This window comes from Corylus avellana, chromosome 1, assembly GCF_965113065.1.
Source record: "Corylus avellana chromosome 1, dhCorAvel1.hap1.2, whole genome shotgun sequence".
NCBI classification, from domain to species: Eukaryota; Viridiplantae; Streptophyta; class Magnoliopsida; order Fagales; family Betulaceae; genus Corylus; species Corylus avellana.
In genome coordinates, this window is record NC_142490.1 from 6,182,406 (window position 1) to 6,299,588 (window position 117,183).

The window sequence follows — 117,183 nt, forward strand, 5'->3', positions numbered from 1 at the left end:
CAATACCCGAACCCGCGTGAGTATTGTAGTCTGTGCTCGGGTGGTGGGTTGAAATTTTCAAACTTGCAGGGTGCGGGGCGGGTTGGGGAAAAGGCTGATACCCGCCCCGCCCCGACCCGTGCCCACCCCTAAGAGAGAGAGAGCAATCATTGAAAAGACCTTAATTTAATTAGAGCAGACCCAAACGAAAGAAAGAAGAATCAAACATAAACTATTGAGCGAGATTGCGAAAGACATAAATTATTGAAGAATCAAACAGACCCAAACACTATAATTACCTATCTGGTGAGCGAGAGTGAGAGAGTGGGAAATGAGAATTCAAGTAGAAGATGTCCTATGACTGGTGAGGGAGATTGAGAGAGAGACGTTGAAAAAATATTTTTTTGTAAGGAACGTTGTCCCAATGCAGTCTGAATACAACCTGTTAACTTGTCCCACATTGCAAAGAAAACATCAATCCCCAAACTTGCTTATCTATAAAAGGATGCATATCCTCTCTCTTTGAAACCAAGTGCCTTTATGTATTGACTCAAGCTCTATACTTGACTAGCGAGGCTAAGTAAATGCTCATATGCAAGTTGGCTTCTTAAGTCGTTTAAGAGTACTTGAAGTTAAATTTTTTTTTTTTTTTTTTAAAAAAAAATTAAATATAAGAGCCAGCTCGAGCTCGATTTTTTTGGCTTGCCCTTGAGCTCGGCTCGAGATCGAATTCAAGTAAAATTTAAACGAGCAAAGCCTGAACAAGGGAAGCTCGCTCAAGCTCGGCTCATTTACACCCCTATTGGTATCAAAGCCTTTTAAATGCACCACTATTGTTTTTCGTCGATCCTCTATTCTGTTTTCTTCTTTAAGGGCTATCCAACCATCTTCTAAAACTCCCTCCTCTTCGTCAACCATTGTGGGATCCACAAAGTCAAATTATTCTCTATGATTTGATTGGAAAATTGAAAGAATACCCTACACATAAAAAAAAAAAAAAAAAAAAAAAATTAAAAAAAATTAAAAAAAAAAAAAAAAAACAGAGTGAAGCACCCATATCTTTTGTCACCTCCACTACAATATATTCATTTTTTTTTCTCGTACAAGCAAGGAAGAGTAACTCATCTCTCTCTCTCTCTCTCTCTCTCTCACACACACACATATATATAAAAGATTCTCAATTTTCATATTTCTTTTAATTTCCTCTAGTGTGATTTCTCCATAATGAGTAGTATAGCATCTTGTTACAATAAACATGCCATTAAGGTACCCAATTCGAATTGTTAAGGCCCTTCAAATTAGCTTAACAACTCTTCAAAGCCCCTTCTAGTTTTTCACATTTACATCAAATCTTCCCGAACCAATACTACAACCTACTAATCTCTCTCATAATTTGTTGATGATTATACTTTGAATCATTTTCATTTGAGTAAGCGTTTCTCTTCTCTGTTTCCATTTTTCTTCTTTCTGAGCCATTTTTATTTCAAATCCATTTGACCGAGTCTCCCTTTAAACCTTTATTGCCTTTGAAGCATATGGAACTTACACTCCCAAGTGTGTGTTTGTTTCTTTTTGCTCTTTATTTATGAAATTTGATTGCTTTAGATCTGGGGCAATTTACAAAAAAAGCGGGTTTAGATTAGAGCATTATCACGCTTGGATATTAATATCTTCTCTCTTTGAGTTGCTTGGACTCATCCCCTCTGAGTAGCATCAAGCTAATTTTTTTTGTACCAATCTGGTCCTCTATGGCCGCCATTATGTGTCGGGATTCTTTGGGGTGCTCACTCTATGTGGAGTCTCAACCCGAGCACTTGCCTTCCCAATATGGGTGAAGCTTTTGTTGTTCACCTCGCTGTTGAATCAGGCTCCGTTCTCAAGCTGGAAAATATAATTTTTAGGGCGACTCCTTCACAACCATTCTAGCTCCACCATTGCCAACATTTCCTGAACTTAAATTTCTACATTCCATCTGTTGGAATGATGTTCTACCTTCTTGTAATAATGAATGATAAGTTTTGCACCCTTCATCCTTTTGCTAAATGTGGCTTTGTCGATTCCTCAAGTCTCCAACATTGTATTTTTCTATCCTCCTTTATGTTCAGACCCTACAAGCACAACAAATTGATGTCGCACTTTCTCCATTACAAAGTTTGTTTCTTTCAAACCTTGTAAGTACTTTTCCCTTGAAAATTATTGAAATTCATAGACCTTTGCTCTCTTTCTTTAGGTCTATCGAAACATAAGACTTTGTAAGCAAGTCCCTCTCATAATTGATTAATTTATCCATCTTATTCACTATCTATTATTAAATGATATTGACAATCCCCCACAAGTATTCCAATTATGAACAGATGTGAAAAACATTTGGTCTCTCTTGCCCTCCAAAGGCTAACCTAATGCGAGTGCATTTCACTAGACTCCAAACATCTGTTGGATTCTAGCACCGCCATATCGCCACCAATGGATTGTTGTCCCGTTTTGCAGCCTACATCAGGAATCAAGATGATTGTTTTCCTATTATTTGGAGGTGTATTAAATATTAGCTTCTAATTTATTTTTCTTTTCTTTTTTTTTCTTTTTTTGAGAAAAGTGTTGATTTTTTATTAAAACTTTCAAGCAATTAAAGCAGAGTGCTCTAGTGCTAACAAATCACAAATACAAGTGGGTGGTAAATCCCGCCAAATAGCAGAGATACAGTTCTTCGCAGCATGTTTGGCAAGATTGTGGGCTACTCTATTTCCTTCTCGCCTTACAAAGGACAACTTCCAATAAACCAGGGAGTTAAGCTCCAATTTGATATCCGCAATGACATGCCCCATCCGACTATAATCCACTGCTCACGGCAAAATCTGATCACCAATAAGACTGCTTGTGCTTCTGCCGTAGTAGGAGCAAGACAACCCGTCCACACTTCACATTTTGCCCCTAGGAAATTGCCATACGAATCATGGAACACCACGACCAGACCCATCCGACCAGTATCCCGCTCAACAGTCGCATCACAATTTCCTTTACACCATGCTATCTCCGGAGGCGTCCAGCTAGGCTCAACATGAACTTCACCTAGAGAGACCAACTACTCTCCCCGCTGCTGAGCCAAAGTGTACTCATGGATAGTACTGAGGGTCCGCTGTAGAATAATTCATGGATGAGTAAGTGGCCCCCCTAAAAACAACTTCGTTTCGCCGCAACCATAACCTACGGACCAGACCCGAGAATTGCACCAGCTCCTCCGTGTCACATTTGGGGAACAAACCATCAACGACCTGCATAAAGTTCGGGACAAGGAAGAAGCTTTTTTGGAATTTTTTTGAACCTATACTCCACACATCCATGGCTGATGGGCACTGCCATAGGACATGAAAGCCAGACTCCACTTCTAACCCGCACAGTGGGCACATCGGATCCCTGAGAATTTTTCTCTTACATAAATTCTCCCGGGTCGGAAGAATATCATTGCATGCCCACCATAGAAAATTCCTTTCAACACTAGGAACCGGCAAGGACCAAAGTTGCTTCCAGATTGTGCTACCCACCCCACGCAAAGAGCAACTAGCAGCATCAAGAGACAAAACTTTCTTTTGCATATGGTAGGCACTTTTAACAGAGAAAACTCCATTTTTGGTGCCCCTCCATATGAGTGTATCCTCCTGATTTGTGCAACTTATAGGTACTGCATGGATCATGCTTATTTCCTGTTTGGAAAAAATTCTCTCCAAGAGAGGAGTCTTCCACCATCTCGAATTTTCATCTCTAAGTTGACAAACTGTTGCTTTCGGGTCCAGCACTGCAGGAGAGGATATAACTTGGAAGGTAGATGGATTTGGAAGCCACCTATCCTTCCAAATTCGAATTTTGCGACCATTACCCACCTGCCAAACTAATCCCTCTTTTAGTAGGTCACAAGAGCTGAAAATGCTCCTCCAAGCAAAAGATGGACGCCAACCCATATTCGCCTCCAAAATTGTACTCCCCTAGTAATACTTGGCTCCCATGATTTGTGCCACCAAACTGTCCGGCTGAGACCATAACCTCCAAGCTTGTTTAACCAACAAGGCCTTGTTGAAACTAGTAAAATCACGAAAACCCATCCCACCCGATTCTTTTAGGAGACCCAGCCGCCCCCAACTCATCCAATGTACACGGGATTTATTCTCTTGATTACCCCACCAAAATTTTTGCATATGTGAATTTATCTCCAAACATAAAGCATGCGGGAGACGAAAAACACTCATACAATAAGCTGGTATATCTTGTATCACAGCCTTGAGGAGAATCTCTTTACCGGCCTGAGATAAGAATTTTATCTTCAAGTCCTGAAGTTTTTTCCACACCCGATTAATAATACCCTTAAAAGCTGCTATTCGGGACTTTCCTACCAAGGCGGGTAATCCCAAATACGTATCATACCGTTGAGATGAAGGTATCCCAACTATTTCCGAAATTTCTCTTCTCGCCTCCAATGGTGTATTACCACTGAAGAATATTGATGTTTTATTATTATTGAGGCGTTGTCCAGAAGCTGCTTCATAAAGTCTCAACACATTGGTAAGATTATTTCATTGAGCAATGCTGGATTTACAAAACAACAAGCTGTCGTCCGCAAAAAATAAGTGACTAATCTGAGGGCCCCCCCGCGATGTAGGAACACCCGTCAAAGCCCAGTCTCCATTTGCCTTCTGCACCATGGCACTCAACGCCTCAGCACATAGAATAAATAAATATGGTGAAATGGGATCACCTTGCCTCAACCCCCTCTCCAGCTTGATCTGTCTGCATGGTTTTCATTCATCAATATCGCATATTGCACCGATGTGACGCACATCATGATAAGTTGGACCCATCTCGAAGCAAAACCCAATCGATGTAAAACCACCTCTAAAAACCTCCATTCCACCCGATCGTAAGCCTTGCTCATATCCAGTTTGACAACCATAAACCCCATTTTCCCCTTCATCCGTGTGTGCTTCTAATTTCTTATTGATTTATCATCTTCATTCCAAACTCAAAGTTTGTCATTTACAATTGAGTTTGAGTGGGCATGTTAAAGATACAACTTACACCATAATGACAAGAATTTCAATGAAGACATTGAAGATCCATTTATAGTTCAAGATAATAATAATTATAGTGGCGGAGCTAGATAATTATTATCATAAGAGCCGAACTAAAAATATGATAAACACAATTTAAAATAAAAATTGAGTGATTTGTCACACAATATATGTATCACAAAAGGACATCTATAAAAGTTTATAAATATGTCTTAAAATTGATATATTAGAAATGTAACATGTCGACACTAAAACAAAAAAACACAAATACCAAAAGTGTCTAAAATTGAAGTTTACGGTCTCTTCGATAAGCAAAATCATCTAGTATCAAATATAAATTGAAGCTCTTTGCAATTTTTCTTTCAATATAGAGAGCAAAACTATTTGCAATAAAATTATTATCCATTTTGTTGTGAAGTCTTATTTTAACAATTTTCATAGCTGAAAATGTCCATTCAGTAGTCAATATAGACACTAGAAGAGTCAAAATAAAATGAATCAATATATAAATAAGACAATATGTATGTCTTTGCCAATCATTGACATAATTCTGTAATGGAAGACAAATTTTATAATGTCAAATAATTACGCACATCAAATTCAAAATACCTCAACTAATATCTCAAATTAATTTTCTCATGTTCATAAAAATCAATAGGATAATATCTCCGTAAGACTACATATATCATTAATTTTAAAAGATTTATAAGCATAATTTGAATTCAAAGCTAAGATAAGTGTCAAAAGTTTCATCGCGTTTTCACCAAACCTACTATTGGGCTATTGCGGTTGAAAGAATATATAGTAACATTGAATATGCCAAAGTGATAATGATGCTCAAGCAGCTCAATTGTAATGTAATTCCATTCATTACGACCTCTATCTTCAATATAAAGAACACTAAAATCTAAATGTCAATTTCAAATTTTTTGGAGAAAGGCACAGCATTCTAAAGCAAATTATCACAATCATCACCTCTCAACTTTTAGATAAGTTCTTTTGCAATAAAAACTGAATGAATAACATTTAAAATGTGAAATTTTTGTTGCAAAGCTTGTCAAAGTTTGATCAGTCACCATTTGGTCAAATCGGGTTTCCTTGTTTTTAATATATATTTTATATTTGATTTTGATTTTGATTTTTTTCATTTTTTATCATATGTCACACTCTGATTTGTGTTGAGATATTACATTAACGTATTATGTCAACTTTTCTAATGGTGGGGCCAATTTATTTTTTTTTATTTTTTTTTATTTTTTGCTTACTCTAGGGAGTGATTAATCACTTTTTAAGACCTAGTGAACTATTTATCAAAAAAATAAAGACCTAGTGAAGTCACTCACGCCGGCGTCTCCATTATCACTACTCGTGAACTATTTGTTAAAACATCAAACTACATAGGCCAAAAATATATTTATCTCTTAATTTTACATCAGAGTCGTCCTAGGTCCTTTTAGAAGAATATATATATATATATATATATATATATATATATATATATAGTCACATATTTTATATCATATAGTATATATAATATAAAACATATAAGAATATATTTTATAATGCATAAGTTTAAGATATCCATATACAGAGAGAGAAGGGGGGGAGGAGAGAGAAAGGAATTTTTAACAAACTAAACAAATTGAGTTGAATTTATGCGAGTTGATTCATGAGCTTGAATTTTTTATAATTACTTTGAAAAAAAAATTGTAAAAAAGTTTTATTATTTTAAAAAACTTTATAGGAGTATTTTTGTCTTATTAACAAAAAAAAATTATAAATGGGGGATGAGGATGCTTATTGCTTTTAAAAAAATTGACAAAAAAAATTATAAATTTAAAAATTTGAAAAGAGAAAAAAGGAAAAAAGGGAGTGGAAATTTAAAATAATTTCGTTTTCATTCAAGAAAAGAAATATATTATTTTTAAAAAAAATTTATAGGAATACTTTTGTCTTATTAACAAAAAAATTAGGGGAAACTTCACTAAAGCCCCCTGAACTTTCGGCCGTTTTTGCAGACCCCCCCTGAACTTCAAAAACTCTCATTTTGGACCCTTAAACTTCTATTTTCTCTCACTTTGGACCCTTTTAACATTAAACTACGTCGTTTTGAATGTTTTATACCCATTTTACCCTTCCCCAAAACTACGTCGTTTTGTGTCCTAAAATTACAACACTTACCCAGCCCAAAACGATGTCGTTTTATGCATTAATTTTTTTTATTTTTTATTTTTTAAAAAAGAAAAGCAAAATAAATAAATTTAAAAAAAAAAAAAGAAAAAAAGAAAAAGAAATCGGGGGTGGCTGAAGCCACCCCTTGGCCAAAATGGGGTGGCCGGACCACCCCATTTTTGGCCAAGGGGGTGGCTGGAGCCACCCCCTGGCCGATCTGGGGGTGGTTCGACCACCCCCATGGCCAAGGGGGTGGTTCGGCCACCCCCGTGGCCCAAAAAAAAAAAAAAAAAAAAGGGGATCGGGGTGCTTTGGGGGTGGCCGGACCACCCCCAAGGGGCTGGGGTGGTTTCGGCCACCCCATACCGGTCGTATGGGGTGGCCGAAACCACCCCCAGCCCCTTGGGGGTGGTCCGCACGATCCCCCCCCACCCGCGTTCCATGGGGGTGGTCCGGCCACCCCCAGACCAGCCAGGGGTGGCTGAGCGACCCCCTTGGCCAAAAATGGGGTAGTCCGGCCACCCCATTTTGGCCAAGGGGGTGGCTGAAGCCACCCCCGATTTCTTTTTCTTTTTTTTTTTTTTTTTAAATTTATTTTATTTATTATTATTTTTTTAATATTAATGACCAAAACGACGTCGTTTTGCGTTGGGTGGTGATGTAGTTCTGAAGCTCAAAACGGTGTAGTTTTGGAGTAAAAACGGCGTAGTTTTAGTCGAGGGTAAAATGGGTATAAAAAGTTAAAAGGGTCCAAAATGAGAGAAAATCAAAGTTCAGGGGGCCTAAGTGAGAGTTTTTGAAGTTCAGGGGGGGTCTGCAAAATCGGCCGGAAGTTCAGGGGGCCTTAGTGAAGTTTTCCCAAAAAATTATGATCATTTTTGTCTTTTTGCTGGCCTCTTAAGAGGATATTGTCAATTTTTTAGTAGTTTGAGGAGACATTTATGAGTAATGCTAAAAGTTACTTTATAAATTATGTGGCTTCTAAAATCACCATTAGGCTTGTGATTGATCATTATTGAATTTTGATTGGTAATTTTAAAAACTACGTTATTTTTAGAGTGACTTCTAGAATTACTCGAACAATCTTAGCCACAGTCTTAAGGAGATTCAATGGTAGAAGTTAAAAAAGCCGTTGAAACAGAATAATTAGCCACAATCTTAATTTCCTATTTTTGGCAAAGGGGCAAATATAAGCCACACGTAATAATTAATTGCTTATAAATGATGATTAAGAATCCATAGCATCCATCCTCACATTCGCATATACAGATCGCACAGGGAGAGGGAGAGAGAGAGAGAGAGATGGCAAAGGGGATCCTTATAGCGTTGATTTTGTGCTTTATAATCTTAGAGGCGGTCCTCGTAGCGGAGGCTGGAACCTTTTCAGAAGTTTACGAACAATGCGTAAGTAACTGCAAGAAAGGTTGCGCGAAGAAGTTCTTTAAGTTTCTATGCAGAGTCGCTTGCCAGAATTCGACCTGCAGGACATCAGGAGCCGGAGGTAATTATATAACTTTATTGCTTTTGTAAGTTCAAAAACTCTTAATTTATTGTATCGAGCTTAAAAAAATTTGTAATCTCATTCATTGGTTAAGATTTTATATTAAGTCGAGTCCTAATGGAGGGATGAGTGATTCTCAAAATACTATTGTATTTTTTTTTTTTTTTTTTAAATTACTTATTTTGTAATTTCATGAAGTTTGAGGGGGTATAATGGTCATTTCACCATTTGACATCTAATTTTGACCACAAACTCTAAGGGGAATGGTGAGATTGCAAATTTTTTTAAAATTCGATACACTAATTATTTTGAACTTGGAGAAATATATTGCGAAAGCTATGAAAGTTCAACAATATTATATTAACAATTTAGGCTTCTTACATCTTTTTTGCAATCTCTTTTTAAAGTTTAAAAATTCTTAATTTAATGTATCGAGCTTTAAAAAATTTGCAATCTCACTCATTTGTTAAGATTTGATATGAAATCCTAACTGAGAGAGGGATGATCAATTCTCAAAATACTCTTGTATTTTTTTTTTAAAAAAAAATAATTATTATTTTGTAATTTCATGAAGTTTGAGGGGTATAATGGTCATTTCACCATTTGACGGTCTAATTTTGACCACAAACTCTAACGGGAATTGTGAGATTGCAAAATTTTTATAATTGGATACACTAATTGAGAGTATTTTGAACTTTTTTTGAGAAAGATTTATCAAAAGCTATGAAAGCTCCACAATATTATTATATTAACACCTTACATCTTTTTAATGCGAAACTCTATCATTTTAGACTCGCACATGTATAAGCAAGATGGATAGTTTTCTTCAATGTGGTTGGTTTTAAGCTAAACTTTATCTAAAGAATGAGAAAATTTGAAGTGACAGTTAAATTATTGATTAAATGATTAACTTTACTTATTTCTATTAATTTAAACTTTTGAAATAAGTAGGGATTTAAAATGATATCGGAGTAGACACCATGAGTTCTAACTCCAACTTAATCAATTCACCCCAATTTCAATTAAATATTTTCATGTGTTTGCTTCTAGGTGGTGGACGTAAGCATGGTTGACTGTAAATCCCCAGCAGAAAGGCGCAGCCCCTCTCCTTCCCTGGATGAGTAATGCAACTACTTGAAGCTGCTCATCATGTCATGGTGTGATCTGTATTATTATTAATATTATTCTGAATTTTATAAATGTATCTTAATAAGCCAATAATAATGGAATGGCGGGGTTCGTTTTCTACCAATTCTCCTGTTTGTAAGAGGTGAACACACACACACACACACACACACACATATATATATATATATATATATATATATATATATATATATATATAATGCAATAAAATGATCATTTTGGGCCCATAAAGTGTTAGATGGCAAGAGATCATAGGCCCCATCTATAATTATTGTGGCCCCACCCACTGATAAGTCTATGACCTCTTATCACCTAAGACTTTTATGGGCAAAAAATGGTTATTTTATTGCACTATAGCATATCTCATGTATATATGGGGGAAATGCAGTTTATCCCACTGAAGTTTCAGGAGTTTTTCAATTTTAACCCCAAAGTTCAAAAATTGGCAATCTATCCTCCTGAAGTTTCAAAAATTGGCAATTTAAACCCTCTGTTTAATTTTTCCCTCAAAATGGACGGAAATCTATGAAATTATATCATTACCCTCAGGCTTTTTAAAAAAAAAAATCCGTCAAATTTAACGGAATGTTTAGATTGCCAATTTTTGAACTTTTGGGTTAAAATTGAAAAACCTCTGAAACTTCAGAGGGGTAAACTGCATCTCAAGCTTTTTTAAAAAAATTTCCGTCCAATTTAACGGAAAAATTAAACAGAAGGTTTAAATTGCCAATTTTTGAAACTTCAGGGGGGTAGATTGCCAATTTTTGAACTTTGGGGTTAAAATTGAAAAACTCCTGAAACTTTAGGGGGTAAACTGCATTTTCCCATATATATATACTCAAAATTGTAACAAGATGATAATATTTAGGGGAAAATTCACTTTAACCCCCTGAAGTTTCAGAAGTTTTTCAATTTGAACCCCAAAGTTTAAAAATTGGCAATGTACCCCATAATGTTTCAAAAAATTTCAATTTAAACCTTAAGTTACTAATTTCCGTTAAATTGGACAAAAAAAAAAAAGAAAGTTTGAAGATAATTATGTAATTTCATAGATTTCCGTCCAATTTGACGGAAATTAATAACAAAATGTTTAAATTGAAAATTTTTGAAACATTAGGGGGGTACATTGCCAATTTTTAAACTTTGGGGTTCAAATTGAAAACTCCTGAAACTCCAAGGGGTAAAGTGGATTTTTCCCTAATATTTATATTTACAATAATTCTGTAAGTATCTATAGAAAAAATACGATCCTTATTTATTTTTCAAATCATCAATGTCACATCTAACAATTGAAAAATTACATGGTTAAGAGTTTGTTTGGAATTGTGTTTGAGAGGCTTAAAAGTACTTTTAACACTCAAAAAGTCCGTTTGAAGAAAGTATTCGTTTGGTAAAAAAAATTTAAAACACTTTTAATGGTTCAAAAAACACTTTTGGCAAAAGCTAAAATGAAACTTTTGCTCAAAAAGTTTTTTGACTTAAAAACTCTATTTCTCAAATCCAGTCCCAAACATGTTCTAAAAGACAAATTAATATATTTTAGGTTTTTAATTTTAACACCGTACTCCAAATTAAAATAAAAAACTTCACTTATCATTCATGATCTTCCATCACTTTTATAATCATGCCCTTAAACTTTAAAAAGTATGTAATCAAAAGTTTGCAATGTCAACCTTCTCATCAAAATTCAGCATTAAATCAAACAAAACGATTGATGAATGAAATTTTCAAAATCTCCGAACACCCTAAGATGTTTATAAAATTACAAAAATATCTTGAATTTAGATGGGATATTTTGAAAAATTCACTTTCTCCATTAGGATTTAACTTATAGACTCAAAATGCTCATATATATATATATATTAAAAAAAATACTTATATATACATTTTTTAAAATCAATTTTTTACCCTCTTAATTTTTATTTTTTAATTCCGTCCCCACGTCTAAATTTTGTAAGTTCGCTCCTGCACACACACACATCCAAACATATAATATGAACTTACTCTATCAATAATAAGAATGTATTATTATTTAAAAAAGCTCTTGTATCCTTCAAATGTAAATTCTTGGTAAAAAAACTAAGTCCTTTCATGTCGTAGGAGATTGAGGGTTCGTTTAGATTTGCGATTTCAAAATATGCAATTTGAAAACGTGATTTTTAAATATGCAACTAACTATCGTAATGCAAAACACACCATGAGCTTATTTGGGATTGTATTAAGGAGCTTAAAAAGTAATTTTAGTACTTAAAAAGATGTATCAAATAAAAAGCTAATTTGTTTGGTAAACAATTTCAAAAGCATTTATTTACTTTTTCACTCTAAAAGTAAATGCAACCGGTGCTAGGGTTTCGATAAGAAGAATTGCATGTGAGACATTTAAGGATGGACATTAACCGCTTACTATATGCCTACCAACTGCCATCGAACTGTCATTGACCGACAATTGACTTCTGGCGGTCGGTATAGGTGGAATAAAAATACTACTTCGAGCTCGGTTCAGTTAGGTAGGAGGTAGAATTTTTTTGTTTTTTGTCGGTTAATCCATTTTTTAAGTGAATTTTGAATTTATGTGCTAGGTTTTCTTATTGCCTTGTTTTGCTGATTTGTGATTATCTTTTTGGTCAATGTTCTATGGATTTACTTTTTTCTTTTTATTTATAAAAGTATATACTTTGCTAATTATGGAGTTACAAGAAAGTTGATAAATCTTAACATAAAAACTTATAAACTGGCATAACCGACCGTTATTAATCGAAGAAAGTCAAAACTGTTCATTGTTGGTATAAAGTCGATTAAATAATAGATTGAATTGACTTTCACAATTCTGTAGGCAAAAATGTTCCTACCGATATCGACTAAACCAATATCCACTTGTAGATACATTTAAAATGACATTTAAGGATCCAGCTTTAATTCCACTTTCTCTCTCTTTCTTACAACGCACTTGAAACTAAATCTAAACCTTTTTTTTTTAAATAAAAAAAAAAGAAAAAAAAACCCAGCATTGCTGAAAAACAACCAGCACTAGGCTGTCCTTTTGTGATTTACGCCTTATTCAAGCTAAAAAGTCCAGGCTGCTTCAGTCCCACATGGAAAACAATGAAGGAGAGGCGAAGCGGTGCGGCTATAAAAAAGGAGCGAGGAGCGCCATTCAACCATACTTACCTGGACGGGGTCAATGGGTAATCAAGAAGGCCCATGGCCTAGGCTAGTGACCTCCATTGCACTCTGGAGGGGTGCTCGCTTAAGATCTGCCCAAGAGGCAGAATCTACGTCATAATTTGTGCTAGTGGGGGCCTGCGTTCGCGCGGCCCCTATTAATTCTAATCCCCAAGTGTTTTTACTCACCAATATTACTTTTTTTGATCGTTCAGAGTCATGTCTTCGATTGTATAACAAAGATTATTATTATTGGAGAGAATAAAAAAAATAGATAAATAATATTTAAAATGTGAGGGGGCTTCGAAGGTAAGAGGGTATGCTTAAATAAGCATCTTTATTTGTAGAATTAGAAAAATGATGAAAAATTATTTCTTAAATTATCATTTTTATTTGTAGAGTAAAAATTATTTCTAGGTTGTAGCGAACCATTGTGTGTGAAAGGTATGAGAGAGGGAGGAGATAGAGAGAGAGACGTGAGTCCAACAATACTATATATATATATTGTTTTTTGAAAGAACAATACTATATTTAACCATTCACACTTTTGACATATTTTCAATGTGAGTTTCTATTATTTTACACTCACACATATATAATTAACAATCTTTTGACATCTTTCCATTTATGTGTGAGTTCATTACTACATTGTTACACACTCCTCAAACAGAAGCATTTAATCAATCTTATGGGCACTCTCCAAGGAGACTTGTGGGCTATACGAGTTTTTGCCCGCACCTCGCATCTTTGTCCCTACATTATAGACTCTCATTGTGCCTTGTGCCATGAACCATTTTGCTCTTTCTTTAGGGACCCTCGTTCAATGCTCATTGCACATTTTCTTATTCCATGAACCTTTACCCTTCACTCCAAGGACGCTCATATGAGCTTGCACCTTACACCTATTTGATCATACTTTTAGGGACTTTTGTCTATGCATTGGCCACTCTACCATACCGTACACCACCATTGACTCTGATACTACTTGTTAGTTTCAGTTGAGTTCTGACAAAACTCGGTTAGGACACCTTTAAAGCCTGGTCGAGACATTTTCGTAATATATATATATGTTTTACAAAAAATTATTTTCACAAAAAAATATTTTGACATGTATCAAAACAAAGGGAGACTAAATCTATACACCTTTAAAAATACCAAAGGCACGTATGCTGTAGTACATTGCTGAAAAACAACCAGACAAGGCAGTAAAGGCTGTAAAGCCTCCTTGGTAACCTAATTATTTGTCCTTATGTGATTTACTCCTTATTCAAGCTAAAAAGTCCGAGGCTGCTTCAGTCCCACATGGAAAACAATGAAGGAGAGGCGAAGCGGCGCGGCTATAAAAAAGGAGCGAGGAGCACCATTCAAACATACTTACCTGGACGGGGTCAATGGGTAATCCAGAAGGCCCATGGCCTAGGCTAGTGACCTCCATTGCACTCTGGAGGGGTGCTTGCCTAAGATCTGCCCAAGCGGCAGAGTCTACGTCATAATTTGTGCTAGTGGGGGCCTGCGTTCGCGCGGCCCCCGTCATTTCTATTCCCCAAGCATTCTGACTTACCAATCTGACTTTATTCTTGTGACGACATAAAATGTTCTGCTGAAAAATAAAAAAATAGGGAAATTTTCTCATCATTTTTTACTTATTTAAATACAAAAGTTCCCATAATTTCAGACATATTCATCATCGGTCAATCGAAGGTCATGTTTTCTGCCTCACGCCTAATGGAATCAAAGAGTGTGGACGACAGATAACGCTCTCCAAAGCTTGGAAAAATCACCTGCGTGCCAAACAAAGTCAGACAGAAGAGTTACTGGGGGAGTGGGAATAGGCCAAATTCTTCACAATTTTTCTTTCTTTGGTTGGAAGAAAAACAGAATAATATTTTTAGTTATTGGAATTAAAACATTTTGAAGCCATCGTTACTTTCTTTTTTAATTTTACGAGAATTTCATAATCTCTATGAATTTTCACGCGTTTTGAAATTACTCTCTTAATGTTAAAGGGTATCAAACTTCTAATTTTTTACAATGTCCTTTCTTCGTTAAGATTTTTTGCAAATTTAGTTAAATCCCGACTGATGCCTTAAATTTTGCAGTTTTTTATTTGATTTTTAAAAATAAAAAATAGGGGTATTTTACATATTTTAACAAGATTTAACGGAAAATCTTAACGAATGGAGAGCCTTGCAAAAAATTGAAAGTTTGATACCCTAAAGCGAGAGTTTTTGAACATTGAGAAGTAATGTCAAAACACGTGGAAGTTTATAGGGAGTTTTGTGAAATTTCTCCTCAATTTTATCTTATGACTATCATAATACAGATAACAAAGTGCAACAGAGATTCTATTTCAATTTGAAGAAGGCACCTAAGACTTACAACAATCAGTTTTCCAGTATTTTCTGGCCTCTTAGCCAGCTTTATTGCAGCAGCTGCAGCAGCACCAGATGAAATCCCCACCTACAAAACCCCATTCCCATATTCAGCATAGAAATCGAAAATCATAAAGACCTGCAAATGAAAAGAAAACTCTGGAGTGTAAAAAGTTCCTAGAGATTCAGTACAGGTCATCATCTTAAACAATTAACATACCAGCAAACCTTCTTTCAAGGCAAGCAGCTTAGCAGTTTCAATAGATTCCTCACTTGATACCTGAAAAAAGTTACCAAAACATCATTAGTCATTTAAAGGAAATGCATGCCTGGTTTTGCAGCTAACACAGATCAGAAATATTTCCTTGTAAACAATAGCAGGCACATGTCACAATGCTTCAACGAGAATCAAAAAGAAAATACCTTACCTAGAAATACTTTTGAAAGGTCTCCATTCAAAAATATAATTGCACTTCAAGCCCCATATATAACTATCACAAGGATTAGCAACTTTTCTTCATGATATAAAGAAAGCTGATTCACATCTAGATGATATCCCTTGGACTAAGTACAACTAAAAAGAACCCTACTAATATATGACTGAAATAAAACTAAACTTAAAACAAACAATTCTCTAGGACTAAAAAAAAAAAAAAATCCCTGGTCAAAAACTTAAACAAACCAATTCCCTAATGCCCTTTTATGGAGCCTGATTGTCTTTCCTTAATTTCCAGAAGAATTATACCTCCATTGCAAGACAACTCTATTTGCATTTCCCATTATTATGATGTATTCTGACTATGCTCAATGCTGGTACTTTTCATTCAAAATGCAACAGTAACTTACAAAACTACAGCAGAAGCACGTATTTTCAAATATGAAGTTAAAGTGAAGGCCAATTAAATGGTTCCAGACTCACTTCAATAACCTCATCAAGCAGGTTGACATCCAGAAGAGTAGGGATAATACCAGCACCAATTCCTTGGATCAGATGCTTGCCTATGAGACATGCGTGCGTGCAATGTATACGGTTAGAGAACTGTCATTGAAAATCAATGCAGATAAAAGAAGCCACATAGGGTTAACTAAATTCATTTAAGCAACTTCAATCTGCATTAACGAAAAAGACTGTCTCCATTCTCTGATAATAAAAATTAGTTTGAACACAATGGATAAATTGTCATTTTAGTTTTACAGAACATGTAAATTCTGAATTTACAGGATTTGAACCAATATGGAAGTGATCCATAAAAGCAGTACGCTATGGACTTATCAATTACAGATGGGACTTACTGGCCTTACATGCACAAGCAAGCTTATTATTTCCCCAAGTTATTACTAGCTTTTGATATATCAACAGCAGCTGCAGAAAATTCTGCCAGTCTTGGTTTACCCATCCATATGTTCTAGCAAATCAAAGTTTAATGGTCTTTACTCGAGATAGTTTGATGATCTCAAGCTCGGCTGGTCCAAGCCTATTTATTAGGCTAACAAAATGACATCCCCTGAATTTAGAAATATAATTTTAGAATATAAAATTACAACAAGGCATGATGTTTTCCCATTATCATTTTCCAATAGATGGGTTGCAGTGAATGGTAGGTGAACTCTCCAATAGCAATCAAAGTCACTAAATTGCTCATTATTCATCATTTCAAATTAAGCTTTTATCACATAGTTTAAACTTGATTAAATTTCCTTTCGCAAATTTCTTAAGAAGTATATAATGATAGCTGTGAAACATCCAACTCCAGCCTTCAAAAACCTAATCAAACCAAGCTTAGTGTCACTCAAGCTCCAACTGTAGAGCAGTTTCCACTCATGATAAAGCCTGCTTGCTTAGCCAGGTGGACAAGCTTGTGCAAAGTTATAAAGTTGAGAAGTCCCAACAGATAGATAGCCAGTTCATTAGTCAACCCTACGGTCCAATCACTATGTACAGTCATAAACAGAACTGTAACGTTTTTATTTACTACCCATGCTACTGGCACACCTCAAAAGCGAAACTTCAACCATACTATACAGGGTCCATTTGGTTTAAAGTCTCAAAACGTGCACTTTGAAAAATAGCAATTTCAAAACGCAATTTATGAAAAAGTGATTTTTAAAAACACTCTGAATTGCGATTCGGCCTTTAAAAGCACTCCCTTACCTACGATTTAAGAATATGAATTTTTTCACATTTTCAAACCGTCATTGTTTTCAAACGTGTTCCAAATGGGACACTTTGCACAATTTTGTTTTAAAACACACTCTTGGCTTGCGAATCACAAGGCCAAACGGACTCTTAAAATTGTAGATATCCAACAATTTTGGCCCAAGACTCAAGAAAATTACTGGTAACACTCCAAATTGATATCTGAAAAATGTGTTACCTACTGATGCTCTCAAACTAATTCATCAAAATAACACTAGGAAAAAATTACAACACTTTGGGAGTAAATTCTTTTGATACTAATGAAACTTGGAAATCTGGCACTTTTTCCCTGTACCAATATAATACTAAGTTTTCTAAACACATTCCACAGATACACAAGAAGGGAAACAATACGGGGAAAGAGTAAAGCATTAAGGACATGTACAAAAAAATGTTAACTGACCAGGCTGTCCTCCATTCAAGACTGCGCTTTCAGCTGGTTCTACCCCAAACACCTAGACATAAACAAAAAGAAACATACCATTAGTAAAACAAAATAGGAACATGTACTCTCTCTCATAAAATACACAAACATGTATACAAGTCAACCTTGATCTCTGGGTTTTTCTCCTTGAGGAAATTCCCTACACCAGTTATAGTACCCCCAGTCCCAATCCCTGCAACCAGTGCATCAACTTTCCCTCCTGAATCTCTCCATATCTCTGGACCAGTGGTATCATAATGGATCTGAACAAAGATTCACAGAATGATCAGTTAAGCGTGTCAATCATCTATCCACATCACAAGGTATTTGATACAAAGAGTACCTTTGGGTTGGCAGGATTTTCAAATTGATGAAGTATATAACTATTTGGTATATTACTTAGTAGCTCATTGGCCTTCTCAAAAACCCCCAAAATGCCCTTGGCAGGATCTGTAAGGTACAACTCGGCTCCAAAAGCAAGGGGCACAATTCTTCTCTCAAGACTCATTGAAGCTGGCATGGTAAGTACAAGTTTGTAACCCTTGATTGCTGCGATAAATGCCAATCCAATGCCAGTGTTACCACTAGTAGGCTCAATGAGCACAGTCTTTTGCCGTCATTCAAGCATGTCAAGAATGAAGGTATGTTAGTTAACTGTTCAATAATATGGCCAACATATCTAGCAATATGACAATATGCATTTAAAATAATCAACATGATTTGCTTAAAGGAAAAGGAAAAAATGGGGAAAAAAAAGAAGTCCAACATGAGCATCACTGAACTGGGAACAAACCCCTGAGAAATACTCCCGATCTAACTGTTTAAGTCATAATGAGGGTTATATAGGACGTGTAATGCAACTTGTATAACTGACAAAAGCACATAGTTGTCATCATAAAGACAATTTTAGGTGTAGGGTGGAATAGGTTGCAGTTCTTCTAGAACAAGCAAGGCAAAGTTGATTTGTATGAACAATCTAAAAAACCATCTGTAGATTTGGGGAATTTTAAATACTAACCTTCCCTGGAGTAATCAAACCCTTATCTTCTGCATCTTTAATCATACTGTACGCAATCCTGCATGCCGAAAATTTTATCCAAATATATTAGTCCCAACTAAAGATTCTCAAAGAAATCCTTTACTTGCTAGATCCCTTTAATATTAAGCAAAACACAATCAATATAAATAAAGGAATAACAAGTTATTTGCCTGTCTTTAATACTAGAACAGGGTTCCATCATCTCAAGCTTGGCAGCGATGTGGGCTACACAGCCATCAACAATATTGTTGAGATATACCATTGGTGTATTTCCTATCAACTGCACAAGCCATAAATTACGATTAGTAAGATCGAATTTGAGAAAAAGCAACATGAAAAAGAATTAGTTCTAATGATAAAGTAATACTTCAGTAACATCTTTCTTGATTGCACACTTGTCCTCCATGTTATCTTTTCAGAAAACCTACAAGGCCAATAAAGAAAAAATGTGAGTGAGAAAAGTTTGAAGATGTAAAGTTGCAATCTTACATTTTACAAGAAATGATTAAGTGTGCATTTTAACAAACATGAAACATACACTTATAGCAAGATATCAAAGGCTAAACTTGAAATTCTCAATATCATGTAAAACTAAAATAGACACAGCAGAAAACAGGATCATACAATTATGTTTCAATCACCCAACAGATATTCTTTACAACTCCAGAATCTACTACCCATAATAGGCCAGTGATATGCAGATTTCTTACACAAGATATTTTACCTCCACGCCAAAAGAACACAAAATTAGTAACCAACAAACAGTAAATATGTGAAACACCCCAACAATGCAGATTTTCAAACGAATAACCAAATGCAAAAAGCCTTTACTTTAAAATTAAGAACCAAACTACATAAACAGGGGCAAACAGAGAAATAGCTAAGATATTTGAAATACTCAAAGTTCTTCTTATAAGAACTTCAAGCACCGGTAAAGATGTTTGAGAAAGAATCACCAGAGCATCAAAGTCCAATGTGTCTTTCTATCACAAGCCAATGCACTTCAATCTCAACAGGCACTCAACATAAATAGAGCACAGATGGTGCAGAATTTTGGAAAAGAATTTCCAAAACCCAAAATCCAATATACCTCAATAAAAACAACTAACCAATAAAAAGAGAGCAACAGCAAGAAATTTCCACATTACCCACTAGTGAAAACAGTCCAATAATTCAAATTTCGTGGAACCAGAATGAAAAGGAGAAAGAAACAAAAAAAATAAATAAATAAAGAACAACCGAAGCCTCAGATATTGAATATTACTCACTATCGACGACCAAAAGACAAACAGATCAGCAGCAAGAAACTCCCGAGTACCCCAAAAGTGAAAGTCAGTCTAATAATGCAAATTTATAGAGAATGGAATGGCCAACTGCCCCCAATAAATTATAGTCAAACAAAAACCACACAAGCTACGACAAGTAGTACAAAATAATAAACAAATGAGGACGAACGCATTTTGGTCTTTAACAAGGAAAAGGCAACCTTATCTCTGCAGACATATTTAGTGTATACGTTTGGCTAGACTTGCATGTTTTTGTACACAAGTGATGTTGGCAAACAAAACTAAAACACTACAACACTAATCATCTCATTTTTTTTTTTTAAATCAACATCAAAATATTCTCACTTTTTATATTTTATTATTTATTTTTTATATCACATTATTTACTTTTTAATATTATTCAAATAAAAAAAAATCTCTAGAAAATAATTTTTTTTTACTTTTTAATACTATTTTTTTACTTTTTTATACTATTTTTTTCGCACTAAACATAAACAGTGGCTTATAAAGTTCATATTCTTTACCAAACAAGGCCCCTTGTGTTGTCTTTTCTTGGGAAGTACAATGGAACTGTAAACCAACTCCCCTCTCGGTGCTTCTCAGCATTTGTGAAATGTACTTTTTTCTTTAGTACCGTAGTACATGCCATAAATGGGCACTATAGTTTTAATTTTTGTACGTTTTAATATAGAGATTTTTTACAATTTCTTTTAAAATTGTATAAATTTTAAAATTACGTGAATTTTTATTACTGCGTCGAAAATTAATGAGAATTGAATATATTTTTATTAGGTCTTGTGCTTTAAGCCAAAAGTTGTTTTTGATTTTAAGAAGAAGAAGGCTATTTAAAGAAAAATTCATTTTGGCCAACTCAGTAACATGTCATATCTAATATCTAATCTAATATAATATATAATAAGAGAGTTTTAGACATGATGGTATAAAATTGCGACATGTGGCATTTAAAAATTCTGCCAATTGTTATTTTAACTTAGTTTTAAATAGGATGGTATAAATATATAATATGAGAGTTTTTAGGAAGAGAGGCTAATATCGTGACATGTGGCATCCTTTTATGAAGACAACTGTCCATGTTTAAGTGTAAAACAATTATTTAGTTTTTTTTTTTTAACCAAAACAATGGCTTTGGTGAAACGTTGTGCCTTTAGTTATTTTTTCAAAATAACGTATCTAATAAAACAGCGTATCCAATAAACAGTAAATCAAATCTGTTTTCCATACCTCTCTCCTCACTCTGCTTGTCCCACACGTCTCTGGCATGCGGTTATTCCTTCCAAGCCTTCAAACTCCGACACTACTTTCTCTGCATTCTCAGCGTTGGCTAGCCACCACGAGCCATCAGCAAATGTACTCAACTTGATCGCCAGGGTCGTTTGAACTGCTTTCTCTATTGGTTTGGATCCTCCACAAACCAAAAGTTGCTGTCTAAGTGTCATTTTAAGTTAAACTTTGCTTTTAAAATCAAAAGACACGATGGTTTTGATAATTGAACCGATTTAAGTAGAATATAAGTCAAAACATCACATTCTACTTCTCCCAAGTCCAACTCTCAGTAGGCTGTACGTTTCTTCTTCTTCTATAGTGTTTTGGATTTTAGATATTTGTTTCACATTCAATTCATTTGAAATTTCCTACTGATATTTGTATACCCAGTCGCTACATTTGCAAGACCCAGTCCGTCAACAAGGTTTCGTTGTGTCTCACTCTTTCTTTTTATATTATGATCATAATATAAAAGATCGGCACCATCTACAGAAAACAAGAGGAAAAAAAAAAAAAAAAAAAAAAAAAACCTAAAAGAAAATTTCAAACCCAAAAGAAATTATTGATGCAAGATAGAACCGAAAACTTACAGAATTAAACATTTGATGTCCGCTTAGAAGAAAATACTAATTTACAGTCAAAATTGAGATTTTCTTTTCGTTTATTTTGAATACCCATATTTTTCTAAAGCCATAAAGCAATAGATTCCATGCTTCAAACTTTATTATACCCAAATGGGGCGAAACCAGACTCAAATACAAATTAAATTTCAATTTTGTTTAAACAATATATCCATACAGTGTTAGCAATGATCTAAAATATATGCTGCTTTATATTTTGTCTTTTAATTTTTTATTTTTTCCTTCGTATTGGTTGTGGGACTTTTGGCTTCTGATCGATAGCTTAAGAGGGAGACAGAGAGGGAGTATTAACGCAATAGATGGTGCCAATTAAACAACAAACAATAAATAAAATTTACTTAAATGTAATCTTTTAAAAATCTTGGAAACATATCCGTTCCAATTACTGTAGTTCTTAAAAAAAGTTCTCAAATTCTCTTTCTTTTTATTCTACTTAATTTATGTTTATTTTTAGTTTGTAAATGGTTTTGATAATGAGGCATCATTCTCTCGATCATCTTTCAACTATCTTTTTTAACTATTGGATTTGTAAACTCATGTGAATCCTACAAAAATTTAATGATAGATTCACCAATTCAATATAAGCAGATGGTTGAAAGATGATCAAAAGAATGATTTCTATCATTTATCTTTGATAATTCTCAATCAGAAATTCATGTTTGGACATTGATTTACGGTTGAAGAAATAATATATATATATAAAATTTGTTGTTTTTAATTGTTCAACATCGTACTCTTTTGAAAATAATTCTTACTAAATTTTCTTTTCGTTTATTTATTCATGGGGTGCAAATATTCCTTATTTATTGTTTGTTAGTAAATGCACATTATTGGTTTGACTTCTTTTTGTAAACAATTTGTAATATGCATTTATTATTATTATTATTTTTTTGTGTGTGTATGAGCGAAACAAATTGTAATATGCATTTAAATACTTGTTTTTAATAAATAGCATTTTTCAAGGTATTCCATGCAATAAATGACTTGAATTCACATAATTTTATAATTTATAATTTATTCAAAATTGTAGGACATCCTAATCCATGGTACAATGATACAACAATTTTAATTTTGTTACGTTCAATAAATGGTATTGTAATCGAGCCAAGTCAAATTAAGTATTGAATATTCAAGATCTGGTCATTTAATTTTATTTCTAACACAAGCAAAGCTCGAGCTTATCAATGAGTTAGATAATTTGCTCAAACTTGATTCATTTATTTTTCGAACAAACTCGAATTTGTTCACTAATTGCTTAGTTATCTTATTTTTTGAGCAAATTCGTGCATCAGTGGACCACCTCTTTGGGCCAAATGCCTCCCCCATCTTCTTTTTTTCTTTTGTTGTTGAAGTTCTTGTTTTTTTTTTTTTTAAAAAAAAAAAGAAAGTTAATGAGACATATGGCCACATGACAGTTTTTAATTGGTTTAATGTGTTTTTACATTAAAATTATGGATAAAAATACAATCTCAATATTTCAATTCAAGACAAATACTATCTACGATATTTATGAAAACTGAAGCGGCTATTTTATATCAAGTCTTACCACGTGACACATGTACTAATAAAGTTATTAACCCTAAAAAAATGATCATTTTACATCTCCAGTATGTACATCTATGTATTTTTCTCTCTCTTTCAAATCAACAAATTCAATGGTTTATTAGAATATATATATATATATATAAGAAATGTACACAACCGGCACAGCAATTGACAACAAAATAGGTTCTCTTTTATTAATCAGATTTTTTTTTTTAACATATCCATACAACGAGAGAGGAAAAAGAGGGAGAGATATTCGATTTAGTGACCTCCGCTTGATGAGTCGTGGTCTCCGGCCGAATCAAGGTTTTGCTCATACTCCAAGCATATTATAGTGAAAGTTTTGTCATTATTTCAGACATCTACACAGCAGAACATATATACAGCATTTCCAGATATTCAGTATCACAATTCACGTCAGTCAAAAGACATGTTTTCTGCTTCGTGCCTAATGGAATCAAAGAGTGCAGTAGACAGATAACGCTCTCCACAGCTTGGAAAAATCGCCTGCATGCCAAACAAAATAAAACATTTTAGTTAAATGGAATTGGATTCAGCACAATGCACACTCTCTCCACTTGATACAATCCTCCTTTGTCCAAGCAATATGTCATAATTTTTTTTTTTTTTATGGAATTCTGAAACGAATTTGGCTAAGGTGCTGTAAAAACTACATCTCATGTAGTTATCCACGACCTCCTGGACAGGTATAAGACAATTGTAGAAATATGTATCCTAGAATGCTTTGTCAGTTGTCAAACAAAACAGCTTTTTATGAAACATATTCAGGGGGATTTCTGATGCAAAGTTTGAATTTAATTAATCAACCTAAGCAGACCATGATAATAGAGATTAGGAAGTGCAACAGATATTCTATCTCCATTTTAAGAAGGCACATAATTAGACTTACAACAATCAGTTTTCCAGTGTTTTCCGGCCTCTTAGCTAACTTTATTGCAGCAGCAGCTGCAGCACCAGATGAAATCCCCACCTGCAAAAAACAAGGTGCCACATTCAGCATAGAAATGGAAAGCCATAAAGACCTGCAAAGTAGAACAAAAAAATTACTCTAGAAATGGAGTGCAAAAAGTTCCTATAGAATTACCCTACCAGTAAGCCTTCTTTCAAGGCAAGCAACTTAGCAGTTTCGATGGCTTCCTCACTGGATACCTGAAAATTTACCAAAATATCATGAGTCATTGAAAGGAAATCCATTTCTAGCAGAGATCAGAAATATTGCCATGTAAAAAATTGCAGGCACTAGTTAATTACTATGCTTCGACAAGATTCACAAAGAAAATACTATTGGAATTAGTTCCCCTTTAAAAAATATATGATTGCACCATACATAAAACTATCACAAGGGTTTGCAACTTTTGTTTGAACTTTTAATGGGAATGTCGAATCGTAGAATTATATGATGGGAATAATAAAAGAAAAGGAGAATAAAAGAGAAAAGAGAGAGGAAGCGGAGAGACAGTAATGGGCTACATCTTGACTGTATTGAAGTGTTGTAAAACAATATTATATAGGTGTTTATTTATAGAGAAACAAGAGTAGTGAGTACGAAACCCTATACTAAATAAGGTAGGAAATAAAACCTACAAAGAAAAGGAAATAAAATAGAATATAAATTCTGGTACTTTTCATTCAAAATGCAATAATAATTTATAAAAACTATAGCAGAAGCAGGTAATTTCACATATGAAATCAAAGTGAAGGAGAATAAAATGGTTTCCAGTCTTCCAGACTCACTTGAATAACTTCATCAAGCAGATTGACATCCAGAACAGCTTGGATAATACCAGGACCAATTCCTTGGATCAGATGCGCGCCTATGAGATGTCCATGCATGCAATGTATACAGTTAGAGAACTCTTATTTGAAAATCAATGCAGACGAAAGAATTAGTCATGTAGATTTAACTAAAAATCACATGATGAGACAATTAATGAAACATTTATGCAAGAGGCAAGCAACCCAAGTCAACAATAGATTAGATTATTCAAACATGTGTAACTTATATCTGCATTAAAGAAAAAGACTCTGCCTTCAAATTCTTATTTTAAAAATTAGTCTGAATTGAACCATAATGGATAAATTGTCATTCTAGTTTATTTGAACAAGTAAATTCACAATTTACAATGATTTTTTTCCTAATTATGGAAGTGATTACACAAGAAGGGCAACAGCACTGAGCAAGAGAAGAATTCAGGACATGTACAAAAAATGTTAACTGACCAGGCTGTCCTCCATTTAAGACCGCACTTTCAGCTGGCTCTACCCCATACACCTAGACATCAAACAAGAGAAAACATACCATTAGTAAAACAAAATAGACATGTTATTTAGTAGTCTGTTATACGATTGGGTTTATGTGGCAGTAAAAATTAACCCTTAATTTTTTTTTTTAACAAACTCATGCTTATCCAAATGTTGATTTTCACTGCCACATAATTATAGTTGTATGAATATGACAGTCATATAGCAGTTTACTAAATAGTATTGCTCCAAACATGTATACAAATCAACCTTGATCTGTGGATTTTTGCTCCTGAGGTAATTCCCTGCACCAGTTACCGTACCCCCAGTACCTATCCCTGCAACCAAGGCGTCAACTTTCTCTCCAGAATCTCTCCATATCTCTGGGCCAGTGGTTTCATAGTGGATCTAAACAAAGATGGACAAAATTATATCATCAACTATCTATCCATTATTCCATATCACAACATATCTGACTCAAAGAATGAATACCTTGGGGTTTGCAGGATTTTCATTTTGATTAAGCATATAACTATTTGGTGTTTTATTTAGTAGCTCATTGATCTTCTCCAACATCCCATCCATGCCCTTTGCGGAATCTGCAAGGTACAACTCAGCTCCAAAAGCTCTGGCCACAATCTTTCTCTCAACACTCACTGAAGCTGGCATGATAAGTATGACTTTGTAACCCTTGATTGCTGCAATGAATGCCAATCCAATGCCAGTGTTACCAGCAGTTGGCTCAATGAGGACAGTCTTTAATTTGCCGTCAGTCAAGCATATCAAGAAGGAAGGTATGTTAGTTTAACTGCTCCAATAATATGGCCAACACATCTAGCTATATGACCATATCCCTTATATTATCAACATGATTTGCTTAAAGGAAAAGGAAAAATAGGGTATATTTGGTACATTGGGCTGATGTTTAGCCTTGCAATTTTAAACAAAATCGTAGAATGTGTATGTTTATAAAGTTGCGGTTTGAAAACTTAGAAAAACCCTTGTTTTTAAATCACAGGTATAGAGGGGCGTTTTAAAAAATGGACGATTTTAAAGCCTAAACTAGGATTTTACCAAACGTTCAATTGTGTTTTTAAAACTAACCTTCCCCGGAGTGATCAGACCCTTATCCTCTGCATCTTTAATCATATTGTACGCAATCCTGCATGCATGCCAAAAATTATATCCAAATGTTTACATAGTCTAAACTAGAGATTCTCTAATATTAAGCAAAATGCAATCAATTTATGACAAGTTATATGCCTGTCTTTAACACTAGAGCCGGGTTCCATCATCTCGAGCTTGGCAGCAATACGGGCTACACAACCATCTACAATATTGTTGAGATATACCATTGGTGTATTGCCTATCAACTGCACAAGCCAAATATTACCATTAGCAAGATTGAAAATTTGAGAAAAAGGAAACATGAACAAAATTAGTTCCAATAATGAAGCAATACTTCAGTAACATCTCTCTTGATTGCACATTTGCCCTCCATGCTATCTTTTCAGAAAAACTGCAAGCAAATAAAGAAAAATGTGAAGGAGTGTGAGAAACTTTGAAGATGTAAAGTGACACTCCATATTTAATATTTTAACAACCAAAAAAATCATGTACACATAGCAAGATATCAAAAACCAAACTTGAAAATTTTCAATGTGAAGAAAAACTAAATTAGACAGAGCAGAAAACAGAATCGTAGCAAAGATATTTCAGTCACCCAACAGATGTTCGTCAGAATTCCAGAACTTGTACCAGAAATAGTAAAGTAATATGCAGATTTCTTAGCACAAATTATATTCGAAACACCCAAATAAATTTCATGCACTAAATGGTACTTTCTCTTAAGAACTTCAAGTACATGGCCATGGGGATAGTACTACTGGACTAGTCATGTACCATCATTTGACTAGACACCAACTCATCTTCTCTGCTTCTCAGCTTTTGACTTCAAACTAGAACTAATCAAAAGCCATAGAAGCTATAATTAGAAGAAGAGAAAATGAGGTTGGATTGTTATTCAGGAGAAAGAAACCTCTTACCTCTGCAATGGAAGTTTCGATCACCACCAACTCACCGTCTCTGCTGTTCAGCATTTGACGAAGTAGTAGTGAACTTTTTTGACGATTGACTTTTTGCCTCTTTGTACGACTACGGCGCCTACTAGGAGTTTTTCAAATCAGTTACAGCATTGTATTATTTTTCTTCTTTAGTTTTTTAACTAACAAATTGTCCAATTAGATGTTTAATAAAAATTTGTTGTGAGCACATGCGTTGGTTAGCCTAAATTACAAAGTGCTTTCGTGTATTTCTACTGAAAAAATTTGTCAAGTTATCCTAGCAAACCGTAATAAGGTATGTCGATTTTTTTTGTTGATCAAGCGACACCCAGATTTGAACCGGGGAAAAAGGGTTTGCAGTCCCCCGCCTTACCGCTCGGCCATGTCGCCAAAATGATACAAAAAATATATGAAAATATTCCTTTTTTTTGGGGGGGTTGCATTAAAGTAAACTGATCAAGAGGCCTTAAGATATGCCAAAAAAAAACAATTTAATTCCTGAAGTCAAATTTTGTTAAAACATTTGACCGATTCCATTAGATTTCACGTCAGCGGCAATAAAATGGCTACATGTGTCACTCTTCATAAAAAATATAAATATAAATATATAAAAGGGAAAATTACAGTTTACCCCCCAAAGTTGTCAGCGATTTGCAATTCCGCCTCCAAAGTTTCAATTTTTGCAATCCACCCCCCTAAAGTTTCAATTTTTTTTCAATTCAGGCATTCCGTCAGTCAAAGCGGCTTTGACTGACGGAACAGTGATCACGTACAAGTCACGTGATCACTGTTGGTTGTGTTTTTCCCAAAATGCCCCCATCCCTACCCCCATCCCAAAAAAAAAACTATAATCTCTTCGTCATGATCATCATAATGGTTAGCATCTTCTTGTTCCAGTTCTTCAAATTCTTCTCCTTTCTTGAAAGATCTTTTGGCCATTGATACCCTACAAAGAGGAGCAGCAAAAGGGTATTTATGACTATCTACGAGGAAGAAATTTCTGAGAAGGCTAGAGTTTCTGGGTGTGAGAACTAGAGACGGAGGGGACGACAATGGGTTGGAACCTGGAAAGAGAGAGAACAGAGGAGAGGTCTGATGCCAAAGCAAGATGAAGAAGAAAAGCCCACTGGCCTCTTCTAAGGACACAGAAAGCAGACCATAAAGTGTCGTATTCGTCATAAAAAAACACGATAGCATGTTGAAGGGCCAGTTGCTGAAACAAATGCCTTCTAGTTTGCAGAGATTGCAAAATATACTCTCGATCTACCCATTTCTAAGATCTTCAAAAACATTGTTGATATATGTTGAATTTCCAAGACTATTCATCCAAAGGCGAAATGCTCTCTCTTCTCTTGATATATGTTGAATTTCCAGATTGGGGGAACCTTCCACAATATCTTTTGCAGTTAAGTATCTCTTGCAACCCATCCTGTCTGCATGTTCCAGAACTAACTTTGCTCTTGCCAAAGGATCTTTTGCAGCCAAAGTAGATGGATGACTGTGCTCTGGCGCAAGAACATTTAGGAGGTGAGCATAAGCTTCTCCATCCTGCAGGTCAAGCATCTTACACACTCAAAGTTGCTCCACACAGTGATGGGGAAAAATGAAGGCCAAGACATTGTTTTGGTGGGGGAGATGGCCCGAAGAGATTATAGTTTTTTTTTTGGGATGGGGGTAGGGATGGGGGCATTTTGGGAAAAAAACAACCAACAGTGATCACGTGACTTGCACGTGATCACTGTTCCGTCAGTCAAAGCGGCTTTGACTGACGGAATGCCTGAATTGAAAAAATTTGAAACTTTAGGGGGGTGGATTGCAAAAATTGAAACTTTGGAGGCGGAATTGCAAATCGCTGACAACTTTGGGGGAGTAAACTGTAATTTTCCCTATATAAAACTAAAATTTTAAAAAAGAAAAAAAAAAAAGTGCAATTGTGGTGTTGAAAGGGTGAATCTGATGATGGAATGATTAGGGTTAAGGATAAAAGTGACTTATTTCAAGATAAAATCTTCAAAAAAAAGTTTCTGGTGATAATTCTTGTAATAGCTTGTAAAACAAGATAACTGAGTTTTTATACAACTCTTTATCAAATTTATCAATTTAATAATACCCAAAGTAAATGGGCCTAACGATCCCACTAAGAAATACAAGTAAAATGGACCAACAATTGCAAACGGAATAGTAATGGGCTCACACCCGCTCGGCCCAACTGAATAACCCACTATCTCCTAAGCTAGACACATGTAAAGGAAGGTACACATCGCAGTCGTACTACCAGTCTTGTAACTCCTCCTCGTGCAAACTACAAGTAAGCCACGAACATTCTAGGATCATGCCACCTGTCCCAAGCACATTAAGATCATAGTAGTAGTGTTCAGAGACGGATTTAGGATCATGTCACTGCCGGTACCTCGAATTACAAGAAAAAAAAAATTTAAGGCAAAAAAATAATTAAGGTAAAAAAATAATTATTTAAGATATTTTTTGTCAGTTGGTCTCTTCTGCTTTGTGCCTAGTTGTGTTGAATTTTTTTTTTTTTTTTTTAGATTTTTAAAATTATCATTAAATTTATAATAAATAATTGTTGAATTTTGATCAAATATTAATTATAAAAGCTACATAAATTTTAAAAGAACACAATAATGACATAAATAGTCTTTTTATGAGGACACAATGTTATTTTAAATTTATTATCGAGGTGGTCGATTTTTCGCAAATTTAAAATTCATTAGTTAAATTGTTTAATTTAAAAATAGAAAAACCAAATTAACACTAATCTCAAAGTTCGATATTAATTGATATTTACAAAATGGGCAGGCATGGAAAAGTAATTTTACATCCAAAACAATATTTTTAAAAAAGTATCCTGTTGAAATATCCGAACTATCCCACATGGAATAAAATCTTATGTTTTAGGCAGTTGGGAGGTTGTGAGAAGTGTCCCACATAGAGGTAGAGTTGGAATTCTTGATAGTTTTAACACACACACCCTTACCTATGCTTAGGTAATTGGATGTGAGTTTGGCTGTGTTGTTACCGTGCACAATAATAATGAATAATATGGAATCGAAAAAATAGAGATTAAGAAAGAGTCAAAATACAAATTTACGTGGTTCGACAATATACCTACGTCTATAAAGAATGTGGTTGTATTTTAGTATTAATGATTAAGGATTACAACATAACATATATATATATATATATATATATATAGGAAATCCTTAATTGTATGAACGTATTTTGAAAATCTCCAAAATACCCTAGTTGCCTAAGATCGACCCTCAGGGTTGAGGATCAATCCTCCAAGTCATAAACTTGCTTGAATCATCCCAACTTGATTTCGACTAACCCTAAGATCCAAAATACTTTGTTGGATTAGGGTCGGGGTATTACAGTTTGGTTGCCCTGAAGAGGGTTTTCTCTCGGTCTAAGGGTTTTCCTCTTCGTTCGATAAAATTATATGTTATGAGCTTTTGATGAATGATTTTGTTATTGTTGGCTTTATGAACTAACCCTCCAGGTTTATGTTTTAATATATACATATCTTAAACTGATGTTTGGTTGATTAACTCTGGCTTGCACTTGCCGGAGTGTGTCTTCCACGCGCCGTCCAATGAGCTCCATCTTCCGTGCCCCAGTTGCTACTAATTCTTACTAGTTGTTTTGCTGTCTTTTGTTAATTTCTTTTGTTTTTTTTTTTTTGTTATGGGTTATTGTCTCCTTGTGTTGTATTAGTTAGATCTAGGTACATAGACTTTTGTAACCGAATTTGTGTTGGTACTTCTCTCTTCTACTGTCATTTTTTCGGACTATAATAGTGCATCTTCGGCTTCATCCCATTCCAGTGGATGTTGTTGGTTCCAAGTGGGGGCTCAGATAGGTTTGCTTTAATTTGTGTCCCTTTTGCTTCTGAAACCGTTTTGTGCGGCCCCTTGAGAAGACCGAGTCACTTGTTTGACTTATTTCCTACCCTTTGTAATTATTTCAGTACTGTTTTAGTTTGTTTTGGGTCTATTGTTGGGGAGCCTACCCCATTTTTCGTTTTTATGATTGCCCATTCTCCCTTCCTTTTAGATCAAGAATGGGAAGGATCCTCCCCTATAACTCTTTTCCTTAAAAAAAAAAAAAAAAAAGCTTATGTGCCACTTGTGTTAAGTATTGTATAAGTATTTTATATATATAAGTTGGGGGTGCTATAAATGTTGAGAAATAATCTCACATTGCCTGTGAACAAAATTTTGGGTATGTTTATAAGGAATGAACAAACATCTCTTATTGAATCGGTTTTATGAGATGAGTTAGGTCCACGAATTTCAACATAGTATCAGAACCAAAAGTCTTGAAATCGAACCTTGACTCCGTCAATTCACCCTCCATTTAATTAAATATTCCACGTGTTGAATTTCGTGAGCCTAACTCATCTCATAAAATCAGTTCAATAACAGATGTTTGCCAATTCCTTATAAACATGCTCAAGATTTTGTCCACAAGCAGGTATTTTTTCCGGTCCTTGTCATGAGGTAAGTAGTGTGGGCTCCCATTCATCGTGTGGTAGGCTTTGATACCATGAAGAAATTTGTGGGCCTAACTTATCTCATAAAACCGGTTTGATAAGAAAGGGTTGCTCATTCTTTATAAACATGCTCAAGATCTTGTTCACAATGTAGAATCATTCCTCAACAATAGAAACATTAAAATTTTGAAAGGTTATAACATTGTACTCGGTTGTTTGATCGGGGCAATTTTGTGAAATAATAGAACTTTTCAAGATATATCAATGGAAAAAAAAAAATTGCCAAAAATTAAAGAGAAATTACTTTTAACTCAAAAGTCTTTGAAGTAAAAAACCAAATTTAATTTGCCAAATATAAGTAGAAGACCAATGAATTATTAAACAAATACTAATCGAAATAGTAGGAGAATACATAAGTTTACTTTCCCAAACTACTTCTTAATTAATTGCTTATAGATTTTATGGAAGACTCTGGCCTGGTTCAAGAGACATTACTTTAAAAAATATAAGTATCTAAAGTAAACCAAAAAAAAAAAAAAATCAAATTTTAATTTGCCAAAAATTTATATATATTTTTAGACCAATAAATTATACCTCTTTAGTTGCTTATACAAAACCAATTGAAATCTTCAGAGAATACACAAGTTTACTGTCAAATTGAATTTCTAAAAGGTTTACACTAAATTATAATTGCTTTCTGATTCCATATAGCTTGTTTAAACAAATATCAATTGAAATCTTTGTAGAATACTCAAGTTAACCGCTAATAGTACCCAAGGGATAGCTAGCTCAATCGGCTGGGGACCCAGCCTTATGAAGCATAGGTCACTAGTTTGAATTCCCAATCCCCCTCTTGTGTAGACATGTCAAAAAAAAAAAAAAAATCTCCAAAGTAAAATAAAATAGAATTGTACCGATAAATTATACATCTTCACTTGTTTAAAAGATACCAATTGAATTATTCAGAGAATACACAAGTTTACCATCAAAATTGAGAACTTAAAAGCTTTTACGGAAGCTTGTGACCTAAATCAAGAGACATTGCTTTAAAAAAGGTCTCTAAGGTAAAAAAAAATTGTCAAATTTTAATTTGCCAAAAATTAATAAGCTTAGATCAATGAATTATACCTCTTCACTTGGCCAAACAAATCCCAATTGAAATCTTAAAAGAATACACAAATTTGCTCCCCAAAATTACTTCCCAATTGCTTAAAGCTTTTTTGGAAGCCTGTAACCTAGCCAAGACCCAAGAGGCATGACTTCTTCTTTTCTTTTTTTTTTTTTTCTTTTTTTTTTTTTTAAGTAAAAATAAAAAATAAAAAATAAGTTTTAGGGGTAATTACCTTTTTTCTCCATCAACTACAACGCATTGTCACTTTACCCCCATGAACTGACAATCCTACTGCCCGAGCTTATCAAACTACCATTTTGTGCCCAAAACTTTCATTCCGTCAGTCAAAAGCGTTAACTTAGACGGTCAACCTGTCACGTGCGCCTCACACGCCATCTTGAAATTTTCTATCTTATATTTTTTTCCCATCAATTACAACGTATTGTCGCTTTGCTCTCATGAACTGACAATCCTACTGTGGGTAAAAGTGGGATATAAAATTTTAAGATGGTATGTGGGACGCACGTGATAGGTTGACCGTCTGAATTAATGCATTTGACTGATGAAATTGAGGTTTTGGACACAAAATTGTAGTTTGATAGGGTCGAACAGTAGGGTTGTCAGTTTATGGGGGCAAAGTGACAATGCGTTGTAGTTGATGGAAAAAAAGGTAATTACCCCTAAGTTTTAATTTGTCAAAAATTAATATTCTTAGATCAATGAATTATACCTTTTCACTTGGCCAAACGCATACCAATTTAATTCTCTAAAGAATACACTAGTTTGCTCTCCAAAATTATTTCTTAATTGCTTAATGCTTTTATGAAAGCCCGTGACATAGTGAAGAGGCATGACTTTTTTTTTAAAAAAAAAACTATTAAATCTTGATTTGCCAAAAATTAATATTCTTGGATCAATGAATTATACCTCTTCAGTTGGCCAAATACATACCAATTTAAATCTTTAAAGAAAACACAAGTTTGCTTCCCAAAATTACATCCTAATTGCTTAAAGCTTTTATGAAAGCCCGTGACCAAGTTAAGAGGCATGACTTTTTAAAAAAATGCCTTTAAAGTACAAAAAAAAATGCTATTAAATCTTGATTTGGGAAAAATTATTATTCTTAGAACAATGAATTATACCTCTTCACTTGGCCAAACAAATACCAAATTTGATTGGTGAAATAGTATCTCCGTCCTTTTTAAATAAATACTAGTGCTTTTCACTTTTTTCAGACCAATAGTTTCTTTCAAATTACGATTTAAATAGAGGCTTTGATCTAATATCTTGCATGTAATGAGTGCTCACTCAATTCTTTAAAATTGCTATTTTCTAGGAGTCTACTTGAATTTTGTTAAGAATCACATATTAATTTCTTAAATAATCTCGTCAAACCTTTTGTCTGTCGCTAAAACATATCACTTGAACCGACAATTGGTCAAGTGAAAAAATAGATATTTCAAAGCCAAAATCCTTAAAAAGCTACCTCTTTTTGAATAAGAAGATTTGTAGGAATAAAGAAGTTTTTCTTAAATAAAATGTCGGACATCCAATCTAAAATACATTTTTCAAATGGTGTCAAGCCAATCAATTGTGATAATGCTACATGGTCTAGTCCTTATATATTGTTTCTCATTTTAACTTACAAACAAGAACTTCTTTTAAGTGGTACCAAGAAACCGATGGCCAAGAAATCTCTGGGAAAAGTTATGATTTTGGTGATGGAGTTGATTATCCTTGTAGTATTTAAAGCTCAAGCCGATGTTCTTACTCCTCCCTCTCTCTTTCCCACTTCACTCCCCATTCGTCTTCTTCAATCCTTTCAACCTGAAAATGATCGCAAACGTTATGATTTTGGTGATGGAGTTGATTATCCTTGTAGTATTTAAAGCTCAAGCCGATGTTCTTACTCCTCCCTCTCTCTTTCCCACTTCACTCCCCATTCGTCTTCTTCAATCCTTTCAACCTGAAAATGATCGCAAACGTTATTGCGCTGAAACCACGGTTGAAAAATGTAAACGTTGGAGAGAAGCTTATGAAATAAAGGAGTGTTGTACTATTTTTTTTTTCAAGTGCTTTGGGTTACCTATCAATCCTAGCAAGTTTGGTCGAGCTATAGAAAAATTTCTTGCTAAAATTGGTCGGGTTGGACCTAGTGGGGCTGCAATAAAAAATTTCAACCGGATTGTGGATAAATGCGTAAAGCTTTGCTGGGATAACAATGCATATTGTTATGTAGATTGTTTTGGTAAGCTCGTTTGAGATGTTTCCACGTGGAATCTCGGTCTTCATGGATACAAATGTGCACACGCATGAGCAAGATATCTTATGTAATACATGCTTATCAATTTTCTCTAGTGCCAAGTTATATGTATGTTTCTTTTAATAAGCAAGTTTGTGCAAGTTTAGGTTTTTTTTTTTTTTCTTCTTTCGTTTAATAGGCACGTGTGGTGCAAGAATAAGTGACTTAGTGTTACTTGATGAATAGTTAACCTAGTCTATAAAAGCTGTAAACATCCACCCACATGTTTTTATGTATTTCTTTTGGTTGTGTGACTCAGCCCATTTTCTTTTTCTTCACATAATCACTTGTCTCTGTTCTGTTTTTTTTTTTTTTTTTTTGCCCTTTTGATATAATTAGACGCTATGCTTGTCTTATTGCTTGTATAACATCTCAACCCTAAATTATCTTTTAAAAAGCCCAGGAATTTTTCACCCTAGCTGCATAATGCATGAATTAATATAGAAAATATTAGGTTTTTGTATGAAAATTGAAAACTTATTCCAATTGCTCTAATTTCATTCAAGTCCTATTTTTTAGCAAGATAGTTATATATAATTAATATAGAAAATATTTGGAAAAAGATCACACGTACATCTCCCTCAAACTACCACTCAACTGATGATGTCTACTATAAAGTATAGATCATTAATTTGAATATTCTTCTCCCTTGTGCGAACGTGTCCAAGACAAAAAAATACCTAATTAGACTTAAACCTATTAGCTTAAGATTTGAATTAAAGTAATGTTCAAATATATATATTAACGTATTATTGGTAAAATTCTCAAACCGTTTATCTCGTCAACAACTCCAAGCAAATTATAGTGAAGGTTTTCTCATTATTTCAGATTGCTAGACAGCATGCAGCACATAAATACATCACTTCCTGATGTTCATTGTTCATTTCATTATCACGTCAGTCAAAAGACATGTTTTGTGCCTCGTGCCTAATGGAATCAAAGAGTACAGTAGACAGATAACGCTCTCCACAGCTCGGAAAAACTGCCTGCATGCCAAACAAAATAAAACATTTTAGTTTATGGAATTGGATTCAGCACAATGCAGATTACTATAATCTTTTTTTTTTGTTACTGGAATTAAAACATTTGGAAGCCATTGTTTTACTGTTTCTTATTTCATTTGAAAATCCATCCATAAATAATTCTAGGGATTCTCAATGAAGCGGAAAATAGCAAAATATAAAATAACACAATCACATAAAACACCAAGATTTAAATGGTTTGGCTTAATAAGTCAACATTTATTGGTGATGGCGATTCGAAAGAAATATTCACTATCAAAAAATAGAGTACAGAAAAAATCACTCAACTCTAAAAGCCCTAATACACCAAAATCTCAATTAAAATAAAATTAAATAAAAAATATATATATACTCTCTTAATTCTCTAAACTTTTTAATGCACTTTTTCTATCTGTAAGTCAAGTCTCTCTTTCTTTCTTTCTTTCTTTCTACCACACACGAAGTTACTGCCTCTTCTCACACAATGACCGAATTTGGGGTCTTCAATGTATAGTGGCCCAAGTCCGTCAAGCTTCACCATGAAGAATTCTACTGTGTGAGACCAAAAATGTAAGAAAGAGATAAAAAAATAAGTCATAAAAGGTTGGGGCACCATGACTTGTGAAATGACAAGTCATTACTCGATAACATTATAAAGAGCTTTGAAAAAGTAACGGACAACTTTTACATATATACATATATTTTTTTGAGAGAAGTTTAACTATCCTTCTCAAATTATTACTAAATAAATAATGTCCTTCTAAACTTTACTTTATGGGATAGTATTTTTCTCGAACTACTAAAAATTTGTTAATATCCGCAATGACAAAAGCACCATTTAAAAAAATAAAAAAATAAAAAACCTTTAGGATGGCCGAGCCACTCTCAACACTTAGGGGTGGTGGATAGACCACACCCAACTGGTTTGGGGTAGTAGTTGAACCACTCCCAAGTGGTTCGGAGGGGTGGCTTGGCCACCTTCATACGTTGTTTGGGATGGCTCAGCCCCCTCTCTTATTTTTTTTTCCGAATTTATAGGAATAGTTTAGTCTTATTGACTAAACTTTAAGGTTGTTTTTATCTTTTTTCTAACTTAGGAGGACATTGATGCTTTTTTTTTGATAGTTTGGAAGGGACGTTGTCTTAATTTAAAGTTCGGAGGACATCGTAAATTGTAAATTTGGTGATAGTTTATGGGAAGTATATAGACTTTTCCTAAATATTTTTTTATGCAACATATTTAGGGGGATTATTTGATGCAAAGTTTGAAGTTAATTAATCAACTTAAGCTGACCATCATAATAGAGATTAGGAAGTGCAACTGAGATTCTATCTCCATTTGAAGAAGACACTTGGACTTACAACAATCAGTTTTCCAGTGTTTTCCGGCCTCTTGGCTAACCTTATTGCAGCAGCTGCTGCAGCACCAGATGAAATCCCCACCTACAAAAAACATGGTACCACATTCAGCATAGAAATGGAAAGCCATAAACGCCTGCAAAGGAGAACAAAAAAATTACTCTAGAAATGGAGTGCAAAAGTTCCTATAGAATTACCCTACCAGCAAGCCTTCTTTCAAGGCAAGCAACTTAGCAGTTTCGATGGCTTCCTCACTGGATACCTGAAAAAGTTACCAAAATATCATGAGTCGTTGAAAGGAAATCCACTTCTGAATTTGCACGGAGCAGAGAGATCAGAAATATTGCCATGTAAAAAACTGCAGGCACTAGTTGCTATACCTTGACAAGATTCACAAAGAAAATACTATTGAAAGTTCTCCTTTAAAAAATATATGATTGCACCATACATAAAACTATCACAAGGGTTTTCAATAATAACTTATAAAAATTATAGCAGAAGCAAGTAATTTCACATGTGAAATCAAAGTGAAGGAGAATAAAATGGTTTCCAGTCTTCAAGACTCACTTGAATAACTTCATCAAGCATATTGACATCCAGAACAGCAGGGATAATACCAGCACCAATTCCTTGGATCAGATGCTCGCCTATGAGATTTCCATGCATGCAATGTATACAGTTAGAGAACTCTCATTTGAAAATTAATGCACATGAAAGAATTAACTAATAATTACATGATGAGACAATTAATGAAACATTTATACAGTAGTATAGAGTATAAAGAGTGATTTGGGTATAATATTCTGCAAAAGTGGAGTGATTCTATGTAAAAGCTGCTGATTGAAGCTTTTGGTATGATAATGGTTAATGTCTAAGTAATGTTTGGTTGTTTGTAGAGCAAGAGTAGTTGTAAAACTTGATAGTGTTTTTCTGCATTTTAGTGTTATTCTGCAGAAGGTCTGTTTCTGTACAAGGCTGGCTCTGAGGCTGAGAGTAGGTTGATTGAGCTTGAAGTTGCTGGTTTTTAGCAACTGGGGACCCAGTTTTTACTGGATAGTTTTGTTTGTATTGTAATTAGTTTGATTAGTAAAAGAAGCTTATATTTCCATCTAAAAAAAACATTTTATGCAACCCAACTCTTACATGTGCAACTTATATCTGCATTAAAGAAAAAGACTATGCCTTCAAATTCTTATTTCAAAAATTAGTCTGAATTGAACCATGATGGATAAATTGTCATTCTAGCTTATTAGAACAAGTAAATTCACAATTTACTAGGATTTTTTTTCGTAATTATGGAAGTGATTACACAAGATGGGCAACAGCACTGAGCAAGAGAAAAGAATTCAGGACATGTACAACTGACCAGGCTGTCCTCCATGTAAGACCGCACTTTCAACTGGTTCTACCCCATACACCTAGACATAAACAAGATGAATAAACAAAATAGAAATGCTATTTAACAAACTGATATATAACTAGGATTATGTGGTAGTGAAAATTAATCCTTGATTTTTCTTTTTTTTTTTAATAAACTCTTTTTGATCCAAATGTTGATTTTCATTATGATATCATCTCAGTTATCTAAGAGTTGTACCAATTTACTAAATAACATTACTTCAAACACGTATACAAGTAGACCTTGATCTCTGGATTTTGGCTCTTGAGGAAATTCCCTGTACCAGTTACCGTACCCCCAGAACCTATCCCTGCAACCAGGGCATCAACTTTCTCTCCAGAATCTCTCCATATCTCTGGGCCAGTGGTTTGATAATGGATCTGAACAAAGATAGAATAATATGATATCATCAGTTAACACTATCAACTATATCTATCCATATTACAAGATATCAAGTAATGTTATAAGTAGTTCTCCTAAATGTGAAGTGGATTTTAAAATTACTAATAGATCAAAATTCAATAATGATCCTCTCAAATTCAACGGTGATTTTAAAAGTCATATCACATTTTGGAAGACCTTAAGAAGACTAAACGAGGACTTATAACATTACTCCAAGATATCTAACTCAAAGAATATACCTCCGGGTTGGCAGGATTTTCAACTTGGTTAAGCATATAACTATTTGGAGTTTTATTTAGTAGCTCATTGGTCTTCTCCAAAATCCCATCATTGCCCTTTGCTGGATCTGTAAGGTACACCTCAGCTCCAAAAGCTCTGGCCACAATTCTTCTCTCAACGCTCATTGAGGCAAGCATGGTCAGTATGACTTTGTAACCCTTGATTGCTGCGATGGATGCCAATCCAATGCCAGTGTTTCCACCAGTTGGCTCAATGAGGACAGTCTTTTGCCGTCAAGAATGAGGACATGTTAGTTAACTGCTCCATAATCTGTATGACCAAAACTGAAGAAGCATCTGTAGATATGGAGAATTCTCAAAACTAACCTTCCCTGGAGTGATCAGACCCTTATCCTCTGCATCTTTGATCATATTGTACGCAATCCTGCATGCATGCCAAAAATTATATCCAAATGTTTACATAGTCTAAACTAGAGATTCTCTAATATTAAGCAAAATACAATCAATTTATGACAAGTTATATGCCTGTCTTTAACACTAGAACAGGGTCCCATCATCTCGAGCTTGGCCGCAATACGGGCTACACAACCATCTACAATATTGTTGAGATATACCATTGGTGTATTTCCTATCAACTGCACAAGCCAAGTAATTACCATTAGCAAGATTGAATTTGAGAGAAAGAAGCATGAAAAGAATATTAGTTCCAATGATGAAGGAATACTTCAGTAACATCTCTCTTGATTGAACATTTGTCCTCCATGCTATCTTTTCAGATAAAAACTGCAAGCAAATAAAGAAAAATGTGAAAGAGTGAGAGCACTTGCACCAGAAATAGTCGAGTAATGTGCAGATTTCTCAGCACAAATTATTTGAAGTTCCACTCCAAGAGAGCAGAAAATATTAATAACCATCGGAAGGTGAGGAAGCACAAAAAAAGAAGAAGAAAAGGCATTCCATTTTTGAAACACCCCAATAATGAATGAGCAGATGACAAAAAGCACTCAATGTTTAGCTCAATTGTTCTTTGCGTTCCAGATATGTTCTGGTGAGTTGTACTGATTGTTTGGTTTTTTAGTAGATTGATTCTTATTCATCAAAAAAGAAAAAAGAAAAAAAAGAAAACAGAACCAAATCTACACAAACAAACATGCAGAGGGCACAAAACAACGAAATAGCTAAGAAATTTCATGCACTAAATAGTTCTTGTGTTAAGAACTTCAAGTACATGGAGCTAATACTACTGGACTTATCATGTACCAGCATTTGACTGGTCAGCAGCTCATCCTTCTCTGCTTCCTCAGCCACAAACAGAGCCACAAAAAAATTGTGGAATAAGGCTTGTTTGGCAAACACCTCTTACAATTATTTAATTATTTAATTAATACTTTACTACCTTTTACGTGTGAACTCAAACTCTATTTTTATTAAGCGTGAAATATTTAATTTAAATGAAGGTGATTTAACAAAACTCAAGACATTTAGCTCTAATACTATATTAAACTATCCCGTTTCCTAAAAAGTTAAGCTATAAAAAAATAAAATTAATACTTTAATATTCAATAAAATAAATAAATAAGAACAACTTAAAACATAAACCCTCTTAAAAAAAAATACTTTTACCATTATATCACGCAAGAGCTATGCATTTTACAAAAATTTATCTTTACTAAAGAGTTGGATAACTCTCAAGTGGGTTGGAGTTGATCCAAACCAGATCAGGACAAGACGTATTCCAGCTAAGAATAGAAAGATATATTGATTTGCTTTTTGAGCATTTCTGCTATATATGTTCATGTGATGAGGCCATGGGTTTAAAGAAGACTGAGAAACTAACCCAGCCAGGATATGGCGTCTCGAGAGAAGCCCGAGACGATTGAGAAATTAATGGGCAAGCTGCTCATGTTGTTGTCAAGCAAGCGGTGCTTGTGCTGGTGGAGACGAAACACGTGGAGGCTCATGTTGTTGTCAGGCAAGCGGCGCTTGTGGGGATCCATCGATCGGGTGCATCTCGGGGAGGTGAGTCTGTATATATTAACAGAGCATGCTCCTCTGTTTCAGAGCAACAGTGTGCAAACCCAGGTGAAGAAGATTCAGCTTGAGAATGAAAACAAATAAATAACAAACTTTAAACTGAACTAACTTCCATCCACTTGTATCAACCGACTGCCAGATGGTTAACAAATTTCCAGCTCATTTTTACCATTTTACCATGTGTCAATAAGCATAATTGCATCATCACACACGTGTTCCAGATGGTACGATCATCATGCATGGAGGCTGGAGGAGGGCTGGTTCATTAATTTTTGTCAAACAGACACAAGCTAATGTAGTTGTTTTCTCATGAATTGGAAGCAGACTATTGCCATTGCCATTGGTGATTGGCCTGTCTATTTTTACCATTAATTACTGCCTTGGACAACCATGTCTGAAAGAAAGATGCTTCTCAGAAGATTGCCACGTTAATCAATCAGATTGGAGAGATCAGAAAACGGAGATGGAGGGCGTGGAGTAGTCACTCTTGCAGTCTTGCTGAACCATGGTTAAACTAGACTGCCGGTAAAAACTAAAAGTAACTTTTTTAAGATCTCGAAAGGCTCAATCTTATCCGTTACTTAAATGCGCTTAAACGACAGCATTGAAGCCTAATACCATACACTTCCATAAGGCTTGCAAAAGGGAAATGTTACGGGTCAATAAATTTCTCATATTATTTTACAATTAACTATTAGATGTGTGGAGTCCACCATTAATTTATGTAAAGTCCACATAAATCTACAAATCTAATGATTGATTGTAGAAAAATATGAGTCGAATATATATATTGACTCCTAGCATTTTTCGTTGTAAAATGGGTTTACGTGTCATGTTCGTGTCAATCCGAACACGACACTTTTATTAAACGAGTAACCTATGACCCAAACTTGTTTAACCTAAACCTTAACCTTAAAACTACGTGTTGTATTTATGTTGAGTTCCCAGGTTACGAGTAAAATTGTCAATTAAACTTAAAAAAAATTAGGGGAAACTTCACTAAGCCCCCCCTAAACTTTCGGCCGATTTTGCAGACCCCTCCTGAACTTTCAAATCTCTCATTTTGGACCCCTAAACTTCCATTTTCTCTCACTTTGGACCCCTCTATCAGTTTTCAACATTAAAGTCAAACCGTCTGACTTTTTATGTCCATTATACCCCTACCCAGCCCACTTGAAATTTCGAAAATGCCCAAAACTACAGCACCCACCCTAGCCCAAAACGACACCGTTTTGGGCATTAAAATTATATATATATTTTTTTATTTTTAAAAAAATGAAAAATATTTAAAATATTTTTTTTAAAAAAAAAAACCGGAGAAAGAGATCGGGAGCCACCCCTTGGCCAAAATGGGGTGGCCGGACCTCCCCATTTTTGTCCAAGGGGGTGGCTGGTGAACCACCCCCATACCGGCCATGGGGCCACCCCCAAAAGGCAAAAAAAAAAAAAAAAAACGAGAGGTGTGGGGGAGGGGGGCCGGACCACCCCCAAATGCACCCAATCCCCCCTTTTTTTTTTTTGGCCAAGGGGGTGGCCCTTGGCTATGGGGGTGGTTCGACCACCCCTAGACGGCCAGGGGGTGGCTCTAGCCACCCCGATCTTTCTCCCCCCTTCTTTTCTTTTTCTTTTTTTTTTTTTTTTTTTTTTTTTAATTTAAATTTTTTGCTTTAAAAAAAAAAAAAAAAAAAAATTTAATGCCAAAAACGACGTCGTTTTGGGCTGGGTGAGTGTTGTAGTTTTGAAGTCCAAAACGGTGTAGTTTTAATGTGGGGGTATAATGGGTATAAAAAAGTTAAACTGTTTAATCTAACGTTGAAAACTGATGGATGGGTCCAAAGTGAGAGAAAATAGAAGTTTAGGTGTCCAAAATGAGAGATTTGAAAGTTCAGGAAGGGTCTGCAAAATCGGCCGCAAGTTCAAGGGGGCTTAGTGAAGTTTTCCCAAAAATTACATAAACAAATCAACACACGAACACGCAAGTTAACCCGTGTAACACCTTTATTAAACAAGTCATAAACAAGTTGCCCCATTTAATCTAAATCTTAACCTGTCGAGTTCACGGGTTGAACTGAATTCATACATTTTCCAAGGTGTATGCTATGCATCTTTAGGTCCACAATATTAGCATCATATATTCATTCACACCAATAATTATTATTTTTTTTAAAAAAAAAAAATACAAATTCTACTAATTATTAGAACCTCATATGAATTTTGTTAACACTGTTTAGAACCTGATCTTGTTTGAATTGATCAATTTGAATACAATTCATTATTGATGAAATGAATTAGATAGAGCTCAATTCATTAGTGAAATAAAATGAATTGGTTTTATATTCAGAAATTATTTATAACTTTAAAGAGTTGACGCTTATTGTTTCAAAAAAATCTTTTACAAATTTAAAAATTTGACCATTATGGAAATTTTTTTGATAAAATATCCTTAATTGATACTTCCAACCTGAAAGATTAGAACTAAAATTCTTGTAGTTCATGAAAATTACTGCTCATACTTCAAAACAATCTATATCTTTATTTCTTCAGGTATCCAGGGAGTGCAGTGAGATCAAGATGTTCTACAATTTCAAATTATGTGAATTTAGGTCGTTTATTCGGTAACACCTTAGTCAAAAGTCATGTTTTCGGCTTCATGCCTGATGGAATCAAAGAGGGGAGAAGATAGATAACGCTCACCACAGCTGGGGAAGACGACCTGCATGGAAAACAAAAATTGAATTAAATAATTAATGGGACAGGATTCTGCATATGCAAACTTGTAAAATTCTAGAGAATGCCTAATCACCATTTTCCTATCTTTCTTTCATCCAACCTTTTAAGAAATAAACTATTGAATCAGTAGAACCTACATGAGCACTCGACATAACGTTTGTCTAGGCATGGTGTCGGCAAATTATGTTAAGAAAGACGACCAATCACGGGATACAATCATCACCGCAAGGAAAGACATCAAATACCTACTGAACGTGATAAGCAAGCATGACCCGTGCTTGTCTTTGTTCACGCAAGGTCTTAGTACATCCAGAACAGGCCGCTGTGCTCAACCTCCAACGGTTGTGTTGTCGACCACCGTGAGGTAACATTTCGGTGTTTTCTTTCGAGCATTACATTGAGCATATCACAGACATGACTTGAATTTATACATATTTTCATTTCTATCGCTGCATCTTTTGAATTATTGCATGTTGATATTTGGGGTAGCTATCGCGTTTCTTCTATTACTAGAGCTCATTATTTTCTAATCATTGTGAATGACTATACTTTATGCATGTGGGTTTACTTACTGTGGAACAAATCTATGACCCACCTACTTTTACAGTTCTTTATTCACCTCATAGTTCTTTATTCACCTTATGACATGCTAGTTTGCAACGTCGACACAGTGGTGACGTGTAAACAATTTGGTGACGCATGAACAGCACACGTCACGAAATTGGTGACATGTCACTGAAATGCGTCATTAAATCTGCAATTTTTTTCCCCAATAGAACATATATTTTTCTTTTAAACAATTTGGTGACATGTTACTGTTCACACGTCACCAATTGGCGACGTGTAAACATTAAAACGTCATTAAATTATTATTTTTTTTCATTATTATTATTTTTTTTTGGAGTTTTTGTATTATTTTACTTATAGTGACGTGTTACTATCTCACACGTCACCAATCGGTGACGTGTGGAAAAATGACACGTCACTAATTGGTGGCGTTTTAATTTTAACATGTCACTAATTGGTGACGTGTCAATTTTAACACGTCACTAAAGTTTTTAGTGATGTGCAACCTGCTGAAACGTCACTAAATGGTGACGTTTTAAAAAATTCGAGTACTGTAGACACGTTAATAAGCTCTGAGTTTTTTGTAGTGAGAAAACCAATTTTCAGCAAATGTTAAAATCATTTGCAGTAGAAATTATTCATCAGACCAGTTATGTCTGCAATCCACAACAGAACATAAACACTGCATCTGCTTAAAGTGTCTTGAGCTTTACTCTTCCAGGCTAATATGCCTACCAAATTCTTGGGGGGACACGATTTTGACTGCTGCATACTTGATCAATAGAACACCCACTGCCATTTTGTCCAAATAGACTCCTTATGAAAAATGGTACAATACCCAACCCAATTATAATCACTTGTGGGTATTCGGATGCCTATGTTTTGCCTCCACTCGCTCGCAAAATCCTTCCAAATTTGACCCTCCTGCCACCCAGTTTGTGTTCCTCAATTATCCTTACAGTCAAAAGGAATACTGCCTTTATGATCATTTTCCCTTTGCCTACAACTCACCTAAACCTCCTTCCCCCATCTTGCCTTATCCACTTGATCTCCCTGAAAGTCAAAACATTGCTCCTAGTTACACTGAGACCCTTGCTGTTCCCACCAAATCTCCATCACTTCCAACCATGTCTCCCAACGATCCGCTCAGGCCACTCAACCACCTACCTACCTCTACAATTTTCATTTTGGATAGGTCCTATCGTCTCGATCCATCCATTCATTGGACTCAGCAATCGGAGAGCATGTTAGTTAAAATTAATATGAGCAGATAACTTTGTTGTTAAAATTGTTTAAAAAATCCTACAAAATTAGGGATCTTTGTCTTAAAAAACCTTTTGTGGATAGAGTTTGAACTTAAAGGGAGATAAGCAATAAGATGATCCAATAGCCAATATAAAAAATTGATAAATATGATTTTATGGCCATACAAACAGCATCTCCACAGAAGTAATTAACCCTTCTTCTTTTAAACAAAAAACAATTGATAGAAGAATTCCTTATCCCCACATATTCCACATCCATGGTGGGTTGGATTCTAAACCCCCTCCCTACATGAGAGAAGTACGACAAGGCTACAAGGCCATAGGTGAAGTAATTATCAGTTTGAGGATACCTATAATATTCAAGACATCTTTGCATTCTGCAACATGAGGTGAACAATGTTTTCTGAACATGTAAACCGGCATGGCATACTGAATGCAGTTAGCTTGAGAATGAAATAATGGAAGGAATATGAATCCTAGAATATGCTATGGCAGGCAGAGAGTTGTCTAAAAGATACTTATAGCGATTCTGATGCGAAGTACGAACTAAATCAACCTAAGCACACTATCATAATGATGATAACAAAGTTCATATGTAAGAGGTTCTAGAGCAATTTGAAGAAAGCATTTAGATTTACAACAATGAGTTTTCCAGCATTTTCAGGCCTCCTTCCTAACTTTATAGCAGCAGCTGCTGCAGCACCAGATGAGATCCCCACCTGCAAAAAACATGCTCCAACATGTTTTTTAAAGATGGAATATTATAAAGATCTGCAACAAAAGAACTCATGCAATTATTTTGTTAACAAAATTGGATGTAAAAAGTTCCTAGAGAACCATTACAGCTGATCTTAAGAAACTACTTTACCAGCAAGCCTTCTTTCAAGGCAAGCAGTTTGGCAGTTTCAATAGCTTCCTCACTTGAAACCTGAAAGATCACCAAAACATCAGGAGTCAGAAACAGGAAATTCATATTTTCATTTGCAGCTAGCAGAGATAAGATTATAGATACTTCCATGAAAACAAAATAGCAGGCACTTGCAGTACACTTTTAGAAGATTTACACACAAAAAATAAATAAATAACATATGTGTGACCTTAGGCTTGAATTAGAACTGGTTCGAGTAACTATCACACAAATATGCAACTTTTGTTTAAACATGTGACAGTCCCTGCTTAATGTTTTTCTTCTTCTTTTATTTTATTTCTTAGAGGTGAACAGTTGTCCAAGGCCTGAAAATTCGAAGAAAATAGAACGTCCGACCTGTCCCCAGGACTCAGACATATGATATGCTCAAACTTGTCTCTTGTATGATCAATTCATATCTTTTCCAAAAACATTTCTTTCATTGAATACCAAATAATTAAAGTCATGCAAATATTCAGTTCAGAAGTGCCATTCCAAAAATTGGTTTAAGAGGATGACCGATTTAATTGGAAAGGTATACAATTTCATATCCATGTCTTGCATAACAGACACAAAATAACAAATATAAACAAGGTCCTCCAGATACTTTTTTCTTTTCTGAACCTGAATCAAAAACAAGTCTTAGTTTTTTCTTTTATAGAATATATCTCATAAAGCAGCCAGAAAGAACCCATTGTGTAGGTTAAACTCCCTGAAGAAATTGAGACCGAAGCCAAGCCTCATAAAGCAGATTCATATCCAGATGATATATCCCCAAGAAAGCACAACTTAAATGAACTCAAAATGTGGGACTAAACAAACTAACTTGAAAAACGACAACCTTCCTAAGACTTTGATGACTAAAAAAACCCCCTTAGGTTAATTCCTTAACATCCTATTCACAGAGTCTGGTCCTCTGCCTTTCATATCCAAAATCCACTCATGCATAATGATTACATTATTTATTGATGTCAAGTTTTAACTCCTGATGAATGAGTTAGCACCATGGTACTTGCATTTCCCATAAATAATGTGTTCTAATCATGCTGATACTTTCCACTAGAAATACAACACTAATTCATGAAACTTAAGCACCAAGCAGATCATTTTACATATCAAATAAAATTGAATGCCAATAAAATGGTTTCCAGACTCACTTGAATAACTTCATCAAGCACATTGACATCCAGAGCAGTAGGGATATTACCAGCACCAATTCCTTGGATCAAATGCATGCCTTTTACATGTACATGCATGCAAACGTAGAGTTAGAGAACTGTCATTTGAAAATGAAAGCAAACCGAAAAAATCATATAATTTTAATCAAATACCAGATATGACATGACAATTGATGAACATTTGATGCCAAAAAGTTCAACAACAGATTTGACTATTCAAACACGTGTAACTTCTATCCCCATTAAAATAAAAAATTAAAACTAATTTTAATTTAACCATAAACAGAAAATTGTCATTCTAGTTTAAAAGAATGGGCAATTCCTGAGTTCATTAGGATTTGTAATTCTATGAAAGTATCGTTCAAAGCAGGAATTTAAGGTCTTATAAATGATCGATTTTACTGTTAGTGACCTTTAGATGAACAAGTAGGCTTATTAATTCCCAAGATATTACTACCATCAGTTGGAGATAATTGAGCCAATCTAGGTTTGCCCAATTTTTTGTCCAACCATATGTTCTAGCAAATCCAAGTATACTGATATTTGCTTACAGACTAGTGAGCATTTGACTGCAGATCATGTAGCCACAACTAGACACCCAATTGGGCATTTCCATTTTACCAAGAGAACTTTAAACTCAACTGATTGAGTACAAACGAGGACCAAGGTCCTTTACACAAGATACTCACTTGGACACTTAGTTGATTGCCTACCTGGAGGCTAGAAGGATTAATCCATCCTTGACTTGGTTGTCCCAACAGAATAAGGTTTACAACTGAAGCACAGCACTGCAAAGCACTTCTTTGCTAGCTGCCACTTCGCCTGCTGGTTGCACACATCCAGCAGAGGCTAATGCGCCTTTTGGTTTGCTGCTTGCTCGCAAACTGCATATGCCAGATTTTATCCTGCTTCCAGCACTACATGATGGGTCAAGTTTTAAGTGTAAAACTTGAACATACATGTCAGTGCCCACTTTGGCAGTTGACTTCAAGTACCGATAGAATTTTATATGTTTATATTCAGAGAAGAGTTGTTGTGCAATTAATCACAATCACAGCAAATAACACAAAACAATCACTTACAAGACATTGCTCCCTCAATGTAAGGTATGCCACAAACGAAGATGATCATAAAAAAATCCACCAACCAAAAATAGAGTACAAAATAGTGGTGAATAACCACTTAAAATCAAAACCCCAATAGACCCAAATCTCATTCTCTAATCAAGACAGAATTTCTTTTGCTTTTAAATTCCCTAATCATGAGATATGATGAAGAGTATTATTTTTCTCTAGGCAATGGTCCTCCACACACTCTCTTCTTTGTGTCTGAAATCAATTGAGGCTATATATATACATATACAGCAAGTGAAAAAGGTCAACTACCAAGGAAGAGGCCAAAGTCGGCTAAGGAGTTCTTTCCTACGTGGAGAAGAAAATGCCTAGGTGTCCACTTCAAAGTAGACTAATAATTTGTGGATGTGATCATGGTACTCCATGCACCCTATCTCCAAACCACATATTAACAAAAGCAAACGACATACTACAATCACATTACTCCAAACTAGTATAACTTTGGTAAGTTCTCAACAAGTTTGAACTTGTCTAACCACTAAACTCCACATATCAATATGTTCTATAGAAACAACCAAGTTGGTTGCTAAATTTTTCATGTGAGTATGATGCTTAAGAAACAATGAAAAATCCTAGAAACTATTATCGAATATACATAACTTGGGCACTCCTTACATTGGACCTATTTGTTGTGAAACTACTATACATATGATGTTTGCCCATCATCACCATTCAATAGTTGAAAAAAGTGAACTGTAGAAAGACCCTCCATTAGTGACCAAAACACATCATTAGTCGCTCGTTCATAATTCATTCTAAGCTTTATAATATATTTTAACTTGGTAAAATTTCCTTTGAAAATTTCTTAAAGAGGTAAATAATGGTAGTTATTGAATATCCACCTCCAGTCTTCAAAGCCTAGACAAACCAAATTTAGTGTCACTCAACCCCAGCCAGTAGAGCAGTTAATTGCACTCCCAATAAAGCCTACTTGCTTAGCCGGGTGAACAATCTTGAGTGGACTTCTGTTTTTTCATTTTTTGTATTAGCAAAATAAGTTTTTGGATTAGGAATTGAAAAGGAAAGTTCCAGGAGACAGATAACGAGTTCATCTGTCAACTGACCCTATTGTATGTCTATATTTGATACTAAGCAAAATATGATCAACATAAAAAATGAAAAGAAAGTAAAGCAGTTAAATACCTGCCTTTAACACTAGAGCAGGGTTCCATCATCTCAAGCTTGGCAGCAATACGAGTTACACAACCATCCACAATATGGTTGAGATAAACCATTGGGGTATTGCCTATTAACTACCCAAAACAGGAAACTCGCCAGCAAAATTGGAATATGAGAGCAAAAGCAACATTAAAAGCATTAATTCAAAAAGATAATACTTCAGTAACATCTTTCTTGATTGCGCACTTTTCTTCCATGTTATGTTTTTAGTTAAACTGCAAGCTGAAAAAAGAAAAAAATGTGAAAGAGTGGAAAGAAAACTACTGAGACATAAATTGCAGTCCAATATAAATTGCAAGAAATATTAAGAGCATACTTAGACCAGCATGAAAATGATATCTCGCATTTTTTTTTTCACAGAAGAAAACTTCTTCTTCCCTTATTTATAAGTAAAATTCATAGAACAAATCGAAACTTTATGTCTGGCGTCATTACAAAATGTTAACGTGATCTACAAAGAATCTACATTGAGTAGTACGAGGATGTTCTGCGAAGATCAATCTGTGATCTCAAACATTGTAAGAACTGAAATCACAAAAGTACTTCAAAGTGCTATGAGAGCACAAAACATTGGAATAGCTAAGATACTGTTAGCAGATTGTGTGTTTAAGAGGGAAAAAGAGAATGAAACAAAAAAAGTAAACACATATCAAAAGCTAAATATCTTCTAGACATATTTAAAAAATAAACATAAGTAGAGCACAAAACAAAATTATAGCTTAGAAATTCAAGCACGAACCCACTAATAGAAACAGCAAGCAATAAGTATTTTTTCATAAAAATTAACAGAAGCTGGGTCAAAAGAGCACAAAATCTATAAGCAACGAACATTAACAGAGCACAAAACAAAGGAAAGGCCAAAGGCCCAAAAAGAAAAGAAAAGGAAAGTACCCAATATTTGAAAAGACCAAAAATAATGCAGATCTTCCAAATGCCAGATAGCCTTTATGTCAAAAATCAAGAACCAATCTACATAAAGACGAGCAGAAAACACAGCTAAAGCTAGGAACTTCAAGGACCGACCAGAAAAACAGTTCAAGTGTGCAAAGTTTTGAAAGCATCACCAGACTCTAAAAATCTCATTTGCATCACCATCATAGGCCAGTGTATATCAAAAGATAGTAGCCAGTATACATAAAAAGAGCCAGTATATAAGTATGCAATAGTGGAAAGAGTCCAATAATGCAGAATTTTGACAAAGAACCACCAGACGCCAGAACTATGCCTTAATCTCAACAACCAACAATGTTACAATAAGCAGAGCAACAGCAATAGCAACATTGAGGAAAAAAAAAAGTCAGTTAATTTGACATGATAAGGAGTCCAAGAATCCATATTTCAACATTTTGAAAAGAAAGAAGAAAAAAAACCCAAAACTTCAAATATATATTCCTCACTATCAACTACCAGGGAGAAAAAAAAAATGGAGAGAGAAACCTTGAGGAAACTTGGTAGTACCCAAAAGTGGAAACAATCCAATAATGCAGACTTTCTTGTGAAGGAATCACCAGCTGCTCAAACGATTTTGATGACCAAGCAAATACATAAAAGCTATTAAAAAATAGAGCAATAACTTGAATGCTACCCAGGAGAAATAAACCTTATCTCTACTGACGCAGTTGGAATATATATGAGTCTTATTCTTGGAATTGGCCGTGACTGCGATGGTGAAGTTGTGCAGTGGAATTTTCAGTCACCTACGCATCCACTCTGCTTTTCAACATTTTTGTTTTTGTTTTTTTCTAAGCATGATTTTCAACATTTTACTGCTGAACTTCACGGTTAAATTATGTTAAATCACTATTTTGATATAAGAGATTGAAAAAAAATATAAATTTAATTACTTAATTATTATTTTAACACGAAATATAACTAAACTACCTGCGGTTGATTTCGAGTTCTTATAAACTTTCCTTCAAATCTCATATCCCAAAATTTCATATCAAAATTCATTGCATGTAAAATAATACTATAAACTAGTATCTCACAATAGCAATATTAACCAACCCTTGTATTGATATGCTTCTTTTTATAGACTCTCAAGTTTCAATCCATATAATCAATGAGAAGCATTGATAGTAGCCGTTGTAATGTGAAATATATATTTTTCATAATAAAAAAGAAAAAAGAAAAATCTTGATTAAAATATTAAAAAATAAAAAATAAATAAAAACGTTATGTACAACAAAAATTGATCAAGATCAAGAGGTTATTACTATACTAGCACAGATAATGGTAAGATAAATGTAGGGAAATGTGTCGACACAACAATTATTTGGCGCTGCCGCGTGTTTGGACGCGAGCTCGCAACATTCACCTGCCCCAGCTTTAGTCCCACATCGAAAAGCTATAACTCAATAAACCCAACTACGTACTATAAATAAGAACCAATGGCCACCATTTACACATACTTACCTGGACGGGGTCGATGGATGATCACCAAGGTCCATGGCCTAGGCTAGTGACCTCCATTGCACTTAGGAGGGGTGCTCGCCTAAGATCTCCCCAAGTGGGAGAGTCTACGTCATAATTTGTGGTAGTGGGGGCCTGCGTTCGCGCGGCCCCTAACAATATCAACTAAAATTTCTGCGAGGCGATCAGTGGAAAGTCTGGGCAAGCTCTCGTTTAGGTTCTGAGATCAAAGTAATCCCCTCCCTAGGCGTGGGCTTAAGTTGCACACCGGGATGGCAACTAGTACTTGGTCAATAATGCCCGTGTGCACAAGGGTCACCCTTAAATTGGCTTCATTATGGTACCATTTCTAAGCTGAATTACAGCAATGGAATGTTTTCAACAATACGGTGAAATCCTAGCTCTGCTCACCCACCTCTCAATTGCTTTTGTTGGTGGCTTTAATTGCGCTTGAGAGGGGTCTCCGCTTAAGGTCTCCCGGAGGTGGGAGAGATGGGGCAGCGCACCGCTCATTTCCTATGATTTTATTCTTATTTGCTGTCGAATATTATAAATTGAAACCCTAAGTTATATTATTCCTAAATTATTTTTTTTTTTTATTCAAAGCGGGAGAGGGGGAAGGAAAAAGGGAAAAAAGGAAATACTTAAGCGTTTGTTATGCCTTTTTTTTTTTTTGAAAGGTGTTTGTTATGCGTTTTAAAATCTGGAAAAGAAGTTTGGGACATTTGGTGCTCATGTGGGAGGCGATGTGGTGGTAATGATAGGGTTTGGTAGGCTAATAATCACCAACAAATGGATAATGAGCACTTCAAGCAAAAAAAAACAAAAACAAAAACAAAGGAGCAGCACCACCTTCTATAGTCAGAAGACAAACAAATCCCTTTCCCGTCTGAGTAACCACTAACCAGGAGGCAGGATTGGAGCTTCGAACTTCAAATTAAGGTGTGGAGGGGTGCCCACAAGACATTACTTTTGTCATAAATGCGGGCGCCCTAAACTAATCTAAAAGAAAGCCGCACCGGGTTTGTCCCACATTGGGTAAAAGAAAAGAAGGGAGGTGGGTTGGATTGTATAAGTGAAAAACAAGGATGGCCTTTAAAACATACATACCTGGACGGGGTCTATGGGTGATCAATAAGGCCCATGGCCTAGGTGGGTGGCCTCCATTGCACCTTGGAGCTGCACTTGCCTAACATCTCCCACTGAGGAGAGTGTACGTCATAATTTGTGGTAGCGGGGGCTGTGTTCGCGCGGCCCCTGTTAAAACTCTATTTCCAAATGTTTATTTTTAAGTTTTTACCTTACAAATATTTTATTAACTGTTGTGATTATGTACGGTAAAAAAGAGCATTATAACGGATATATTGAGACGATTTTAGCGAAAGCGTTAACAAATAATTACAAACACAACTTTGTTGTTCTTCGTTAATTTCTCTTGCTTTCTCAAGAAAATCATGGTGGTATAAATCCTTAGCATGTGCAACCATCAACCATGGCTAATGGCGTCGTCTAATCCTTTCCAGTTAAGATTATGAGCTCCATTCAGTGTTAGCTTTTAAAGATTATAAACAATTATGGCCAACTCTTTGTGAATTTTGGACGAAAGTTTCGTCCCATGTGTAGAACTGCAAGAACAAAAATGGGTATGGGATTAAAGTTCTTTTTTTTTTTTAAATGATTGGAATACTATAATTTTTACTACAATTCATTACAAAGAGAGCCGACTCAATAAATTTTGAGGCATAGAATAACAAATCTATTTTATACTTAAATTGTTTACCATAATTTGAGCTTTAATTAAAAAAATTGACTTCCCTCTTTAATGTTTGATAAAAGTAGGGCCTCGTTTTTTTTTTTTAATTATTATTATTATTATTTTATGAAAGAAATTCTATTGGTCACTAAGGCCTTATTTCATTAGAGGCCTTAAGTGACTACCTAATTCACCTAGGCAAAGAGCCGGACCTTCTTGCAAATCACATGGTAGGTCATTTTTATGTGACGGTTCATATTTTAGTTATTAGTATGATACGTATTACATGGACTTGAATGTCCGTTTATGAACATGGTAAGTGCAATGTAAACTATCATGTGACAATTTACATTTTAGGAGATGATGTATTACATGTCACATTAATTTGCAAATAACTTGTATTAAAAGTAGTAATACCTCTAACAATATTATTTTCTTTTGCTATCAAAACCTGCAAAATAATTTATTTAGAAATTAAAAAAATAAAAAAATTGATCATTTTAGATTTTACTGGAGAGACATAGCAGATGTAGGAAACTCCTCTCACCTAGGAAAACTCAGGAAAAGAAAAAGGGATGGTCCATTGATCATGTTCCATTGATCCAGTCTAAAAAGATTTTCTAATCCAAGAGAAAATTCAAACTTAATTCCTAGCTCTACTCAAGATATATTATAATTTTTAAGGAATAGCTCAATCTGCTGAAAATAACATCTATAAAGCAAAGGTTACCGATTGAATTTCCCTTCCCCATCCCCCTCCATCTCCTTGTTGGTCGTATAAAAAAAATGATGGATATCATAAATAAATGCATCATTCTAATGAGACATTGGTAAAAGAAAAATTCATTTTCCATTCATCACCATTGCTTTATGGTGATGCCACGTCTCCCATTGTGCTAGAATGCCACGTTGTTGGAGATGAGCTCACCAACATCACATGACTCACCTCCGCGAGTATTGTTGTTTGCAAAAAGTCCCACATTGGAAAACAAAAAGAAAGATAGGCTAGAAGGGAGTATAAATAAGGAGTAAGGTGCACCACTTCAACATACTTACCTGGACGGGGTCGATGGGCGATCAATAAGGTCCATGGCCTAGGTTAGTGACCTCCATTGCACTTAGGAGGGGTGCTGGCCTAAGGTCTGCCCAAGTGGCAGAGCCTACGTCATAATTTGTGATAGTGGGGGCCTGCGTTCGCGCGGCCCCTGTCATTACAACTTCAAATTATTCCTTGTTTATGTCTAGACAATTTATAAGTGTTTTTTGTTTATGTCTAAACAATTAATTTGCAATTTTGTTGATTGTGGAATTTAGCTTTTCTCAGCAGAAAGGGAAATCAAGGGGTTTAATATTTGGGTCTTTTTTGTTACCTTAACAGCTACAGCCTACTGGGATTTGGGATAGAAGAGAAATGCACTTGGTGGGATATTGGGATTGAAGAGAAATGCTATAACTTTTTTTTTTCCCCCAAATTTTACGGATTAGATCTTGGGAACAAGAATTTGAGAAAGAATTTTGGGGTCTGTAGCATTTCTCGGGGTAGAAAGGGGTCCTTCATTGCTAGGCGTGATAACAGCAAAAAGAGAGTATCCTTCCAAGTTCCAACAATATTCACTGGAAGAAGGGAAGAAGCCACATCAACTGCGAACAAAGCTAAAATCGTTGAAAAACTGAGTCAACCGAGTCACGAAAAGATTTTAGGTTTTGGGGAAAACATTCTCGTTAACAAATCTCTTTGCTGCACTCCAGAGAGCGGTCGGTTGGTTTGCCTACATGACAACTTGGAACTCATATCAGCTGGTTCATAGCAATTGCAAGTTAACCCCAGATCAATCAATGAATATCCTGTAAATTGAAATCAACTTGGGGAAGTTAGCCATAACACCATCGTATCAACACAAGTGCGCACCTTTGACTCCTCTTAAAGATCACCATTTAGCAATGAGTAATGCTCTGTGAGATAAATAATGGTGGCCACTGGCCATGGGAAACTTACTTTAGCTTAAAGTAGAGAAAGCGAAGTTATCTCTGTCGCCTTGAAGAGTCGCATGATGCCATGGCTTTGGGTGGCAGGCCATATTTTTGGTTCTGCGAATGGAACTTATGTCCCACACCGACTAAACACAAAAGAGAAGAAGCAAGTGCGGAGTATTAATATGGGCCAAGCAGCAACGGAAAAGATACTTACCTGGATGGGGTCAATGGGTGATCCAGAAGGCCCATGGCCTAGGCTTGTGACCTCCATTGCACTTAGGAGGGGTGCTCGCCTAAGGTCTCCCCAAGTGGGAGAGCCTGCATCATAATTTGTGGTAGTGGGGACCTGCGTTCGCGCGGTCCCTATCCCAATTTCATTCTAAAAAATTTTTATGCCTGTTTTCAGACCATGTTCTCTGTCGGAGCGTCTGGTTTTTTATATGCAATCTATGGTGTACTTGATTAACGACAGATCTCTTTGTTTTGTCTCAGCCAACCAAATACGAGCACATATGTTTCTGCTAGATTTTGCAAGTCTACCCTACCTGCCCAAAATTAGACTCCAAAGCAAATAGTATCATGATTTGATGAAGGTTTCAAATGGCTTTTTTGTTTTGTTTTTTTTTTTAAATAGAGAAAATTATCTACCAGATCTGAGAATTTTTCAGCAGGTTCAAACTTCGACAGTTTCTGTCGACAGGTTCAGTTTAACAAATGCCTGTATGTTTCAATGTCTAGTTATAGATTTGCGTCATTAGAAGCATTACTCTTCTCGGAAAACATCAAGGAAAATAAAAATAAGGGAACAATCTAGATTTCTTAAAATACAAACAAAACAATATTCAGACCTTCATTCGTTCCCAAAAATTAACCATGTTAATATTGAACAATTTCTGTGCTATTAATGAGACTATTCCAAGATACAAATTCCCAGAAAATATATTGTACTTTATTTACTCATAATTAATATACAAACAATAGACAACTTTGATGTTATTCACTTCATTATCATTCGGTTCAGACACAGAAGCCAACAATAACCATATTCTATGCTTCCTATTTCAGATCCAAAACAGCATAAAAGACTTGACCCCTTTTGAAGCTGGGGAATATCTCAGGGCTCAAAAACCATGCTGTCTGCCTCCCGCTTCACGGATTCAAACAGCACAGACGACAGATAACGCTCCCCAAAGCTGGGGAAGATCACCTGTTCAGGTTTTGATGAAGAAAAGATCAGTAGCAAACACCACATTAAACAACAAAGCCACACCACTACAGTTCATTAACTAAGAAAGTCAATGCCATCTCAAGAAATGATTTAGATTAGCATGAAGTGTTTGGTAAATCAAACCTAGTGAAGGATTCAGTTACTGAACTTTTTAAACCATTAATCTAATCATATCAATCAATAATGTGTATGGAGTTGTCAATTAGGTCAAATAACTGACCACTTGTATCCTAAACAGATGGCAGCTAGAGTGCTACCTACAGAAATTTAGCGCTGTTTTGAAACAAAACATTTCCTTTTTGAGCAGCCATCAATAAATGTACTGAAATTGCCTCTAAACCACGTTCTATGGCTGAAAACAAGATTAAATAACTGGCTAGAACGAAGAAGATCAAACTTACAACAATGAGTTTCCCAGCATTTTCTGGCCTCTTTGCTATCTTAATTGCAGCAGCAGCAGCAGCACCAGATGATATCCCTACCTGCAATAAATGTTTGCACATATATCACTGAAGATGAAAAGAATAGAAGACATCCAATAACAGAAAACTTAACCATCACAATTATTTTAAGAGCGAGGCGGGTAGTGAAAGATTTGTGTAGAAAAAAATGGAGAGGACCTTGTTGAAACATATTTTTTTCATTTTTGTGAGCTTACCAGCAAACCTTCTTTCAATGCAAGAAGCTTAGCAGTTTCAATAGCTTCTTCACTTGATATCTGCAAAGATTAGCATAAGGTCTGAGGAATAAATGAAGAAAGGCAATAAAATCATAAAAAGAAATAAGAAACAAAGTATGTCTTTACTTTCATGAATTTTTGAAAGAGAATGACGCATCACAAAATATCACATAATATATAATGAATCATCATAAGCAAACTCATAAAAAATAATAATAACAGAAATGAGATTAAAAATCAGAACATTTTGAGGGCAGAGATTCCACAGTATTTGACAGGCCTTAGAAGGATTATCTAAAACTTCCTCATGGTTAGGAACCTCCACACATGCAAGCAAAAGTGTGAACCATCAGTTCCCACATGGTAAGACTTCAGTTTACTAGCCATATGCAAAGCTTAGAGAAATACTTATTACACTTTGAATGTCACTTGAACCAAATTAGGAAAAAAGTAGAGTGGGGTGGGGTGCACACTCTGGACTGTATAGCACAAACAGATTCTTGCGAATAGATAAGAAACATTCTTTTTTTTTTTTTAATAAGTAATCGAAATATCATTAAAATTTGTAGCCCAGGTATACAAGAAAAACACCTAGCTAGAAAGAGAAAAAGATCAAGAAAGTTAAGAAAACAGGCACATTAGGAAAGTCTAAAGCATTTGTCCAGAGGTAAAGAGAAACATTCTTTTTCTAATAATCATACCAAAAGTTTGTCCCATCAAGTGGATGACCTCAAAAAGTGGTCAAATTCATTACAGTAGGATTACAAGTCCAATAATGATGTTTCCTCTTTTCTTTTTTCCCCTTTTTGGGTAACATTTTATTCATAATATACAACCACTTCATGTTTTTGCTTAAAAAAAAAAAAAAATCACAATTACCACACAAACAGCTAGCTCCACATGCTAACTAAGAAATATGCCAATTTAAAGTTTTGAGGCTTACTTGAATAACTTCATCAAGTATATTGACCTCCAAAACTCCGGGGATGAAGCCGGCACCAATTCCTTGGATTTTATGTGGGCCTAGAGATTGACAAGCATGCAGTTAATCAAGTTAGGCAAAAGACAATGTAAGATATTGCTAACTTCAAATAGGGCAGATATGCAAACAATCTTACTGTAGAATCAAACACAAGAACATAAAAATGGCAGTGGCCCATGACAATTAAGGCAGCGTTATCCTAGACAGTTTTAATTGACGATGTCATGGAAAATCACATTCCAAAATATAGATTAGACAAATAATGAAAAGGGAGGCGAAGGGACTTTAGGAATATAGGTACATTACAGCATTCAAACTGTTATCAATTTTCTTACCCAACAAAAAAGTCATCAAATTGATACTGACTGGCGTGGAGCAAACAAATTTGATGCCAATGTACTACTTCACCAATGAAATTGGTTAATGAAATACATAAATATTTTCATAATTTCAACTAAAAATGAGCATATTCAACCGCCTTCAACAACCAATAATTCCCAATAACTTAAGGAACAAAAGAAAATTATCTAACAACAACGCTGTTGAGGGAACTTTACAGAAATGTGTCGAAAATAGGAAAACACATTACATGCGTAAGTCCAAGCAAGTCGAACAAAAGTTAAACTTCTAAAAACCAAAGAAGCAAAAAAGGAAGAAAGGTTAAACTGGGGTGGTATCAGTAAAAAAAATAGCAAACAGCTGAAAGCACGAACAGAATCTGTTTTCAATATACCAACACATAATGGGTTGAATATAATAGCAACTATTTTAGTAGAGCAGTTCAACTCCTAGACATATTTTCCAGCAACACTGTTGAGGCAACTTTACAGATATGTGTCAAACAATGGGTAAACCCCATTAAACACACGCCCAAACAAGCCGAACAGAATGTTGAAATCTAGTAACCAAAGAAAAAAAGAAAGTAAGAAATGTTAACTGGTACAGTATCAGCAAAAACAATAGCAAACAGCTAAAAACATGAACAAAATCAGTTTTTAATAAGCCAACACAGAATAGGTCAACAATGAGAGGACCTCTTTTAGTGGACTAGCTCAACTACCTGATTGGCAGGGTCAACTGAGTCTTCTCTGCCTGATTGGGCTGGGTGCCCAACCAGCCAGCCCAAGGTCCATGGTCTTCTGCATTCATGTAGTCCTAAATGCATAACTATTTAACCAAAGCCCTAATACCCCATCCATGGAAATGCCTCTAGTGATAGAATGTTTAGGCAGGAGCCAGACACTTAAATAGATATAAAGTTAAGATGCAGAAAGAAATACTTTCATATTAGCAATAAATGCAATGGCTCTAGCAAATATACAAGGAGGTCAAGTTGTTTGTGAAAGAACAAGAAGTTTAAAGAGAGATAAATTAAGACCAGTTTCCATGAAATATTAAAAACTAAGTAGTCAAAAGGAAACTTTTTAATGATGTACCCTCCAGGCACAAGTGCAACCCATATCCTTTTGTCCATGTTGCTAAGCCAATAAAATTGATACCACAAAGAAAAAAGAAAGTGTAATAGCAACTAAAGGAATAAGGTAAATAATCAACAGTTGAATAAACAATGTACACATCACCCACCTGGTTTCCCTCCAGATAGTATCGCACTTTCAACTGGTTCAACCCCATAGAGCTAAGAACAAAACAAAAGGGGTAAGAACATTATAAACAAAGCAAACATCAAAAAGTTTACATAATGATTTCTCTCTAACTCAGACAAACTAAAAAAGCTAACCTTAATGTCAGGGTTTTGCTCTTTGAGATACTTCCCTGCACCTGTTACAGTACCTCCAGTTCCTATCCCAGAAACAAAAGCGTCAATCTTCCCGCCAGAACCTTTCCAGATCTCAGGTCCAGTGGTCTCATAATGGACCTAAATACAAAATAAGTGTTGAATAGTCAATCTTTCCAACCAGGTACTCGTACATGCACAAAACATTGATCCAAATTATACCTTTGGGTTTGCAGGGTTTTCAAATTGCTGTAGCACATAAGCATTGGGAGTCTTTGCAAGTATCTCTTCTGCCTTCTGAACAGCCCCTTTCATGCCCCTGGCTGGATCTGTTAGGACCAATTCAGCTCCAAAAGCTCGAAGAATTGTTCTTCTTTCAAGACTCATTGAAGCAGGCATGGTAATTATGAGTTTGTAACCCTTGGCAGCGGCCATGAATGCCAAACCTATGCCAGTGTTTCCACTGGTAGGCTCAATGAGAACACTCTACAGCATGAATAACAAGAAAAAATTGTCAATTCAAAGTTTCCTCATTCACCTCATTTCCTGTGAAGTACAAAAACCACGCTGAAGTATATAAAACTAATGAGCTTACTAACCATTTAATATTTTCTTCTTGACGACCTATATTCTTCTGTATGGCTGTTGGGGTATGTGTGTGTGTGTGTGTGTGTGTGTGAGAGAGAGAGAGAGAGAGAGAGGGAAGATTAATTTCCAGTAGAACTTTAAAGTTGAAGATGGAATGGCACAACAAATCATGGGTGAGCTTTGAACCAGAAGCTAGTACACTGGTATAAGAAATGCCTAAAAGGTTAGTATAATTATAGAATTTCTTCTCTATTTCGGCTATTTATGAAATTCACGCCACAGAAAATAGATCATAATTGATAGAATCTTCACAAGTTGGTATCTATGTATGTGTACAATGTAATGAGAGTCCAATCAGTAAAGCATCATATTATGCACAACCCAAGTGGCGGCACTGAAACTAACATAGCAGTGGTATCAACAGGAGACAATGCAAACTTGCGTGATGCAAATAGGCCTTAATCACAAAATTGGAAAGCAATAACTAGAAGTGAATATCCACTCAGATTTCGAGTGAAGGCATCAAAAAATGGATTTAGATACCCACAACATGTCTACATGAGGACGAGAAATAATTACTAACCTCACCCGGAGTAATGAGACCCCTCTCCTCTGCATCAGTAATCATGCTATATCCGATTCTGCAATTGGGACAGAATTTGCAAATCATATTGAGTGGGAGAAAGAAAAAAAAAAACCAGTATATATAATGTTAAGGCCGCATTTGACTGCGTGGATTGGGGCATGGAAAACCAAAAAACAAACTACAAATATCAAGTTTCTCAGTTTACCGATGATCTTGAGTTTGAATAAAAAATTTCATAAAAATGCAACTCCATAAAAACAATTATCCAAAAGCAAGATATCAACACACAGAATTAAGATTCCAATCAAATCCAATTTAGTGCAAGCAAATGAAGCCTAATAATAATGATCATGAAAGAAAATAAAGATTACATAGCTTTTAAGTAATCAGTTATTCTAATAAAATAATCAAAGAATTATAAGTACCTGTCTTTGACACTAGAGCATTAAAATAATCAAAGAACTATAAGTACCTGTCTTTGACACTAGAGCAGGGTTCCATCATCTCTAGCTTAGCAGCAATTCGGGCTACACAACCATCGACCACATGGTTGAGATATACCAATGGTGTTTTACCAATCAACTGTACATGTCCAAAATGAAAAGATTCATATAGTAAGCTAGTGTCTTTTGGTATTGAGATAATAATATGCGTATCAAGATAGAGATGAACATAGCTTACTTCAGTAACATCTTTTGCAATCCCAGACTTCTCCTCCGCCATTTTATCACACCTCTGCAAAAATGATGGAAGATAAAGGGATCAGCAAAAACAAACGTATATAAAATCTTAATCAATTAGTATACACATATAATAACAGAAGAAGAATAACAATCCAACATCTGACAAAAGATTTGGATGGGGGTAGAGAATTTGTAGTTGTGAATATTCAATTTTCATCATTGATGATGAAAATTTTAACAGTAAGAACATTTTTTTTTTCTTAAAAGAAAAGGAATATTATGTTCGACAAGTTGACTAAATGGAATTTCTCTTTTCAACATTTTGAGGCCCTCAAAGTTTTTTTTTTTTTTCTCTTTTCAACTCTTCCATTTTCTCAGTAACCAAAAAAAAAAAGACTGACCGTTCATACCAACAACTGCGAAGATCACCAACTCCATATCAAGAAAAAGGAACCAAAACGATGTAATAAACAGACAACAAAGCAAAAAACAAACAGGAGGGATAAAATTTCCTCAAATATAAACAGTTCTTATTTGTGTTCTCTGAAAAAAAAAACCTCAATTTTCTTCAAATCTAAAATTGACCCAGAAAACCATTTAGTACAAAAGATTGATCAATAGTATAAAGGCTCAAAAAATACAAGTGATTTAAAATCATTCAATTAATATGCAAAAAGAATAATAAACAAACATATTAACCCAAGAAAAATAAACGTATATATACCAAACAAATTAAAAGACACAAATGGTTCAGAAAAAATAAAAAAATAAAATTGTAACTTCAAAGAAAATTTTCAAGAACCTCTGAATATATCACGCAATGCAGAGAGCTTTCTGGAGAGATCTTTGAAACAGAACAAGAAAATGAAATATATGAAAGTGTTCGCAGCTAAAAGTCCCACCAAGAAAAGCTTATCTGAGCAGAGAAAGTAAGACCAAGACAGACAGCCTCGGACAGGGAAAGGCCATATGAGAACAAAAAAGAGAGACAGAGAGTGGCGGAAATTCTAAGAAATCTCTGGCGTTATTTGACGTGGGGCTTTTTTTAATATATCCAAAGAATTTGTCCTTGGCCGGCAAAACTGTAATTTGGATTTGGTTTGATTTGTCTTAATTATAGTGGAATTAAATCCTTTTATAAGATTTAACTTAAGAATACCAATTAGATCTGTCCCGGCACCTGATCTTTTTTTATTAATTTTTTATACTAAGAATGGAATCACAAACGTGGAATGACAACATAGTTTTGATATCACCATTATAATAGTAAGGATGGGTTTGAGAGTTTGATTAAAAATATAATTTTTAATTAAATTATAAAAAATATATTGTTTAGAAATACGTTTTTAAAAAATTGTGGTTTGAAATCATAGAAAAAAGCTATGTTTTCAAATCGCAAGTAATGTGGTATTTTTTTTTTTTATAAAAAAATAACTTATATAGAGAGGTTAAATAAAATGTAAGTTTTGTGCAACCAATCAGAAGGTGACACTTAAGGCAAACTTATCAAACTTAAGTTAAAAAAATAAAAATAAAAATAAAAATAAAAAAAATAAAAAAAAATTGAAGGGGTGGCTGGTTGGCCACCCCTCCCCCACTTGGGGCCAGCCACCCCATGGGCCGGCCACCCCCTAGGCCCATGGGGTGGCTCGCCGGTCACTCACATGGCCTATAGGGTGGCCGGCGAGCCAGCACCAGGCCAAGGGAGTGGCCGCGCGGCCACCCCTAGGCCTAGGGGGCGGCTAGCCATCCCTCCCTTCAATTTTTTTTTAAAAATATTTATTTATTTATTTATTATCTAGAGTATAATCTGGTGTGGTTGAGTTTTTATTTTAAGTATAAGTCTAATAAAATGATATGTCAGCTTCTTATTGATGGCACAAAAAGTGACTTTTGTGCAACGGGTGCACCCAAGTCGCTCTCTTTTTAAAAACAGATTTTAAAAGCCACATTACAGTTTGGAGAACATTAGAATAACAACTAGCATTTCCCAATTTTAAAAGCTAAATTGAGAATTTAAAAAGCGAAACCTTAATTTTATCATTTTTTAAAATTATATTTTTAAATTACACAATTTAAAATTACTATTTTTAATCTTATTTCTTAAAATCGCAAACCCCAAATTAGACGCGTTGACCAAAATTAGCTTGTGATAATAGCATTGTTTATTGTAATCGTCACGGCAGGTGTTGACCAAATTTTGCTTGTAATCGTGTTTAATAAGATCTGAGAGGAACTTGAAAATTCGTTATGGCAAATATAATTATATTATATAATATTACTGTAATCATCAGATTAATGTGTACAAAGTATTAAAGATATATAATAACTATTGTATAAGGGTGAGGTTCAGTGTTGTTTCTGTCATTTTCAACTGGAAACTCGTGATCATATTTTCTTTGAATGCAGCTTTAGTTCAAGAGTTTGGAAATATTGTATGATTCGTTGTAGAATTGATATGCCTCCTGTAATTTGGGATGAACTTGTGCAGCTTGGATGCAGTAAGTGGGAAAAGAACTCTCTTAAGTGCTTGATATGTCAATTGATTATTGGTTCTGTTGTTTATAATCTCTGGCGTACTAGAAATGAACTTAGTTATGATGGTGTTCAAAAAACTGAAAAGCAGCTACTGAAGCAGATTTTCTAAGAAATCAGGGTTAGAATTGCTGTAAAAAGAAATTTTCCTAGAACTAGGAAAAACCTTTTGTTGTGTTCATTGTGGAAGTTGTCTTCTGCCATCCTCTGTAATGTTGGCATGTAGTTTTGTTTTTTTTTTTAATATGTAAGGGTTGTAAGGGGTTGTTTTGGTGTTGAGTAGTTGCTGGTTTGTAGGTTTTTGATTTCCCCTGTTTTTGCTTTGTAAGGGGTTGTATTTGTGTTTTAGTGTTGCTCTGTTTTGAGCTTTAGTTTTAATGAAATGATTATTCATAAAAAATAAAAATAAAAATTAAAAAAGAGAGAGAGAGAGAGAATGATAGCTATGACCTAAAAAAAAATAAAAAAATAAAAAATTCTAAATATAAATATAAAACACAATGATCAACGTTACAAATTAAATATTATAACTTTGATTGCCTTCTGTTCATGGAGTATAGTGCACAATGATTAAAGATCCAAATTAATTATTTTAACTTTTACTTCCACGGGAATAATGCTCATGATAATATATTTAATTTTTAAAATGTTATATTTATTTGTACAAAAGATTGGTGCTGCCAGCCTCTCTTTCCCCCCACAAGGACATGGGTTTTGGTTTAGCAATAGACTCCTTCCATTTTTCTACTAAAACAAAAGCCGATTTTTTTTTTTTTTTAGTTCACTTTTCGTTTACAAAAAATTCAAATTGCTTTTCACTTTTATATCACATCAATTACTTTTTATTATTATTAAAAAAAAATACACACAAAAATCTTTATCAAACGGCCCATGATCCCCTGTAGAATAAGAGTGGGGTAGGCTACTTTCGGGCATTCACATACAATTGAAAAATAATAAAAGAGTAATGTTACACACCACACTTTTATATAAATTTTTACAAGTTTTATAATATTTCGTCGAGCAATTTTATAGTGTATAGTTAATCCAAATTTCCTAATAAAAAAATAATGTAACTTGATTTTATTTAATTAAATGAGTCGAATTCAAACTTTATTGATTTTTATCAAGCTACTTGAACATGTTTCTACAGCTTAATTCGAGATTACATATATATTTTTCAAGTTGAGTTCGATCAATTAATACTTGGCTTGATTACATTTTCATTTTATAACTATCCTATAATACTGGCGTGACAGTCGCAACAAATCATTGAATTCATCTTTGTTAAAAAAAAATAAAGAGTTAATTGAGACTGATACATCAATATTATAAAATAAAAATGTGATATATAACATTACTTTGACTTCTTTTTTTTTTTTTTTTTTTTTCTAATCTTGAGTTCTTCTTTTTCTAATCAACATTACTTTCACTTAATATTTCAAATTGAGACTAGGGCTAGCAATTTTGACATGACCCGCGAACCTGACACGAACACGACACGAAGTTAACAGGTATTAAGACACGATTAAATTCGTGTCTGGCAGGTCTTTAATAAATGGGTCTAGCGGGTCTGGCAGGTCAGCCGGGTCTCGGGTGACCCGCCAGACCCATTTAATTTTTTTTTTTTTAAAAAAAAAAACCTTATGTCTAAGTTCTATTGTTCTAACTAAGTTAACCCTAACACTTATTGACTCACTCACGGCTTCGCTTCACTCTTCACTTCACGGCTTCACTTTACTGCCTTATTCCTTGTTTTTCTATTACTTTTTATATGTGGGTCTATATATTAAAATATTATCTTTTAAAACATTATCTATATATTAAAACATTCTCTTTTAAAATTTTTTATTCTTCTTGGACAGTTATGATAAATTTGACTAATCCTTTGACCCAAGAGATCCCTTTATTAAATTATTTTTTTCCAATTTTGATTAAAGGTTTTTTTTTTTTAACCGGCCATGTCGGGTCGGGTTGTGTTACTTGTTTAACACACGAGTCGTGTCGGGTTGTGTCTATCCGATATGACCTAGTTATGCTAAACGGGTTAAGCGGGTCATGTCGGGTTACTTGGATATTTTTCGTGTTATAATCGTGTCAGACCTGCGAACCTGTTTAGCCAAACGGGTCGTGTTCGTGTTTCGGGTAATCGGGCCACGGGTCTTAGCGGGTCCTAATCGTGTTTACCCGGTTACTCGTTTTGCCAACTCTAATTGAGACTCTTGTCGCGAATCAAGCCACGGGAGCCAAACCTAGCCAATAAAATTAAAGATACATGCAATCATAATAACATATGTCAAAAGAAAAATTCCTGTATGGACCACAACCTACCCCAATATCCCCCCCTAATTGTCCCACCATCTAATTCTAAGATCAATTGTACTAACCAATAGTGAAAAAATAATAATAATAATAATAATCCTCCCATTGCCATTGACTTCCATCAAATAGGCTCTCAGATGCAGCAATCGGACAAACAAATTTGGAGGTGTACAAGTTAGGGCATCTTATCGGTTAAAAGTGCCTATCATTTAGCAAAAGAGATGGAGATGAGGAACTGGCCTGGAAGATCTACAAAGAGGGAGGAAAGTATTATGTGGAAAGCACTGTGGAAATTGCCAATCCCAAACGCAGCAAAATTTTTTTTTTGGAGAGCTTGCCACAATTTACTTCCCACTAAGGCAAATTTACTTCAACGTAAGGTAGTTAAAGATCTTTATTGCCCCATCTGTGAGCAGGAACCGGAGACAGCTCTTCATGCCTTGTTGGATTGTTCAGCAGCAAAAGACATATGGGGTTGCAGTAAAAGAGCCTTCCAAAAGATGACCATAGAGGGGGGGAGCTACCTGCAGACCGCGGAGATCATTTTCAATAAATGTGACCTGTCCGATTTTGCTCTATTTATTCAAATATCACGCCAAGTATAGTTCCGTAGAAACAAATAGGTCCATGATGGAATTTTTGTTGATCCTAACGTCATTCTCCACAAAGCAACAGAAGATACACTAGCCTATGCCCAGTTACAACAGAAGAAACCAGAGGAAAAGCATGGGTCTACCCCTTTGAAGGCATGGCAAGCACCTAACCAGGGTTGGTATAAAACAAACTGGGATGTGGCTATTGATAAAGTAAATGAAAGAGTGGGGATCGGAGCTGTCATCAGGGACAAGAATGGGAACATGATCGCTGCTCTATGTAAAACGAGGATGAGTATATTAGAGCCAGCTATGGGGGAAGCATACGCTGCCTTTCAAGCAGTTTGTTTATGCGGAGACATGGGCGTACAAAATTTAATCCTAGAGGGAGATGCCAAGCAAATTGTGGAGGCTATCCAACATGAAACGACCATATGCAGTCGATTTGGGCATCTAATAGAAGACACAAGACAGATACTACTCACTCTCTCAAGATGGAATTGTGTCTTCGTTCCTCGTGAAGCAAATGAGGCGACTCATCGGTTGGCGAAAGCAGCAACAATTGATATCAGTGATAAAATTTGGAGGGATACCACCCCAAATTGTATTAGTGATATTATTTTGATGGAGCAATTGGCTCTATCTCGATGATTGTCTTTGTTGGAGTTTTTTTCTCCACATATGATTATTATCAATAAAGTCCACCAATTTTTCTAAAAAAAAAAAAAAAAAAAGGGAAAAAAAGTTGATTAATGTTGTCCCCTAAATTTCTACTGTATCATATATTTTCTATATGAACACCTAGTGCAATACATAATTTTAATTAAGTTAATAATAAAAATATAGGGCATGTTTGGTAAAATTTTGAAAAATGTTTTAAGTTTTGAAAAGATAAAAATTGAATGGGGGTACATGTTAAAGTATATAAAAAATATAAAGAAAAAAAGTAAGAAAGAAAGATACAGATTAAGGTGGTTCAGCCTATGGCCTATGTCCAACGTCAAATTATTCTCTTGGCTACATCTTTTCTTCATTTGATGGAAATTGTATAATAAAATGGCGTATTTATAGTTGAATGAGGCTAAGAATACAATAAGTACATAATCAATATGTAACTTATGAGAATTAAGAGAGTTACATAATCAGTATGTAACATAGGAGAATTATGAGAGTAAATAATACATTAATTTAATTCAAAACAACTATTGTACGTTGTCTTCATATGTCTCAATTGAGAAAAATTGAAAATTATTTAGTAAAATTTTGGAAGAGTATTTTGTAAAAATTAAAAATTGAAAAATATTTATATAAAAATTAAATTTTAGAAAGTGTTGGTTCTGTGGCCTTAGTGATGGTTGTCATATTTGATTGACAGTCACCACATGACTATGCAGAAAACAAATAGGCCCAAAGTTTCTTAAATTTTATAGGTCATGGATGTAGTTTTGTTCAGGGCTGTTAAGAGAGTAAGCCATTTGCGAGTGAGCTCAGGATCGACTCGCATAAGCTCGGTTCGTGCTCGACTCGAATATTAAACGAAGCTAGTTCGGCTCGACTCGACTAAGCTTGTGAGTAATTCGTATAAGGCTCGAATTGGTAGTTATTTACATAATTCTCCATATTAATATTAAAAATTGATGTGTGTTTTTTTTTTTTTTTTTTTAATAGCATCATTTTATTATAAAATGATGCATATCCTCTCTATTCGAAACCAAGTGCCTTGCTATATTGACTCGGGCTCCATAATCTGCTAGCCAGACTAAACAAATGCTCATATTCAAGTTGGCTTATTGAGCTGTTTAAGAATACTTGAAGTTTAAATTTATAATAAAAAAATAAATTAAATTAAATATAAGAGTCAGCTCGTGAACTGGCTTGGCTCAGCTTGACTTATTATGAGCTCGAGCTTGAGCTCGATTTTTTAGCTTGTCCTTAAGCTCGGCTCGAGCTTGAATTTGAGTTAAATTTAGGGCTCGTTTGGGAGTGCGATTTCAATAAGTGAAATTTAAAAAATTGCGTTTTTAAAATTGTTACTTTTTAAAATCGTACAGGCGTTTGGTAAAACATACTAAAAAGTACTTTTTTATCAATTGAATGTTTGGATAACATTAGCATATAATTGCGGTTTCATGACCAAATTACCAATAAGGATGAACAAAACAGAGAGGATGAAGAAAAAAAGAAAAAAAGAAAATAAGGGTTTTAATATATTTTAGGTGGGTATTCTTGGTATTTTTTTCATTCCCGTTCTAAAAAAGGTAACTATTGCGCCAAATATCTTTTTAATAGAAATTGTGATTTTGTTTTAAATTCGCACTTTTTCAAATAAGCACCATCTAATCTGCTTATGGAAATCGCAGATTTTTTTGCCATTTTAAAATTTGCGTTTTTAATATCGCAATCCCAAACATCCTAAAGTTGCGATTTGGTTTAAAATCGCAGATTATTTTTTTTAAAACGCACCCTTAAACAAACTGAGCCCAAACAAGGAAAGCTCGCTCAAGTTCGGTTCGTTTCTCAAGTTCGGCTCGTTTACACTCCTAGTTGTGTTTAGGCTTAACCACCTTAGTTCTTCGTGTTCTTTCTTTCTTCCATCCATCCATCCATCCATTCATTATTTTTTCTTCTCCTTCTTTTTTTTTTTTACCTAAAAAAAAATAAAAAAAAATTATCATGCATGCTAGAACCCACACATGACACATGGGGTTTTATGCATCGAGTAATACTAAAAAGAATATTTATGTTCTCTTTGTATCATTTCAAAATTGATGTAGCTCTTAAACTTATAATTTAATCAAAATTTAATAGTAATTTTGAGCGACGCATCAATTTTGAGAAGACATAACGAAAACATATATCTTCATTTTATAATTACTCTTATGTAATTTTATTTTTTAAATTGTTGTGTTTAATATTTTCATCAAACCCTATAAATTGTTGTATTTTTTATTTGTTAAACAAAAATTCCTACTAATTGGGTTGTAGACATTTCTAATACAGTCTCTACAAGTCTGTTAGAGAGTGAGTCTTGAACGAGGCATCAAAAGCCAAATCGTATGTCATGTGTTTTTGAACATATAAAAAATACATATTTTTTAATAACACATGCTTCTCACAAACGTTTTTAATAATATTAATAAAAAATTTACTTTTTACATTTTCAAATAATAAATGACATTTTTAGAGACTGAATTGCAAGTTTCTTTAATTTTCTTTCATAAAGCTTCAAGATGACAAGTTTCACTGCTGAAGTTCTGGACTGTGTTGATTGGATTAAGACCATCATATCAACACTGCTCACCATTTAGCAATGAGTAATGCTGTGTGTGTGAGACAAATAATGGCGGCCATGGGAGACTTACTTTAGCTCAAAATAGAGAAAACGAAATTATCTGCGTGGCCTTGAAGAGCCGCATGAGCCATGGCTTTGGGTAGCAAGCCATATTTTTGTTTCTGCGAAAGGAGCTTAAGTCCCACACGGACTAAACACAAAAGAGAAGAAGCAAGTGCGGAGTATTAATATGGGCCAAGCAGCAACGGAAAAGATACTTACCTGGATGGGGTCAATGGGTGATCAATAAGGCCCATGGCCTAGGCTTGTGACTTCCATTGCACTTAGGAAGGGTGCTCGCCTAAGGTCTCCCCAAGTGGGAGAGCCTGCATCATAATTTGTGGTAGTGGGGACCTGCGTTCGCGCGGTCCCTATCCCAATTTCAATCCAATTATTTTTCAGGCCTTGAGTTTGGCCGGGTTCTATGTCGGATGTTTGTTAAATCTTATTTAGGCGTTGAAAATAAGAGGTACTCTTAAGAAATTTTCATTAATGTTGAAATGTCAATGAGATGAACGATTGAAAATGAGATGAGTAAAGCCTAATTTAATATTACAAAGGCTTATATGCATAAAAGAGATAACAATGAAGCTCAACGGGGGACTATTTTCGGAGTACATAAAAAGTTATTACATCTCATAGGTCTGTAGTTTAAACTGCATGTCTCATAAAGCATAAGTCACTAGATCAAATCTCTCATAATCACTAAAGGAGAATTAATTTACCGGTTCAACATATTAAGGTAACATCCCGAATATTTGGTCAAGAGGGCCATAAGAAATGATGCGAGGTCCACAGCTCACTCTAACCCTCGTGTGCAATGCATTTATACCCTAGAGCTCTAATTACAGCAAATGGCCCCAAAACATGGACTTACTCATGCAGCAAAACCAGGCGATGATACAATTCCAGCTAATAGACCCAAAACTGTTTCACCATAGTGAACAAAAAAACGAGAGAAAAAACTCCTCTCATGGCCCAGTAGAACCTTTGGAGGTGGTGAGACTGTTGCGACTTGCAACCACCCTGGAAGGTTCTGTTAGGGTGGCCGACCACCTTATAAGGATAGTACCAATTTTATTTTTATTTTTTGTTGGGAAAATAATTTTTAGAGCTAATGTGTTTATAAAAAATTGGTTGAAACATGATTCAATTTCAATTAGAAAATTTGGTCATTTTTGTATTATCACGATTCACCAGGGCCGCCAGTTAGTAAGGCCCAAAATTTTTTTTAATAAGGCCTAAAAAAATTTTAAATTTTATTTTAACTTGAGGCCTAATTTTTTTAAAATAAAGCCCAAAATTTTTTCCCATAAAAATAAGGCCATAATATAATAAACCCATCGTAAAATAAGACTAATTAACCCAAAAATACAAATATGCCACATCAATTTTTTTGGGCAACTAGTTAAAAGTTAAACTTAAAAGTCATGAAACAACAATGAGAATGAAAATAATAATAATATTATAAAAATATAATAATATTATTAAAATAAATATTATTTAATTAATATTTAAATATTAAAAAAAATAAGGTCTAACTTCAAAATTTCGTCTAAGGCCCTCAAATACATTGAGCTGGCCCTGATTATCACTAAACTAATGAATAGAAATAATCATACAATTCCAACTTCTTATATTCCTATCTAGAGTCTTCTTAGAGTCATTCTAAGTGTGATGTGGCTTTTAAAATCACCAATAGATTAAAAGTCAATAAATCAAATTTCAAATTCAAATGTGATTTTAAAAGCGACATCACATTTAAGATGACTCTAGAAAGACTTATTTTATATTTATATATATATATGAAACGATGTCATTTTTGTGTTTAAAATTTTAAATATATATAAAAATTTAGAAACGATGTCATATGTATGATATTATCGTATTACCGACATCGTTTTGTTTTTTTTCTTAAAAAAAAAAAATTAAAATTTTTTATTTTAAGAAGCGATTATTAAAGTTACTAATTGCTGACCATCTGTTAACTGCCTAGATGGTTAGTGGATTTTCCTAACCGTCAAGGTGGTTATGGTTAGCAGTTTTAGCCAATAAGTAATAACTTTAACCATATTCTTAGCTAGTAGTGTTATAAGAATTTAACAAAAATAATGAAATCAAGTTTCTCTATATTTCGTTTGAATAGAATGGAAAATCAATCTATTTAGTTGAAACTTGAATGAGGCATTCCCTCTCCTCACTCCTTTCCTTTCCTTGCCTTTCCGAAATCCAAACAAGGCATATTCCTATTGTTTTTTTTTTTATCCTTTTCTTTCAGTTCTTCTCAAACGAACGCTTTTACTTTTTCCAATTCGTCTTTGCAAAATTATAACTATTATTTTTCAAATTAAATAGTTGACATTTTATCAATATATTATAAAACATAAAATACAACCAATATAACAAATTAAAAATATTTATGAAATAGCTTATTCAGAAGTTTTCTTTTTTTTTTTTTTAATTTTTTCTTAGTAAACAAATGCATTAAAAAACTACAAAATCAAAGATGTCACAAGTCTGAGAGAGCAAAAATACCAGATGCCCAATGAGCTAAGCTATAAGCAATTAAATTTGCAAAAAATAATAATAAAAAATTGCAAAATGAAAAAATTGGTTGAACAGTAAAAAAGGCAAAACAGGGCACGAACATGGAAATCAAACGGTTCCACAGCCTTTTTGGCAGAATATTCCGAAGCACTTTGATTGAGTGGGTAGCATAATTCTGTGAGTGACCATCACAAACACCTTTAACTCACTAATCCACGTCACTACAATTTCCGTCCTCAACCAGCTTAAGCAAATCCCCACCTCCAAACCACGACTATAACTCCCCTCGCACCCAAACACCCCCCAATCGCCCGCCTCCCAACTCCCAAGTCGCCGTACACTTCCTGGTCGCTCCAACGAACCAACCCCCACACACACAGATCTAGCTCTCTTCAATTCTCTTTCGCTCTCTAAGACCTCGGGTCATATTCGATATCGAAACCGACCCGGATCCATGGGCGTGCCTTCGTTTTATCGGTGGCTGGCCGACAGGTACCCGCAGTCGATCGTGGACGTGGTGGAGGAGGAGCCGCGCGGCGAGAACGGTGTGGTCGACGTGTCGAAGCCGAACCCTAATGGCATGGAGTTCGACAACATGTACTTAGACATGAATGGGATCATCCACCCTTGCTTTCACCCCGAGGGCAAGGTATGCTCTTCATAGTTCTAAAATGAAAAATTTTCTTGAGTCAGTTTCAGTGGCTTTGGGTTTCAATTCCCATTTTGGTTGCGAGAGATATTTTTTAGTTCAGCAGGAAGTTTCTTGAACAATTTTTCAATTAGTTGAATGAATTTGCTTGAGAGGAGAGAGGGAGGGAGAGATTTTAGTTTCGATTTCATACGTATGGTAATTCCTTAGTTCTGGTTTTATTTTTGGCTTCTGAAGACGAAACTAACATGATTTCAGAAATTTCAGCTATATGTATGTGTGTTTGAATGCAAGTATGTATGTATGTAGGAATTCGATGACATGAGCTCAGATTCTGTAATCATGTCGGTCTCTGTGTGTGTGTATTTTTGATAATCAGTCTATATATGGTAAACGTCAATTGTACTTTCTAATCAGGAAATTTCCATATTTGCCAAAAGAAAATTGGAAAAAAAGAACAACGTATGGAACGTATAATATCAACTCGACCTTTTAGAACTGGCTTTCAGTGTGAAAAGTAAGGGTTAAATATGTGATAGTGTTTATAATGAGGCTCAACTAAGCCTCAATGGTCACTATGATAGTAAGTTCGAATGCATAAGGAGTGTGTGACAAAGAAAACAATCAGCTGTAAGTTGCTTCTTATGTTTGTTATAGTTTATGCAACTTGCACTTTTTTGCTTTCTATTTAGAAAGAAACTTTTCGATGGGGTATAAGAATTTTATTTTGGGAAGCTCTTTGGATTCTGAAGTTCGAAATTAAAACCCTTATAAAGAATCCACCTCCATTTACCAAAGAAATGGTACTCTATCATAATTGTTCTAGCAACTGTGGTTCTTCTGCGTGCAAGCAAATAATTAGACATAGATATGTTTATGTCTGAAAGAGACATAAACATAGTAAATATCTGATGATTTACTATGTATATAGACATGTCTGAAAATGACGACCTGGTAACATATTTATACTACGTCAATGCAGCCTCCGCCTACCACCTATGATGATGTATTCAAATCAATATTTGATTACACTGACCATCTATTCTCATTAGTTCGTCCAAGGAAGCTTCTTTATATGGCAATTGGTGAGCACTAGTTAATATATGTTTTCTATGATCATTTCTATTGCACTAGAATCAGATTGGTAAATTTGACTTTTGTAGATGGGGTTGCACCAAGAGCTAAAATGAATCAACAACGTTCTCGGCGCTACAGAGCTGCAAAAGATGCATCTGAGGCAGTAAGATAATTCTCGTGTCGTCTAAATGGTTTCTAATTCATGATAATGGTGAATTTATTATCATGTTAAATCTGGTGTGCTAGGAAGCTGAAGAGGAAAGGTTGAGGAAAGAATATGAGGCCGTGGGGAGAAATTTGACCCCTAAAGAAAAGCCTGAAACTTCTGATTCAAATGTCATTACTCCCGGAACTCAGTTTATGGTGGCGCTTTCAGTAGCGCTTCAGTACTATATACATTCTAGGTTGAACCACAACCCAGGCTGGCGGTATACAAAGGTGTGATTGATTTTATCCTACATGGTTCCATGTCTCTGTTAGCCCTTCAAGATCAGATGGTTAATCCCTTCTGTATCTTTTTCCACAAATACTTCTGGGTTTCAGGGTACTTTGTCTCTCTATATTTATTTATGGGGCTGCATTGGGTGATTATTTGAAGGTTATTCTTTCTGATTCAAACGTGCCGGGCGAGGGTGAACACAAAATCATGTCATACATTCGATTGCAACGTAACCTTCCTGGTTTCAACCCAAACACTCGGCATTGTCTATATGGTCTGGTGAGTATTTGTCCAATTTTAGGCTTTTCATCATTTCAAACCTGTTGCAGTTTTCTTCTTTTCTTATTTGCACATTATTTTTGGTTCTTTAATCAGGATGCAGATCTGATTATGCTATCTTTAGCTACACATGAGGTTCACTTTTCTATATTAAGAGAGGTCAGTTGCTCATGTTGCAGAACGGTCTTCATAACATTAACTAGTTTATTGCTACTGCTCAGAAAAACTAGTTTATTGCTAGCGGTGATCTATTATTTTACTGAGTTTACAGGTAGTTACACTGCCCGGGCATCAGGAGAAGTGTTTTCTCTGTGGCCAAGTTGGTCATCTGGCAGCTGAATGTCGTGGTAGGCAAGGTGGTGGGGATCAGAATGCAGTAGATGACACACCAATTCACAAAAGGAAATATCAGGTTGGAGAATTGACTTCCTGCCTTTTAAGTTCTGCAATTTTAAACTTCTTTATATTTTATTTGTCTTATTATATCTGAAATCATTCTCTGTCTTGGCAGTTCATCAATCTCTGGGTGTTGCGAGAATATCTGCAATATGATTTGGAGATTCCCAACCCTCCATTTGAGATTGACTTTGAACGGATACTAGATGATTTTGTATTTCTGTGTTTTTTCGTTGGCAATGACTTTCTTCCACATATGCCAACATTGGAGATCAGGGAGGTATGTCTGCGGCAGGCAGTGTGATGTGTTTATTTGTTGCGAGTTAAGAATTTACTACAGTTTGCACATGTCTTCTTCTTAGATACTGATTGTAAATATTTCGTCCATAGTTCTGCCATAAATTTGATTAAGAAATGCCCATTCTTTTATCAAAAAAAAAAAAAATCTTGAGCATCTTAATACTGACTGACAACCCTGCCTCTTTTTTTTGTTCTGCTTCTTTTTAATCTAAATCATAATGCTTGTTTTGCTACTTCAGGGTGCTATAAATTTACTGATGCATATTTATAGAAGTGAGTTTGCTGCAATGGGTGGTTATCTTACTGATGCGGGTGAGGTAATTTCTATAAATGGTCTATTTGTCTGTGTTCAGTGTGCAATATGATTTCTGTACACTGTTTGATTGTCTGCTACTCATGAGAATCTTTTTATTCTTTTGTATGACAAACAAATGGATGGGTTTTTTTGACAAATCTAAATAGCTTTGAGTAGTGGCTTTGAAATGAAAAATGCATCCGGTTCATGAAAAAAAATTAAGTTAAAAAAATTAAAATTTAAGCCGCAACCCCATCTTCCTACCGACAACATCTGGATTGCTGTTTATCTGTTCCTTTTTCATATAAATTTATGTTCGTTTTTTCCTTTGGCAAGTCCTTAAATATTTCAATGTAGATAGAGTACATGTGTTCTCATCATGAATATGAATTTTAGAATCTAATTGCTATGATGCTGAAAGAAGCTTGTGTAACGACTATCCTACTTATGGTTTTTGTTTTTATTGTAAATTTTATTTATTTTTGTCTTTTGTGAGCAATGGGGCACCATAATAGTATATTATATGGTATATCAAATCAGAAATAGATGGTTTGGAGCGCTTTCAGATATTGGGCTTATTTAGTATGCTTTCACACTAGTGTGGCGCTGTCCCGCTATATATTGATAGTGCTTCTGTGCTGCTGAATTTAAATACCATGAGCATGACTAGACAATATTATTTTCTCATAAAGGACAACATCAGATAATGCTAGATACTGTGTGTTTGATGGAGATCTTTTATTCTGTCACATGTCCTTTTTTACATTCTTTTTTCCCCTAATGTTCCTGACCTGCTTTGCTTGCTTGTTTAAAATTGGGCTTGTGCTCACTTTAGATGACCATGTTAATGTGTGTCTATCGTCTGCTCCCTTTCTCAGTGTCTGTATGTTCGCACAGATTTTTTTTTTGGTTGTAAAAGATCTACTTAAATAGATAAGTTAAAAAGCAGATAAATTTGCGTGGTCTTATATGACTAGGTTTGGGCCCTGAAAAGAGGTTGGGGCTAGGCTTTAGTTCCTTTGATTACCTATAAAAAAAGGGCCCTATATTTGGGCCATGGTTGGCCTGCAACATTAATGTTTTGGACTGTCAACTGCCAGCTTTGTCTGTGGCAGACCTTGCTGAATCTGATATACTCCACTTCATCCATTCATTTGATTTTTGAAAATTTGGTCTTTGTGATTATTCTATGAGAAGCTTCTTTATTTTGAGCTTTTAAGTGATGTTCATCATCATCATCTTCGCCATGATTATTTATTTATTATTGGTATTGTGATTATTCTACCAAAAGCTAATATCATCACTTTTTTGTCATCATCATAATCATCAACATTTTTGTCGTTTTTTGTTGTCGTCATCATCATCATTATCAATTTTCATGATTTATATTATTTATTAGAGAAAAGTCTACATGCCCCCTTCAAACTTTTTTTTTTTTTGATAAGTCTCCCCTCAAACTACCACCCAATTGACAATGTCCTCCCAAACTTTCAATTGGGACAATATCCTCCTAAACTACCAAAAAATTGACAATGTCCTCCCAAGGCCAACAAAAAGACAAAAATGACCCTAGATGTTTTTCAATAAGAAAAAAACACTAATCAATTTGAAAAAAAAATTAAATTAAAATTTTTTCTTTATGAAAAGAAAGATTTAAAAAAAAAAAAATTATATTAAGGGTATTTTTGTCATTGGGGGGACATTGTTTCAATTAAAAGTTTGCGGTGACATTGTCAATTGAGTGGTAGTTTGAGGGGTGTATGTGGACTTTTCCCTATTTATTATTTGTTATATGTTTTGTGAGTTCATGATGCTATTTTCATGGTAATTTTATCCCTTTGCGACTTTGCCATTGGAATTCTGTGCATTTTTTTTTAGACATATGGTGTCAGAAGCCATGCTATTTGTAGTTAACAACATACTATTGTCAATTATTTTATATCTCCAGGTTATGTTAGATAAAGTAGAACATTTTATCCAGTCTGTTGCTGTTAATGAAGATCAAATCTTTCAGAAGCGGACTCGAATTCAGCAGGTATTCTACTTTCTCCATGTTTCTACTCATTATCATCACTCATCAGTATTGTTTCCCTACCCATTGGACCGTTGTGATACTATTTTTTTTCCCTGGAAATTGAATATTATTATTATTTGTTCAGCCCACTATCTTTTCTTGTATGCTTGGACCGTCTCATTGGTCAGAAAATCTGATATTCCAACAAATTGCATTTAAATCCTTGGTGATTATTTGACTTGTATGGAATTGTATTAATCTGCCTGTGCTTCTCCCTTGCATGCATTATTTGGCCCAAAAATGGAAAGTTTTTTAAGAACTTATGTAATAGTTGGTTTTTAGGTGTGTAATCAAAACTAACTTAATTAACTGTTAGAAGTTGTAAGATTTTACTGTAAGTAATAATTGAAAATGTAACGTTTGGTCTAGCGGTATTATTCTTGCTTTAGGTGAATAAGGCCCAAGTTTAGTTCTGGGAGTGTCCCAGTAAATGGCTGACATGAGGAAATCACTCTAGATAGAGCTTAATGGTGAAGAGGGATTCATATAACTTATTCCAAGTAGTTCTGTGGAATGTGGATTTGCGGTCCCGACCAAAGTTGTTAGCTATATAGTGTTTGTAACATCTCATGTTCATTTGTGTAAAATTACTCATGTTTATGAAATCTCAGCCATACAAAATTAAGTGTATGGTCATGATCTTGCAGTACCATAGTTGGATGCATCTGCATTTATAGTGGGTTGATTGTACCAGTAGGAGCAGAGCCACCTATTCAACATTATCCACGAGTCATGTTTACCATCATGAGAGAAACTAATTACAGTTTGTTTGTGCATGAGAGAGAAAGAGAGAGCCTTTGCTAGAAATAATTCCATGGATTTCTAAGCTACTTTCTGGAATCTGGACAATTGGCCCTTTTCATGGAAAGCAACTGGTCAGTTATTGCTGCTGTTTTCGCCATTGCCACTTGTTGAGCCCTTATCATATAAAATTTAGGCAGCACTGCATTTCTCTGTACAAGATAGCACAGGGATGTTTGGCTGCAGAAATTTTGAATTTTTATTTTTATTTTTTTTCTAATTTGTATATAGACATGTAATTTATTTCTGGTAGTGCCAATGTGAAATTGGACTAGTTTTGTGCTTCTTCCGCTATTTGTTCTTCAACAACTTACTGTCAAGAATAGGAATAATAAGAATTGGTTGGGACTTGATGTTGATGATTTATTGCAGGCTTTTGAAAGAAGAGAGTCTTCTGAAGAGCTAGAGGCACCAGTGGTAGACAAGGTCTGTGATCTAACATGTGTGACAAGATTTTTGCATTAATTTACTCTGGATTCTTGAAAACTGGTAGACTCTGAGCTTTCTGGCAGATTCAATTGCTGGAGCCTATATACCAACTAAGGTTGAGCGATTATTAGGTGTATAGTCATATATACCAGCTATGAAAATTCCACGTAGATTTGTCTCCCAGATAGAAGGCTCCTTGAGAAAGGAGATTGATGCAGGAATACAATTGAGGTGGAATTGTTTTTATAGTGAAGGACAATTCAGAAATTGATACCTTGAAAGTATTTGAATCATAAGGAGCCCTTTATTTTGAATTCTTTCATATCATTTAGTAATATGTAAAGAATTCATAGTGAACCCTGTCCGGGCTAGTAGCCTAGTAGCTTTACCTCTATCTGGAATACATTTAAATCAGATATTTATTCCACAATTACTCGCTAAAAAGAAAAAAAGAAACGAATTGGTCAATTATTGATTTAAAATTGAAAAGTAAAAATGTCTTATCATTCTATCACATTATGAGGTTATGAAGAGAGAGCGATGTTTCAACAATCTAGAGAAAATCCCACATGGAGTTTTTCTTTGATGTTGTCAATAATGAGCTACTAGGAATTTTGATTTTTTCTTTTGGCTAAATGAATGAATATGATTAAAAACTACCAGTGTTATTTATCCCCTCTATTGTCTTTTACTAGCATGTCACAGACATCCAAGGCTGATGTGTATTTTTTTTTCTCCCTACCATTATCAATTCTTTTGGATAATTTTTGTGCTGCTCGTCGTCTTGGATGATCTGGTTAATTTTAATGTATTTTAACGCTATGTCCACCATGAGTCCCAAGTTACCTTAAAATGTGGGAATATGCTGTCACCCTTCCTTCAATAACCTCTTATTCCATTCTGTCGACCATTGCAATTTCTTGTTAACATTGTTAGGTGTCCGTATATGGTGTGAGTTTGTTTTGTTCCATTGCTTTGCTCCGCATTTGGTTGATTACTATTTTTCCATAAAACATTTGTATTAATGGGATCCCACTTCACCGTGGGCCTGCAAGATGGGCATGAAAATAGCCAAAGAACCATAATCCAGTGATTTTAGTTTTTTTTTTTTTCATTGTACTTTGCTCTTTCTTCAGGTCAAGCTAGGGGAGCCTGGATACAAAGAGAGGTATTATGCCGAGAAATTTAATGTATCAGATCTGGAGGAGATTGAGAAAGTTAAAAGAGATGTAGTAAGTTTTATTTGTTCTTACAATTTGCCATTACAATTAATTAATTGATCTCTGGTGGTGAATATAAGTTATTTGTCTAAATCAATACGATGATCCTTTCTTTTGTTCTTTTTTTGATAAGTAATGTAATGCATATCGAAAAGTGTAAAGGGGCGCCGCCCTAGTACACCCTTCTTTTGTTTTTGCCAATACAAAACTGCTACTACATTTAATGCTAAAACTTTACTGCAGTGCTTTCATCATTTGCTATGCTGAGCATGGTAGAATAGTGGTTTTTTTAAAAAAAACTTCTGGGAATAAGAAATATTGTCGATTTAAAAACGATATGTAAAATCAGCTGCTGAACATATCCACGTTTCTTAGGCCATTGAAAGGCACAAGAAAATCTTTAAGGAAGACCAAAAGGAAGAATATCATTAGTACTGTATGACAACGCTGAAAGGGAGGACCATGAATTATGATAATAGCCAACAAAAAGAAAAAAAATGGGGTGCAGAGACACAACACTCTAATCTGAGTTATTTAGATGCTGAAGAAAATCATTCAATTATAATGATCGTTGTATTTTACAGAAGTTGAGATATTTTATATATGAGATGTTCTCTAGAATTTCAGGAGGGATCACGTTCCAAGCTTCTTCTTTTTTTTAAAAAATAAAATAAAATAAAAATAATATGGAGTTACTTCATTCTATTGACGTTAGCTACTCTTTATATGATTAAATATTCTCTATCTTCCTTTGATGCTTGCAAAACTTTTAGGGAACAAATTTACTTTTCATCTGAGACTTGCATTTACAACTGATACCTTTTTTTTTTTTTTTTTTTTTTGCCTTTCTTTTCTGTAGGACTGTTTGACGATTACATAAGGTCTTTACATAGGCTATTGCTAATCCTTTTCCTATATAGATTAGGACTCCTAAATAATAAAGAAAAGGAATTAAAAGAACGTCTAAAGTTAGTCGAAAATGAAACTCTGCTCAACTTAACTAAGCATCATTTCCAATTAAATTGGGGTTGGCTGCAGCGTTACACAGTGATAAGTGAGAATGTACTGCAGTGTTACACCTATCTTTATTTAAAACAATTCAGCTGCAGGCCGAAGATGGATGGTCTTAACTCTGTTGATGACGATGAGGCTTTGTGGTTGGAAAGAACCTTTGAGGAGAGTGAGGTCCTGGAAGTGGTGAAAGCGTTGAATGGTGATAAGGCCTTGGATAATACACGAGATTATTAGTTTCCCCTTAAAAACTTAAGGGGAAACTAATAATCTCCTCTACTAGCTGAACAGCGGCAATCTAACCTTAATAAACTTAAGGGGAAACCAGTAGTCTCCTTAAATGTTAAAATGAACTGTGTCCATAAGTCTCCCCTTAAGTTTTGGAGTCTTTATTTTGTTTTTGTAGTTTCCTTTTTTTTCTTAATAAGTAAATCAAATTTATTAAAGTACAAAAGGGTGCAACTCATTTACACAACAAAGAGTATACAAGAGAAACTGAACAACAAGAATCTAACCTAAATAAACCTAAAAGGGAAACTACACTTAAACCCTTTAGCTACCACTCAATTTGCAATATCTTTCAAACTTTAAGTTGCAATGTCCTCCCTAAACTTCTTAACCCTTTCACTTAGCCCCTTCTGTTAGGATTTTCTGTTAGATTCACAGGTCACGTATGATACACGTGACTCAAAAAATGACAATAATACTCCTACATTAGGTAAAAAAATTCAAAAAAAAAAAAAAAAAATACCATGGGAGCTAGTCGTGGGTCTCCATGGTCAATATTTTTTTACTTTTTATTTTTAATCTAAGAGCATAATTGTCTTTTTCACGTTAGTGATAAGGAGTATAATGGACATTTTATGTCACGTGCTCATTTTTTGTTGGATTTAACAAGAAATCCTAATGGAAGGGGGTTAAGTGAAAGGGTGTTTATGGAGGGAAATGAATGACAGAAGTTTTAAGGACTATGAGAGGACTTTGGAGAAGATCAAGTCATTTTTCTTCAAAACTTTGTATTTTTGGACAGTTGCTTATGTTTCTCCTTTGTCAATTAGTTATAATGATTTTCTTGTCATTTTTTGTTCCTTCTAGCTATGTGCTTCCTTTTGTATACTTTTAGTGTACTTAGGTGCGCCTTTACGCTTTTAATGATAATTATCAATTACTTAATCCAAAACAAAACAAAAAAAGTAGTGGGTAAGGTAGTTTGGGGGGAACATTGCTAATTAGGAGGTAATTGGAGGGAGGTAGGTGTAGTTTCCCTAAACTTAAATACTAAGACCCAATGGTAGCTAAAGTAGCCTATGAAGGATGCTAATTAGATCCCACATCAAAACTAGGCTATATTTTCTAGTTACTTTTATGGTTGATCTTGTTTTTCTGAGAGCCCTTTTTGGCTGCATCATCGTTCTTTGTGTAGTTGCTTCTTACCATGAGAAAGCATCTCTACATTTTGAAACTCTAATATGATTCTTTTTTTCTTTTTTTTTTTTTTGTCCTCTGAAAGAAATAAAGATAAGTAGAATTATTAGTAAATATATAAATTAAACAAATTTAGGTAAAGACTTGTATCTTTTTAAAATTTGTTACATAGAGATAACAAACTCTCTTATGCTAATTTACCTACCCAAAGATATAGATTTTTATTAATAAATATCTTTTAAAATTTTCTTATGAGAATTTTGTGCCAAAGTAAACAGTGAGTGAAAGATACATGCACCTAATCAAATATTTGTAAATCAGTTTAAATTCTATACTGATGTTCTGATATTCTCTCTAGGGCGATGAACTCATAACCTAGCTATATGATCTTTAGAGATTAAAATGTGTGCGGAAGTCGGAGAATTAGAGACATATTTTTTTGTAACTTACATTTTTACATTTTCTTTTGAGTTAATTACATTTGATCTATCGGTGATTTGGGTTTGTTTGATCTACTAAATGAGTGTTATTTATTTGGGTAAAGTATGCTTATTTCTTGATAGAAATTGTGTTTGGTATTTTTAGTAGCTAATATACCATGTAAAGGTGCCATTAGCATCTTTGTTCATATGGGCTGACCGCTTTCTTTTCAGGTTTGGAAGTATGTGGAAGGTTTATGTTGGGTCTGCCACTATTACTACCAAGGCGTTCGCTCCTGGCAATGGTCAGTTTTGGTGTTTTCCTTTGTTTTTCTTTTTTTTCCTTTTTTTGGGGGGGGGCGGGGGACCTTACCCTCCACCCTATTGTTATGAGTGTTGGAGGTGTTGTTTGAGCTATTGCAATTCAATTTGTATTGATAATGGAACTGTTATGCTTCCTTTGCCTCTTATTTCTCGTCTCATTAAAATAAAGTTGATTAGAATGCACTTGGATAGATAGGTACATTCTTGAAGCTATATATTGGTGTTGAGGCTTTGGAGTGAAAGCAATGTTAAGTCATGGTTGAAGAAGAGAAAGTTGTCTAGAAAGACGTTGCGATTGGTTCTTTTTAGAAATTGAAAATTTTGAGAACTTGTGTGCACTCTATAGGATCCTATTGTTATAAGCTCCTACAAATCAGCCTCTAAAAGCGACGACACATGTCCTTTAAGCTATTAAAAAAGCATGTGAGAAGCACATGCTATTAAAAAAACATGTGATTTTCACATGCTAAGGAACACATGCCACTTTAGAAGTTGGTTTGTGTTTTACTGCCTATTTCAGACTTTTCAAAAAAGAAGTTGGTTTGTAGGAAATTTGTGTCCTTGTTATAAAGGTTTACCAAAGTAAGTAGTTATAATTTGCCAAATTGTTAATCCTCAATGGTGTAGAACTATCTTAACTGCAGCGGTTAAAGAGTGCATCTTTCTCTCTCATTCTCAGCACACATTAAGATATAGGATAATATCTCCTTTTTTGGCATGCCCTGATGACGCCGGAGTGTTCCAATGTCCGTCTGTTAATATCGATACCTAGATTGCACTGAAGGTTGCCCAAATCCCGGCATCATGCGTTGATGTGGGTTTTCTCCGGCGGGGCTTTCTCAAGCCGGGCTCTTCTGCGGTTCAGGGCTGTTCTCTTCCAGTAGCTCTCAGTATTATCAATCTGTCATGTTCTCATACCCAGAAGTATGGATTTGGTCTGTCTTCGAAGATGGTGGTTAGTGAGGGGGAGGATGGAGAGGTTCCATACCCCTTGGGTGATTTTCCCGCTGCCACCCTTTTAGATTGGGCTTTGCTAGGGAATGAGGGGATCAAAGACTCCATAGAGGTTACCCCTTCAAAGGTTAAGGGTAGAAGAGAGCTTCTGAATTTGGAATGCTCCATTAACTATGATGCGAAGGGAGCATCGTCTAGGCGTAGGATAGGCAAGGCTCACTCTTGTGCGCAATTGAGGATTTTGGGCTTTGTTGTCTTGTGGGTTTTGGGGTTATGGGCTTTTTGGGTTGGATGGGTTGTGGGTGTTTTTAGTGTTTCTTGGGTTTGGGGCTTGTAGGAGCTCTCTATGTACTTCGGGGTGCTTTACTCTTTATCTATAAAATTTTACATTACTTATCAAAAACAAAAAAATCTGCTTTTATTTATTTATTTCTTCATAAGGCATAGAATACTTTCTTCATTATAGTTCTTTGTTAAAACTTGTATCTATTTACTGCCTATTTCAGGTTTTATCCATACCATTATGCTCCTTTTGCTTCTGATCTTAAAGATCTTGTTGAATTGGAAATAACTTTTTTCTTGGGGGAGCCATTTAAACCCTTTGATCAACTCATGGGAACTCTGCCAGCTGCAAGGTCTTTTTTTCCTTCTTTTTTATTTTTTTTATTTGATAAATTTAATAGTTATGTTGGTATTTGAGTTCATTGAAGATGGAACATATATCTGCTTCTTTTTTTCTTTTCTTTTTTTTCCCCTTTTTTTTTTTTTTTCCCCTTTTTTTTTTTTTTTTTTTTTTTTTTTTTTTCCTTTCTGCTGTCTATGGTGGTGGGTAAATTTGTTACTTACATGTGACAGTTCAAGTGCTCTGCCGGAAAAATACAAAAAGTTGATGACTGACCTGTCATCACCTATCCTTAAATTCTATCCTTCTGGTAAGATAGATTGTTATACAGTTTAACTTGAAAAGATTTGTATCGTTTCCAATATTAATCAGGGTTCCTTGTGGACAGATTTTGAGGTTGACATGAATGGCAAGCGCTTTGCATGGCAGGTAGCTTCTTGTTTGTTATTAAAAGCGGTTTGGTATTTTTTTTCTATGCATCTTTGACAAAGTGATGGAAGTTATATGGGGTGTATTTTGTGGAAAACAGGGTGTTGTCAAGTTGCCATTCATCGATGAGAAGAAGTTGATCGCTGCGACAAAGAAACTTGAAGAAACTTTAACGGTCTGGAAGAGAGGATTTCTTATATGTGACCTTTTTTACAATTTACATATTACTTCTAATAAATTTTTTTGGCTTGTTTCATGCTAAAATCATTTAGTAAATCTCATTGATGAACTACTTTTATTTTCTCCGAATACATTAGTTAATCAATCATTATGCCCACCATATTTCTGCTGGATGTGAATTGTTTGAAATCATGCAATTAAGGTTCAGTTTCATTGCAAGGAAAAGGAAAGAAAAAGCAAAATAAATTTCTTGCATTTGATTAGCAAGGAAAGTCTTTTAATACACCACTTTATTACTTTCCTGTGACTGGGCCCCATGCAAATTCCATCCTATATTTTTAGTAGGATGATGCATCATGGGAAAGTTGACTCTTCTTCAACAAAATTCTCTTGTAAACCAAAGGGACAGTGCAAAAGATGATTTCTTTTCTTTGCAGTTTCTTTTCAATCAATTTGCTTGAGACCCACTTTCCTGTAGTACCTGCTTCTGTCAGAATTGTCACTTTAGAGTCTTTTTCACCAGCAGTAGTTTCAAGCAAGGTGGGATGGCTACAATTCATGAATCATTAGGGCCATCACCAGCAGCAAAAACATTGATGATGTCAGCATTTTATTTTTCATGTTTTGAATGCTCAAGTGTTGCTCATCTTCTAGCTGGTATATGCAGGAGGAAGAGCAGGTTCGGAATAGCGTGATGTTTGATTTGCTTTATGTACATCGTGCTCATCCTTTGGCTCAACATGTTTTTTATTATTATACAATATGTTCGCATTTACCCCCACACCAGAAATTTGTTTGGCCAATTGACATAAATGCTAGGTTGGTTAATCTCATTATATGTAATTATCAATTTTGTGATCATTTGCCATCATGAACATCCACTGTTTTAACTACTTGTATCTGTTGTCCTTTTCAGTGGTGGAATGAATGGATTCCTTTGGTTATGTGAGAGAAATGGAATGAGCAATGTAGTTCGTTCCCCTGTCAGTGGATTGCAAGACGTTGATAATAACACAGTCATGTAAGTACCCCTCGTACTATAGTAGTCTGAAAAGTTTAAGCTTCGTGACTATTCTCACATCACATTTTTGCCTTGCAGCAATGTAACATATCTTTTGCCTAGCTCCCATAAACACATTCCAGAACTTCCGAAGGGTGTAGTCATACCCAAAAAGGTATATAGACTCTTGCTGCTAAAATTGCTTGTTAATTGTGAAAAGTTCCAGTTATCAATCCTTTGGATTGTGTTTAATCCTTTAAATGCATGAAAGAAAATGGACCCTATTGTTGTTGGTGGGAAGAATTTAAATACTTCTCATCCGAGTAACATGGAGATTTGACCCTGCATATTTATTTAAAAGATATTATTGGAACACTCACTCATCTTGCCCTTTTTTTTTCATGGTTAATAACACGACAGACATGTATTAGAATTGCCTATATCCTTGTAGACTCCTTTGTTTGATTAAGGGAGACCCTGCTCTCCCCTGCTCCCTGCTTATATGCTCTTAGCATGGCTGCAGGAAGAGTTGTCATCAAGTTTTTTTTGTTTTGAAATGTTTTCTTATAATATCATGTGCCCTATGCATGATGATATTCATTACGCCTGCAGATTTTAACACCTATCGATATTAAACCGTCCCCTGGGTTATGGCATGAAGACAATGGTTTCCGGCGGCACCAAGGCAGAGAAAGGTGAGAATGTATTTCCTAAGCAAGTTATGGTAAAATTTGCCTGGTCTTACTTTATGTTATTCTGTTATTTATGTCCCTCTTTGGGGACTAGGTTGGGATAAGTGTTGGAATAAAAGACCCTTCCTTTAAGTGGAAGGTTGTGCTTTCACTTTCACCTCCAACGTCGCAAATAGAAAATAGAAAAGTGAATACCAACTTAAGTTTCTAGTATTTGTATGTAATGCATCTGTTTGCAGGCCGCAAGTCCCTGGAGCAATAGCAGGTCCATTACTAGGAGAAGCCGCTCATCGCCTTGTAAAGAACACACTTAACATAAAAACTAACAATTCATCCTCTGGATCTTTTGAGCAATCGTCACGGCAAAACTTCCCAGGCAACTATACAGTCAACAGACAGAGGCCGGCTGGACCCTCTGGGTACCAAAGGGGCTTTACTGGAGACCCAAATTTTTACCCTGGACAGTACAATAATTTTCCAGGGATGATGGCTAGGCCTAGGCTTCACCTCGTATCAAATGGCATGCAAGGCGATAGACAGAATCTTAGGACACAAGATAGATCACAACATCTAGAAGACTTCCACGCCTTGACAATAGAAGGAAGTGCGAGAACTAGACCACCAACAGTGATGTCATCTCCAATGATGTCAATTGGTATGCCAAATTTAGGACACGCCACAGACCCACCTAACAAGTTTGTGCAGAACATGGGGACTCCTCCAACACCGCCCCACAAGTGGATCAATAGAGCACCAGCTGCAAATGGTGGAATGTATAACAGACAACAAGAAACTGCATCTTCTGGAATATATGAGAAGCAGGTGCAGGTGAAGAAGGTTTATCAGGTTAAAACTCGCAGCCCCAATGATATTTCAGATTCTGGAAATCATTCCCAGGATATTGGTATCCATTTCCAGGATATGCCACCTTCTGGAAACCTGCAGTGATGATTATGGTTTGGATCTTGCCGGTTTCCCCATAGTAATCTCTCTACTGAGAAATGCTACACAAACTTACAAGTTTACACTCCCAAATGCTTACTTCCTAACGTGAATGAAAATCAACATTGGATTCAAAATTCAATGTGATCCATCCAAAATCCAATGATGATTTCCACTGGCATGTCAGGGAGTAAGTATTTGAGAATGTAAACTTGGGAGTTTGTGTACCATCTCTCTTCTGTACCATTAGAGAAAGGTTTGAGCCAGTTGGGATTACAGAAGTTTCATTTCCGAGTTTGATGGTTCACGACAATTTGTGCTGGCCAATGTACATTTCCCCTTGCCAGGTGATCGGTCCACCCAGTTCGTGGCCACAGGAACTGATGACAGAACTTAAGTACAAGCCACAGAAAATTTGGAACAAATGGTTGGGGCATTTTTCTGGATTCTGGCTTTACCATTTGGACGTGGACTCACTTGAGCTATTTTAGGGTCAGCTTAGCTAATGGGTTGTTAGAGACGACTGTAAAATAGACTTGTTGGTTGCCGTTGGTTTAGGATCATAGGAAGCATCAATCTGTCTTTCCATTTTGCTCTTCTTTGTAATTGTTTTTTTTTTTTTTCCTAAAAAAAAAAAAAAAAAAAAAAAGGTAGTCAGCAGGAAGTACTGATTCTACATTTTAGTCGGCATAGAATCTGATCTTCAACCTTATAGATGGGAAGATGTAATCAGCGATTACGTTGTTTCATTCTGGGTGAGTGATAATATCTATCTACAGCTCTGGAAAAACGAAGGAAAAATTACACTTAATCAGCCTCAAATTATTACTCAATTTGTAATGTGTTTTTGTTAACTTAGACCTAACCTATTGTGACCGCATGTAATGTAGATGTAAAATGACTGAATATCTCTGAAATTTATAAAAATAATATTTTGCTTAGATTAAAAAAAATCACTGACCATGAATATGAAGTTTAAGGCCGGGTATGGAGATGATCCACGGCCTCCTTTTTTTTATTTTTAAAAAAAAGAATACATTTTTATTTCCTATCTTACTTGATGTGTTTTGGTTATTTTGGGTCACATGAAACGCATGTGACCTCTCCATTATAATTAAACAGAAAATACTAGTAGGAGCCTGAGAGGTAGCTGAAACTGAAAGGGGTTGGCAGATGAATAAGGTATGTTGCAAATTTTAAAAGTTTGAAAGGAAGGTCATTGTAACGTGTTAGGGTGTCAACCCGGTCCGGTTTCCCGGTTTTTGGCCAAAACCGGAACCGGAACCGGGGTACCCCGGTTCTTGGTTTTGGGAAACCGGAACCGGAACCGGGACCCCGGTTAACCGGGGTCCCGGTTCCCGGCCGGTTCCGGTTTTACCCGGTCCGATACCCGGTTTTTGAAAATAATTAGTGTTTGGGGCTTATTTTAGGTATTGGGCCTAAAATAAGCCCATTATTTTTTTCATAAGTTAGCTCATTTTTTTTAAAAAAAAACTATTAATCTTTTTGTCTAAATTAAAGAGGCTTGATTGTGATTGTTTCAAATAATTAAAAAATAAACCTAAAAAAACATAAAAATCCTAAATAATCAATGTTTTTGCCTATATGAGCCTTAGAAATAAAAATTCAAATTTTTTAAAATACCCTAAACATAATTTTAAATTAGATACATAAAGAAAACATTAAAACAATAAAAAGTAAAAACAAATATGTAAACAAACCAACATGCACAAAAAATAAATACCCCTTACTACAACAATTCAAAACCCAAAAAAATAAAAGAATTAAAATAATAAAATATATATATATATATATTAAAACACCGAAAGGCGAAAACCTTCAAAAGACGCATTGGCATTATTGCGTAATACTAAGAGTAAAAGAATTTTATATATATATATATATATATATATATATATATATATAATTTAATAAAATAATACCCGGTTCCGGTTTTCCCGGTTTTGACCGGGTGCCAAAAACCGGGACCGGAACCGGGGTCCCGGTTTTTTTTTTTTTTGAAACAGGAACCGGAACCGGGTCCCGGTTTTCCGGTTTCCGGTTTTCCGGTCCCGGTTCCGGTTTCCCGGTTTTTTTTACGTGTAGTTTTAAAATAATATAATAATAATAAAAATAAAAAATAAAAAATAAAAAATAAAAAATAAAAAGAAGAAGAAGAAGAAAAGACTACTTACTGACGAGTCACTGCTGTTCACACTTTTTAAAATTGAATGTAAATCCTGGGATTTTCGGTTGGGAAATGGATTGTTATTTGGAAATGGTCGAGACGAAGGCCATGAGAGGGAAAACTGGCTACGCAAGCTGAATTTCGCAGATGGCACTTTTTTTTTTATTAAGATTTGGGACAAAAGTATTTTGTTCTGCCACAGTCCGAGTGTCCAACTGTCCATGGAACACAAGTCATTTGAGTTTATATAAAATGAATTAAGGACGACATCAGCATCCCTACTAGACTCATCAATTTTTACTACCTAAAATGGTTAAATTTTTTATTTATTTTTTATTTTTTTAGTTATCAATTTTTTAAAAGTATTCTCAACGGGCATCATTATTTTAGCTATTCACTCTTACTATTTTATTTAAATATTATTTATTTATTTTTTCTAAACACCTATATTTTTTAATGTTTGTCTTTTCTTAAGGGTTACATTTATAGATATTTGTTTTATTCTAACCGTCATATTAAAAAAAAAAAAAAAAAAAAAAAAGGTGGAAGAGAGTAAAAAAGAAATATAAATAATTTTTTATTCTTTTGGAGTTAACAGTGCTCACTATAAACTTTTTTTCACCAAATTGACGAGTCTGCTGAAAGCTCCTTTTGACACTTTTCACCAAATTGGTTTACCAAACTACCTAAGCCTACTAAAGATGTGGCAGAATTGGCGAGTGGTGTAAAGTTGTATCGTTTCATTTTCCAAGATATCCGTGACTCCTTTTCCCCTCCGGAGTCTTTTGCTTCCTTTATTCGGTGATAACTAACAATTTTTTTTTTTTTTTTTTACCCTGCATTTTATGGGATAACCCTTGGCCGACTTAAGAACATGATAAAAACAGGCTCTCTATGATCCCCTCCAGGCTCCAGATGGCTTCTTCCTGTTCTTGTGCACATTCAAACCTGGTTGGCTTGTCATAAATTTATTTTCCCAACAATAACCATGGGAAATTAGTCTCCGTAGTTAATCTAAGAAACTCAGGATGCATTGGACTGTAGTGTCTCAGGCAGCAACTTGAATGGAAAAACAGCAACATCATTGATTTTTGTCTACATTTCCAGGTCAGCCCTATTCTATAGGGTTGTTCAACCACCACCTCTTAAGAAGTCTCAAATATAAAGCTGATGGTCCTTTCTTAAAGGACGAAAAACAAGCTGGAACAGGAGTACTGGTCAAAGAGGGATTAGCAATTAATCAGGCTATGCTTGACAGCTATGGTAGCAGCTGTCCCATGGTCCATGTTGAAACTGATTCCAAACAACTATAAGCAATCTGGAGGGAAATTGGGGGTTGAGGACCCGATAAATCCCCACTTATCAGAAATCGATGAATTTAATTATTTAATTTATATTCTAATAAGTAAAAACGACACTTGCTTTCACCATCAATAGGGTTCAGCAAATCAAGCAGCACATTGGGTGGCCAAGGAAGCTGGAAAGAGGTAATACACCTAAACCTGGATAGGCATACCACAACCAAAGCTAGAATTTGTATTCAAGTCTGACTACGGTATTTTTTTGGCTTTCTTAATTTATCCAGCACAAAAGAAGAGTCCCCCAAAGGGGGCTTTGGAGGGTCAGATAATAGATGCGAATTCCCTCATCATTCATAACTACATTCCATTAAGGAGAATCAAAGAAAGGAGGTAACCTCTAGTAGAGAATTTTTAAGAGACAGTGGATGGTGCTTGACATAATTACTATCACCAAAAACGAGAAAGAGAAAGTTAACCAAATGAAACAGGTTGGTCTGAAATCCTGAAGCCCATCCAACTTTAGACTTCTATAATACCATGCATCGAACATCATAAATGCAGTGGATTCAGCTGGAACAAAAGTGTACTGCAACCCCTTCCTTTCTCTTAAAATTTAGCTTTAGTTACTTGGTGGAGTAAATACTAAATATCACCAAATGATCAATTCGATTCATATCAATTGACAATCTATATTTGCTTGATGAAGCCTGAATAGACAGAGGAAGGTGCTTTGTTAAAGGTGTAGACACATACTACTGAGTTTTAGAACAGGAAAAGATTTTAGAATATGGGCATGGCTCCAAGATAGGAAACGTAATTCTATTAAGAACTACAGATATTTTAGGATGAAATTAGGGACGAAGAGCAAGAAATACTACCAAGGAGTAATCATTCATGTTATCCTGATTTGATTATTTGTTAGGGATGAGAGATTTGAAGAAGTTGCCATAAATTTCGAATGCAGTGGCCGGTGGCTAAAATGAGCACTCACACATAACAAATTTTATGAAAAATATAAAAAGCAGGATTGTACTTCTAGCCATGTGGATATTGAACTTGAGGATGTTTGCAATACGTTCGTAGGGGTGCCACACACATTGTTATGAACCTAAGTCCGTAATGGGATAAATTAAGTTCTAAGGAAACCTAGACATTTCAACACAAGTTTTGGGATTAATTTTTTTCACGCCTTTATTCATAGATGATTCATTACATATTACATGATAGAACTAGAGCTGAGTCAGCAGCTCTTATTGAGTCATCATGAGATAACCCTAATACAGCTAGGATGTCGATTTATGCTAACATAATATAAACCTAATACATAAAACTAATATGGCTAGCCTAGTATGGGAAGCCCTGTAGGCTGTAACACACACTCCCACAAAGAAAATGAAAGGGCAGAGAATTCATTTACACCTATTAATTTACTGAATTCTTATTGAGTTTTTCTTCTTTTCTTGCCAAAGGGTATAAGAACCCATTCTTACTACCCAATTCTTCCAAACTAATGAACGCCACAAGGTTCAATCTAAAGGAGATCATGCATACTTGCAATGCTAGGCAGCCTTTATAACCAAAAATCTTGACAATTGTAGTTTATTAGATAGCAATAGTTCGATTCTTGCTTCAATAACTCACTAAAAGAGCAGCACCTTCCTCCTAATTTCTCTCAATTTTCCACTTAAAAAAGGAAAAACTAACGTACTTTTCAGCTAATTGGACTACAGTTGTTCAAATATTACTATGTTTACACAGCCACAAAATCATGTTGCTAATTACTCAAGTAACCTGAATTATAACATTTTTCCCATTTCAGAAATACAATTCAATATACATTAACAGAACATCACCAATATTACTTGAAAGGAAATGATCAGAAAGAAAAAGAAAAAGAGCTACAAAAACTCTTACCTATTACCCATATCTTTCCCTCTCCAACTCCAAACTATTGCAGCCAGTACCCAGACAAGAACAACACAAAGAAAAACAACAAGCTCCCATATATAAGCACAGCCTTCTGCCCAGAAGTCAGAGTATTTCCTCCAAGCCCAAACTGTTGGTTCTCGGCAAACCCAGCAATCTCCACACTCTTACTCTGAAAGAAGCTCCTCGCCGCCCCACAAGTCGGGCATCTCCAATCCTCCGGAAGCTTATCAAACTGCAGACCCGGCGGGATCGGATAAGACGGGTCTCCCACCGCTTCATCATACTTGTGCCCACAAGACCTGCACTCGTATATCCCTGTGTTTAACACTGCAAACTTCTCTTCCAGGCGGCGCTTGTCGATCTTTTCTTGAGATTCTTCCGGCTCTTGAGCGGGTGAATTTGGCTGTTCGCTTGATGTGGGCGTGTCTTCTTTGGAGATGTCAATGGAGTGTGCGGTGCTGATGAGTCTGTGGGGCTTGTGAAGGATTGAGAGTTTGATGAAATGGGGTCTGGGTTTTGGAGATGAGGATTGAGGGAAAGAGGTTGAGAGGTGGAAAGAGAAGGTGGGTCTTGTTGCTGCACAAGCCATGAATTTTCCCTTTTTTCTTTGTGCAGGAAGAAGGAAGTGGTTTGGGGAAACTGTGGATTAAGAAGATTGTTTGTTTGTTGATTCTTGGTGTTGGGTTGAAGAGTAATCAAAGGGATCCATGGGAAGGTATATGCTCATTTTTTAGAGGGAGTGAGTTGGATAAGGTGGGAGCAGCGTCTGAGATTTTGCAAGATTTTTATTTATTTTTAAATAATAATAATTTGAAAGTGAAGGCCATCAATGAGCGATCTGGTGTTTGTCAGTACATGGTAGCGTTAAATACGCTTACAAAATTGAACACCTGATATCTCTTATGGATCTGGATCCTATCTGGGGATCCAGATCCTATCTCTTATTCCCTCTCTGACATATATATATATATATATATATAGGTAATTTTTAAACTTATTATTGAATTTGTAATAAATTTTTATTTATTTTAATAGAAATGAGCACTAAAAAATAAAAATATGTATAGCATTAATCTTGTATTGGAATGGCATATGGGCAAGTTGAAGTATGGCTCTATTTATCAAGTAAAGGCGTCCATCAATGGGAAGTCCAACCGCTTTTTTGTTTTTGTTTTTAGGAGTTAAATTTCAACCACAAGATTAAATTTGTGCATTAAGCATGCACTAATTTGTGGATAACAAAAGTGTTAGAAAATTATCATACACGCAGCGGGAACTACTATTAAATATTGTTTTACGTGATTTTCTAATGAATTTCTTCTTTCTCACGGCGGTGGAATACGCTGCTAAAATTTATTGAAGTAATATTCACAAAACTCAACAATCTAATAGCACCAATGAAAAATTTTGAAAGGTTTTTTATATTATTTTATGATCTATATTTTCAACCCGTCAAATAGAAGGCTATTTATAGCATCACCCATATTGATAGGGAGGGTGCAGTTTTGAAATAACGTCCCAAAAGTTACTCACTAGAAAAAAAAATAATAATAATAAAAATAAAATTAACATGCATAACACCCGTCAAATATAACTAACAAGTGTTATGCTTGCCAGTTACAATTTTACAAGCCGGAGGTTGTATCGTTGGCTTGAATGCAGAGGAACACAACTGTTTTTATTGGTTGACGATGCATGTTCGATGAAATGAGATTTTTTTTTTTGTATGCGCATTTTCAAGTCTCACATAACACACATTAAATTTTCAATAATAGTGATAGTAAATTAAAGACGAGGGATATTTTGAGGATGCTTCTAAACATAGAGTTCGGAGCAATCCACTTAGCGAGGTGGTGTGCACACAAGAAGTGGTGTGCACACAAGAAGTGCTCTAATATTGGAAGTGATGAAGCTTCATATGAATGTCGGCAACGATTGGAGAAAAATCCCAATCAGCAAGGAGTTGGAACAATGGAACTAGTTTTTTTTTTTTCATAAAAAAAAAAAAAAAAAAAATGAAAAAGAAAATTCAATGTGGGGAAGGGGAGAAAGGAGTCACCCTCAAAAATCAGATTGTTGCAACCTTTTTAGCAAGATCCACAGCAATATGTCCGGCTAAGTCCTGATTCCTGAAGCTTCATATGCAGGGGCTGTTCAATACTATACAAAGGACATTGCAAGAGGGCCATGATTGTCCTCTTCCCAGAGGGGATTTTGAGCATACGAAGGAGATTCTACATGGTAATTCTGATAAACGCCAACAAAACAGCACTCGACAATGGAAAAACACGTATTCCTCGGCCCTAGTAGAGAGAAATACTAGTTCCATACGTAATAAAGTCAATATTAATGAGTCTTTTAAAAAATTTAAATAGTTTTAAAATTAATAAAGAGGATCCTATTCAGGAATACAGCCTCCTGGTAAGTGCAGTGCCAAGATTGTTTGACGTAAATATGAAACCTCCTCTCTTTCCTTTTCTTTTTTCTAAGCAATTCCAACAATAACATATAACCAAAATCAGCACGCGATAAAATAACTTTATTTGGATTTAAATTACATCAATAACATGAAGGATGAGAAAAATAGTTTCCTCATGCAAAACAAGGGAAAAAGATCCAAAGCATGATGGAATCTTTACTACCCTCTCAGCCCTTTTTCATAAAATGGCCTGTTTTTTTCATCCTTATGGGCTATATATAAAAGCATAGAAAAAAGAACACAAAAGTGCAGAGCAGAATCATCCGTTGCCCATAAACAAATCTCTCATCCAAACCTAATTATTCCATGTCGGGGAGATTAAATCAAGATCCCTTTTAAAGTGAAATTCGCAAACTACCAAATTCTATCACGTGAAAAATATGATAAAATCATTATATTTGTCAAAAAAAAAAAAAAAAAAAAAAAGTGCAGTATTTTAGCAGTTCATCACTTCAATCTATATTATAATTTATATCAAATATAAAGATTATGAACAAACTACCAAACACTAAACAACTACTAGATATGATTATTCAACAAGTGTTTGTATCGAAATCACCAGAAAAGTATAAACCCAAAAAGCAATTACTCTACGCTATCAAGAACACCAACAAATATTCATCGAATTATAAAATTAAAATAAATAAATAAAAAGCCAGCCCACTTACTACAACGCACCCATAGATTAGAATCAACCAATCACCGTCCCGTGGACCGCAACTCCTCCAGGGCCGCCCGAATCTGATCCTGCACCAACTCCAGCCGCTTGGCGTACACCTCCAGCTCCAGAATCTGCTGCTTCCTCCACCGCTCGTCCACCGCCGCCACTTCCACTCCGCCGAAACTCAGGGGCATCGCATTCATCGCCATCGCGTTCATCCCCAATCCCCCGTACCCAATTCCAACTCCTCTTCCCCCAATTCCCATCGCATTGCTCAGCAGCTCCTTGAACAGCGGCGACAAGCAGCTCCTCACCGTCTCTTCGATCATGTTCCCCAAATTGCTAGTATTAGTATTGTCATTGCTGTTAGTTTTGTTATCTGTTGGCGTCGGAATTCGCTTCTCTTCGCTGCGAGTCGCTGATCGGGGCCGCTTGCGCGACTTCGGGGTCAAATTCGGCTTCTTCTCGCCTATTTCTTCGGTAAAGTTAGGGTTTTTGAGGTTGGGATCTTCGTCGTCGAAGACGACGTCGTCGACGGCAAGGCGGCCGGTGGCGTTGTCTGCGTTGCTCCAGATCTTGCGGGAGATTTCGAAGGTGGCCTGGTCGTGGGGGCTCTTGAAGGAGAAGTCCTTGCCGGCGGTGATCTTGCCGACGACGTTGCGGTACTTCTTCTTCAAACGGCGAAGCTTCTCGACGAGCTGGTTCTTGTTGAAGTCAAGCTGGAGCTTTGACTTGATCTGGTCGTAGAACAAAGCGGTGTCGTTGTGGTGCGTGGAACCCCGAGACGTCGTGTAGTCGAGGAAGCCCTGGAGGAGCTCGATCTCGTCCTCGTCGGTCCAAAGCCGCTGGAAAAGCCTGCGAGAGTCGTCGATTGGTTGGGGCTGGGGCTTTTTCTCCTCGGCTTCGGCACGTTCTCGTTTAGGTGAAGGCATAGAGGAGGAGGAGGTGGCGATCGTCATGGTGGTGGCGATTGCCGACGTGGCAATCGGCAGGCGGCCGTTGGGGACCGAGGAGGCCGGCACCGCGACGGTTACTGCGTCGGCAGCAGGCGATGAGGTGGAGGGGGAGGCTGAATTGATGACGTCATCCGTCTCGTTCTCGTTTTCGATTTCGATTTCGTCGTCGTCGTCATCGTCGTCGTCGGATAGTTCGTCGTCATCGTCGTCGAGGTCTTCTTCAGGAAAGGAAACGGTGTCGTCTTGCTCGGAGGCCATTAGACAAATTTTTTTAGAGTAACAGAAGGAGGAGAGCCCTGGGTTTGATTTTTTTCTTTATTTCTTTTTTCTTTATTTTTTGTTTTGGTTGGGTCTGGGGGTTTGTGGTTGTGGGGCTAAGGTTGGGCGAGGTGGTTAGGTTAGGCCGAGAGTGAAGGGGTTCACGAGGCTTCGTTGTATATGCGTGGTGGTAGACTTTGGTTAAATTCGGTGGAGAATGTGTGGGGACCATCGGACCCACGCGCATGCAGAGCTGCGTGTCGATTACTACCTACGAATTTTTCAGCCTTATTTTATTTCTTTTTTCTCTCTAATCACTATTAAATTATAATTTCTTACGCTTACGCTACCTTTTTCTCCGCACAAAGTTTGGTGTCCCAATTATATTCTTGTTTTGTTCCTTTGGTAAAAAAATAAAATAAAAATAAATAAAAAATTTGTTGCCAAAATGTGCCATTAAATTGTTTATATACTTTCAAATTATAAAGTGAGATAATTAATTATATGAATTTTGTGGGGGAAAAAAAAAAAATACACCTATAATTTGCAAAAGTGAGCTGTCACAAGGCATAACAGCAAAAATATGTGAGGCTATCAATAATCCGTTTGAAAGCGTCAATGTTATTTATTTAGAAATTGTGTACACAATAATTATCCTTAAAAGATTTTAATAACTTTTTGAGGATGTTAGTTTATCTGACTTGATTGTTCATACCTTACTGCTTAAAGTGATTGGTTCGGATCTTCGATCTGCTTTTTTTTTTTTTTTTTTTAATTATTATTATTATTACTATTATTGGCTTAATAACAATTTTTTTTTTTTTTTAAAGTGAATAACAATTAATTACACTCACCAGTCGAGTATTCAAATAAAAGTATTATTTCTTTATAATATTTCCAATTCCAGCGGTTCCTGGATCAGCCCAAAGTCAAACTGTAGCTCAACGCCCCAGCCTAAATTTAGGCCCAGATAGGTCCAAACGCTTCCTTACTTACTCTTCACCTTGATGCTGAGCAAAATCAGACAAAAATAAAATATTAAATAAATTGCATGTTATATATATATATATATATGGCTGAATGGGTAGGCAGTTAAACTGCCCTTTTTATTTTATGGTTAAATTTGAATTTAAATTTTAAAAAATATTTTGTCGCATTATTTTAAATTTTTAGATGACATGATATTCAGATATTATAAATCTGGAAACATGTGTGAAATGTTTTTATATTTGTATGATATGAGGAATACGACAAAATAACTTATTTGTCACAAAACCAAAACTTAAACTTTTAATTATGAAAATTAAAACTTTGACCTTATTTATCAGGAGAGTAAAATTTAATAACTCTTTTAGACAATTTCCCTTATAATATAAACGCCATGATAATATGGCATCATCTATACCATTCATTTGAATTTGAGTAATGCAATTTGTTACACCCTTAACTCATTCTTATTTTACTCAGTGGAGGACCAAATACTTTGCCACTAGAAAATCCACAGAAGGTCCAACCACGGGCCTAAGAACACACATCTCAAAATTTTCATGAATAAATTTACTAATCATTCAAGTGAATTGAGGGAAACCTAGAAGGACTAGGTTAACTGGCCCAAGGCCTCCTCCTCCCAGTCACCTTCTCCCCCTCCTAGACGGTCACTTTATATGCCAGTATATAAGGCCTAAGGTACAGAAATCCCAAACTACCCTACACATATTATTAACATGTCAATAATATTCTCTCCTCATCACATAGCTCTCCATCACACTCCATACTGACTTGGGCGTCGAAGTCCCTCCAGCCCTCTAGATTCAACTGGCTTATAACGCTTTTTACCTCTTTTGCATGTGGATCTCTTCACTTGGAAGGTGGCTAGAGGCCATTGTTGGTGCTAGTTATTCTTGACATCAACACTAAGCACTTAAAAAAAAGATCTAACTGTCGATAGATACTATTACATTAGCCTAGTAAAATGGAGTGTGATGGGATGTAGTATAAAGTATTTCTCTTTGAATTTTTGTATCAGATAATTTCATATAAATTTGAATAATGCTACACATCACATCATTCTTCCCCTTGACTCATTTATATTATTTTACAAAATTATCTCTCACAAATCTATTAGTGGATTCACTCATCCATTACGAAGATGAAATGAAGAATGATTTTTATCATTTATATATGATAAACACTACAACATCTACTATTATCCTTCCGGGCTGAACTAGATATATAAATTATAAGTCATGTTGTACATCATTTTCCAACTATCTTTTACTTGTTTCTTTTACATATTTATCAAAATTACTATTAGATCAAAATTTAAATATAATTCATATAAAATTTAATGGTAATTTTAAAAGTTACATCAATTAAAAAATATATAAATAATATTTAGGAGACTCTCGCATGAATAATGTGAATATCACGCGCGGGGATTAAAATGGTGGCAAATGTGTGTCCGAAATCGTTGTGGTGCAACTGCAACCAATGGATTGTAATGTTTATGCCTCCGGAATTTCAGTATTTCTTTGAAACTGCGTTTAAAACCGTCCGTACAAAACAAATACACATTAAGAACTCCTAAAACGTTAATTAAAATGCACGAAAATGCTTTCTTCCTTTGTTGGCTGGATTATGTTCTCTTCCTCTTCCTCTTCCTCTTCTTCCTCCCAATACGAAGCAGAAGAAGACGACGACGACGACTCGCGAAACGACTGCGTTTCGACTGAACCTCGTGATCACATTGACATTAATATCACCAATGACGAGGAGAAAAACGACGTCGTCTCGGCTGACGATGATCGCGATATTCCGGTCGGCATCGCTGTCCCCACCGACGCCTTCGCCTCTGTAACCGTGGCACTCCCCGCCACCGTGGCCCCGATAGGCGATCGCGATCGCCCTTCGATTGCAACCACCACCACCGTCATCGGGAATCGAAAACGGCGTCGCAATGACGACGTCGACGTCGACGACGATGAGGATGGTCGGAGACTGTTCCATAGGCTTTGGACGAAGGAGGACGAGATGGAGCTCTTGCGAGGCTTCCTGGACTACACAACGCGACGTGGCAGCACTCAGTGCAAAGACACCGCATTGTTCTACGACCAAATCCGGTCAAAGCTCCACGTGGCTTTCAACAAGAACCAGCTCTTGGAAAAGCTCCGCAGGCTAAAGAAGAAGTACCGAAACTTTCTTCACAAAATCGGCTCCGACAAAGAGTTTTCTTTCAGGAACGCTCACGATCAGGCCACGTTTGAAATCTCTCGTAAGATCTGGGGCGTTGATCATGATCAACCAATTAGTCATCATAACCTTGATAGCCTCAATCTTGTCAATGTTAAGGTGGAGAGCGACGAAGTTGTCGGCGATTGGAGGCCCCCGAAGCCGACGAAGTCCCCGTTAGGCTTGAGGAGCAATGAGAAACACGTATCGAACAATGGGTCGACGTCAAATCAAAAGAACGACAGCGTATCGGATTCGATGGAGGAGACAGTGAGGAGTTGCTTGTCGCCGTTGTTTAAGAAGCTGTTGAGTAATGCATTGAGTCCGATGCCGACGACGTTGAATTTGGTGGGTGGGGAAGCGGCGGATGAGAAGTGGAGGGAGCAGCGGATTTTGGAGTTGGAGGTGTATTCGAAGCGGTTGGAGTTAATACAGGATCAGATTAAGGGAGCATTGGAGGAGTTGCGGTCTATGGGAGGGTGATGGAATTTAATTTGTAGACTTTTTGTGGGTATTTGATTTCAATTTTTTTTTTTTTTTGGGTATAAAAGTTGCTTGGTGATTGATCATCAATGGTTGACAGTGTAGCAAGTAATTGAGTTTTGTGGGTTTTACATATATTTTCTTGAATTGATAGAATAGTTTTAGAACAATGATTTTTTGTTGTCTGAGAATGTCACTAGCATTCATTAATTGGGTGGGTATGTCGGTAACTCATAGGACAAGAAGCCTAAGATATATCTCAACTTCACACAAAGGAGTAATGCTTTAAAGATGACTCTTGTTTTTTTTGTGTTCTTTTATAAACGTGTAATTTAAATTTACTATTGAATTTGAAAATATTATTATCATATTTTAATTTATTTGTAATTTTAAAAGTCACATCACATTTGGAAAGATAGAAAGAGTCATCTTTCTAGCATTTCTCAAATAGCCTATAAAATTATAAATCACATGAACGATGATAACATAGTAGCTCAAAAACAGTATGATAAAGATAAAGACAAAGAGAAATATAGAAAGCTCGATCTTGTTGATATGGCTAATCTTGTAATCTAATAATATGACTAAAATATAGTTTGTATTTGTGTAGAAGAGTGAGTGAAGGAAGATTTGAGTACTACTTCGGAAATATGTCACAACTATGAGTGATTAATAAAATATAGTTAGGCTCAAACTCTTAGCCCTTAGCTTTTAGGTTGAGTGGTGTCTAGACATGTTATATTATAGTCTCACCCCCTTGGCCAAAAAAAAAAAAAAAAAAAAGGGATCGGGTGCTTTTGGGGGTGGCCGGACCACCTCCAAGGGGCTGGGGGTGGTTTCAGCCACCCCCAAATGAACCCGATCCTCCCCCCCCCCCCCCCCCCCCTTTTTTTTTTTTTTTTTTTTTGGGCCTTTTGAGGGTGGCCGAACCACCCCCATGGCCACCCCCAGACCGGCCAGGGGGTGGCTCAGCCGCCCCTGATTTCTTTTCTTTCTTTTTTTTTTCTTTTTTTTTTTTTAATATTATGCTCAAAACGACGTCGTTTTGGGTTGGGTGGTGATGTAATTTTGAAGCCCATAACGACGTCGTTTTGGGCTAGGTAAGTATTGTAATTTTGGAGTTCAAAACGACGTAGTTTTGGTTGAGGCTAAAATGAATATAAAAAGTTAAAAGGGTTCAAAGTGAGAGAAAACCAAAGTTCAGGGAGCCTAAGTAAGAGTTTTGAAAATTTATGGAATATGTCAAAATGGCTGGAAGTTCAAGGAGAATTTCTGAAGTTTCCCCAAAAATTATATAAAAAACTTTTGTTTTTAGGGAATGTAACAATGTGGTGATAAGCATGTGTTGGAAGATGATTGATATTGATATAACAGATTAACGGATTTTGTCAACTTTTTTAACGACGTATACCTTCTTCTTCTTTTTCTAATTCCAGTGAGCTATTCGTCACTTTTTAAATCTTAGGAAGCTATTTGTCATGACCCCAACCTACATGGACCAATTTAACATTTATTCCAACATTCTATTGAATATGTTTAACCTGGAAATAAGCGAAGCTTAATGTTTCATTTGTTTTGTGTACCAAAAGTTATGCATATGCATGGTCATTAGCAAGGAAATAAAAAATAAAAATCAATTAATGAAATAACTTAAACTGAAAAAACAGCAATTAAGTAAATGCAAATCAGATGGGAATACAATCCCAGACGCCATGACATCATAGAGATGAAAACTAAATGGTACAACACCCATATCCCATCCCTGCTCAGACAAAAAAGAAGAAGCCATATCCATCCCCACTCAAAAGTTCCCCCTTTTCAATTCCTACTCAAGTCATCAGCAACCAAAAGGAACATTATCTTTGATTTGCAGTTCTCATGGTCCCACAAGCACCTTCATTATCAAACTTTTCCCATTTCTCATGTACATGTCAAAAGTGTCCCAGAGTTCATGTAAAAAGAGCTGAGAGAATATCAAGCATATTCAGAACCCTAGGCAGTTAAAAAATGTATCATTTGTGGTTGTCAAGCAAGAAAACTAGGATTAATTATTGGAGTAACTTATTATGAGACAAGAAATTTTCTTTTTCGTTTTATAACGAGGGGAGAGAGAGAGAGAGAGAGAGAGAGAGAGAAGTCTATGCCATGAGTTATTTATAAGCTTTTTTCCCACTGTAGAGGAAACTATGAAGATCAATACATGGTAAACTTTGCTTTTGTCTTCTCAAATACTTGTTCTGCTATAACAGCTCCAGTACCATCGGCTTTCTTGATCTCCAGGTGAGCCTTCTCGTAAAACCCTGTGCCTCTTAATGCATCCGCAATGAAATCATCAAACCCGATCGATATAGCTGCTTCAGCTTTGGCTCCATAAACCAACCTCTTTTAAAATAAAATAAACAAACAAACAGAAAATATCAATATTTTATGGTAATGTGGAACAGTGATTGTCATCCAAAATTAAATATAGTTTTGAAAATTAGACCTTGATTCTTGAAAGATGGATAGCACCAAAGCACATTGGACAAGGCTCACAAGACGCATATATCTCACACTCTGAGAGCTCAATTTGATTCAACTTTTTACAGGCCTATATGAGAAATCCATTCCAAGCATGAGGTCCATGAGTGTGTCAAAACGCAAAATAAGATACCCAAAAGTTGAAGTAAAGTTTCCAAAAAGAACAGAATTAATTACTAATTACACACTTTAAAAACTTTCAAGAAAAGATTAGAACTGATTCCAGTAGCCACAATGTTATGTAAAGAAACTTTTTCAGCTCGGTATTATAATGTAAGATTCCTTTGTCTGGATCTATATGCATATCCATCCTCACAATTAAGTAATTACTTTGGCAACTCTACAATGAAAATTGAATGACACAAATCCAAATCTTTTTTATTTTCACTTTTTCCTTCACTCAAGTTTCGGATAATAGTCCCAACAAACAGATGAAAACAAGAGAATTTATTTATTTATTTATTATCAGTTCACTTTGCTAACCATCATTTTGAAAGGAAACAGGAAAAATGATTGCACATGATTCAGATCAATTATCAGGGTTTTTGAAAAACTCCAGCATATAGATGCTCAAATAAGCTGCCATCAAAATAACGCCTGGACCAACCTCACTAGTAAAGTAAGACATTAACAATTGATGATTTTCTTTTTCCTATCCGGTATCCACAATGAAGTACTAGAAGTTTCAAACTCCCATAAGTCCACACATTTGAGAATTACATCTGTATGCTAATTCTAAATTCCATTACTCTCAAAATTTTATACAGTGTGTGTGTGTGTGTGTGTGAGAGAGAGAGAGAGAGAGAGAGAGAATAAAACTTAATCAAACACAACAATTAATTCTCACTTATAAGGGAAGGCAGGTGTTTTAGTACGAAGTGCAAAAATGTTGATGATTATGCATTGGCAATAGAAACAAGATTACTATATGTAAGCTTGAAACAAAACCAATCTGGAACCACTTATTCCTAACTACATGACAAGAACCATCTTTTTCGTCATTGTCATCAACAAGAAGCAATTTGGTGCATAATCAAGATGAAAGATCCACCCATGCATGGTTCTCAAGAATTACGGTTACTTGCATATGTGTCTTTGTGTGTTTGTGTGTGTGTGGAAGACCCACCCATACACGTGTGTCATTATGGCCAAAAGCATATATCGACTAATATCAACCTCACGCATCAACGGAAGATTTGTAGATAAGCTTGCCTTCAATATAAAAGTTAAGTTTCTACAGAAACAATCTATGAAGCAGGCACCACCATACTCAAAGTAATTAAATAACCCACACAAGCCAACAGGATAATTTCTTGGTCTCACCTCTCTTATTGCTGTAACCTCTGCATGTGCAGTTGGGTCAGTGTTTCGCAAAACCATGTTGTGACAGCTTGCAACTACCTCATCATTATGAACAACAACTGCACCAAATGGGCCTCCATCTCCACATTCAACCCCTTTATATGCTTCTTCAACTGCTTGGGTTAAGAATTTGTGGTCTCTATCCTGCACAACTGATTGATCAATCACAAAGAAAGGACATCATGATGTAATCATACTTGTACCAGCTTTTAATTTATACAAGGAAAACAATTCAGAGGGATGGAGCTGCGGAGGGGGTGGGTCACCCCCTCTGCAACCTTGGCTCCACCTCCTTGCTGGGGGTTGGTCGCAGTGGCAGTGGGTTGCAGAATTACACAAGACCAGGTGTGAACACAAATCAATGCCCCATTTGAGTAAAACAGACATAGTATATGTAATCAATTCAGTTGGTAGATTATACACAAGGCTAGTAAAATGGATATTAGATTTATATAATTCTTTTACAAAAACAATTATTCAACAATACACTGATCAATAAAAAAACTTAGCTCTTTTAAAGATGATTACCAGCTGTTATATGGTAAAATTGAGTACAAAACGGGTAAAAAAATACTTGACATCTCCACATAAAATGGTATAGTAACATGTACAATTTGAGAAAACAACAAAGAGACGGACTCCACCACCAAGAAGTATACAGCTAGCTGTAAAAACCATTAACTCTAAAATTCAGGGGTGGGAGGATGAGATAAGAGATGGATTTGGAATTACCTTCTTGATAGCCAGCAAGTGCAGAAGCTACAGAAATTGTTCCATCTTTAGCTTCCAGCACTATGAACAGAATGAGGACAAAAGAGAGTAAATAACATCAACTATAAATTTTTCCAGATGCATGAAGCATATATGAGGGGAAAAAAATAGCATCATTTTCTAGTAATTCCAGTTCTCAATAAATTAACCATTTCAATCAATATGCATTGCTAGAAATAGTTTAAAGGGGAAAAAGTAACAATCTATTAAAGTCAAGACCGATATTATATCTATAAAAGAGCCAATTTACCTCAAACTACCATGGAAGGGGAAATCATAGGTAGGTGGAACATGAGGAAGAAAAGTTCACAAAACAAACACAACATGAATACTTGTATGTCATTTCTGAAAATAAATTATGATGCCATGTTTAAAAAGAACAGTCAAGAAAATTCATTGGAAATGCGGATTCACGTCTCTTACAACTGACATGGCCTCTGTTCTTGGAGCAGAAGCAATTTAATTTATATCTGTCCCAAGGTATTATTTCTAATAGAAAAGTAATTCCCAGTTGCTTTATAGTAGCATAATAGGAGTATCACAGACACTATGAACCATCACCCTAAATGAAAGAAACTCATCAGGTTCAAATTTCAAATATGATGCCATTTTCATATTTTACTATTGATGGCATTTATTTTCCGCGATGGTCCAATTGTCAATTAAAGGAAAACAATCAAATGATTGAATATCCAGACCCAAAATACGCAGAAATATTTTAATGTCATTTTCAATTGTTTCCAACCTACTTGATAATCAATGGAAATATGGAATAATGGAAGAAAACATGTAGGAAACTTCTCTTTGAGCTTTATAATATAGGGCCATATTAAGAAAGGACATTGGAAATCAGATCTCAGAAAGAGCTTTCAAACTTGTTTACCACATTATTTAGCCTGCACTACTTCGAATAAGAATTAATTTTAACAAAGAAAAAAAACCAATTTTGGAACTCATTAAGTAGCATTCAAAAGGCATTTTTATTGCATCTTGAGCCACATCAAGGCATGTTTTTCTTTGAAAGCGAGAGAGCTACTTTAAAGTTATGACCAAGCAATGCTTGAGATCAAGGCATGTTTCCCTCAAAATAGTGTCATTTCAGAAGATATTTCTCAAATAATGCTGTTTTAACTTTATTTCCCGAACGAATTCCCTTTATGTCATGTTGATTTCATCTTAAGAAGTTAGATTAGGGAAGAAAGACTGACTAAGATTAAAAAGAAAAGGGAGTGTTGTTTTATCTTGCCTCTTCCTCTTTTTCTTCTATTCTTTAATTTTCAGTACACTAAAACCATAATCCTGTCTCTATATCTTGTCTTCTTATCTCTTTCAAGCTTCCTATTTCTCTTATCACAATTGCGATGTATTATTCATTTTCATCTTTATTGGTAACATATTAAAGAAAACATGGAAGTTTGAAATTATATTGTATTTGAAGGTTAGCATTCTCAATTTATTTTAATTATTTTGTTTTTGATGTGCATTTCTTCCCTTTGACTATATTCAGTTCCTTTGTGAATAACTTGAATTACAAAAATCTAGCCAAGTCAACTCATTAACTTAAAAAAATAAAAAAGGAGGAAAAAAAACTCTGATTCAGAAGAGTTTTTCTTGAAGGAAAACATATTTGCAGGAAAAGTAGAAAACAGAACAGACCCAACCTAGAATTCTTACACCTAATTTTCAACAATCTAAAGAACATTTAACCTGTAATCGAATACAAAAACATATAAACAAACAGATACATACATACATACATATATACGTACACACACGTGTGATACAGTATGCTGGTGATAATGGATCATCTGCCAATTTCCGAAGAACAAAACTCTAAATCACAATTCAGTATTTATAAGAAAGAATGGCAACCAAGATAGATTGCAGTTTTAGCAAGCTCAAATAGTTGCCACAGAACAAAAGAAAAGAAATCATTACAAAGAAAAACAGTTGCAGAGAACTTTACCGTTAGCCTCCTCCATGACTGGAAATGCGAAGAAGGAGAGGGAAATGAACTAATTAAGAAAATGGGTATTCAGGAAAAGGTCCAGAAAAGAGGAGGTAGAGAGGAAGAAAGTGAGGAGGAGGAAGAGAAAAACGTTTCCACGTATGGTAATATTTATACACTTTTGGAGAGAGAGAGATGGAAATGAGATTCCAAGTAAACAAAATTCAGGGTCTTCGTAGAAAGAAAAGTTTCAGAATCACGTTCCTACGACAGTTCAAATCTACCATAGATATTACATGCGATTCCGTGGAATAAGGTCCTCCGTGTCTGGGAGTCGGACTCCAATTTTTCGCACGAACCAAACAGGGCCTTACAAAAATATAAATGAAAGAATAGTTACCTAATAAAACTATAAAGTATCTTCAATAATAAATATCATGGACACTCTGGGGTGGAACTAGACAATTAAGATTGGGGGACAAAATATAAAAATTCATAAATTTTAGAAATAAAATTTTAAATTTTAAGGGTAATTTTAAAATTTTGGGAGGACAAATAGGACCTATGTAGGTCCGCCCATGTGGATACTATATATTTTATCAAGATAGATATCAAAATGATATTGAATTTATTCATTGGTATCCGTAGTTTTTTTTTTTGACATGTCAATGTAAGAGAGGTAAGGGGGATTCGAACTAGTAACCTACGCTTCATTAAGCGTGGTCCCAGCTGATTGAGCTAGACGGTAGTATTTTTTTATTAATTGTTTAGTAATTTCCAATTAATAAGCTTTATGTCATCTTGATACTCATCTTTAAAATAAAAAATAAAAAAAAATAAAAAAGCCAAAAAAAGACCAGATAAGAGAAAAATTGGGTCAAAGTTGTGTATTTATCATTTCTTAGAGGGATTAGTTACATATATTTTATAAATGACATAAATTTCCTTCAAATCAATCTAGAAGAAATATCTTTTAATCTATTTAAATTAGTGTCAAGTATCTATAAACATTTAAAAAGCACATTAAATTCTTAACGTCATTAATAGCAGTTCTATCACTTCATATTTACCATATTTTTTAATATTTTAAAAATTATAAATACTAACCTGGTATAACATTAGTTTTAAAACAATAATTAAAATGTGAACGAATTTATACGGTTTAATATCTTAAAAATTATAAAAATATATTAAAAGACTTTTTACTTGGTCACAAAATGGCATTTTAATTACAAATACTAGATTCTATAATATTATTCAACAAGGCTTATATGACACTCCAACTAACTCTTAAATTAATCATTATTAAATAAAAAAAATCAATAGTTAATTTAAATGCTAGTCAATATTATTGAAAAATTGTAGGATAAAAAAAAACAATCCACATTGTTGGACCTCAATTGTTTAAATAAGAAGTAAGAACTCACGTTTTGTTGAATATGCTGTTTTTATTTTTATTTTTGTAAAAATACTACTTTTTTTTCTTTTTTTTTTTTTTTTTTAGAAAAAACATAACATTTTATTCAATAATACCACGAGTATAAAGCTCTTACATCACAGAGTAAAGCTCTGAAGCAACCATAGCATAAAGCTATAAGATTACTAGGTTTAGTACAAGATTCGAGACCAATCCGCTAACCCATAACTAAAATCAGATTTAATACTAAATCTGTGACAAACAGACTTAACCAAATGCATGGATAGAAATTATTCATCGACCTTGAGAGCGGAAAGACTCTCATGCCGAAACTCTTCCTCCTCGACCCGAAAGTCAGGATAATGATTACATCCACAACCCAAAGGCCTGGACCAAAACTAATTAATCCGAAGGCGACATAGATCGAGTGAGAGGGGAAAGAGCCTTATTACAAACCGAACAAAACATGGAAATTAAACAATACAGGGAAAAAACACACGCCAAAACACAAATACATCTTAAAGAAGCAATATAATAAAACAAGAAAAAAAACAGCACATTCCAATCACGCACACACCGGGAACCGAAGGGGCGTTGGAAGCTCATCGCGGCGGGAACGCGTCGAAAGGTCCAACAGTGGACGGTGGGCGATGAACAGGCGCGGAGAAGACCAGCAAAGCAGGACCTGAAAAAACAACCAAAAAAAAAAAAAAACCAACAACAACAACAAGGAGCCACCAAAACAGGGAAAAAGTACGGAAAATTAGCACAAAGTGGGAAGACGGTAGCCGGAAGGGAGCCGGACTCGTGCAGGCTGAAAACCGCCGCGTAAGGGGAGTGGGAGCTCGATGCGGTGGGGACGCATGAAAGAAAACCTTAATAGCGGGTAGCGAAGCGGCAACACAGGTCGGCGGCGACCACAGACAAAATCTAAACCCACAAAGAGCCAAAACAAGGCTAAGGAGCCCACTGCAGAAAATAAAGGCGGGGGAAGAAAAGAGGCAAGGAAGGGGCAAAAACGGAGGGGGGAAAGGAGCCACAAGGAATGGGAAGAAAGGAGGCACCGGGGCTAGGGCATTAGGTAAATAGCTAGCACCAGAGCGAGGAGAATGAGGGGAGGAGGGAGGCTGCCAAACGGCCAACCCTCCTCCCCTATGTGGCTGAAGGGTTTCGCTTTTCTCTCTGGCGGCTAGAAAGAATAGAGACGGCTAGGGTTTTTTGTAAAAATACTACTTAAGATATATACCGAAAGATTATTATTAATTATTTTATACTATATAGTTTTAACTATAATGTATGTGGATTTTCTTTATTTTTAGATAATTGAGGTCCAAGTTATACGGAGAAAGCTATAAAATTGAGATTAATAAATTGAGATCTCATAAATTCATGTTAAATTACAATTTAATACTGAAATTTATTATATGGTTATTGTTACGGGAATTAGGAGGAGATTGAAATTTGTATTGAAATATAGAGCCCCTTCTATTCAGATGTGTTGTAAAACTTTATTTTATAGCTTTCAATAAAAATTTAACACACCATATAAAAATATTAAATACAATAGAGATAAAAACACAGTATCTTTAATTTAAACCAATCTCATGGACCTTTTCATTCATTTTAACTCAACGCCCACCACCCCCACCCACCTCCAAGCTCCCGACATCATAGTCTAAATTAAAAAACCAACTAAGACGGTAGTTCCAGTGGTTTTGTCGATGGGTATTTTGTTAATGAAATATTTTGTCAAGAGAAGAAGTACATATAAAAGTATGAAATATCTTACAATTTAGCCTTTAAAAGTGTTATATGTCCCTTAACATATAAAATAAATAAATATATATATTTAAAAAAAAAAAAAAAACGGAAATGGTACGTGATAAAAGAAGTACATTTTTTTTTTTTAATGAAAATGGTATGTGTTATCCTGATTCTAAATGGATATTATTTCATAAAAACTAGATGAGAAAAATAAGAGCCAATTTATTTATTTTTTTTATAAAAATAATATTCATGTAAGACTAGAAAAATACCTAGCAAAAATAACACAATACTTTTAGAGAATAAATTTTAAAAAAAAATTATACAATTCAATTTATAAGAAATTTAAATATAAATATTATATTAGGGACCAGATATTTTTTCTTTTCGGGATGTGATGACAAAAACATATATATAATTCGGCTAAAGTAAAGTAAAATAGGTTTTTTACTTCTTTTTTTCTAGTTAGACTTTCGCACGGCATTGGCCATTGGGATTGGGATTGCGTATTGATCCACCATGTGAGACCATTTAAATCTTACAAAAAAGCAGAGACATTTTAAACGTGTTGAATTTTCTGTGGAACAGGTTACAGGACCCAACGCTTGACCAGGATGTCAGTTGGTTAGTTAGGGTTGATTAATACGTCTTTGATGTAAACAGCCTCCCCCTCTCTTTTCTTTTCCTTTTTAATTTTTCGTTTCTCTATTTGGAAAATTTTATTCTTAACACTTTTTCAAGAAACATTTATGAACTACTATTCACAAGGAGTAATGTCTCAAAGAGGTAGCTCAATTGGTTGAGACTATACCTAATGAAGCGAAAGTCTCTAGTTTAAATCTCTTCCCCTTCTTATGTGGACATGTCAAAAAAAAATCATAAAGAGTAATGCTAAAAGGGGTTTATATGTATACGTACTCTTTCAAATTATCATTTAAGAGGAATGATACAGCCCAAACTTGGGGCCAACTTATACTTTTTATTCATAATAATGATAAATTTTTTTTAAAAATGGTAATTATTATGAAGAAAATTACAATTTTTATTTTTTTAAAAAATACCAAATAAAAGAAGGACCAAAATAAAAATTATTGCTTTAAAAACTTTTTTAATTTTTAATTTTGTTATTTTTTAAATTAAAAAATAAGGAAAAAGTTTATGAAGCAAAATACAGTTTTTATTTTTTTTAAAAAAAAAAATTCCTAAAAATAAAGAATAACCAAAATAAAAATTATTGCTTCAAAAACTTTTTTTAATTTTTTAATTTTTTAAATTAAAAAATAAAGCAAAAGTTGGCCTAAAGTTGGGCAAAATAGTTATGCCTTTAGCATTTTCCATAATTTAATTGTCAATGTCGACTCTTAAGACTAGTAACAAACTACAATTTAATTGTCAATCTCTACCCAACTAGCACAAAGATAAAAATACCCGTATATATTCTCAATAAGACACAAATACCCTTATAAATTCGAATAAAAAAAATTTATTATTTTTTAAATGAAAATTTTTATTTTTTTTAAACATAAATTTTTATTTTGAAAAATTTTCATTTTTTTTTTTTGGTAAAGTCCACATACCCCCTCAAACTATCACCCGATTGACAATGTCCCCTCTAAACTATCAAGACATTGTTAATATCCCCCCAAGACAAACAATAAGACAAAAATGACCCTAAAGATTTCTCAATCAGACAAAAATACCCCTATAAATTTTTTTTAAAAAAATTGATATTTTTAAAAAACGAAAAATTTTAATTTAAAAATAATATTAAAAAAAAACAATTTTTTTAAACGGAAATTTTTGTGTTTTTTTTTTATTTAGTTTTAAAAAACGAAAATTTTCATTTTATTAAACGAAAATTTTTATTTTTTTTAAATGTAAATTTGTCTCTAAAAAAATTATAAAACAAAAATAAAATTAAAAAAAAACGAAAATTTTCAATTTTTATAAAAAGAAAAAAAATTGAACTTTTTTTAATTTTTTTCTTATAAAATGGATTTTAAAAAAAAAAATTGGCCAACTTCTGGATTTTTTTTTTTTTTGTTAGTTTTAAGTTTTTTTTAGAAGTTTGGGAAAATGGATAATAAATCACTGAGTCAACCTTTCAAAATTTTAATATCCTTAAGTTTTTTTTTTTTTTCGAAAATTTAGTCCTTGAAACAATTGAAATGACAATAAAATCTCAGCCGTTAAAAATTTTTAAAAGACGTTAGGAGAATTCAAAACGCACCGTTTTACTCCATTAAAATATTAATTTTTTTTATTAAATTAACTTAAAAGATTAAATCTAAAAATAAATAAATAAATTGAAGGGTGGCCAGGGGTGGCAGCCCTATGGGGTGGCCCACAGGCCACCGTAAACCCCCTGGGGGTGGCTCGTGGCCACCCTAGGGGGGGTTTCAGGGGCCACCCCAAAACCCATGGGCTCGCAACCACCCCAAAATCGGGCAACCCCAAACCCATGGGGTGGCCGTGAGCCACCCCATGGTGGAGGGGTGGCCAGCAGGTCACCCCAAACCCCCCCTAGGGTGGCTTGCGGTCACCCCCAAGGGGTTTGGGTGGCC

At 35.0% G+C, this 117,183-nt stretch overlaps 10 protein-coding genes, 1 long non-coding RNA gene and 7 other non-coding genes across 32 annotated transcripts; 10 read left to right on the forward strand and 8 right to left on the reverse strand.

Annotated features, from left to right (window-relative positions):
• Nucleotides 1-8,490: 8,490 nt before the first annotated feature.
• Nucleotides 8,491-9,957, forward strand: LOC132168425 (uncharacterized). Its single transcript, XR_009438870.2, has 2 exons — nt 8,491-8,709; nt 9,760-9,957. It is a non-coding gene; the product is annotated as an uncharacterized LOC132168425 (long non-coding RNA).
• Nucleotides 9,958-13,015: 3,058 nt separating this feature from the next.
• Nucleotides 13,016-13,176, forward strand: LOC132173139 (U1 spliceosomal RNA). Its single transcript, XR_009439239.2, has one exon. It is a non-coding gene; the product is annotated as a U1 spliceosomal RNA (small nuclear RNA).
• A 1,211-nt stretch (nt 13,177-14,387) lies between these two features.
• On the forward strand, nt 14,388-14,548 carry LOC132173138 (U1 spliceosomal RNA). The gene has a single exon (XR_009439238.1). It is a non-coding gene; the product is annotated as a U1 spliceosomal RNA (small nuclear RNA).
• Nucleotides 14,549-14,574: 26 nt separating this feature from the next.
• Nucleotides 14,575-20,448, reverse strand: LOC132168922 (cysteine synthase). Of its 3 annotated transcripts, none has more exons than XM_059580012.2 (11): nt 20,318-20,448; nt 19,417-19,473; nt 19,220-19,329; nt 19,029-19,086; nt 18,354-18,617; nt 18,136-18,273; nt 17,990-18,041; nt 16,309-16,388; nt 15,610-15,669; nt 15,397-15,477; nt 14,575-14,798 (listed from the first exon to the last, which is right to left on the reverse strand). In XM_059580012.2, exons 2-11 carry the CDS (start codon nt 19,453-19,455, stop codon nt 14,709-14,711), a joined length of 972 nt encoding a protein of 323 aa, XP_059435995.1. In that variant the 5' UTR covers nt 19,456-19,473; nt 20,318-20,448; the 3' UTR covers nt 14,575-14,708. The 3 variants fall into 3 exon arrangements, with proteins under 3 accessions (XP_059435995.1, XP_059435994.1, XP_059435996.1); XM_059580011.2 differs by having other exon boundaries at nt 20,314-20,448; XM_059580013.2 differs by lacking the exon at nt 20,318-20,448 and adding an exon at nt 20,006-20,053.
• A 3,571-nt stretch (nt 20,449-24,019) lies between these two features.
• On the reverse strand, nt 24,020-27,605 carry LOC132168786 (cysteine synthase-like). Its single transcript, XM_059579820.2, has 10 exons — nt 27,530-27,605; nt 27,331-27,440; nt 27,172-27,229; nt 26,560-26,823; nt 26,338-26,475; nt 26,047-26,098; nt 25,561-25,640; nt 24,916-24,975; nt 24,716-24,796; nt 24,020-24,312 (listed from the first exon to the last, which is right to left on the reverse strand). Exons 1-10 carry the CDS (start codon nt 27,566-27,568, stop codon nt 24,223-24,225), a joined length of 972 nt encoding a protein of 323 aa, XP_059435803.2. The 5' UTR covers nt 27,569-27,605; the 3' UTR covers nt 24,020-24,222.
• A 9,256-nt stretch (nt 27,606-36,861) lies between these two features.
• On the reverse strand, nt 36,862-42,280 carry LOC132168788 (cysteine synthase-like). Of its 6 annotated transcripts, none has more exons than XM_059579825.2 (11): nt 42,080-42,279; nt 41,181-41,239; nt 40,982-41,091; nt 40,823-40,880; nt 40,457-40,720; nt 40,058-40,195; nt 39,783-39,834; nt 38,984-39,063; nt 38,619-38,678; nt 38,416-38,500; nt 36,862-37,038 (listed from the first exon to the last, which is right to left on the reverse strand). In XM_059579825.2, exons 2-11 carry the CDS (start codon nt 41,217-41,219, stop codon nt 36,953-36,955), a joined length of 972 nt encoding a protein of 323 aa, XP_059435808.1. In that variant the 5' UTR covers nt 41,220-41,239; nt 42,080-42,279; the 3' UTR covers nt 36,862-36,952. The 6 variants fall into 6 exon arrangements, with proteins under 6 accessions (XP_059435808.1, XP_059435809.1, XP_088367676.1 ...); XM_059579826.2 differs by having other exon boundaries at nt 36,862-37,042; nt 38,420-38,500; nt 42,080-42,277; XM_088511550.1 differs by having other exon boundaries at nt 36,964-37,038; nt 38,614-38,678; nt 42,080-42,280.
• Nucleotides 42,281-45,010: 2,730 nt separating this feature from the next.
• LOC132168789 (bifunctional L-3-cyanoalanine synthase/cysteine synthase D1) lies at nt 45,011-53,146 on the reverse strand. Of its 5 annotated transcripts, none has more exons than XM_059579832.2 (7): nt 52,887-53,146; nt 51,608-51,664; nt 51,418-51,523; nt 49,117-49,196; nt 47,921-47,980; nt 47,691-47,771; nt 45,011-45,203 (listed from the first exon to the last, which is right to left on the reverse strand). In XM_059579832.2, exons 2-7 carry the CDS (start codon nt 51,644-51,646, stop codon nt 45,114-45,116), a joined length of 456 nt encoding a protein of 151 aa, XP_059435815.2. In that variant the 5' UTR covers nt 51,647-51,664; nt 52,887-53,146; the 3' UTR covers nt 45,011-45,113. The 5 variants fall into 5 exon arrangements, with proteins under 5 accessions (XP_059435815.2, XP_059435816.2, XP_088367684.1 ...); XM_059579833.2 differs by having other exon boundaries at nt 51,636-51,671; XM_088511558.1 differs by having other exon boundaries at nt 51,608-51,671.
• A 710-nt stretch (nt 53,147-53,856) lies between these two features.
• Nucleotides 53,857-54,017, forward strand: LOC132173133 (U1 spliceosomal RNA). Its single transcript, XR_009439233.1, has one exon. It is a non-coding gene; the product is annotated as a U1 spliceosomal RNA (small nuclear RNA).
• Nucleotides 54,018-54,963: 946 nt separating this feature from the next.
• Nucleotides 54,964-55,122, forward strand: LOC132173140 (U1 spliceosomal RNA). Its single transcript, XR_009439240.1, has one exon. It is a non-coding gene; the product is annotated as a U1 spliceosomal RNA (small nuclear RNA).
• Nucleotides 55,123-56,662: 1,540 nt separating this feature from the next.
• LOC132173136 (U1 spliceosomal RNA) lies at nt 56,663-56,823 on the forward strand. The gene has a single exon (XR_009439236.2). It is a non-coding gene; the product is annotated as a U1 spliceosomal RNA (small nuclear RNA).
• A 971-nt stretch (nt 56,824-57,794) lies between these two features.
• On the forward strand, nt 57,795-57,955 carry LOC132173137 (U1 spliceosomal RNA). Its single transcript, XR_009439237.2, has one exon. It is a non-coding gene; the product is annotated as a U1 spliceosomal RNA (small nuclear RNA).
• Nucleotides 57,956-58,506: 551 nt separating this feature from the next.
• Nucleotides 58,507-65,059, reverse strand: LOC132168787 (cysteine synthase). Of its 4 annotated transcripts, none has more exons than XM_059579822.2 (11): nt 64,872-65,059; nt 64,068-64,121; nt 63,859-63,968; nt 63,384-63,441; nt 62,435-62,698; nt 62,216-62,353; nt 62,062-62,113; nt 60,439-60,518; nt 59,475-59,534; nt 59,218-59,298; nt 58,507-58,795 (listed from the first exon to the last, which is right to left on the reverse strand). In XM_059579822.2, the coding sequence occupies exons 2-11, from the start codon at nt 64,107-64,109 to the stop codon at nt 58,703-58,705; spliced, it is 978 nt and encodes a 325-aa protein (XP_059435805.1). In that variant the 5' UTR covers nt 64,110-64,121; nt 64,872-65,059; the 3' UTR covers nt 58,507-58,702. The 4 variants fall into 4 exon arrangements, with proteins under 4 accessions (XP_059435805.1, XP_059435806.1, XP_059435807.1 ...); XM_059579823.2 differs by having other exon boundaries at nt 64,972-65,045; XM_059579824.1 differs by lacking the exons at nt 63,859-63,968; nt 64,068-64,121; nt 64,872-65,059 and adding an exon at nt 63,812-63,825.
• Nucleotides 65,060-73,064: 8,005 nt separating this feature from the next.
• On the forward strand, nt 73,065-73,225 carry LOC132173134 (U1 spliceosomal RNA). Its single transcript, XR_009439234.2, has one exon. It is a non-coding gene; the product is annotated as a U1 spliceosomal RNA (small nuclear RNA).
• A 2,495-nt stretch (nt 73,226-75,720) lies between these two features.
• Nucleotides 75,721-92,187, forward strand: XRN4 (exoribonuclease 4). The gene is made up of 22 exons (XM_088516428.1): nt 75,721-76,046; nt 77,029-77,131; nt 77,210-77,286; nt 77,370-77,561; nt 77,722-77,841; nt 77,938-78,000; nt 78,113-78,253; nt 78,353-78,517; nt 78,777-78,854; nt 80,781-80,867; nt 82,080-82,133; nt 83,273-83,368; nt 86,446-86,516; nt 87,996-88,124; nt 88,345-88,421; nt 88,500-88,540; nt 88,641-88,715; nt 89,388-89,539; nt 89,637-89,741; nt 89,820-89,895; nt 90,333-90,415; nt 90,652-92,187. The coding sequence occupies exons 1-22, from the start codon at nt 75,852-75,854 to the stop codon at nt 91,358-91,360; spliced, it is 2,889 nt and encodes a 962-aa protein (XP_088372554.1). The 5' UTR covers nt 75,721-75,851; the 3' UTR covers nt 91,361-92,187.
• Nucleotides 92,188-96,630: 4,443 nt separating this feature from the next.
• LOC132171800 (Rubredoxin-like superfamily protein) lies at nt 96,631-97,554 on the reverse strand. The gene has a single exon (XM_059583200.2). The coding sequence runs from the start codon at nt 97,359-97,361 to the stop codon at nt 96,792-96,794; it is 570 nt and encodes a 189-aa protein (XP_059439183.1). The 5' UTR covers nt 97,362-97,554; the 3' UTR covers nt 96,631-96,791.
• A 2,200-nt stretch (nt 97,555-99,754) lies between these two features.
• LOC132171002 (DNA-binding storekeeper protein-related transcriptional regulator) lies at nt 99,755-101,290 on the reverse strand. Its single transcript, XM_059582194.2, has one exon. The coding sequence runs from the start codon at nt 101,124-101,126 to the stop codon at nt 99,951-99,953; it is 1,176 nt and encodes a 391-aa protein (XP_059438177.1). The 5' UTR covers nt 101,127-101,290; the 3' UTR covers nt 99,755-99,950.
• Nucleotides 101,291-103,736: 2,446 nt separating this feature from the next.
• On the forward strand, nt 103,737-104,837 carry LOC132168973 (putative transcription factor At5g28040). The gene has a single exon (XM_059580068.2). It carries the CDS (start codon nt 103,737-103,739, stop codon nt 104,835-104,837), a length of 1,101 nt encoding a protein of 366 aa, XP_059436051.2.
• A 1,780-nt stretch (nt 104,838-106,617) lies between these two features.
• Nucleotides 106,618-111,796, reverse strand: LOC132171003 (guanosine deaminase). The gene is made up of 5 exons (XM_059582196.2): nt 111,457-111,796; nt 109,452-109,511; nt 108,681-108,871; nt 107,323-107,427; nt 106,618-107,219 (listed from the first exon to the last, which is right to left on the reverse strand). Exons 1-5 carry the CDS (start codon nt 111,470-111,472, stop codon nt 107,031-107,033), a joined length of 561 nt encoding a protein of 186 aa, XP_059438179.2. The 5' UTR covers nt 111,473-111,796; the 3' UTR covers nt 106,618-107,030.
• Nucleotides 111,797-117,183: the final 5,387 nt, after the last annotated feature.

Bases quoted from the DNA above. Each gene is read 5' to 3' on its own strand.
- LOC132168788 (XM_059579825.2), bottom strand. From the start codon at position 41,219: ATGGAGGACAAATGTTCAATCAAGAGAGATGTTACTGAA. The intron at 40,721-40,822 runs GTTAGTTTTGAG...TGACGGCAAAAG, and splicing joins GTCTGATCACTCCAGGGAAG to ACTGTCCTCATTGAGCCAAC. The intron at 39,835-40,057 runs GTCTACTTGTAT...GTTTATGTCTAG, and splicing joins GCCAAAATCCAGAGATCAAG to GTGTATGGGGTAGAACCAGT.
- XRN4 (XM_088516428.1), top strand. From the start codon at position 75,852: ATGGGCGTGCCTTCGTTTTATCGGTGGCTGGCCGACAGGTACCCGCAG. The intron at 77,842-77,937 runs GTGAGTATTTGT...TTCTTTAATCAG, and splicing joins GGCATTGTCTATATGGTCTG to GATGCAGATCTGATTATGCT. The intron at 88,422-88,499 runs GTAAGATAGATT...CCTTGTGGACAG, and splicing joins CCTTAAATTCTATCCTTCTG to ATTTTGAGGTTGACATGAAT.
- LOC132168922 (XM_059580012.2), bottom strand. From the start codon at position 19,455: ATGGAGGACAAGTGTGCAATCAAGAAAGATGTTACTGAA. The intron at 19,087-19,219 runs GCAAATAACTTG...TTCGGCATGCAG, and splicing joins TGTTCTAGTATTAAAGACAG to GATTGCGTACAGTATGATTA. The intron at 16,389-17,989 runs GTCAGTTAACAT...CATGTCTCATAG, and splicing joins CTTGAATGGAGGACAGCCTG to GCAAGCATCTGATCCAAGGA.
- LOC132168973 (XM_059580068.2), top strand. From the start codon at position 103,737: ATGCTTTCTTCCTTTGTTGGCTGGATTATGTTCTCTTCCTCTTCCTCT.
- LOC132171002 (XM_059582194.2), bottom strand. From the start codon at position 101,126: ATGGCCTCCGAGCAAGACGACACCGTTTCCTTTCCTGAAGAAGACCTC.
- LOC132168789 (XM_059579832.2), bottom strand. From the start codon at position 51,646: ATGGAAGAAAAGTGCGCAATCAAGAAAGATGTTACTGAA. The intron at 51,524-51,607 runs GTATTATCTTTT...TGTTTTGGGTAG, and splicing joins TCAAGAAAGATGTTACTGAA to TTAATAGGCAATACCCCAAT. The intron at 47,772-47,920 runs GTAAAGTAGTTT...TGTTTTTTGCAG, and splicing joins CCTTGAAAGAAGGCTTGCTG to GTGGGGATCTCATCTGGTGC.
- LOC132168787 (XM_059579822.2), bottom strand. From the start codon at position 64,109: ATGGCGGAGGAGAAGTCTGGGATTGCAAAAGATGTTACTGAA. The intron at 62,699-63,383 runs GTTAGTAATTAT...TTCATGCTGTAG, and splicing joins GTCTCATTACTCCGGGTGAG to AGTGTTCTCATTGAGCCTAC. The intron at 59,299-59,474 runs GTAAGCTCACAA...CATTTATTGCAG, and splicing joins CATTGAAAGAAGGTTTGCTG to GTAGGGATATCATCTGGTGC.
- LOC132171003 (XM_059582196.2), bottom strand. The intron at 107,428-108,680 runs GTGAGACCAAGA...TTTCTCATATAG, and splicing joins AGGTTACAGCAATAAGAGAG to GCCTGTAAAAAGTTGAATCA. The intron at 107,220-107,322 runs GTCTAATTTTCA...TTATTTTAAAAG, and splicing joins TCCATCTTTCAAGAATCAAG to AGGTTGGTTTATGGAGCCAA.
- LOC132171800 (XM_059583200.2), bottom strand. From the start codon at position 97,361: ATGGCTTGTGCAGCAACAAGACCCACCTTCTCTTTCCACCTCTCAACC.
- LOC132168786 (XM_059579820.2), bottom strand. From the start codon at position 27,568: ATGGAGGGCAAATGTGCAATCAAGAGAGATGTTACTGAA. The intron at 27,230-27,330 runs GCATATAACTTG...GCATGCATGCAG, and splicing joins GGCTCTAGTGTTAAAGACAG to GATTGCGTACAATATGATTA. The intron at 24,797-24,915 runs GTAGGGTAATTC...TGTTTTTTGCAG, and splicing joins CCTTGAAAGAAGGCTTACTG to GTGGGGATTTCATCTGGTGC.